Source organism: Lutjanus erythropterus, chromosome 21, assembly GCF_056507025.1.
Source record: "Lutjanus erythropterus isolate fLutEry1 chromosome 21, fLutEry1.hap2, whole genome shotgun sequence".
Lineage (NCBI taxonomy): Eukaryota > Metazoa > Chordata > Actinopteri > Lutjaniformes > Lutjanidae > Lutjanus > Lutjanus erythropterus.
In genome coordinates, this window is record NC_139337.1 from 25,908,492 (window position 1) to 26,030,387 (window position 121,896).

Sequence of the window (121,896 nt, forward strand, 5' to 3'; positions counted from 1 at the left end):
ATGAAAACATAATAAGTTTGTATGTTCTTATAGTGTGACAATATATTGTTAGAATGTGAAAATATATTGTTATAACAAACTTTTCATGTTATAAAGTAATACTGATCCATTTTTCTTTTTCTTGTGTTGCAGCAAATCACTGCCATATTTTGGCAATGAATGGACAAAATTTCCCCTTTTAACATGAAACTGGAGCCAATATTGTAGAAAATGTTTAATTCTGCTTTCTTTCACCTCAGTGGGGAATTCCTGTGTGGAGAGCTGGGAGGGTGAAGGGTTAATTTGTGGCCGGGGAAACCTGATGCTAATTAAGTCTTAGGAATGCCACATACTGACATTGTAGTGCAGGAGCCTTCAGAGTGGGTCAGGCATGGACAGAGCCAGCAGTAATGCGTGTGTCTAATGTTTTTATTCCTTACTGACAGTCGGGAAAAACCAGACTCACCAAAGCCTGGAGCTGAAGGTAATGTTCTGTCAGGAGTCCCTGTGTCAAGTTTGTTCTCAGATGTAACAGAGATGGGTTTAATCTGAGAGGAAAGGATGGACTTAAAGAGTTTTTCTGGAACAATTTTTGGAGAATTTTCCAGCTTTTTCACTTGGGAATCAAAATATTAACCCGCACATTTCTTCTTTCTACAGGGAGAGAGAGATATATATCTGATGCAAAATGGTTTTAGTAACCCCAGTACTGTTGCTGCTGCTGTCTTTGGCATCGCTGCAAGCTGTCGCAGAGATTTGCCGCGGGACGCACTGCTACGGCGCGGAAACCGGCGATCCAAGACCGTGCACCGGAGCGCACTGCCCGGGGAGCAGATCCTCCAGACCTCCGCGGCAGTTTAACCCCACCACGCAGGGGGGGAGAGCAGCGCAGGTAGTCGCCAGCCAGCACCATGCGTACCTGGGCTCTCCAAGAGGGGCGTCTGAAGGCTCCCCGGCTGTACAGCCACTTCTCCGCGGGCGGCACAGTGACAGCGGCAGGATGAGAGCGCTGGAAGTTTTGCCTCCAGGCTGCACTGATCTGGACTGTCCCGCTCTTGTGAAACAATTTCAGCCCACCACCAACGACACCCGAGACTGTCGAGGGATCGAGTGCAGACTGCCGCTGAGGATACGGCCAAAACCTCGAGCGAAGTCGTGTGTGGGAGAAGGATGTCTGGCCGCTTCAGAGGAGAGCGGCTCCTCTGTCAGCCAGCTCCCTCCGGTGCATCTGTCCGACAGAGCCGCGCAGTTTTTGGGAGATTTTCCCGATCTCGGATATCCGTCGCCGGAACTTGGCGGAGCGCCTCTGGGTGTCCAGCTCACATGTGACATCAAGCCAGGTCTGCTATCTTCATCATTACTATCATATACAATGTTTAACTGCTGTGTTAAGATGATTACAGGCTGATTAACTTCTGCAAAGTGCACAACTGCGCACAGGTCTGATCACAGTTTTCGACTGACAATCTTCAAAATAAGTTGATAAACTATCTTACAGTGGAAGTAGTTTGCCCCTAATTTAGTTAAATGTATACTAAAAATCCAATTTTTAGGGCTGTAACTACAGCAAAAACTCAATACTCACGATATCACCATCAAGAGTCCTTGATAAGTTATTTATCGCGATATTAAAGAGCAAAGGAAAATTTTTGACTTGAAAAAATGTTCTTTATTAAATAAGAAATCTTAAGTTTACTGCATTTTTCTTTTTATGAAATGCATTTGTCCTAAACTAAAAGTGCTTCTTAAAACATTTTGGCGTGAAAACGTCTTATATATTTGTCTACACATGATCCTAAATGATTCTAACGATGTTCAAACACAGAGAAAGCCATAATTTATTCAACATAATGGTGTGTTTCCTGTTTGCCATCACAAGCTAGTTCCTAGCAGATCAATTCCAATAAAGGGGACAGTCCAGACAAGTTTGGGGTTACAATAACCACTATAACAACATCAGATTACGCATGTCACGTGCTGTTATTTATTGTTATTTATATGATATTTTATTAAGAATAGCAGTCAAAGTTTACTGTTTCTGGTTATGAAACAGTATCCATTTATTGCTGAGGACTCTATATGATCTGCATAAGTTAACAAGACCATCAGTGAGAAGATCAAATATTTCTATATACTTATTCTTAATTGCTGCCACCAGCTTGGATTCTTCCTGAAATCTGATGAAACAAGGCTGTTTTTACATTTTCCCAAGCAAGGTTACAGAGAGGAGTACTTTAACCAGATAAAAAGGAGCAGGATGAGATTCTGATTTACATAACTTTATTTTTGATGGTATATTTTGTGCTTATTGTGGTGGAAACACTACTGATTTTGTCCACAGGGGTCTCCAAAATTAACAGAATATTTAAGTTCCTTGTAGTAGTTTTATGTATGGCACAATGTAATTTACTTAATTTTAAATTTTATTGATTGAAATGTATTAATTTAAATGATTTGATGTTTCTGTTCACAACATAAATCATATTCATTTAACTGTAAAGTAATTGCCAATCATTTAATTGTTTGAGTGATTTCTTTTAAGAAAAGTCAAAATTTGTTAGTTACGGTTAAGTTTCACTCCACATTTTCCCCCTTGTCATTCACGCCTCAACCGGCATCCCACCGGGAGTGGCTCTGTGTCCCACCAGTGGGGCCCACCCCTCAGTTTGAGAACCGTAGCAGTAATGTAACAGTCCTGTACTCGGGCACAGATTTTCAGTACTCTTTCCAACACTGGATCTAACCACTGTGAGGCATTTCGGACAATCTTCAAAGGAAGTTCATGAATTATCATCACATATTCAAAGCAGCATGCCTACAATTTCTCCAAATACTCTATTGATTTGAACTCTTTTTCACAGTTTAAAAGCAAAGAAAGACTTTGTCGACCTTCAGCCCAAAATGATATCTGCAGAGCAACTGGAGCAACTGAACTGGAAAAATGTCTCAGAGTCAATTGTCCAGAAAATGTAGAGTGCTTTGATGTTGTTCCATATAGGAAACTTTCATTGCACTTGCCATGGCTATACCAACAGAATGGGGTCAGTGGGTGTTCACACTTTGTTCCAGCAGAAATCAAACTACTGAATCAGTCTTAATCTCATTTAATCACTTCCTCTACTGCAGTGTTTAATAAAAAGAACATGTCTGTCTGATTCCATTGTTCATTCTGCATTATTTGCCTCTCAGGGGAGAATGAGGTGCCCTCAGAAGATGCCCTCATACTGCACCTCCAGCTGGCCAAGGGGCAGGAGAAGCTGGTGGAGGCCCTGCGAGCCCAGCAGGTGGTCATCCGTGAACTGCAGCAGAAGCTGGCCGACCAACAGGAGGCGCTGCTGTCCCAGCAGAGGGAGATCCTGGAGCAGCAGCGGCGCATGTATGAGCAGATGGACGTGGTGAAGGCCCAGTATGGACTCCTCTCAGACACCGTCAAGCAGGTCTCCTTCCAGGGCCTGCAGGGGGAGCTGCAGAGCTACTTCGAGAGCCACTTGGCAGGGTTACAGAACCAGGCTCGCAGCCACCTGCAGAAGTCCTACGCCGTTCACAAGATGGACATGGACACAAAGGTGATGGATGTAGTTGGAGAGGCTCATTTTCCTCAGCCTCTGTTGGGATGTCCTTCACCCTGTGGACAGGAGGAGTACTGTGACTTTCAGAGGGACCCGCCTCAGTGTGAGAAGTGCACCATGTGTCCACCAGGCTTCTTTCTCATCTCACAGTGTTCTCCCACTGCAGACAGGATGTGCCAGGTAGCATCTTTTAAAATACTGATATTAACTTTTTGGTTAACACTCATGTAGCTGTAAAATGAAGAAAAAAAAAAGACAGCTGGTAGTTTACAGTCCAAAAGAAATCGAAGGCACTTTTAATTATAAAAATATTAGAGTGGACAGTCATTGTTTTTTTTGTTTTTTTTATTTAACCACTGGTCCTATTATGAAATAGCACCTAATTTTTAACTTCAATATTACCTGTGAGATTGTTCTTGACCCAGTGCCATACTTTTTTTTTTTTTTTGTCAACCTTGCAGCTGCATCTTAAAAACATCACTGTTGTACTGTCCTGATGGTGAGACTGATTATCTGTCTTACACCATTGTTATCTGTGATGAGTGAAACCCACAGCTAAAAAAGAAGTGTGGCTGGATGTCAGCTGAGTGTCACATGGCTGTGTTAGTCAGTGGTTTTCAAGCATATGCTAGCAACACCCAAACATAACAACAGCTCATTTGGAGTAAAAATGTTCATGCACTAGGGCCTGAAAAGCTGACATCATCACTAATTGAAATAAAAAGAAATTCAGGGAAAAACACAGATGTTTTTCTATTTTTGTCATTTTAAGAGGTAGCATATGCAGGATTTGTCAGTTGCTGTTTGTAAATGCACCAGAAAGATTCCCAGGGCGCAAAATGCCAATGTTTTGTGGTATTAAAGTGTCCCAAGCATAGCAAAATAATGAGAAAAAAAGAAAGCACAGGCGGAGGGCAGCGGCTCTGTGGATGCAGGTGCTGTCACACAGCGGTGGACTAAAAAGACACAAAAATGCCCTCGAGGGTGCTACATTCTAGAAAATGATTTGGCCTCTATGGGTAAATAGCTCCCTGTGTGTTTTTATTACAGAAGTGTGCTTGTTCTTGTATTTATTTCAAATAGTATAACAAGTTTAATCTAAACGAGGGATTAGAACTGTTTCACTATAAATGCACCACAACCTTTTTTCCATGCTGGTGCACTGCTGTGTACAGCTGGTGTCTGTTTTATTTTTTTGCCCTTGCCCTGTTGTTGCCACACGCCTTTGGTGACTTGTGGGTTATCTCACATAGCCACCACTGTCTCCACAGCACTTTGTTAGTGCTGGCTACACACATTTTTGTTCTGCTACATGGGGAAAAATGCTCTGGCTTGTTTTTTTTTTTTAAACAATTACAATCATCTTGGGTGGTTCTAAGTGCAAGATGTAGTATTTTGGTAGTTTATATTTTTGAGTCATTGATTTTTGGGGAAAGAAATACTGCATATTTTGCCTTTAAAGTCAATTCATGAGACGCAGAATATCAGCTATCAGCAGTTTTTGTACAAATGCAATGATATTGGTTTCAGCTTTCAAAAATACAGCCAAAATCTACTGAACCCTATTATTAACATTTGAAATGTATTCATAATGTTAATATAAATTTGTATAAACTGCAGGACAGAGATGAATGCCTTGAATTACCAAATGCTTGTGGAGAGCGAGTGAAGTGCCTTAATACTCCAGGTGAGTTTAATACATTACTTATTTTACTCATAATCAATCTCCTAATTGTGGGCAGTGTGATAAATAATATACTCCCCTTGGTATTTTCATTTTAGAGCAATTTGTTCCATCTCTTTACTCTTTTATCATATATGGGCACAATGCTGACTACAAGGGTGAATACATCATGTCAGTTTGTGGCAATGCTGTGTTACTGCCAGAGGAGTGCTGACTAGGATTACTGCATGCATAGGAATAAATTACAAAAATAGATTTGTGTGTGTTTCTTACTTTCTGCCTGATAGTCTGCACAGCTACCTAGATTTGTCACTAGTTATTTCACAGTGGTTATATTTAAATTGTTTCATCAAAATTATTGTGTGGCTGACTAACAGAAATGACTGAAACTATTTTATTTGTTTTTTATATAATGAAGGGAAGGCATCATCATAGTCACAAAAGTGACAAAAGGTGTGCCACCTACTTCCCTCTAACCCCACCCTCTAACCCTGACATGACGAACCAAGGCAGCAGAACCACTTTGATTCAACGATTAATCAATCAGATGATTAAAATAAAGTTAACTGCCAAACATTTTGATAATCAATCTGTCAGTTCAGTCATTTTTCAAGCTTCATGCTCCCCAAATGTAAGAATTTGATGTGTTTCTTTGTCAACTATTTAAACATTTTTTGTACTGAGAAAACGATCGTGCACTGAATCACAAGCCTGCAGAGATGTTGAACCCTGTTTTTACTCCTTGGTTTCTCTCTTCTCCCTGGTCTTTGCCTTCATAGGGGGGTTCAGGTGTCTGGGAGTTTCTGAGAGAGAAGCAGTGATGGGTTTGTGTGGTCATGACTACTTCTACAACCAGGAGCTGCAGGAGTGTCAGGCGTGTTCTGACTGTGATGGAGAGCCTGTTACCGTTCCCTGCACAGCCATCAGCGACACTGTCTGCGGCCCGCATTCAGAGACCCGACTCTCCCAGTCTTGGTCAGCCAGTGTGGCAGTTCCTCCTGCCCGCACCTCTGGCACCAGCATCTTCCCTGGGCTTCAACTTAATATCCGAGGTAAAGAGATCTCTGATCTGTTGTCCAACGAGGTGGGGCATGTGACGTTCCTGCAGCACGGCCTGGTGTGGTTGGATCATAACTTTGCAATAAAGCACAGCTGCAGGAACTTCCTTCAGGTGGGAATGAGGCTCAATGGCAGCCAGGAGGAGGAGGGTCAAGACCTCAGTGGTGTTCGTATCGAGCAGCCGGATGGGAAGTACTTCCAGGGTGTTAGCGTCAGCAATGGGGTTGAGGTGGAGCCAAACCACACCTTCACTCTGCAGCTGAAGAGTCCGAACCAACACTGCAATCAGAGCAAGGACCTTCACGTCTACGATATTAACACTCCTTCCTTCAGCCTGCTATGGCTGTCGCATGATACCGGTGCCGTGGCAATGACAGCTCAGATGTCCCTGTTGGCACACTACCAGCCCAGCTACCGCCCAACTTTCCGCATGACCTCAGTGTCCGACCCATATATGATCATTCTAACCCACGACAATCGTGGTGTGCGCTTCACAGAAAGCGGTGTTGTAAAGTTTGTGCTCCAGCAGGCACTCTACTCGATGGGCCACACCTGCATTCGAGAGGGTTTCTCCCTGATCGCCTACACCAACCGCAATGGGACTGGTCAGGAGGCGATGCAAGCCTTCAAGACGGGTGTCAACTACAGGGACACCTCTATCACCCTCTCTGGCGCTGTGAGAGTGGAAAGTGGGGACACGCTCAGCTTTGAGATCACAACTCCTTCCCAGTGCAACATCCGCTACTTTGGGGACAACACTGGGATTAGTATGCTGAGCCTTATCTGGATTCCATCAGCAGTGTCATCAGCCCTGACTGCTACCGTGTCCAAGACTGGTTTGCCTTTTGGAGCAGTTAGGAATAAACCACTGTTATTCCAGCAGATCAGCTCGGACACGCCGCAGGTCCATTTGGCCCACTCAGGGGAACCAAACAGCCGGAAGAACTTCATATTCCACGAGACAGGGACAGCAAACGTAGCCCTCAACCTGAAGCTGATACACTCTTGCAATATTGTCAAACTCACTTTGCAGCAGGTGGGGGGTAAGGGTGGGCAGGCGGGTCCTGTGGCTCAGCAGGTGTCTGGGTCTATGCCTGAAGGGAGCCAGTGGGCCAGTATCGGGCTGAGGGCCTCATTTCAGGTCCAGAACGGTACCGCTGTGTTTGTTACTCTGGACTGTATCCGTGGACGAGTTAACCAGATAACACATGAGGGCGGCACTAACATTTCAATCCTCTGGGTTGCGGTGTGATCCAAGAAGGGATCATTAATACACTTTGTGAAAAAGAGACAGTTTTGCACGATATTGAATTGCAGAGCAGATTCAACAATGTACCAAAATAAGTAAGAATACTGGTTGATGAAAAACAATGTTATTCATCTATAACACACATATTTTGTCATATTATTGTTTTAAATGCATCAGCTGTTTAGACATTTATTGTGAAATCTCTCCTAGGTATGATTTACAGACTGTAAGTACTGCCTTTGCTTGAAGTACTTCGGCTGGTTGAGCAGTGACCAATTCTTCATGGAATGTGTTTGTGTGTGTCTGTACAGTATGTATGTGTGTGTGTACATACATGTGCAGTGGTGCTTATATATGTGTGCATGTGCGTGTCTATACACACACATTGGCACGTCTACCTTTGCTTCAGTGTACGAGTCATTTGATATGTACTGTATATCCTTCTGCTCCTGCACATATTTAACTTGCGTACTGTATGTAACAAACCTTTTGTATTATATCGTTAGGCTTTTAAATCAATGGATTGACATTTTGGGAGTTACACTTATTTGCTTTCCGGAGAGCTAAAGAAGTTCAATACCACTCTCAGCAGACGGTTAGGATAGTTTTACATGAATGACCAGAAATTAGGAGAAACAACTAGCCTGGCCATTCAAAGAGAACAAAATCTGCCTACCAGCACCTCTAAAACAAACGTTATATGTAATCCATACAAAACTGCAGTGTAAGAGCATTTGACCTGGACTGTTTCCTTTGTCTTTTGTCCTGGACTATTTCTTGGCCAAGACCAGTAACTTCCTTGGGGGTGCATTACAGACACGTTCAATTTTAAGTCAGCAAGTTTTAGTAAGTAAGTGAAGATGAAGAGTATAAGACAGAATTTTCTACGTCAGTCTATCTTGTCACTAGTTGGGAAGTAAATACTCAATCCAGCATTTCTTATCAAGTTTTAAGTCTTTTAAAATAAATAAAATAGCACCCATATGTATTAAAAAAGTTAGAGTAGAGTTTACACTGGTTGCTTGGAAAATAGCCAAGAAATAACCCCTCCTAAAATGGCGAATTGTCATTTTTACACAATTTTTGCATTTGGCTAGCTGTGTCTTCCTGTTTCCAATTTTCACACTATGTTAAGCTAACAAATTATTCTTGGTAGCTTTGTATTTCCTGAACTGATATGAGCGTGGTACCAATGTTCATCTAACATCACACCTTAAAGCAAACGCGTGTATTTTTCCAAAATGTCAATTCATTTAATGCTCTGAAGTTTCACATGAAGGAGCCTTACGCAAATGCTATGTAGTAAACTTTGAATAAGCAGGAGTTTTGGTATCTGATGATGTTTTTGATGATATTTATTTGCCATTTATTAAACAGGACTTTTGCATTTACACTAGAGAATGCATATATTTGTCAGACAAAAATAAAAAATATGTCCAGTATAGAGTAAAGCACTGAGTAGACAGTGTTGATATTCAAATACATGCAGTGATGGCCTCTGTCATATGTTTATTTGCACACGTATAGTTTAACATAGTATTATGGAATGTGCAAACATCATTCTTTGTTATTCTTCTGCCTAAATGCTGTTTCCCTGTGAAGAGTTGCCCATGCATATCATTCCTAATTGCCTCTGTGTGTGTTCTGTCCTCTAAACAATTAGGCACAATTAAGTGTTTCAGGGAGTTGGCAGTGAGGCCTCAACTGAAATTCTTCAGCTTTATTCTCACTTCATTATGTTTAGTGATTTTTTTCCTGTTGTTGGGCTCCCTGCACATGTCTTGTGAAACCTCAATGCATGCATATCTGTTCAACACCAAATAAAATGTACATATATTTTGCCAGAAACAAAGTGTCACTCCAGCTTGTAAAAGCTACATTTTCATGTTGATTTTATTCCACAAAACATCAGATTTAGGTTTGGAAACAGGACCTAATAGTCTCAATGTTAATCCACAACAATCAGAGATGAAAGATTTCACAATTTAGCATAATGTGCACCTACAGCATTCCTGTTCAGCCACATCATTTTACCTCACATGTGACCTAAATTCCAATATCTTGACATTGATTTTACAGTGGACGTACCTATCACGACAATCAACATTTCACAGTGAACAGCTATTATTTTCCATGAGGTTAAAGGGTAAAAGTTTAACATTCAGACATTACTCATTCCTTTTAATCTCACACATGCTGAACCTATTTGAAAGCAACCTTATTCAGCAGCTAAGGTGCCAAAATTGCAGACATAATACCTGGAAAATCATACACTGTATTTTCTTCTCAATTGGTCTTAATCAACTTTAAATTATTCCTCCATCTATTACCTATAGGAGAGCTGCTCTTTGGATTAAACATAACAAATAGCCCGTGAGTCAATGAGAGGGAGAGAAAAAAAGGTCTGGTTGTGAGAAACAATCAAATGTTTCTGTCGGTTGTCTGAATTGAAAACAGGTGTTACAGCGGAGCAGTGCTCCAGATGTCTGACGCTGTAGATCAAATGAGACCCACAGCATTTGAAGACTTTCAGAGACATCAGAGAGAGAAATGGGGACAGAGAAACAAAGCAGGAAGGAGAAAAAAACTGAGGAGAGGGCTGTGTGTACTGAAAATGTCTTTTAAAGCTTCTGTAATCAATATTACTATATTAACAATGGATGAAATGACTACATGCAACGTGAAAGGGATCACTCATAGGTTTTAGTTGGCCTCTTAGCCTTTATTTAGCCTTTTAATTAGCTTTATTTTGGTTATACGGCCAACAAATTCCACTCTCATCAACCCCTTCTCTAGCAGCCGGCAGCTGTTTCCAGCAAAAGAAAGCTGCGATAAGCTCACTATATGCTACCCACTTAGGCCCAAATGGCAAACAGATAAAGTTAGCAATTAACTGGTGAAACTGCAAAGTCACATGTCTAGCAGCCAGTGTAAAGGGTCAGTTATTTTCTCCTGGAATGGATGGAGGGCAGAGCTAAAAGGAGATAACTCAGAACTCAAAAATGTCCAACTTTCTACTACAACCTCATCTCCAAAAAAGTTGAGCCATAGTGTAAAACATTAATAAACCCAGAATGCAATGATTTGCAAATCATTTTTGACTTGTATTCAGTTGAATACAGTACAAAGACAATATATTTAATGTTCAAACTGATGAACCTTATTGTTTTTAGTAAATATACACTCATTCCAAAGACATTCCAGAGGTAAACAGGTTAATTTGGAACAGGTGAGTCCTCGAAAAGGCTCATTTGTTCACAAGCATGGATGGGCCGAGGTTCACCACTTTGTGAAAAACTGTGTGGGCCAATAGTCCAACAGTTCAAAACCAAAAATGTTTCTCAAAACAAAACTTGCAAGGAATTTAGGGATTTAACCAGCTATGGTTTGTCGCTGCATGTACAAATGCAAGTAAAACAGAAAATATATATACATATAAGAGAAACATTAAATATCTTGTCTTTGCACTATTCTCAATTGAATATAAGTCAAAACATTTGTGCAAATTGCATTCTGCTTTTATTTTCATTTTACAAACATCCCAATTTTTTGGGGGAATGGGGTTGTAGAAGAAGTACAATGGAACACCACTCAAAGTTTCTACTTGTGAACTTGGGGTAAATCCACCACAGCTTCATGAAGAAGCATATGTCTGATGTTAAGACAACAATGGCAGCACCCTTGAAGGCCTAATGCTTACTGTCATATAGTAAAAGCTTTTCTGCACGTGAATTAATGTCAAAATCTGTCACCAATGTTATGAAGTGCCACAAAACAAAACGTATAATGGCATTCTCCTCCTCTGTGTCATTTATTAATGCAAGCAGGCTGCACTGCTGAGGGTTCAACTGTGTGTACACTGGCCAAAGAAACTCATCCATTTGTTGGTCATGTTTTTTATTTACTTTCGGCATTGTGCACCTGGAACTCTTTTAGGACGGAGTTTGGAAATTTCAGCTGGGAAATCCCGACCTCCGACTTTGACTGGAACTCAGCATTGCATTCATCAAATGGCCAGAAACATGACTCCAGACTCTGGGAGATGGCACATTGATTGTTGTGAGACCGAATGCACAGAGGTGAGATCCATCATAGTGGCACTCAGTCACTGAAGGACCAAGTTTAGCTTTTTTTGGACAACTTTTTTACCCATTTTCTTACTAGGAACGGTTCAGTAGCTGAAGAACTAGCAGACCTGGAGGCATACATTGATCTACAGCACAAATTAGAAACTACCTCACACCACACGCCAACTAACTAGACTAATCAAATCCAAACAAATGAAAAAAAGACACGTTATACGCGTTAGCTAACTACAGGCATCTGGCTTCATGTCATCTTGCGTTAACATCAGTCGTGGTTAGCTAGCTGACAAGATACGGATGAGCCAAGATGAGGAGATTCAAGTTAATGACAAACGTTTGGACGGATATAAACTTCGGAGGTGGCTGCAAAAGAAACAAGGTGTAATTTATGCAGAAAATCTTTAATGTTAGGGATCACAGGAATTTAATCCCACATGCAGTCTAAAGTCCTGAAGGGATGAGGCACTGTGGATTCTTCGCATGATGAACAGGCACCATTCATTCAAATCGTATGATGACATACATCAGGGCTCCATAAATTGTCCCTCTTTTCTATCAGAGAAACTGTTTAGACATTTTAGGGTCTTAAATTCTATTGTTGAGGTTTAAAATGGTCTTAAAAAGCATTGAATTTAGCCATGACAAATTGTGCCAGAGCCCTGTTATAGACGCTTTAATTGAGTTGCATACTTATTCCACATTTTATTATGCAGGGTAACAAACACATTCATCATAAAACCAGAGTGAATGAATGTTTGGCACGGATCGGATGCCTCAGTCAACATAAATTAATCAACCAAAGAATTCAGAAATTCAATTCACAAATGTTGTGCTGTAAAAACACAAAAGGTGCCATGTAGTTCAATGTGCTGCAGACTTGCATGCCAGCCTATCTGTGGCAAAACAGAGAGGCATCATTCATCACCGCAATGCATCTGTTGCGAGTTTATTTGCTTTCTGAGGATTCTTGTGCTTGGGTTTCCTTCAAACAGTCAAGGACATGAGAGGAAGTTACTTCAACACAACAGAAACGTCTGATGAGTCCAAAAACACAAATGTTTCAACAACTAAACAATCCAGCATGTCTAATGTTGGTTCTTTTCATGCTTAGAAAGTATTTAACTTAATGTTCTGAATGTGTATCCTCATTCGTGCATGTGTGCTGAAAAAATGCAACATGGTGTCATGTTAATAGACACATCAGTCGCAGTGATTTGCGGTGGAGGTGAACACCCTCCTAACCCAAACCTGGCCCCAGTTTGCTTCAATGTTGACTTAAAAAGGACAAAGCTGGAGACAGGCTCGCTTTAATCAGAAGCGGATGTTACTGTAAGAGCCAAGGCCTCTTGTCTATGGGGAAATGTTTAGACCATGTGGTCAGGTTTGATGCTGTAGTCCTCCACACAGTGTGAGAGTCAAGCTCGACAGTGGATTTATGAGGTGTGAAGAAAGTCTGTAATGATGTAGCTGATTTTTTATCCAGCTTGTTGGCTTCCACAGAGAATTAATCACACTAGTAGTCTAAATATGGAAATTAAATCCATTCTAAATATGAAATGTCTTCATTCTGGAAGTTTTTGTCTACTATGTTGAGTTATGTATATAGCTGAAAACCACTTCTGTACTGTACAAAGTTAGACTAAGGTTTGGTACGAATCTTTGTGGTTTTAGTGTGTTCTAAATCGTCAACAATTCCTGACTGGATACAAGTTTTACTGGTCTGGCCATATTTAAAAGAAAGTTTTCATCCTTTTAGTTGGATGACATCATAGACTGTATAAACTTCCTTCCACTGTACAAAAATGAAGCCAAAATACAAAATATCCCAGATACATGTGCTGCCCTCTTGTGCTGGCAACATCCTTTGGAGCCTGAGTCTGCAGATCTGGAGCTGCGCTTTTGAGGTCCCGCCCACACAGCCGGCTGACTCAATCGTTAGCAGGGCTCAGCTGCCAGTCATGACGTAAAACCTCCTTTTTATTAGCATCAAACAACTAATTGAAGCCAAACTGATCAGAAAACTGAACACTTGAACAAGCATTCATTGTTGATCATTTCTCTGTGGAGCAAGGCTCTGAGGTAACAGAAAACAATCAGGTTGTCTTTGCAGTAGTGACGCAAACACTAAATCCACTTGGAAAGATGAGAGGGAGTTTAAAAGTTGTCTGTTTCCACTTTAAAGCATTTCAAAATCTTAGTTAGCTAATTTTCCAAACTCTATCCACTCCTGTAGGCTTATGTCAGTGTACTAACACGCTCACAATAACAATGCTAACATGCTGATGTTAAGCAGTGTAAGCTGCATTCCAAATCACATGCTGTTATTTTGTACTTTTAGTACGTAGTGCGGCCGCTCTTACAAAGTACGTACACTAGCATGCAGTGTGCATACAACTGAGACATAGGCTACTGTCTCCTCATAACATTGCACTTTGAACTTTGACCTCTTGCTTATATGTTGCAGTCTGCAGCATGAAATTTGAAGCAAAAGAAAAATATGTAATTTATAACACAGCTGTCATTTGTCTGTAGTCTCTCTGCAGCTCAATCGATGTGAATCTTCTGCTGCACAGATGATTGTGGGTTAGAATAGCCAGAAAAGCAAGCTGGCTTACATACTGCAAAATGTGACTGAATACAGCAGAAAATCCTGGTATTTTTGAGCACCAAATTTGACATATTATTAACTGCAACATACTAAATCTTTGTCTGACATACTATGGTAGTATAGGCATTGGAACACAGCCAGAATGATTCCATGTTCAGATCCTTAATTTTGTATGTTAACACAGCAACATAAGATAGTTAACACTAAACTGATAAGGCTGATGAGGATGCCATCAGTTTTGCAGCTACTGGACAAATTATATTTTAACCTGATGATGATGGAGTTGTACATGAATGTCTGCACCTTATTTCACAACAATCCACCCAATAACTGTTCAGACATTTTACTCAAAACTACAAATGTCAACCTCATGGTGGTGCTAGAGGGAAAATCAGAGAATATCAAGAACCATGTATGTCTGTCCAAAATGTCATGGCAATTCATTACACAGTCACCACCATACACACATTGCCATCCATAATGCCAAACAGCTAACGTGACAGAAAATGCAGTTCTTTTTTCTGGAATTACTGAGGTTTAACCCAAATTCTGAGATTATCTCTACTTCCTCTGCCTCTGAGAGAAGTCTGTCCAACTTTTAAACGTGTCTTGAGTGACTACAGCATCCATATGTTTGAGTTCTTATTCTTAACTGCTTGTTTTCAGTCTTCATTTCATCACGAATTCTCCATCATCCTCCCTTTTCTTGTGCATCCACTCGTCTGTCCCACTCTCCTCCCCTCCTTTGTCCATCTGTGCCGGTGTTTTTCTCTTCATTAGAGAGCTTACTGATGCATGAGGGAATGAGCTGGCAGGTCAGCAGCCGCAAACACAAAGTGGGATTTATATTGAACAGCCTGTGAAAAAGTTGACCACCAAGCTCTTTCTTTTTAACTTCCTGAGATTTTCTATGACACTGACAGACGTGGCAAAAGTACACACATTCAGTACTCACGAAGTACAGACACTTAAAAAAGACTTTGGTAAAAGTACAAGTACAAATTCAACTTCTTTACTTAAGTAAAAGTGGAAAAATACAGACCTCTGAAATATACTCAAAGTATAAAAGTAAAAAGTCGCCCTCTGAAGGACATCTCTATTAACTGTTTCTGTGCAACGATGAATGTTATTTTTTGTCTTGTTACATCATTTTTCATCTTATGTCTTTTACGTCTTGTTACAACTTTGACATAGTTTTTCGTCTTATGTTTTTCATCTTATGTGTTTATTGGCTTCTTACTATTTTACATTGTATGTATTCTTGTTATGTCTTTTTGGTGTTGTCTTTTTTGTCTTATTTTGCCTTTTACATCGTTTTTCATTTTGTTATGCTGTTTTTCATCTTTTCGTCGTTATTTCTGTCGTGCATGATATGCAGTGAAAGATACACCAAGAATTAGTCTTTTCTGTTATTGTCCCATCCATCCACATGACGCAAAAGAATTCCCTCAAATGAATTAAAACTAAAGTAACAAGCCTGTTTGGAGAAATTAAGGAGTTGAAAGTACAGATATTTGTATCGAAACTGTAGGGAGTAAAAATAAAAAGTTGTCAGAAAAATAAACACTCAAGTATAGATACTTGAAAATGCTACCTATGTACAGTAACAAAGTAGTTGTACTTAGTTACTTCCCACATCTGGCCACTGAACAAAGAAAAGTCTATTAAAGATTTCTTTTATAGTATAGCATATAGGATATTTTGACCAGCTGAAACCTATACTGGCATTGAAAATAATCATGCTGGACATGTTGTATCTCCCTTCTCCAGACTTGGCAGGGCCTCTGCATAGTTCCCTCCAGTGTCTGGTAAATTCCCTGATCACCAGGAATGCAGCATTTAATTTTCTTGTTCTTTAGCTGACCTTAATCATTTCTGCGTCAAGGGCAATCTGAAACTCCAGAGCCATGGGGATCAGTCAGTCTGGGTGTGGAAATAAATACCTGTGTGTGTGTGTGTGTGTGTGTGTGTGTGTGTGTGTGTGTGTGTGTGTGTGTGTGTGTGTGTGTGTGTGTGTGTGTGTGTGTACACCTTGTACACATATATATGTAAGAGGGAGTGCATCCTGTCTTGCTGTCTTCATGAAGAGACCATTTAAAGCGCTGATGATGAATAATAGGTTGGCTGAATGTGAGTGAAGGAGTCCCTCTGGTGTATATTTAAATGGCGGAGAGATAGTCTCTCACTTATATCAACTCCCCGGTGGTCCGCGAGGTTAATTGCTTTCTCCGGCAGGCGCTTACAGATTAACTATCTCACTGAATGCATCCATACAAATGACTCTGCATATACCACAATAAGTTGAGTGCAGAGTGGAGTGTGTGTGTGTGTGTGTGTGTGTGTGTGTGTGTGTGTGTGTGTGTGTGTGTGTGTGTGTGTGTGTGTGTAGTGCTTTGCAACAGAACATAGTGTATGCTTAGGTAGCAGGCAGGGTGCAAAGCGAGGTCAGAGAAGCTAATGAGTACGACTGACTCTGACTAACGAAGTGGCTCAACACAAAATCTGTGGCTTAAGTCGTCTTCAACAAAAGTGTATTAGTCCAGCATTTATATTATTGAGGTGGATGCGACCCAGTAAGCACCTGCATAAACTAAAGTTTCAGGACAGTTTCAATTTATTACACTTTTGATCTTGTTTGTGTCGTTTTTGACCGTCATTTCTACTGGTTATGACAACAATACGCTCACTAAAATAACTGCTATAATCTGGGAAAATGGGGACATTTTTATTACAAAAGCTGCATTCACATGGATTCAGAAAATTGTTAGTCAGCAAACCATATATTATTGTAATGCCCGAGAGCAGGATGGTAAAATTAGGTGAGGCTGGCAGAGAAAGTTCTGGTCCAAAGTTAAAATAATTAAACTTTTTGCCCTTCTCCGTGATGGAGTTTACAACCAGATGTTATGCAGCTTCCTCACACAAGGGGAAAACTAATGCTAAATTAATAAAAGTTTCTAGAGTAATTACATAAATAATAGACAAAAGAATTCTATTTAATATATATTTATTCCATTCCTGGCAATCAATACATCACCATAACAACATATCGCTGCGCATGTTTTGTTTTCATGCCCTGCCATTTTGCAAGACTGTTTGTTTTTCTCATGCCATCCAGAAGGTGTTGTCTTTCAGCTTTCTACCACATTCCTGTATCCATGCGAATGCAGCATTAATCAGGCGGGGCAAGAATTACCTTTATATTGGATGATCACACGCTTTATGATTTATGTCCAATGCCAACTGTTTTAGTGCAGGAGGAATGGTGCTCTTTATGTGACTACATGGTTGGTGGATGTGCTTCTAACATGTCCGGCTTTCATGCAGGAGACTGGAAGCTGTGGCCCATCACAGACCTAAGTAAGATTTTTATTTAGTCTAACATTGATTTTCAACTGTTTTACTTGCCTAACCCCACCAATATATTTTATCCAACTTTGATATCCTTTTATCTTAGCTGTGATGTGTACGCTTGTTCCTGTGTAAGTATATTGAAAGCAATGAACAACTGGAGTCAAATTCAGGTATTTGAACACATTCTCAGTAAGTAAAGCCAATTCTGATTCTACCATAATCTTTCCTTTACCTTATTCTGTAGTTGCTGTGTACAGATGAGAAAAATGCTGTCACTGAACATAATCCAGGGTTTTGCAGAATTGTCCAGTATCAACATTCTTGTCTGCACAAAACAGACAATCGGACACTTTAAGCTAGAATGTTTTTATTACTTTTAGGAGCAAAAGCCACAGCACACTTGACATGTTGGTAATTATTCCCCATTGTATGGGAGAACTGTTTGCATGTACAGTTGAGTTAAGGACAATCGGTCGAAGTTTAGCCAAGAGTCCGTTGTAAACATCCATCACTTTTTCAAATATGTTTGAATAACTTGGAAGGTTGTTTAAAACTTGTCTGTTTGTTTCCCTGACTGTGCTTCTCGCCTTAATACACTGCTTCCTACAGTAACTGGAAACCATGTGAGCAACTGAACGTCAGTTTGTTTCAGTTTTTTCAGAATGAACCTGCTCCATCAATGAACAGGCTACGTGACATGTTGCTTATTGGAAAAAGCACTTGCCCTGGTTCTATTTTTGTCAAGTTTCACATGCTTGGTCAAAATCAATGCTGGCATCCTTGACGTTTCAGTTTCTCCTCCAGTTAGCAGTCAACAGGGATGATGAGACTAATTTACAAGATTGAGAAGCGGCAGATCCTCTGTGATCCACAGCACTGTTTTTCAAAGGATACCCTTCAAAATGACAAGGTTTGGAAGGAACTCAGGGAGCTGCTGGGCTACAAGTAAGTAAACAGTCGCTTAACACTAAACTTACTCATTAGCAGAGGGACAAAAAAAGACAAAAAATGACGACAATGTCAGTCTGACATTCACTCTCGTTGGTCTCCACTAAAAAAAAATTCTGTCTCTTTAGCAGTTAAATGCCACACCACGTTCAAAGGCTTGTGGATAACTTTGTCTTCGTCTCTAGCTTACAGTGGGTTTATCACAGCTTTTTCACTGAAAACAGCTGCCTGCTGCATTTGGAAATATAAAGATGAAAATTCTCCTTGGGTTTGTGTCTTTAAATGACCTCTTTCATCTTACACATAATCAAAACTGCAACTAACAACTATTTTGATAGTCATTGATCATTGAAACAATTAACTGACTCGTAACACTGTTAGACTGTATGGCTAAATCTGGTACATTATGTGACTTAAGTGATCATGTTCATTAACGTACACTGTCCCTTCTTACATAAAATACACATAAGCATAAAAAATACTACTCACGTTTTGAGCTTTTTCAACCGAGTTTGTGAAAGACCGAGACACAGAGTGTCACGTCTAGAACCCCTGACCCTAGACCCAGTGATCAGCACAAATCTCACAAGAGTTTTGCAAATCAAGGGTTCCCCTCTAGTCACAACAGAGAGAGAGGGGAGCACAGCTTTAGAAACAGAAAATCAATTTATGGCAGCCCATGTTTTAACTGTGTTGGGTCACCTCAAACAAATACATGCATGGTAATCACTGAACTTCAAGCTATTGTACTAAAGAGAGTCCTAGGCCACACTGTCCAAGTCAAATGTCCCCCCTCTTCAAATGTTCCTGCATTACCGACATGCTTCCATGATAAGCAAGGTCTGCCTTCCGAATCTTGCAGGTAATCCTTTTCTTTGCTGCACTGAAGGTGAAATGCTATTTTGCTATCATTTGTTTACCTGCCGCTTCACAGTTGGTATCGCACATGTGCATCTCTCAGGAGAGATGAGGCAAAACAGGAAGATTGCTCACTTGCTACTTCCATCAGCTCCAGAAAAACAATGTTTAGCTCAGCTCCACAGCACTGAAAACACATGGGATGACATAATCAATGAATTGTCCACAATTAAATTTGTTGGCAACAAATTTCTTGTCAACTACTTTGCTAATCATTGCTCCCCTAATAATCATTTGATCCATTTCTGATTTAAATGTTTATTAAAGCAGCTTTAAACTTAGATGCTTTAGACATCTTTTGACCTCAATCCAGGCCAGGCAAACTCCTGGCCAGACAGCTGATAAATAACACAACGTGGGGGGAGAAAAAAAATGTGTCTTTGCAACTTTTGCTGCTGTCAGCTAAGCATGCGGCCTCTCCCCTAAGGTGACCAGGCTTTCATGTGTGAGCTGAGTTGTGTCAGAGTGAAACCAAACACTAACAGATGACCTACCAGCTCCCGGGTTGACACCAGGGCAGAGGCAGAGTTCAGGAAAACGTACAGCCACGAGGTGAACGCCAGCAATTCCAACAGACACCAACATCTGGCTTGGCTTAGTGTGTGTTTTCAGGAAAGACTTCAGTCGTTTGTAGGAGCATGAGAATCCTTTTGGCCTTTCTGTCAGAATGCTTTGGTAAGCCTCTCTCAAGCCAGCCACCCTGATTTTACCATCTGTTGGTTGGCTCATAAATCACTGCCAGGTTGGAGAAAAGAGTAACTTCTTCGTCTTAAACTTTATGACATGTTTGCTACATTTCTCCTCTCTGCATCCTGTGTGTTTAGATAGAGCAGATCTTCTCCTCTTTCTGTGATCACATGTAGGATTAGTGTGTTGGGACTTTACAAGGCCTGTGATGCACTCCACATGGCCAGGGCCGCTGCAAACACTGAGCAGACCGTTCAGGTGACGCTGGTGATGAACTGCTCATGTGGGAATGTCTCTGATCACCGAGAGGAAGGGACACAGCAGGATGAAACTGTGAGAAAAGTCAGACCTGCTCATTTAGTCATTATTCTTATTATTCTAAGAGATAATTTTCAGTCTGATGAAAATATTTACACTCAGCAGAAGACGAAGAGTTCCCTGTCAGGCAGATAACAGCAGCAGAGTGTACAGAGGCCGGCGTGTCAAGGTTGATTGAAATTAATTTGGTCTCCTGACACCAGGATTCAAAATGTGATGTCAAGAGTACACATAGGTAATTCCTTGATGATAATTAATGGAGGATGAGCTGACAAGTCATTTTGTCTGTGTGTGGCTCTGCAGGAAGAACAGTGGATCGTAAAACTCCCTATGTGGGCTGTGAGGGAGGATAGCTCAAATAATGACTTCATGTGCTCATATCTGAGACCACATGGGTCTGGTGTGCTTTATACATATTTGTATGTACTTAAGTGGGGTTAAAAATCAATCTATTGCAGTTTATCTTCAATTTTCGTATTGACCAGAGTTCCTTTTTTTGGAGTTAAAGTTAGTTATTGTTTACCTGCATGCAAACCAAGCCTGCTCAAATGTGATTGGTCAATACTGGCCAGACTACAAACTGAGTATAAACATAAACCAAAACTCTTCCTATCCCAAACTCTTGTCAGTGCCTACAGATTCTGTATTCATATACACATATCTGTTTGTATAATCCAATACACTTCAACAGCACTATCAATTACAGCCTCCAAAATGACCATGAAGTTGAATCAACACATCTGTAAAGCCTCATGAAGGTCAGATTTACTGTGGGACTGTTAGTTGTTTTAACCATCATGTAATCTAACAGGCAGATTGTCATTAGTTTTACTTGACATATTCATGCTTCTGAGTTGATAAACCTTTCATTAAGTGCCTGCATCAGGATGAACTTTATACTTAACTTTATAATACTGCAGCCTCTAGAGCATTTCAGCTTAAAAAGGAAAGAAAAGAGGGCTTGTATACTGTATATAGTTCTTTTTTTTTTTTTTTTGCTGTGGTAGAGGTGCACCGTAACATGGTAGCCACAACCTATCAACAGTAAAGCTTTACAGGAAAAATATTAGGCACAGTTGTCAACCAGATTACGTTTAAATCATGATGATAGACGGCTCGGCAGTGAGACAGATTTTCCTCTTATTGTCCTCTCTGCTGGTGTGAATTGATCATGTGTTGGAAACTGATCAATGACCGCATCGAACTAAATTGGACCTCATCACGCAGAATGTGTGGAAACAGTTAACTAACTGAATGATTTCATGTCACATTTGTGATGTTAAAACCATCCTCTTCCTCTGAGCGGCTTCATTCAGAGCCAGCTGATAGTGTGGTCTCCAGATGTTTTGTTTAAAACATACACACACACATATATATCACCTTGTTATCTGGACCTTTATGTCATTTGAATAAACAAATATAGTAATTCTCTGGCTTATTGTGTGGAGATTATTTCCATGCAGTACTTTCCTCTTTATCTACTGTATGTGTATGAGAGGGCGAGATGAGGAAACTCATCTGGGAAACTTTCACATAGATTGGGAGGTCTTTTTTCATCAGTTCTTCTTTTGTTTGGACATAAAAGGATGTTGTAATCAGAGATGATTGAGAGGAAAAGGCAAAAATAACAGCTCAATCTGACAATAAATGGAAAATAACTTATTTGCCAAAAATTCCAGCCACATTTGCAGTACAAGCCTATTGTGAGGCATGGTACAAATACACTCCCTGATGCTCCCTCATGACTAAATTGTGGGGTAGCAGTGCCATCTAGAGAGACGTCAGTAACCTGTCAATGATGTTGCTCACAGAAATATCACATTTTGTCACTGGAGTGGCACGGAGAGCATAATTGTTTTCAACTCTGACGCTTATATTATTATTATCGCTCAACTTACAGAAAAATAGGATTGTTTGATATATTTCATTGCTATTGAAGTGGAGATTTCTGGCTCAGAGTCTAAGAAAAATAACTCATTTTGAGAAAACAGCCTTTAAATTTAAATACATATATATATATATATATATATATATATATATATATATACATATATATACATATACATACATATACATATATATACATATATATATATATATATAAACATTTTCAGTCAAAAAATAAGACTTCAGGCAGCAGTTTGTAATTAGTTTTGCATGTTATAGGATTAATAATACAAATGAATAATTATCTAATTTGCATGCGCTTCTAGCATTGAAATATGAGTAAAAATCGACTTAGATCTGAATATTTTCAGCTTTTCTTACAGTAAACTAAATATCTTTGGGTTGTGGACAAAACAAGACATTTGACTGAGGCTTGGGCTTTGGGAAACACTGATCAACATTTTTCACCATTTTCTGACATTTTATGTAACAAACAACTAGCTAATCAATTAAGAGGAAATAATCGACAGATTAATCTTTAAAGAAATACAATGGTTAGTTACAGCTGACTACAACAGGCAGGGTTCACTGGACACAGTTAGCTAAAACCAACAACAGCAGCAGCAGCAAAAACGTTTAGTCATCTGCATGTCATGATGTTTACACATCCAAACCCAACAGCACAATAAGGAGAAATTATTGAAAAGCACCTGTATCTCAACAGCACAGGATTTACTGCACAGGTACATTCAATTAAAGCCAACAGTACAATCACAAAACACACTCTCAAGCACAGAAAAAATATGAAGCCACCACTAATGTTAACAAAAACAAAATCGTCTTACCTGATGCTGTGCATTTTTCCTGGCTCTGCTTCACGAGGAATCATCCAAGACTTCATCAGAGGTCAAAATATTGGTCAGTCCTTTTTAACGTCCACGAGAGAAAGTGTCCTCAGGTGTTTCGGTCCTCCGTTCATTTTTAATCCACTTGGACAGGTGTCTGTCAGCCCAAAAAGTGTCCGTCTGCCAGTTATTGTATCGCCCCAGTTTACATACGTCTACAGCTGCTTTTTTATCTGGATCAAACGGTAGTAAAGTGCTAGCATAACTTTCTGTCCATGCTAACAGCAAAGGTGTGTCTTTGCGAAAGTTTAGCTAGCTAACGGTCCTTGTAACTGAACCGTTCATCATAACTGTGGCCGAAGAAATTTGCGGTTTATAGCAGGAGACTCTAGATATATTTTTATTTCTGCTCCAGAGGTTTTGTTTTCTGGTTCTTCATTAATTACATTTAACTTTTCGACTTGAACTCCGCACTTTTTGTCTTCATTTCGTTTGATTGTTTTTTTCCCGCTTCACCTCTGACCTGGATGGATTGATCCACTTGAAGTAGCCGGGGGGGAGGTGACAATGGACTGCGCCATGGACTGCACAGTCTGCTTACGGCATTGGGATCGTGTAACACCCCCTCAGATGGGCTGCTCCAACATCAAGCATATACATATATAGAGAGAGAGATTTTTTTTTCTTTCTTCTTTCTTTTCTTTTTATAAATGACTCAACACATTAATCGAGTATCAAAATAAATGCAGATTATTAACAAAAGATTAATCATTGTAACTATTTAAGTAAAGTATTTTATGCTAATTGTTAGATTTATTAGTTTGTCCAGCTGTTTGTCTGGGCTGCTTTGTGTCTAGTCCAACATCAGTTTATAATGTGAGAGGCACTGAAACAATGATCATAGAGATTACATAAATATGACAAACGCTGTACTGACACCACTGACACGTCTTTGCCTTGTAGTGCTGTGAAAGTGCCACTTGTCATGTCCCACTTTGCTGTTCAAGGACTTTCTCATCGGTTTATATAACAATTTTACCTGTACTGTTCACATAACACTGTGCGTTTGGTCTAGGGTATGAAGCATAACACACTGTAAAAATGCTTTAACTTGAAAAAGTTAGTGTCCAGGCTGCCTTGAAATTTTAAATCGACTGAATTTGAAAAGATAAGTTGAGGTGATTTTGTTATGATTAAAAAGGAATAAACTTTTCAAATCAAATAAACTTTCTATCGATTCAGTTGTACTTGAGAAAACACGTTAAATAAGCTTAAAATACTAAGTTGAGCCAACAATTATTCATTCACCACATTGATAAACATTACAACAAATTTACATTTACATTTTCACAGTTCAGTCAGTTCTTCATTTCACTTAAAGACCTTTCAGCTGCAGCCACTTGTTTTGGAGTTACTTTGTTCCAGCATTGGCACAAAAACAATATGTAAAACTGCTCTCAGTCAATAAATTAAATTCCTTAATTAAAAATTACTTTTTTTTGCAGTGTTTTCATTAATTAACCATGGCTTATCTTGAGATGTATTAGAGACACACAGCAAGTTTTCTTCAAACCATAAAAAAGAAAGATCTTCTTGAGTTTTAACTCACACACAATGCATGCTGGGAAGTCTGCTAATATTCTGATGTTTCTTTATAAACTCGATTAAATGAGTTGATTGAACTCTGTACAGTACATTGATTTAACTCATCATTTCAAGTCTAAAGAACTAAAGTGTTCTGAAGATAAATACTAGAAATTTTAAGTTTAATGAACTTGTATATTTACGCTAAGTTAATGAGAAAAGATTAGTTGATTTCACTGAATTCCTGTATGATTTGTTGTACAGTGCAAAGTTAGCTTTGAAAATGTTACTATATGCATGACAAAGGATGAAAGAAGAAAACAGAAGATTCCAATAATGTTTGTTTTGACAATATTTATTTCTATTTTTCCAATAGTAACATATAGTTCAGGACAAATGAATGTTTGAGAGAAGCTAGCACAGCAGTTTGCAGAATACATGATTCAAAATCGCACCATATTCAGTGAAAATGAACTGCACTCTGAGTACTAGGGATTTTAATTGTTCTCATAAACAAACAATATTTCCTGTAAGCAAGAAAACAGGGTATATATATCTTTTTTATACTTCTGTGTTAAAGGCTAACAACACTTGCATTAGACAAGTATTTGGACAATCAAATCTAAATTCTGCTTCTCGTACATCCCATCGAGTCAAGGGCCTCGGTGAAACAAAAAAATCTGAAACGTCGTGACGTTACGGCACCATGACACGAGTCAACATACTGTCTCAGACACACAAACAGAACGACAGCGGGTAGCCGAGAAACGTTAAGAGGAAAGCGCAAGGATACATTGTCACTGCTACCAGAGAGGGCGAAAGCGGAAGAGAAAGAGAGAAAAAGGTCGTTTACAGGTGCAGAGCAGAGAAGAGCTTTCAGAGAGACATGCTGAGGGACTACACATATAGATATAATACTCTACGTTCGGAGCTGCGACAGTCTTCAAGCAGAAGAGAAAGACAGAGGATAGAGATAGTCAGATCAAGCGCGGAGAGGAGTACAATGCTAGGCGAGGTTAGCATGCTTGCAGCACAGAGAAACTTTACAGGAAGCCCAAGACACAGAGATCACATGTAAAGGCTAGAGCGACAGTGCACTAATCTACAGGCTATAAGCTATACATTGGACACTAAAGCTAATTACAGGAGCTACACATACTGTATATATGTATATATAATATATATAGAAACAGGTATATAGGAGACTGTATATCAAACAAGCTGGATAGGCAAGGCATCGCATGCACGTGCAAAGGAAGCAAGTCTAGCAGCAGCAGCAAGAGAAACAAAATGTCTGGCTTTCCAAGACTACCACAGTGAGATTCCTTTGTCGCTGTAATAAATCTGATGTTGTCTGTGTCACAGTGTGTACGCCAATTTTAACTGGGAAATTAACAGAATCATATGGAAATGTAGCTGCTGTGTCAGACAAAGACAAGCCGAACAGTATCACGTTATAACTGTTATAACAACATGTTTGTCACATTATAACAAGATGATTTCACATTATTATGACATACAAACTTATCATGTTATAACAATAAATTATTTTTGTTCTAACAATATGCTAATTAGCATGTTATAACTTTAAATGTTTTATATTATAATGCAATAACTCATATTGGTGTAACACAATACTGTTATAGCATGACAGCTTATGTTGTTATACCACAATACTTGATGTTGTTATAACACGATAACTTGTTTTGTTATAACACAATAACTTATATTGTTATAACGGGATAACAAGATAGTGTATTGTTATAACAATCTTGTTGTAACATAATAACTTATATTATTATAAAGTGATAACTTATATTGTTATAATGTCTCATTATAATGTGAAAATTTTCATGTTATAACAAGATAAATAGTATAATGCTGTAACAAGAAAAGTTTCTTATTTGATAACAATATAAGTTATCACAGTATAATGTGATACTGATCAGTTTGGGTTTTTTTTGTTTGTTTGTTTGTTTTTTCTGGCATGGCAGCAAAATGCTTCCATACAATCAGGACCAATAAACCTAAAAAGTGTTTAAATAATCAGGGAACTCTCTGTAGGGACATAAGACAGTTAAACAAGAAGCTTTATAATATCTACAAACTGCAAAAAAAAAAAAGAAAAAAGAAAAATGAAATGCTTTCATTGTCAACATACCCTTGATTCATGACACATTCAGTCCAAAGAGCTTCAGTTACATTTTTGAGTAATTTTTTTTAACATCAACTTATGAACAACCATTGGACATTGCACGTTATTAGGTCATGTGTATACTCTAAAGTGCACGACCTCCCCTTTGGAGGAAAAACTAGACAATACTGGCAAATTTATACTAAGGCAACACAGTTACAAACACACTAAGGTACACGTTGGCACATACCGTCAAGTATCACTTGTGCACAAAAAACACAGTGCTTCAGAGTCAGAATGGCTTTGCATATTCATTTAAAATCCAAACACCAGAGTCTCTCTGAGCAAGACTGGTGAGTATTTCAAGGTGAAATCTGTCAATTTCTTTAAAGCCAGTCCCTGAAACACGTTTTCTTTGAAATAGCTAGAAGAGTCACAAACCAAGTCAAGTATCTGACATACATACATACACACAGGAAAAAAGCCTTTTGGACTAACAGGATGAAAATACAGGTTATCTATATTGGAGATAGAGAAAATATGAATAACTTTACCTCACAAATAGTCTCTGGTTATATGTCTTATATACACTTATGTATACACAAAGATATGTACTTAGGACATCTTGAAATACTATTTACAATCTATGATCAAAAGTGATTGTACACTGACCGACCATGTTGAGCAAATTGTGCTTTTCTAACTTGTTCTAATGAAAATGCTACAGAACCTCTGTGTGTTAAATCAGGGTTCACATTCCATCAACTAACCTGCCTACAGTAAGCATGTTTTTACGTTATTTATTTTTTGCTAACTACTGTGCGTAGTAGGAAACTTGATTATCGTTAACTATTGTACACTTGAATTCACTGTTGCTTTTGATATTTTGCAGGGCATATAGATTGGACCCATACTCGAATATTGCTTGTGAATGAATAAAGAAGAAATCTCAGTTGCAATGCTCAGGGATGCTCCTCCTCCCTCAATGATTTAGTGCAAGTGATGTCAGGTATACAGTAGCTGCAAATCTGGTAAAGTTCCTGTACTCAGACAAAAAACCGTTATTGCCCGTTCCCAGTTTCTTAAGATCCTTGATCTTTCTTTAAGTGCTCATCCAAAAACACCACTGACAAATTAGTGTCTCTCATTATGGTACTGTAGAGGTGAGGTTTACATCTTTTAAGTTATGATCCTCAAAATTTTAATAATGCAGGGCCCAGATTTGCAATTAAAATGACCATAAACAGTGCTGGTCTGTGAGGAGACTTTGAAGCAGTGGCCACAGTTGGTACTGCAGTTCATGCAGTTCAAAAAATCATCTTCCCATCATGGCTGGATTAAGGCTGGATTATACACCCAAATGGACAGCTATTTGGAGGACGCATTCCACGCATGTGCAATAAATTGGCGTGTGTTGTCCACAGACAAGCCTGCACGGTCACAACAAATCTGGGGTACGCTGATGTCCACACAGAGCCTAAACAACCTCTGATGGTGAAATTTATGTCACGCAGACCCTAGCAAACCCTCGCCCAGTCACAGAGAGTATAATACAGCTTTAACCAATCAGTGAGCCCCAGACCAAGAATTTGCTTGTTCCTTTACAAGACACAGCCACAACATTAGCTAACAATGCAGGGCCAGTGGATATTGTTCTTTAATTTAATTAATTAAATTCCCAAAGCCAGATGACAAGACATGAACTTATGGTTTTGGTGGCCCCTCAGGGTCTGAGGCCTTTTGGCAGTTGCCCACTTTGTTCAGTTGGTAATCCAGCCTTGCACCTTATTGCACAATCATTACAGAAAAAAACATCATTACTTTTTATAAAGTGCAAGAAACACCAGTGATACTTTGTATTGTCAGAATTTGAACCATCGGATCAAATAATTCCTCGTCCTTGTGAATTCCCTGTGCATGCGGTCAAAATTTGAATTCAGAGTGGTATGGCGGACTCCGCCGCTAAAAATGGACATTTCCTAAGTTCTGCCTCTTTTTGCTCTGTGCTCCAATCACAGGTGAGAAAGCTTGATACCTGGAGGAACCTTGGTCAACTTTCTCCTTTCGTGTTTCCTGCACAAAGATATGCTTAGCTAGCTCATTAGCTAACGTTTTGCTAACATCAGCTAACTTAAGGGATAGGTTGTTTTTATTGTCACAAATTCAATTATACACAGAACAAAAGTGAGCACCCTGGGATCAACTTCAGTGCTAAGTCAGCACCTTGGACAGAGGACAGGAGAAATGACCTGCCATACATGTTTGTTAGTGGGGGAACTGGAACACCTGGAGCACCTGTGCATGCACAGGGAGAGCATGCAAACTCCACACAGACCTTATAGCTTTTTCAGGTCCCCCAGCAACATCTTTAAGCCATCTTCAAAATTTGGTTTTCCTACACCAGCCTAGCACAGAGCATATCTAAGTACAGGAAACAGGAAGGTTGCCCAAAAGTTGGCCATTAATCGTTGCAAAAATGGGGTTTTGAAAGAAGGGAAATCTTAAGGATTATAACTTTACCTCTGAAGTGTGGGTTATTGTCATTTTAGATCAGCATTATAACATGTAAAGCACACTCAGCACAGCTAAATATACAGCCTGGTTGGAGATGGTACCCATGTAGCTGGTGAAACAAACAAAAATGGTTTTAATAAGCCTTTACCACCTTAAATGCACTAGAAAGAAGTGTGTGTAAAAAGAGTAGAAAGTGTTGGACATACTGTAATAAGCAACAACATTAAATTAGCATCATAAGCTGCAGACCAAACCGCCAAAGGCCAAGGTGATGCATGATGGACCAACACACCTTCATAAATGCTTTGAACGGACTTTTCTGTTGTGTAATTTTGATGGAAGTCCCTATGACGGCCTGTTGTGGTTGGGATACTTATTTAACACGTGCTGGTACTGCTATACATCACCAATCAGGAGAATATTGTCCAGAATCACTGCTTGAAGGAGTATGTGCAGATGTAAAGGCAGTTGATTAAGCTGAGGTAAGGTGAAGTGCTTTTTTTTAAGTTTTAAACCAGAAGTTTAAAATGTAAAGTTACAGTAGAACACAACCACGTTTGGCACTTAACAACATACTCGGCAAATGAAGAAATGATTCAAAAATAAACTCTTCCTCATCGACCTATTGCACAAGCATTTCATATCACAAAAAGTACATATAAAGTCACATCACTTACACTACTCTGGGGTCTACTACACTATAGGAAAGGCAGACAGAAGCACTTTTACATAGCTTTGGACCAAGTCAGTCCACGGCAAAGCTACAATACATAATATATGGATATATCTTTTTTTCTCAAATATACTCTTAAATATGTGACTTTGGAGGAAAGAGAGAAAAGAAAAAGTTTACCAGTACATTCACGACAAACAATTCATCCGTCAAGGGGAAAAGTACAGGAGGATCAGGTGAGATGAGTCTTATAGATCTTGGCCGAGCCGTTCAATCTCCTCGATAAGAAAGTCGATGTCCTCGAAGGTAGCAGCCGGATTTGAGATCACCATGCGGAAAAAGTTGACCTTGTCCCCCTGCGGTTGGTAGCCGACCATGGTTGTCCCATACTCCATCATCCTGGCTTTTATCACCGGAGCCACCTGAAAGATCCAATAAATACGGCGTGAAATAATATTCTTCAGAGGAATACAGAGGAGAAAATCACACGCTGTATAAACTGGGGACGGTTTCTATCATTCCACTGGCTTGGTTCATTTGGGCAGGTGAGTATGGCATCCTTAATATCACAACTACTAAGCGAGTACAAAACAAATTCATTCAGAGACTGAATTGTGAGCGTAACAGATTTGCTAAGGAGAGTTGTGTCTCTAGATTTGAGCAGTAATTGCGTTTACTTTTCTTGCAACCTTTAAAGCAGTGTCATAAAGAAAAGTGAAAACTTCAAGTAAAAGTGCAGCTTTTACTTGAATAAAGCATCTGAGTACTTCTTCCACCACTGAGCTTACAGCTTACAGTTTACAGTATATTTTAGAGACTGCAGTACTGTGGTGAGTACTGTAATTCTCATCACATAATCATTCATCAGTCATTCCCTCTAAATCTTTTGCAGGTGTCCCGCTGCAGTCGGCGGGCCTGCAGTTTCTGTAAAATAATCAATCAGCCGCTGCAGATTTCCATCAAATCAGTCTTTTGACAATTTTCCAGTCATTACGTGGAAATTGAGTAAAGCTCCTTCAGTTCAGACCTTTTCCTCAGCGAGCTAATCGCTGCAAACATTACATCATCGCTCCATCATAGCGTCAGGGTGTGTGGAAAAGAGCAAGCTGGCCAAACACTCAGCGTCAGTGAGGCGCATCCACGGCGTTTTATCAATCAGACTTTGGAAAACAAAAGGAAATCTCTGTCCATTTGATGTTCTGTGACAAACGTGGCAACGATTTATGTCTGATGGTTTTATAGTGAAAGAGAGAGGAGAGGTTTTTTTTGTATGGCGGGCACGTTCACCATCTGTTTGTCCTAATTGTCAATTAGTAGACCCCTGCTGCTGTGGGATCCTCTGAATGGACGCCACTTTAGCTCACTGAATAGCCTCACTCCCTCTCAGTCTGGCCTGCGATACCCAGCGTAGCCTATTTTAAGACTGTCACAGTTTACAAAGTGAGCACGGCAAAGTGTTTTTCTAACCCTGGGTGCAAGCGGACGTCCACATTGTCCCTAATGAGGAGGACATGTGATGGTCGAGCTGGATAGGAGTGACAGGCTTGTGGGGCGAATGAAAGGTGTTTTTGGTAGATATTACAGTCGGGCTTCTTATCTCGGCTCACCCACCTTGTGCAAGTGTTTCTTTCTCTCCTCTTTGTCCTCCATGTAGCGGATCCCAGGAGGGAGGTACCAGAAGCAGACGTTGGTGTGTTGAGGCTGCGGGAACACACGGAGGTGACAAGAGATGAGAGGAATAAACTGCTGCAGTTGTGCAGAAATGCAAAACATGCAGACTGACAATAGGGCTGAGAAATACTTCAATTCAGGAGAATGTTTCATGATGATATGAGTTATTAAGTTCAAGAATTCCTTTTTTTTTTTTCAAATTAAAGCCACAATGTGAAGAATTTAGCAATTCCTTGTGGAGGTTGACAGATTAATATGTTTAGCCAATTAGTTAGCACAGACAGGATGTTTTATGAATTATTGGTATTAGCAGAAATTCGCTCAGATTAATTATAAGAAATTGACATTCAGTGATCCAGATTTTATTTATTTAATTATTTAGTAATTTATTACTTTGATTTAGGTGTTCAATTCAACAGTTATCCAGCCTTTCAAAATCGGTCAACCTCATATTTCTTGTCTTTGGCTCCCCCAAGTGGCAGCATTATAATCACCAGGACTGTCTAAATGTTTAATAAATAAAAATGTAAGCTATCCGGATAATTTCAAGGGTGTTATAACTTCAAATCGTTGATGTGACTTCAGTTATTTCAGGCATTCTTATATTAAAGGATCAAATGACTCAATTGCTCAAAGCACAGAGACGTCTCACTTTTTTTTTCTTCTTGTCCCCACACTTTACTGTTTTGATTCAGTCTCCCCTCTCTCATCAGACTTGCAGTCAGACAGAGTTAGCAACTATCATTTAGCAGCCAAAGGACCAAACGTTCCTTCGGGAGTTGGAGGAGACCAAAGCAGAGCTAAAAGAAGAGTGAATGTTGGACTTTCAGATATCATGTGGCCAGAAACATGACCCCGAATGCTAATGTTGCTCCATTTCTGCTAACACATCAGCCAAATCAATTTTATAAGGTGATCATGAACACTATTAACTGTATATACATATACACAAACACTAGGGGTGTCACAATGTCAATATGAATCAAAAATTGATCGAAATGAGCTCTCAATTTCAAGAACTGAAATCAAAGACAGAATTGGCAAGTCGCTGAGTATTTTTTTCTCTACACTCAGCCAAATTGCGCAATTTGGCATGCGAACAAAGAAATAAACAAACTTCAAAGACGACAGCTTATTGCCTGTTATATCCCACTTAATACCACTTAGACTATATTTTTAAAGAAGAATTTAAAAATGTAAACAATGTACTGAGCGTTACAAATCAAGAGTCAGTGTTCTAACATAAAAAAAAAAATCAAGTCAGAAGTCAAATTGTGGATTTGGAGAATTGTGACACCCCCAATACAAACATATTTACCAATCATCCTCGCCTGAAATCCTACAGGTGCCGCAAAATGAAAAGTGCTGGAGGTAACCGGAGACCATCCATTTCACCAAACCAGAGCAGACTCTCAAAAAAAAGTGCTCAAAAAGGAAATCCATTAGGCGTTCCATCATCAGAGAGGTTTCCTGTCTCCTTCTCAGATTCTCTCTCTGTCTAAAAGCCCCTCACAGCTCTATTTTTTGGAACCCGAAGCCCTGTGTGGAGCAGCACGCCTGCCTGCCTGAGAGTGGAACAGCATTCATTACCAACAGCTGACTGGCCATGCACACCAGCCTCATTTATACAGCCGGGGCTGGTTCAGCGGTAGTATATTCAACATCAGATTGATGTAATGGCTCAATGGGAGCCACAGACAAGTGAACACCTGGGCCGATGCCCAGAGGACTTGGCTTTTTCCCCATCATCCTGTGGGTTATGATGCTCTTCGCCTTTTGTGGCTCAGCAGGAAAACAATAAGCCTTGAAACATTAAAGAGCTTTCACTATAAATGACTCTGGGTGTCTAAGCACTACCTTTACAAAGGAGTTTTTAGCTTAATAACGCTGTCGTTCCTGCAAATGTTTGTGCCGTTGTAGCTTTGCTCTGTGGAGGATATTTCAGTCGCCATGCTATTCATATGCATATGAGCAATTACAGGCCGTTATGCTATTCATTAAACATAATAGCAGCACATTATACTGGCAGCTAGAGGTAAAAATGGCATTCATCCAACACAAAGCAAGAGCACGCAGTGTGCCAGTCAAGTCACCCGTAATGACACTGAATACACGGAGGTAAAAGAAGCAGCACAGACTGATGTTAGCTGCTCTTCTATAATAATGAGGCTGCGGATGAATTATCTTTGTTTGAAAGTGAAAGTTAAATGTGGACGTACTTTCCCATCAAAGACCATCTCGTATCCTTCTCGGTCTTTGATCTTGTTGTAGAGGTACTCCGACAGCTCCAAACACTTGTCGATCTGAGCCTCGAACCCAATAGTGCCCTGTCAAAGAAAACACGGTTAAATTTACGGTTATTATGTTATTTATGGTTACTTTGCAGCACAGTTGTTGAAGTCAGCGTATGAATTTTCTTTTATTTTCTAAAAGGTAACAGGCCATAAACTGTGTTCGTCAGTCAAGTTCAGAGGGCTCGCCATATTTGTTGAACAGTTCAATTTGAACTTGGCGTGGCAGCAATGGCTACGGCCATCTATGTTTGAGATTTATGAAACAAGGAAAGATTCATATCGTTTTAAATGCTCACTCTGTTAACTGTGCACAAACTTCATCATTGCTAATACCTACAAAAATCACAGTCCAGCTTGTAAAACCATGTTGAGGTTTGTAAACCCTTCATTTAACTCCAGAAAAACATTTTAAATAAAGTTGTTTGTGCTTGTAGGTGTTGCAGTTTTTATGTTATAGTTGATCAAATGACTTTTAAAGATTTTGATTGATTTGCCAAGTTGTTATAAATAAGGGTAATCATGAATATAGTTTTATATTAGCTGGTGCACTTATAAAAAATCCTCACGACATCGTGCACTGGTGCTGAAACGAGTGGTAGGAAGCAGAGATGAGTGATAGAAACAGAGCGCAGGTGATGCACTGCAGTGGCTGACACACTGTGTCAACAGCACATTAGAGGACGCACACTTTTACTTTCTCTGACTGTGTGGAAATCTGTTGTTTTCACAGCACAGATGAGGAGGAAAGGCATTAAAAGTCTTTCTAATAAAGCCTACTGATGTAGCCTGATAAAGTTTAGAGTGGCGCTGAACAGAAAAAAAAGGAACGAATCATCAAATCTCTGTATTGAACAGCCAAATCTGATTCTACTGACAAACTACTGAGTCAATTCCAGCCCTAATTCTGAAAGTCAAACTTTTTATGGATTTTTATAAAGTTTTATGGATTTGCCTGGCAAGTTGTTGCACTGGGACTGGGTTCTGTGTGAAACTACTGCTAACAAATAAAGTTACTAGCTCATGAAAATGCTGAGTTATCTTTAGTGACTAAAGCCTTTTCAGAAATGTTTTAATATTGTCAAATAATCATAATAGTATTAGTAGGGATGTGTACCGAAAGACACTATTAAACAGGCCCTGGGGCTAAATTATTAAAGAATAAAATGTACTTTTAAATACTTAAAGCTACTATAAGGAACTTCCATACTGTGTTGATTTTGGAGGCCCCTTGTGGACAAAAGCGGTCACGTTTACACCGTAATAACCACAAAGTATAATGAAAGTAACATCTAGTAAAGCTTATATTTCCAAAGAAGAAAAAAAGGGATTTGGTTCATGGTAGTTTGACTCAAGTGAAATGAGGTGAATTCTATTAGTAGCATGTTTAACTTTGTTTTTTGTGAATTGCTTTGGTTTAAAGATCACAAAAGAGAACAAATCACTGAAACCGCTCTCTAACATCACAAAATCCAACCGCGATCACAAAATCAGCTTGAGTCTCAAACAACTGCTCAAAACACTAACTTTTCCTTACCTTAGCTCTCCACATGAGCCACAGCTTGAAGATGTCCACGTGGCGTCCGCACTGCAGCGCTTTGTCTCCGGTGTCGTAGGACAGGTCGTAGTGTTTGTCCTGCTGAAACAGGTAGCAGGCGTGCATCTGGTTGCAGTTCTGCATCAGACCCTGTGAGACCAGATCCACAATGTTTAGAACTATCACAATAAAACAAACAAAATTATATGTGACAGTGAGGTTTAATTAGATGTGATGAGGCTCTTACCTCCTCTCTGACCAGCAGGGCTGAACACTGCAGAGGGACCGACATCATCTTGTGTGGGTTCCATGTTACTGAATTGGCCCTGAAGTTGACAAAAAACCACAATACATCATTACTTTAAATCCCTGTTAGCTTCTATCTCTTCAGTCGGTTTGTTTTCATCCTGTAAAAAGGTAACTTACCTCTCGACTCCGTCCAGCTTCCACCTGTGTCTCCTGGACATGAGCAGACTTCCTCCCCATGCACCCTGACAGACAGGACACAGAGGAGAATCATAAACATGACACTTGGTTATGGGTCATTCAACACCAACACAAGACAGCGGTGGAGGGTCAGCCAAGGATAAACAGAGGAGTCGTCCAAAAAATAAGTTCAGTCTGTTATTAAAGGGAGAGTCCATTTAAGTTTGATAGATGCATTGTAGGAATAGACAGCAGAAGAAGAAGATAGACGTTTAAAGTCTTAAAAGTGAAGCCAGTGCAAAGTGCATTGACTTGAACCTACATTCTGTCTAATGGCCAGCAGGGGGCGACTCCACTGGTTGCAAAAGCAGGTCCAACTGTATGAAGTTTCATGAGAAAATGAATTCCTAATGACTTTATGATCTTAATCGCTAGTTTCAAGTCTCTTTCAATACAACATGGTGATGTTCATTCTGTAAAATAGACAGGACAGAGGTGTAGCAATGCAGAAAACCCTCCCAGAACCCAGCATGGCAACGACCACAATGTCAAACTCAAGGCCACAAGCCAACAGGTGACGGCATGGCGGCTCCGTCCAATATTTATGATACAGTCTGTGATAATAGGGAGCAAAAGTCAGGATATAAGAGCCTGTGCTGGATTGATTTTGACTAAACCAAGGCACTGGTTAATATATTGGCGTGACTGAATTGTCAGTCCATTTCTCTGTTAGTTTTTATGATATTAGTTGTCCATCTCAATAATTGCCTATAGGTCTAGACTTCCTCACCCCCCCTCAGCTGACCGATTCAAAACTGACGATTTGATGATGGAAACGGAGCGTAACGAGTTGATGAGTCCGAGTCCGATATCAGGCAACCTCAATTAAGCTCTCTGATAAATCTACAATGAAACTTTCTCTCAACTTGCACACATTTTTATCTTGTCATTTAAATGCTCAAAATGTCACGCTTCCTAAAACTGCAAATCAAATTATATTTCTGTCTAGAGCTGAAACAATTACTTGATTAATAGACTGGTTGATTGACAGGAAAATAATTGGGAACTATTTTGATAATAAATCAAAACAAATAATTTTTCAAGCAGAACAGCTTCTTTAGAATTCAAAATTGGCTTTTATCAATATTTTCTGTCCAAACAATTAATATTTAGGAAAATAATTTGGCAAATTAATGAAATTAACTCTGGGTTGCTCCACTACTGAGGAGTTTCAGTTCCGCGTGATCGTCTGTTTCCTTTATTGTCAGAAACTTTTTAGAGGAATAGATTGTGAGGAGAAATGCTTTGTCACGTGTGCTGATGTTGATGACTGTCCATCAGCATCGTCACTCCAAACATCTGGACTAAATATAGGTCAGTATGTCAGAAGCTTGTGTGGATTTTTTTTTTTTTTTGCAAGAATTTCCAGCATCAAAATGTTTACAAGTGAGAGTTACCAAGTGTCACCAAACACACAACATTATTTCACGGGCAGCTGCATCCACAGAAGCGAACACTCCGGCTCTCCACAGCAGGATGTTTTTCTCCCATCTCTCGCCAGTTGAGGAATGATAGATAAGGCCATTTATGTCTCTTAATAGAGGTGTCCCCCTGTCAGGGCTAAATCACCTTCATTAATAGATAGAGTTCCTTCAGTGAGAGGGCCCGCGATGGCAAAGTCAGGGGGAGAAGATGATTTACAGCCTCTGTTCCAGTTTTTCTAATCCCCAGTGTTAGATAGGAAATGGCTGGCTCCTATCTGGGTCAACCGCAAGCAGTTAGAGGCGAGACAGACATAATAGATTTGTCAAACTCGCTGGCGAGCTCTGGATTTCTGTGCATTTCTTCACTAAAAATCCCTCCTGAGGGTAGATATTGTCCATTTTTGGTAATAACAGTGTTTTAAATAAGGCAACAGGAGCAGCCTTTAGACCCCACACAAAAAGGTCCATTATTTACTCACATCCACATGCATCCAGATGTTGTACTTTTTGCAGATGTCGGAAATGGCGATGAGCGGGTCAAAGGCTCCGTACACCGTCGTTCCAGCTGTTGCACTTACAAAGAAAGGTACAAAACCCTGCAAAGACACGAGCAAAACATGTGCAGTAAATCAGCTGTCAATATGTTTCCAACTTGCCTTCATCATCATGTCTGTCTGCAGTGTTTGTATCTGTGTTATTAATGTATACGTAATGTAATGTGACGTTACCTTCTGTTTGGCCTCCACTATTCTCCTCTCAAGGTCAGCTGGGATCATTTTACCACTGCAAAGGAAAAACAAGATTATTTCCTTCTCGAGTTGTTGGTGAATTCATCAGATCATTTACTCATGAGAAAGTATCTAAATAACAATATAGAAATTCTCCATTACAAAATAAAGGTCCCGCATTCAAAATCCTACTTAAGTATAAAAAAGAAAAAGGTACTTAAAGTAACATATTTAAAGTATTTGTTATGGAAAAAATGGTTCCTGAATTTGATGTATTATGATGTATCAATATGTAAGCAGCATTCTACAGTTGTAGCTGCTTGATGTGGAGCTCGTTTTAACTTCTTTATACACAGTTACTGCAGGTATTTTAGTCCAGTGGTGCCAACTGAGGGGTCAGGCTTCTCTAAAGGGTCACATGACAAATCTGAGGGGTTGTGAGTCGCTCATTCTCACCCCCAATGAGTCAAATACAGCAGCTTGGTCAGTGCCTTTATGTTTCAAACATGTCGGTATGATGCTGCGGGTGTCCCTCTGGCATTATGCTTTGATACGCTGTGCTGTGATGGATGGTTGTATCAAACAAACACAGGACTTTAGCCCAGGAGACCACAACACTGTCAGCACTGACTTCTGTTTAATGTGTGCAATTTACATAAGTTGCATCATGTAGATGACCTTGTCTAACTGTGGGCTTATTTTAACCCAACTCAAGATCTTTTCCTAAAACTAACCAAGTAGTTTTTGCGCCTTTATTCTAAGTCTACCCGGACGTTGCATGACTAATCCATGAAGTAATAAAGGATTTTTATATTCCAAATCAGAGTGCCTCATATTTGTCTAGACTGCTGACCAATACCTCTTATTACTAATAAGCATGACAGTCAGTGTTGTTTATCTTTGGCCCCATCCTTACAGAACACCTTTTCATTGTTTTGTCACCATTAGTACTTTGCAGCGCTCCGTATTTTGTCTTTGATGCATATTTATTATTGGTAACATGACCGCAGATCGCTGCACATGCAAAACTGGCGCTGGAGGAGCATCTGCAGCATCATAGTTTGAAGCACAGGGCCACTGACCAAGCAGCTGTATTTGTTGTGCTGTCATGAAGTAAATAATGTGCTGACCTGAGATAAATAACAAGAGAGGACAGATGGAAAAAACAAACATAAATCTGTCCTCATTTTTGGGGATTTTTCTCAAATCTTTGCTGTTATTTCTAAATTATTGGATAATTGAATCTCAAACTGTCATTTAAATTTGACCATCTGAGGTTTTCTCTGTTAGTTTTGTTTCATAGTCTTGTCACATACTGTTTTAGGTAAAATCACCATCTGCAAAGTAACTAGTTTCTACATCTGCCAAATACTGTAAATGTAGTGGAGTAAAAGTACAATATTACTATTAGTTTTGGTTTGTCCGCTCAGTTCATTCTAAGATAACAAAAACACAACATTTCTTTTTTTCAAGTGATTCTAGATTAATGAAAGCACACCTATGAATATTATATTCAATTTCTGTGATATTCGGCCAATAAATCCTGCTAGATTTTACACACTGAACCTTTAAGTACACTATATAAATACATACACTTAGTATCTAAATTCCAATGGTGAAAAATAACTAATATTTTACCTTTCGTCTGCTTTGATGCAGATCACACTCTCTGTGCCGATGCCAAGAGCTGCTGCACCTTTTTTGATTGAAAAATGGCTCTGAAAGATAACAGAAACAAATGAAAGAGAGATCAGTATTTAATAGTCTGTACGCTGCAGGTCATGTGAGGGGGGAAAAAATCTGGAAATATAAATGTATAATAAAATTGTCAAAGAGCTTCTGCGCTGAAAGGTTTGTGTGTTATTTAATGTTTTTTTTTCCCTCACAGCATTTTTCAAATGTCCTTTAAAGATGAAGGAGGCGACATCTAATGTGACAGACACACACACAGTCACCTCCTGCGTCTGACACACACAATCTCAGCTTCATATGGTGTAAAAGTGACACGAAAACACACATCCAACCACAGCTGACATGCAACACTATTTGTAGATTAAGATATCTGAGATTTGATTTGAGAAATCAGTGATCAGCGCTCATAATTTGATGTAATAAGAGAGCTGCATTAAAACCTACATGTTCAGATGTGAAGGCCACCAGTCTGGGAACAGATGACATTCCTTTCTCCTTCACTTCAGGGAACATCTTGAAGCGGGCCAGCAGCATGGCATACATATTAGAAATAGCACCACCTAGAGGACGGACAGGGCAGGCCAGTGTCAGTCCACATCACAGCAAGCCTCATGGGAACAATGCAGGAAGGGCTTGGAACTGACACGAAGCGTAACAGAGTTTAAAAAACGTCAGTGCATGTTTATGACGATGAAACAACAACAATAACAAAAACACGTCCGCGAGAGCATGGCGAGAGATGACACAGCAGCCAAAATCACAGCTCACGAGTGTCCACAGTGTCAGAGCCAATCACAGCCTTTGTCATTAAATTCTCCAATGAGCGCTCGTCATCATGTGTCAAGCAGAAATGCATGAGAGGAATTAAAAGATTGGACGGGGGTGGGGGCTCAAGTTGGAAAAAAAGAAAATGATTTTATGCTAATTGGCTTTGAAACGAGTTCCATTTATATCATCAAAATGCAAATTGACACATTACAGCACACACACACACACACACACACACAGAGGCAGTTCCATTTTCTGTGAAGCAGAGGGGTGGAGGTGGGATGGGCGTCGTCTCAAACATACCAGGAGAGAAAATGCCATCTCCTCGCCCGTCCGGCCAGCCAATGATCTCCCTCATCTTCTTCAGAGTGACGTATTCCAGCAGCACAAAGACAGGAGCCACCTCATAGGTGAACCTGCGTTACACAAGGGACACATCACATCACATGGTGGCTGCTGGTTACACAAAATGTGCTGTGACTCATCAGCACCGAAAAATAGCCAGGAAACAGACAATTTTTCCACTGCAGTTTGGCTGTTTCAGGACGTTTTTAGAGATGAAAGCGATGGCTCTTACAGACGTAGATAAAACACTAAATAATTTGAATCATGACAATATTTTGTGCACTAAAGATGTAGAATTATTGTTAATTTTACAGGTTTTACCTTCATTTCTGAAGAAGCAAAAAGATCTTAATTTGCAGTGAATAAAAGTCAACATGAAAACTGTTTTCTTTAGATTTGAATTTCTATTTCAACACCATACATTTCATAGACCCAGATGTGGGTAAATATCTTCAGTTGCAGTAATGCCTTTGAACAAAATGCACCAAAATCCACATAAATATTAACTGCTTCTGCAGGATTTACATTTGTGATGAAGTCTAAATGTCTTTTTTCACATTATAGCCCATATTTCACCCAAATGTGCTCTCTGCTGTGCAGAACTCTCACATTTTCATCAATGTCTTAATTTGCAGTGATGCTTTTGAACAAAATGTACCAATGTCCACATAAAAATTAGCTGGAGATTATCATTTCTTTTTCCACATCATAGGCTAATTTTCACAGGCCTAAATGTGTTCTCTGAAATGATGTTTTTGAACAAAATGTACCAAAATCCATATTAAAAATACCTTTGTTTTTTTAAGTCAGATGTTCATTTCATAGATCTGAATGTGCTCTCTGTTTTGGAGAAGTCTCATGTTTACAATTAATTTTCATAGACCTTCATCAGTATCTTAATTTGCAGTGATGCTTTTGAGCACAATGTACTAAAATCCATATAAAAATTAACAGTTTTCTACAGATTTTCATTTCTTTTTAGACATCATACATTTCATAGACCCAAATCTGCTCCCTGTTGGACAGAAGTCTCCAATTTTCATCTATATCTTGCTTTGTAGTGATGCTCTTGAACAAATTGTACCACATAAAAATTAATAATTCTCTGAAAATATCTTTTCCAACCTTGTAGGCAATATTTAATAGACCCAAATGTGCTCTCTGTGTACAGAAGTTTCACATTTTCATCAACATCTCAAATTGCAGTGATGCTTTTGAACAAAATGTACCAAAATCCACTGTTTTCTGAAGTCCTGGGCTACATTTCATCAACCCAGATCTGCTCTCTGTTGTACAGAAGTCTCACACTTTCATCCCCCTTGCTGCACTTAAAAGTAAATTTCCAGTCTGTGCCTCCTGCTATATTTTTCTATTAATGCATGATGTATTAGCTGCAGTAATTTGAAAAAAAAAAACCTCAGTGTCAACGGCGGGCTTATTTTGCGGCGTCTCACAGTTGCCAAGGCTGCCTCCTCACAGAGTTTATCACCCCAAAAACACACACACCAAAATTAGCTCCAGATTAGTCTGAATTTAATTTCAGAGCTAATTTTCTCCCCTTGAATCCCCGCGGGTATCGGAGGTGAGGGGGAGGGATAAAAGGCAGAGGGGTGGGAGGGGTGCAGCGAGGAGGGGGGACCCGCCTTTCATTTCACCCTTTTCATTTGCAGTGATTGAGTGAAAAAAAAAAAAAAAAAGAAGAAGCTGCTATCAGCCGGTGCAGACGCAGAGCAGAGTGCGTACAGACGGACCGGAAATGGAATTCACTGTCATTATCAGCATTTAAAATCATGATGAAGCACGGCGGGGCCACATACTTACATGTTGGTGTTGGCAGTGGACGTTAGCCAATCGGCTGCCAGTCCGACCATGTCTAATCCTGTAGAGAGCTGATTGAAGTACCTGGGGTGGGCTGAGCGAGGGGAAAAAAAAAACGAGAGGGGAAGGATGAGAGATGGCTGCTTTCTTTGAACATTTTATCTGCTGTCAGGAAAATTGAAAATTTTCTGTGTTTATGTTGAGTTTGTGCAAAAAGGCACAGAAACTGTCATCTTCTAAATGCTTTAATTGCAGGTTAGAGATGCCGCAGCAGCGGTGACGTTTTACATCATCTTTAGAAATCATGAAGACGTTTTGGTGGAGCATGGGTAATGTAGGAGTTTAGTGGAGGGTATAAACACATCAAAACTTGAGTTTTCATGTCTTTGTTTTATAATATAGACAACAACACAATGGATAACTGTGTTTGAGGTTTGTTTGGCATGTTTGTGTGTGTGTTTCTGTCATATATTGATGTTTTAAAGGATTTTAATGTGTGCATGGTTGTATTTATAAATGTGCATGTATGAGCATGAATGTATTGATGCACATGTACAGCCTTTATTTTTTTAATGACGTACATCAGGTATAGATATTTCTATTTTAAGTGTAAATTCAGCTTTTATCAGTTGTTAACTGTGAGCAAGATGCTTTATTTTAACCCAATTTAGCATTTATCAACAGTATAGAAACATTTACTATAATAAATGGTTTATAATAATACAGCAGCTGCTGTATTCATGAGCATCCATGAGACAGCTAATGAATGTATAGTTGCAACGATTAGTCGATTAACTGTATAATAGTCATTATGAAATTAATCTCCAACCATTTCAATAATCAATGAAATGTTTCATGTCATATTTAAGAAAAAAAGGCCAAATTCTCAGATTTCAGCTTCTTAAATGTGAATATTTTCTGGTTTCTTTTCTCCTCTGTGACACTAAACTGAACATCTCTGGGTTGTAGACGTCATGTTGGGCCTCGGCAAACAGCGTTCAACATTTTTTATTTATTTTTTACCGACCAAACAACTAAACGATGAACTGAGAAAATAATAGACAGATTAATCAATAATGGATATAATTGTTGTTGCAGCCCTAAATGAACGCCCGTTTAATAAAATATTTTTTATTTCATACTATAAACGTAATTTACTCAATTTTAGCATCTAAAGACTGTATATAAAGATTCACTGTAATATTTTTTTTATCACATTATTTAAGCAGATTAGTGTTTGTATTATTCCTCCACTTACTGATATAAAATAAGGTTTCATTGAAGAAGTTGTAGCTTTTCTTACATTAATAAACACTTAAAAATGTCCCATTCAATAAATATTGTGTTTATTTTATAATACAGTCATGCAATTTAGTATTTTATTTAGCATTTAGAAGCTGCACATAAACATTTACTATAATAAATAGTAAATAACCAGGGGCGTGGGTTTCTTTTTGGGGAGGGACACATATTAAGCAGAGCTCCTCCCCCAGGAAATCCTGACAATCAAACACCTCATTTCCTGCACTCTTATGTTTCTTTATACACCAATTTATGCATTTTTTACATTAATTTATAGTGGGAATGTCTTTATTTATGTGAAGGAAACATTAAATTGAGACACCAGGTGACAATTAAAAATACGGTTCATCAAAATAAAAATGTTTTGGTAAATTAGTGTTTTTCACGAAAATCGGCGCTTCTGTTTAAAACATCGACTCTATATTGTAGCTTTAAGCAGGAAAGTATTAACAGCTGGTGATGTTTCAACAGATAATGAATGACAAGATAGAAAAGAGATGTCATTATTCGTATCTGTATCTGTTCAACCCACAAAATGATCTGTCTCTGTATCTGTATTCAGATTGAAGACCACAAGTGGGCGTGGCTTATACAGGAAGTCACATGAGATTGGGCTAATACGTTATTTTCTAACCTAATATTCATTGGCAGTGTAACTGTTATGCCTATGAAGCATCAAAACTGATTTAATTTGGTTTTATAATTAATTATGACATTTCCACATTCTCACACTTTATTTTTCATCTATTTATTTTTTATTTTTTATCTAAACTAAGTTTTATGAACTGTCAGACACCCACCACCACCTCTCCTTTAACTATGAGCTATTGAAAAATCAAAAACTGAAAAGAAAAGTTTTTATAAATAAAAAAGATTCTGTTTGGATTTTGGAAACAGAAACTATTAGGTAAAGATACACAGGATCCTTCACTTGAAGGGAATAATGCATTAAATCAGTGGTTGATTAAGGTGGATGCAACCTTTTTTTTTTTTTTTTAAGTCTGCTGAGGTAATAATGGAGCTGAGTTTTTCCAAATAATAACGAACAACTTTGGGATAGAAGAAAAATCTTTCCATTGTTTCCATTGCATTTTTGTGCGTTCCTGAATAATGTATTTAAATTCAGTATTCTGTCTTTAAAGGGGAAGTTGACAAAGATTAACAAGATACACTAAAAATCACTTAAAAATGTCTGATTCATGATGAATGATTCATGCATTTATAAGCAGTATATAAACATTTACTGCAATAAATGGTTTATAACACACTATGATGCAATTTGAAGCTGATAAGTGTTGTATGGGCACACATAAGTGGAGACAGATAACAATCCAGAAATGACTTGTAATAACATTAAATAAGTCTTTATAGGAGATGCTGACAAATACTGTACATTAATAAACATAAAATAGTCCTTTTATCTGCTGACAACAGCACCATAGTGTGTCATATAATTTATCACTCCTTTATTAACTGTTTATAAAGGTTAAAAGGGGAGATTAAAATATGTATCTGTATTTGTTTTTGTTTTTTGAGCTGTTGCCGTAAATTTCCTCGCCTGTGTGTCAGTCAGGAGAGAATAATGGACTTGGCCTATGAGTCCTGGTTATTAGCCCATTATCTCCCACTGAACCAGATTTACTGCGTCACTGCATTTATCGGTCTGCTGGACAGGAGGAGGAGGAGGAGGACAACTACCAGCTTGATTTTTTTTTCTTTTTAATAGACGTCATTTATTTACCTATTTATTTTTGTTGTCTATTGTTTGTTTGTGTCCTTATTTTATTCTGTCTTAATTACTATATCAATTATTAAATGTCCGATTTATTTACCAAAAAATCCTTAAACTTATGCTGACGTTAGGATTTTGATCATAACAAAAATAATTGGGCCATAATTAGTGATTTTCTTGTAGATTTTAATCATCTGTTGTGTCTTTTTTAAAAGGATTTTCTGCCCTATAGCCTGATGCAGGGCTTTCTTTCTTTTCCCTTTACATGTTTTCTAATAATTCTGCTCATTTTAGTCAGATCTGTCGTGATTTGAACATTTATAACACAAATCAGGCCAGAATGTAGGCTTAAATACACGTAAAAGGTGGTCAATATTTCCCAACACGCCAAACTGAATTTATTTTTTTCGCATTTTTGCAAAGTCAGAAACAAGCAGTCTATTATTATCTGTCACACATCACTGGCTGAGACTGAGGCCTACCTGTTTTGATGGCGTATTTGAGCGTCGCGCGGCAGCTGATCAAGATATCATCCAGAGTCGCGGGCTCGTCCTGCAGCTCCCAGTTGTTCATCTGCAGCAGCTCGTTGGGATAATGAAAATCAATAACTTTCGTTTCCCGGTCGAAAGACTCCACGATGTAGGCCATTAAAATATCCACAACCTCCTGCAGGAAGGTCATTGTTTTGGTGTCGCCGTCCATGGCAGGTAACAGGTCTGAAAATTAAAATAGAAATAAATAAATAAAACAAATATAAAAAAAGGGAGGAGACGTTTTGTGATTTATGTTTCTGGGAGCTGGAAATAGGATCGTAAAAAAAGATGTTTTCATGCAACATTAAGATGCAAATGTGTAGGCCTTTAAAACAGGAGCGTTTTGCTGTGAAATTCTCTTTTAGGCCTGTAAATAAAAAAGCCCACGTTTAATTATTTTTACAGGTGAAAAAAACTGGAGGAAGTGTATTATTATTATTATTATTATTATTGTTATTATTATTATTTGTACGACGTTTAACACCTGAACAGCTCAGATGGTGCTGAAGGTGACCTCCAGTCCACCACTGCAATAAAAAAAGAAGTTAAACTCCCTTTATATTACAGTTATTAGATCTGGATATTTAAATAAAGATGATGATTTATTCTTTTTTTTAACTTTTGTATCAGTTTTGCATGTGTATCATGTATTTTATTGAGCTTGGTAACATAGAATAAAGCTGGTCACCTCTTAAATATGACATTTAAATGAAAAACGTTGATTTGCAAGATAGTAAAATGCATTTAACTACTATATTTGTGTTTTTTCTTTTATTTTAAAAGATAGTGGCTTCACTTGCTATCAAAAATAGCAAAGTTATTGCATTTTTTCACTGAATAAATGACCAAAATCCAATGCAAGGCCAGGCTATGACTTAGAAATCCAGGTTTACAGCATGTTTGCCTGTGTACCTGTTGAATAGAGGTCGGAGAAGACCACGGCAGCAGCTTTGGTGCAGTTGCAGGATTTGTTGCAGCCGCAGGTTCCTGCAGCTTCTGTCTGTGGCGGCTGCTTGACGGCCGGATCGGCGGGTTTCTCCACTTCCCCGACATTGAGCAGCGCTTTGGACACCGAAAAAAAACAAGAAATTAGATATTTTTATTTACTCTGTCGACAAGGCCAGGCTGGAAATATAATAATGGGAGTATAAAGAAGGGGGCACGTCGCCCAAATAGCGTCCCCACCCTCACCCTCCCTCACTGTGAGCCAACATACCACATAATTTCGATCCAATTCCTCCTGAAAATTTCTGGGCCGCCGCTTGGCACCAAGCCCTGGCTGCAAGAGAGAAGAGATAAATCAAATAAAGAGGCTTCAGAGTCCAACTTTAAGATAGAAGCCATGCAAGTTGCAAAACGAGCCACAATTCTTGCATCCCGCAGGGCGAGACAAGCAAAAAACAAAGGCGTAAAAGCAGATGTGTCGACTCTAAACACATCTGGCCTGTTTGGATTCGCTTTCGGCGGCTGTGGCACAAAACGCACAGACAATGCACAGGAATTATTGGTCCATCACAGCCGGTTTTTTGGAGACAAAAAGCCACTCACGCGTGCTGGGGCTCTGACTCCCGGTGTTGGCCCCCGCATTATTTCCGCCGAGAGACCAGAAGCCGTGTGATGCCATTGTTGCCGGTAGTTAGGAGCTGCAGGAGACACGGAGACCGACGGAGCCCATCCACCGCGACGAGCCGGAGCTGTTCACAGCTGATGTGGTGCTGAGTCTGAGCAGACCTCTCCGACTGCTGCAGCCGCGCATCCGACACAGGCTGCAGGGAAGACCCTAAAAAATAAATGCGTCCACGGTGGTCTTCTCTCTCTGTCTGTCTTGCACGCGTCCACAGGTGCACGGAGCGTAAAAAGAAGCGTCTTCCCGCAGAAATCCGCAAACACTTCGCTCACTTCACGGCGCACTCTGCCAGCAAAGCGACGCTCCTCACTTCACGGGGGATGTAGTGCAAGATTAAGTTGCTTTGGATGGGAATTTGCCAAATGTCAAAATAAAAAAAAAAGCAAAAGGAACCAAAATGTGATTAAAAGTGGCAGCTATTTGCTCCAGCTGCTGGTAAATATGCAGCACAGAACAGGAGCCATGCCTAATTGCATCTAACCTAAATTTCACGTCACTACAGAAATCCCATCGTGATTCACTTCAAGTCATGACGAGCCGCGCTGCGTCGTGCGTCGTGACTCCATACATCCCCAACACCCGGTCCCCTGCGTGCAGCTGAACTCGCCCTCCATACAGACAGACAGACACTGAATGCCAACTAATTCATCCGCCCGGAAATCGCGGATCTATTTCTTGGAGACCGGCGGGCGGCTCTAATTGCGCGCCTCCGGTGAAGGAGGCAGCAGCGGGGAGGTGAGGAGGAGAATGTGCGCACGGCTCCCTCCTCTCTCCTCTCAGAGTTGCTGGGGCTCTTCACTCCAAAAGTATTTTTTTTACTCGTTACTTTTTCGGCTGCTGTAGTTCAATTGATTTTTGTTGCACCACTGCGCATTTTGGGTCTTTTCATGGCTGCAGGAAACGATTATTTTCATCGTTGATTAATTTTCCCATTATTTTCTCGATTAATCAATCAGTTATTTGGTCCACTGTCCAAAGATATTCCAATCACTGTCATGAAGAGCAGTAGTTCCCACATGAAACTGCTCACAACAAGGTGTGTGGATTATTTTGAGTAACCTGGTCATGACTCCTAGATAAAGACACGTGTTGTATATTTCAAATCTATTTTTTGGTGATTTGAGCTCCACAAGTCGAGCGGAGATGGATAAACAGCACTACAGGCCAGAGGGGAAAATATGTACTTCTGATTTTGGGGTGAACTGTCCCTTTAAAATGCAGCCTTAAAAGGATGGCCCCTGAATTGAGACACAGCTCATGGTCTTTTCCTAAACCTAACCAAGTACTTCTTAAGAATTTTACTGAGCATGTGCAGAGTAATGTCATCACTCTAGCTAGGAACTGAGTGTTGCAGTTGCCCCAGTTTTTCACTAACTGTGCATTTGGATGGACACAAGTTTGTACATTTTGGATAAGCAAAGGTTTAAAAAGTAAAAAATGTAATAGTATCATAATTCCGCCCATAATCCGTTACGAATTACAGCATAACAATCCAACACTGTCGTGTCCTGCAATGTTTTCTTATCATTTATATCCATGAATGAGAGCAAACAGACCCTGAGGGCATCAAAACTAGCCTGAGCCACATCTGTTATGATTTATGAGCATAATCGCCGACAACCATTTAATGCCAAAAAGGCTGATTAAAATAAATTGAACCCTTCGGCAAGGTCATGACGACGGTAAAACTGTAATATTTGCGTGTTGCGGTAAGTCTATAGAAGCCTAATAGCAATTTTTGGTCACTTTTAGATTTTCTTTAAGATATTAATCACTTAAAATAGTTGCATTAGCATGTTTTTCTTCTATTTGTTTAAAGAGTTTCTATATGATCCAACCCACGTCTGTAACTGCAGGGTTTTGGGCAGCTGCAGGCCCATTTGTTCCCTCCTTGCTGTCTGCGTTTTTGTCTGTATGTAGTTTTTAGTGCCAGTGTGCAGTCAGCATGTCATTGGGGATTCACTAACACTCCCTGTGGGGCTTTCTCTCCTTTAAAATGTCACATAAAGGTCAGAGGTTGAGTCTCAAAGAAATACTCAAGCCACTGTGGAAAAGAGGACTGCGTGAGGAGGAATTTACAGCAGCTGGTTTGATATCAACATGACAGAGCTGCTTCTGATAGCTTGGACCTTTTTTTTTTTTAACCACCAAAGACCAACAGGAATGAAGTGTTTTCAGTTGAAATTGAGCTGAATGTAGCACGTTATCACATCCAAATGTTGCGTGAAGCTCTGCTAAATGTAAGATAAATGAAACACAGCAGGGAATTTGACATATTTTATGTTTTAATGAACAAAACAGAGATTACAGCAGAGGAGAGAGAATTTACATTTATTACAACATGACAACACTGAAGCTGATTTTCCTTCAAAACGGTTGGAAATGCAAAGTATTCAAGTGTGAGAACATGGCTTTTGTATTTACACGATCTTTAGATGTTTTAGAAGTTTAAATTGAACCTCACACACGATATTGAACGAACCGCTTTGAAAGGAAACTGAAAAAACTGGAAAATGAGCAAAAAGTAGCAGCATCTAGTTTACAAATTGCATAAATAAAACCTTCATTTACAGCAAGTTTTAAAGCGTTTTATTATTTACAGTCACCTTCATCTCGTCTACGCAGCGTTAAGATTAATGAGACTCACGGTCGATGCAGTCTTTTCATTTCTAATAGTTTCAAAGGTTTTTTGAAGAAGCTGTGATGAGTCAAATATTTGTATATCTCAGAGCATGATTTGTGTTTGTATCATACCTCAGATTTGGACAGAATATGACGACACACGGCTAAAAAAGTTCAGTCCTGTGTTCAGTACTGTTTGATGAGTTTTCGTCTCTGCGAGGTCTTCCTCAGTAGGTGTCTGTAGTCGTACGGATTGTCGTCAGTCCGACTCTCCGTGGAGGGCATTCTGGGAACTGAGCGCCTGTCAACACGGCACAGGAAAGAACAAATTCAACACAAATGCAGAAAAAAACAAGAGAAAGAAAAGAGTGAGAGAGGAGATGAAAAAAATCACACTGAGAAGAAAGATTTCATATTGTTTATCATCCATCAGCGACCATTTATCATGAGCGTGGGCTGTCCGAGGCGATGACCAGGCAGGACTGAGAAAACAGATGAAATCTGTTCGTGGATTTGTCAACATCGGTCTTTGGACCAACTGGAATGTGAAATGAAGGGGTGGCACTTTTGGCAAAATAAAAGTGCCTCGTGATTACTGTTCTCACATGTAAAAGGCACAAACTCCGCTGATTCTGCATCTATCATTTAACAGCAGGGTTGTGTAATTCATCTGCAGTTTTTAATTTAAGACATTAATATTTTGAAATTAAAACTCCAAATATTCTCTCTTACAAGGCAAATTAATTTTCTGTAACGTTAACTGGATTATTATGGGCAGATCTCAGTCGATGCTACAGTCTAAATGTATTAAAATCGGTGCCTTAATCACAGGATTTGACTATTTTTGTTGGTGAAAGTGGGACAAAGCAACATATTCACTTACATATCACCATAATTTACCTTTACTTTAACCACAACATCACGTTAGTTGTAAAGTAAAAAACAAAGAAAGAAAGAGAAAAGACACTTTACATATACTTTAGTAAACAGCTCAGGGATTTAGTTCTCTGTCTGGACGAACGGTCGACAGGTTACTGAAATACTCAATAAATGGTCTCCATAACCTGAAGAGACCATCAGTTTCTCCTCTAAGAGAGAATATTATTTTTTCCAGGCTCAGAAAAACATCACATCATTCAACCAGACTGAAAAGGAGGGTGGTTTTGGGTGATTTCCAGGATAATAATAGCCTTCTTCTGGCTAAGAGTGTTTTGAAAGAAATTACATCTGTATTTCAGGCTGTGCATTGTAAGGGTTCTGATGTCACGCCAAATAGTCAATATAAATTTTAAATCAGTCGACAGCTTGATTTGATTTTACTTAAAACATTAAAAAACATAAACAAAACAATATAAATAACAGCAAGAATGTGCACGGGAAACTAAAAACCTACAGGCTTATCATGGGACTCCCGCAGTCAGTTGAAGATATGATTTTTTGACTTATTTGTGTTTGTATGGACCATGTGGTTGTGGTCACATAAACGCTGCTGTCGCTGATGAAATTTAGACAATCTTTGGGATCAGCGTTTACAGAAACAGAAGACGTAGAAGACATGTACGTACCTGTTGTCAGCAGCAGGTTTAGGAGGCTCTGGTTCAGTGACGGCTCTCTCTCGGGACGGTCTGCTGGCCGCAACTGGTGTCTGCTCTGCAGGCTGCATCGTGTCTGAGGACCTCCTCCTGTCTGTAGACTGTCTCCTCTCAGGCTGGCTGCTGCTGCTGCTGCTGCTGCTGCTGAGGGACGCGTCCTCTGTGGAGATGCAGGGTGCAGACCTGCTGGTGGACAGTTCCCGGTAGTACTGGTCATCTACATCCAGCAGCTTTCCTGGACTGGAGCACAAATAGAGGAGACAGATGGACATGAGGAGGACAGACTAAGGACTCAAATGATGATGATTTCAGGGCCCTCTGACATGTTAAATTATCACCTGTGAAATCTGTAGTTTTGTTTGTTTGTATTCCCTTTATTAATTCTGTTGTCCTGAGTTACATATCGTCAATTCAAAACTGAGAAACTAAAACTAACAAACAACTGATGCATTTCAGACTTTGTCAAGGTCTTACAGCACAACAAACAAAGGGACTTATTATAGACTCCTCCTACAGACTCCTACAATTAGCAAATTACTGCAATCAAGACTTGAGAGATCACAGGTGTGTGTGTATGTCCTCCCTCACAGAGACTAAAACATCTTAAATCTTAAATGTCAGAGTTTACTTTTCTCTGTTTTCCACATTTCCCCTCACAAGCACCACTGGATTTCTGATGAGGCTGTAATTTAGATATTTATTGTTATTTTTATGCGATAAAGTTAGGATTTTTTAAAGCTGCCTTGTATGAGATACTTATTGATAGTCGGTGCGTTACCTACAGAAGATGGCCGTCGACATGCCCCTAGAAGCAGCAGGAGTACCAGTGTCAGAAACAAAGCAATGTACAGCTGTGGACAGGGTCAGCGCCAAAACAAATTTGAGCCACTTAAAAAAGGCTTACTTAACAAAAAACACTATCAGTATAAGTGTACGCTATGTTTAGAATATTTTCACCACTTCACCTTGACATCACAAAGCATTTTCTGTTGGGAAACCACCGTTATATAAGCCAAATATCGCACTCTCCAAAGCAACCAGACTCCTTTGACAAAAACAGTAATTTTACATTGCAAGACATGTGACTGGTTGATCTACTGCTGCTTCGATCTGTTAGTTTGTTTGTGTTATTGTGTGACTTCTGTGACACTAATTAAGCCTTTCAAACACCAAAGTCACACAATAACACAAACAAACTAACGCATCGAGGCAGCTGTAGCCCAGCAACTCCCTTGTTCTGTGATGTAAAATTAGTGATTTCACTAATGGAGTTTGGTTGGTTTGGAGAGATGAATATTTGGCTTATATCAGGGATGTCCAAACTGTTCCACAAAGGGCTGAGTGGCTGCAAGTTTTCACTCCAACCAACCAACAGCACACGTGACTCCACTGATCAGTGAAATAATATGGCTAGAGCTGAGGTCTAATCTTCTACCATCAGCAGCTCACAGCTCAGCCTCGCCTTCAGCTGCAGGGACGCCGTTATGATGCTGACCTTCATATGAACAGAAGCGAGAAAAAGATGATTTCCACATGTGGATCAATACGTCTCACACACTATTTACATACAGGGGCAAACAGCTATTGGAAATCAGTGTCTTCATGTCTGCAGCGCTGCAACATCCGAGGTGTCAACACCGTCCAGTAAACTGTGATGATCTAACACTGTGATGAGCTGTCTGAGCTGACCTTACAACCACACACACACACACATACAATCATCCCCTGATGAATCATGATGAATGTGCTGTTCTGAGCCTCAAATGAAAATGTCCTCTTGATTGTAATTACAGTATCTCCCTGTTCTCTGGACCAGTGGCTGAATTATGTGATTGGAACAGCGGTGGGAGAGGAAAACCTCGATGACTTTGACTCCTTCAAAAAAAATATTTTGTCGCTTTTTACACACAGATCTGGAAAACAATCTGAATTGCAGTCTAAAACTGATCCCTATTCCTTTAACAAAAATAAGCTAAGATGACATCTTATCTTTGGTTTATCAACAAATATCTGCATCTACTGTAGTTTGTATCTAGTGCTAATTAGCTAATGTTAGCATGCTAACTAAGAATCAAAATACTATAAGTATGAATATCCGGGGTTTTTAAATGCTAGAAACCCAGATTTTTTCCCATTGTAAGTTGATTAATATCTGTCTTTTTTTTTAAATCCGATGCGTCATGTTTGATGTCATGAACACACATGAAAATGGGATTAACGAACAGTAACAGCAGCATGAAGGTCAGTGACAATGTTACAGTGGTTACTGCTTTTATTTCTTTAACTTCAGGCACTCTTTCAAACTCACACCGATTAATTTGGGACAATGTTCGGGCAGCGTTGGGAATGAGGTGAGCATACAGTAGTAAAATATCTGAATTTTAGCATTGTTGTGTTATCATGCTGATAGTAGTATTCAGCTCAAATCAGTGCTGTGCCTAAGAACAGCCTCACAGAACAGCTAGCATGTCTGGACACTCTCTTATTTCAGAATTTCACTTGATGAAACTTGAGCTTTGGTTTAGGTTTTCAGCCACCAGGGAACTAATTCAACCCTGACAGCTGAACCCAAATAGGTTCAGGGACTGGTTCATTACTGGTTTTGCTACTGATGCTGACAACCTTTTCCTCTATTTATCTTCAACAAATTGCAGTTGCTGCAATTGGAAACAGGAGACACTGCTACAGAAGAAATGTGATGGCATCATCAGGTGCTGCAAATGGTGAATATGGAGCCATTTATGAGCTGGTGATGGGTTGAATCACTGTTATGTCACATCTTTAGATACAAAACGGTCATGTAATAGATCGTTGCTTTAACATTGTCAATAAAATAAGGATATTTGTGTTTGACTATCAGTGTTTCTGATTAACTCTGCCTCCCTCTGTCTCCTTTTGCATGTGTTTACTCCCAGTTACTATCATCACCTGTGTCTTCTCTTCAGTTTCCACTCCTCTCACCACCCACGCTCTGCCATCTCCCAACCTCCTCTGCTGTCAGCTTCAGCCCGAGATGCTATCTTTCCTGCTGACCTTCTCATCCTTAATGATGCATGTAAACTGCTCCTGTCCATCGCTGGCTTTATTTATCTGCTAACAAATTATTACCCTTGATGTTTAGCGCTGTGTTGCCTTGTGTGTGTGTGTGTGTGTGTGTGTGTGTGCGTGTGTGCGTGTGTGTGTGTACATCAAGGTGTGTGTCTTCAGACTGCTGTGATAAAGCACCCTGGCCCCTTCGTGTTCAGCCAGCCCTATCGGTCCATCTTCACCTCCTCACACTGGGCGGTACGCTCACCTTGTGGCCTCTACGGCACATACATATGCATGACTACACACATCCACACACTCTTATTTCTTTTAGAAAGAACTGATCTGAAAGTACATTCAGCAACATTTATGAAACATCTTGCATATTTCTGATGCCTGGCATTAAATTTCACTGAATATATTTAACAGCTATAACCACAGTGAGAGATTAGCAGGCGTATCTGTAGTACAGTCTATTACAGTTACAAATAAAAAATACATTAAAATACATTTTTAAATAAAGAGCTACAATGCACAGTCACACATCACCACTCTGTTCTCAACTCTGGCTCCCAATTCATTGCCATTCAAACCTACTGCTACCCTCAGCTACATGCAACAACTGCTAACAATAGCTACTCAGACCAACCACTGACGTTAGCTAAACAGACCAACTGCTAATGTTTGCTACACAAGCCAAGGGTTTACATTATCATCAACATTAGCTACACAACCAATCACTAACAACCGATAATGTAAGCTACACAGACCAACTGCTAACACTAGGTAAACAGCCAACGTCAGCTACCAACCAACGACCAACATTAGCAACACAGACCAACCAGTAACATGAGCTACACAGCCTTACCGCCAATTGTAGCTACACACAGACCAGCCTCTAAGTTAGCTACGCTGACCAACCATTAATGTTAGCTACACAGACCAACCGCCAACATTAGATACACAGACCATCTGCCAATCCTAGCTAATGAGACCAACCACTAACATTACAAACACAGACCAAATGCCAACTACATGAACCACCCTCCAACGTTAGCTACACAAACCAACTGCTAATGATAGCTACACAGACATACCACTAACATTAGCTAAACAGAAGAAATGCTAAGATTATTACATAGCCCAAACACTAACATTAGCTAAACAGACCATCCACCAATGTTGGCTACACAGACCAACCGCTAATGTTAGCTATACAGAAATCCAGTTAGCTCGCTAACCTGTACATATTCCTACTGCTACTACAAAACATTTTGGGACTGTAAGTGGTGATGTTGGTGACCAGAACGGTGTGTAGGTATTAACAGAAGCCCACACACCACACATTAGGTGAATCACCTTTTACCATATTTGGTATTGAGCTAATCAAAAAGTAATGGAAAGCAATCAAGCTACATTACTTTAAAATTGTGATACTTGGATTAGGTTACTGACTTCGATTTTTAAGAGGTAATTAGTGATTTTATCAGAATACATTTTTAAAGTAACCCTGCAAACCCTGCAGATGAGGCTAATTAATTTCACTGATGCTGCAGACCGTTAAGTTTGGACCCAGACACCGTCCTTATGTTGGCGCCGGGCTACAGTCATTACTCTGGACTCCCTGTGCCAAGCAAGCAGGCAGCACGCCAACCTTTTAAAAGAGTAGTGATGGGTTGTTAAAATGAGGTTGAAATAAGAACCAGCCACTTACTCCGCTTTCCTGGGCTTGCGTTTATCATCCTGGACAGACCTCTGAGAGAAGAGAGACAGAGGACAGATTACTACACGTCAATCAAACGCTCCTAATCTCTGTGCTCAGGTAAAGAAAAAGGAAGTGGTTTTAGAACAGTGGTTCCCAACCTTTTGGCTTGTGACCCTGCAACAGCAAAAAGGCTATTTGGCTCATTACAAGTTGCATCTGTTAACAAGCTGTATGCTAAACAACGGATGGATGGCCCATCACTTTGGTCCAGACTGAAATATCTGAACATCTATTGGACTGATTTCCATGCATGTTAATACCAAGTGTAAAGAGCTTCGTAGAGCTGCTGAATTTGAGCATTTGAAATAAAGATTAAATATTTTTAGAGGCCCAATGAGGTAAAATTATCCAGTAATTAACAAAAAAGAAGCGATGAATGTCTAGAAGAAAAACATGACTTTGTGTGGCAGATACTGAACATATTCGACATTCAAATCCTGTTTATCGTCTCTTGACCTCGCCACTTTTTCATGCGACCCTTTGCGATCTCATGTTAGGAACCACTGTTTTTACTTTTCAATCAATAGTAGAAGTATTTCTGTTTTCGAGATTTTCTTTTATTAACAACGTTTTCTGGACTTTTTCATGTCTTTATTAGACAGGACAGCTGAAGTGAAGACAGGAAATGGGGAGATGACAGGAGTCAAACCCACGGCTCCTGCAGAGGACTCACAGTCTCAGCACGAGGGGCAAACGCTCCACCAACTGAGCTACCAGGCTCAAGATTTCTCAGGATTTTTAGTGAATTTGTAAGGGAGCAATCATGCTTTAAAACTACAGAAAAAAACTACCCTTTTTCAAGTTTTTATTCTTCATCAATTGTTGAATGTCGGGTCTTTATTCTTGTTAGATTAGACTATTGATTAAATGTGTTTTACTGTATCTACAGAATAGAGAAACTAAATAGGATTGTCAGCATTGTAAACAAACCTTTCGTGCTGGAAAAGAAGTACCTTTGGGAGGAGCTATTGTTCGCTGAAATTATGGAACATTACAGATAGTTACATAAAAGTACTAAAGAAACTTTTCCAGACAACTTGGCAATAGTCTGATCTTGGGCACATATATAGTAAAGACAGAGAATAATTGCCAATCAATATTGCATTGTGGAAACCAACGGCTGTGGAGGTGGTTACAGTGTCACATGGCAGCAGACAGCAGAGCTTTGCTGTAGTTTGTATCCGAAATCGTTCTCCATCCCTGTCTGTAACTCACATGAATCAGGTTGTAATAGGTGGAGTCCTCCGGTGTGTTGAGGGTCTTCGGCTGCTGCGTCCTGCGGGGGGTCCGCGACAGTCTCTTGTCAGCTGAAAAAGGAACAAAGACGGTTCAAACTGATGTGTTTGCTCCAGGATAAAAGGCGCTGAGTAATAATGTGCTACTTCTCCCTGTCAGAAGTCTGAGCATGAATGGACACTTCAATGAAAATTGAAAATCAGCACATCATTAACCTACAATTTTTGTAGATTTAATGATGTAAATTATGTTTTTGTGCCATCAACATGCGTTTTCCAATTTCCTACATGTCCCAGAATGCCCTTCAGCAACTTTTACGCAGTGTAGAAGTGTAGCTGTCAATTACAGGTGAATATTTGGTAGGGGTGCACAATTAATCAATACAATACAATTAAGTAACATGTACATCTACATTTATCAACAAGAACAAGGTAATCAAAATAACAAAAACTCAGTTAAAGGTAATATTCAGCATTTTCCTAAAATAAAAAAAATAATGCCTCTAAATCATTACTAGAAGTAATGATTTGACTCACTAGAAGTGTGAGGTCCCTCTCCTTGTGTGTTTTCTAATTTTCTCATGTTCTGCTCTACTTTTGACCCTTTTGGGCTTCAGGCCTGGTGTCAGGCAGGTTTTTTGTTCTTTGTTCTTCAATCAGTCAGTCAAAGAGGAAGCTGCAGCAAAATCTCTTGTACATGGACGATTTATTAAACTAAGGATTGCTGCATATTCTACCTTTAAGTACAAGGTGCATTTGGAGTGTCTGTTCAGATAAATTTTAGTTAAATTTTATTTAGACAGTTCCAAATTTTACAAAGGTCACTAAGTTATTTAATTTTATTAGTTAACAGGTTTTTCCTTTCTTTTGAAGCATTTGGTAATTTTATGTTTTTTATCAGAGAGCAGATATTAGAGAAATGACAGGGAACATTGGGATACAAGGATGTCCCTTAGACGAGTTGAGCATAAAATCTGATCATGTATTTCTTTGATTAAACCTAAATGAAGTCCAGGTCCAAGGGCTCTGTCTATCATTTGAACGTACAACAGCCAGTAGGATCATGACACACATGGTTGGTTGGATCACAGGAGACACTATTGAGTGTGATTTGACACCTTATTGAACTGCCCTCCATACATACTGCAGTTTAACCCGGAGGCCTTTGGGGGCAGTTTGAATTTTCCAATAGAGAAAACAACCTTTGACACAAACAAAGCGTCCTATAACTTTGTTCGATTTCCTGCACCGTATACAGAATATACAGAAAGAGGTGTGTTTGTTCCCTGCGTAACATCTTCCATACGGCACTGGATGTGTTGCAATCTATCCCATCTGTCGTGACTGATCTACTGTTACAATATTCCTCTCTGGGCATGTGATAATGTAATTATTAATATATTACAATGACCTTTGCTTGTTGCTCATTATTAATCACTGCTCATGCAAGAGGGAAACACGCTGCACAGAACAATCCATCATGTGCAGCAGCTCTCAGGTAAAGGAGCTGAAAAGTTTGTGATATTATTGAACAACTCAATCTAAAGGTCATTCTGTGTTGCGCAAACGAGTAAAGCCAATTTCACACACGCATTTTATTATTAATTCCTGCCATAATTGTTGGAAACGCTCGCTCACAAAGCGTGATTAACATTTGATGACCTTTCCCATGAAGAACAATGTGACTGGCGTTCCTCTGATTTCACTGTGTGTTTGTCACAAACGGTTCTGATCAATTTTATTGCGTTATAGAAATACCCAAGGACGGCAGAGGACTGTCGATGGAGGAACGAACTAGTGGGGATCTGAAAAGCATAATCTTACAGAGAGCTGCAGCAGCCTTTGGAAATAACACAGATAATTCATTCTGCTTTACCTCAGGCAACGTGCTGTGCTAAAGAAACGACTGTAAAGGGCAGACATGCCTGGATTAAAGGAACACTCCACTCTACTGGAAACTCTATGTGGAGTAATGTGTGTGTGGGTAATGTTGGTAAAGATTTCACCAAAATAAAGCACAAGCATGCTGAAGAAATGGTTTGACATTCTAAGAAACACGCTTATTTGCTCTCTTGCAAAGATCCAGATGTAAAGAATCAACACAACTCTCAGTCTGCACAGTAGATTTGAAGCTAGAGCCAGCAGCCAGTTTGGTTAGTTCAGCTTGAAACAGGGAAACAGATATTCTGGCTCTGCCTAAAGTTAATAAAGGTAACAATTTGCATCCCAGCGGCTGTAAAGCTTCTTAATTAACACATTAAATTCTCTGAATTGTGTTCCATTGCCACTGTCGGTTAAAAAAAACAAAAAAAAACAGAGCAAGGTGAGCGGGGTAATGTTCCATTGATGGAGAAAAAACCCTCTATTCTCAAAGATTAAAAGTGGTAAATTAACAAGAGAAAATTCAAATTCATGGAAAGAAAGCTTGAATATTCCATGAGAATAAAGTCACAAGTTTAGGTAAAAGAACCACATCACTTCACATCAGCTGCTGTGAGTCAGTCTATATGATATGATGATATGAGGGAATATTTATTATTTTATTTTTTATTTTTTACCTACCACCACCTAATAAGCCATCATAGTGCCCTTCAAACTTCCTACAGTATCTGTGTCTGGCAGCTACAGTATGTTTAAGTTTTGAGAAAGATTACGCCTAGGACAAAAACTATGGTTAGGGTATAATTAAGGTTAGGCAACTAAAACAGTTGGTTAAAGTTAAAGTGAGACTACAAGTTTGAAAAATAGAAATAAACTCTTCCTCATAAATATTTATTTATAATCCATAAAATGGAACTGCACTGATTTGCTGCTGCAGCCTTATTTGGTCTGGTATGAGCAGTCGCTTACGGTGGCTAATGTCAGAAAACCTAAAATATGACTGTGTGGCTGACATTTCTGCATCCGTTTGCTGACTTATGACTCTTCTCTACCGGTGCTACTCTTACACAACATTTTATCTCACTCACGTTGCCTTATGATGACGTCTTTAAAGCAGGGATGCATGGATCTGATACCCAGTGTCTGTATCTGTGTCACTGGATCGCATATTGGTGGAAAAAATGTACAATCCGATACGATCCATTAGTCTCAACTATCATGTAAATGCTTAACTACACTTGAGTGACAAGCCATGAAGAGAGATGTGTCACAGCAACACAGATGAGCAGCATGTGTCAGGTGAACGGAGGCCGAACCTGAGTGAGACCTGTCAACAGCGCTGTCATCATGTCAGCAGCTCTGAATTATTTAAGCTCAAGGAAGAAAAAAGCAGAGTGCAATTTATTTAAATTTCATTTTGAATGTTTGCATCGTGCTAACCATTTAAAAATGCTGCCAAGTGTTTGAAAAGTTTCGAGTTTCAGGAGTAGATGTTTATAATGGTTAAAGATAGAGTTATCAATTAATCTACTGTATTACACTGCACGTCTTTGGACTGTGGGAGGAAGCCGGAGTACCTGGAGAGAACCCACGCAGACAAGAGGAGAACATGCAAATGCTGCACAGAAAGGCCCTGCCCCAGCCACAAACTCTCCAGCTCCTGAGCCAACTGGGGGATTTGAACTCAGGACCTTGTTGCTGTGAGGCAACAGTGCTAATCACTGCACCACCGTGCCGCCCAAACAAATAAGATTTCAATCTATTTAATACAGTGTCTGGCTCCAACTTTCTATTTAGACTGCAGTGTTAATTTTTGGATGTGCAGTTGTTACATATTGCTCCTTTAAGCCAAAAGTTACACAGCCTCGCTTTGAGGCTCTCAGTCCCCCTAAGCCTACCCAGAATCCCCTGGTACCAGCTATCCGCCCCTGGGGAGGCCTACAGCAGGCTCTCCATGCCAAGTCTGGTTAGTTTGGGCTTGCTACACCCAACATCCTGACCTCCACAACTTGATTCCACCTTGCTATCTAAAGGATTTCTGCATTAGCACTGAACAGGGTGTCAGATGAAAATTAATGTTCAGTGAGAGTCCAGTGTGAACTTTATTCCTAAGGACACAGAGACCCTTATGAGTTTTCATTACAAATTATGCAAAAAATCAAATTAAAATGACAAGAATCCCACTGATACAAATTCAGTGCTCCACTTCAAAAGATTTAAAAGATATTGTAACCCTTCACTTTATACTTTGTAATGATGCCAAAGACCAGAAGAGTGGCAGGATAATTATCGTGCCAGCCAAGAAAAGGCAATCATTGATATTATTACATAATTATTACATTATTTTGTCAGGGCGCCTGACGGCGACATTTCAGCTGCCAGCTCCGTTTTGCAAAGACTCGCTCGCCAGCCTGAAAGCAATTACACCTATCACCTGCGCAAATCAAATTTTATTTTTGATGACACATTGGGTAGAGGAGCGCTTCCTGTTTTGGCACTTGACTTTCCCAGGTTTCCTTGATCTAATCAAGCCACACGAGAGAGAAAAGAGGACAGCGGACGTCGATAACATCGCCTTCTTCTGTGAGACGACGGTAATAAAATGTCTTTTTTTGACATTAAGAAAACATGAAAAAGCTGGCACAAGCTTTAACTCTGGAATAATAAATAATGACCAAGGAGCAACTCCCACCACAAATCCTTATTATTTACTATCAAGGTTTGAACATAATCCTTTCTTTTCTTTTTAATATGGAGGAAAATGACAGTTTCACTCTTACTTGGGTGAATGTGAACTCCATTTAGTTGTGTATCAGTGAAGGATAACCTCAGTGCACCAAAATCAAAAAAGCCTCTATGAAGGATGGATAAACCAAAAGAAGAGATAAATTTCCTCTTTAGACAGGCAGCCTGTCATTCTTAACTATGTGGGACTTTAAAGGCAGAACCAAAAAGTGCACATTAACCTCGGGTCAATCCGAGCCAACATTATGCATTATATTTACTGCTTTATAATCTGTTTTTCACACAGCCAATCTCAATTATCTTACTTGATTGGTGATGCTGGGGAGCGTAGCCGTTCATGGCTTTCCCTCTCACAAACAAGACGTTGTTCTCAGGGTTTGATTGATGGGCCTGAATGATCTCATTCAACTTCTGCTGCAGGGCCGCAAAGTCCTGAGACGTCTTTGTGATCTGTTGAGGAGATTTGACAAAAACAATGAGTGGAAAAAAGGATGAGCTGGAGAGCAGAGATAGTCTGGATTATTTCAGCTGGGGCTGCATGAGGTACTCATCCATGCTATTATGTGACTTCAGTGGATTCAAACCAACCTTTTAAAACACACAAGTCACACAATAACACAAACAAACTAACCAGTCGAGGCAGATATGTTCTAATACCATTGTTCTTTCCGATTCCTAGCTGTTTTGTTTTCCTAACAACCCCAAAACAGTTCAGTCAAATCAAGTTCACAACCTCAAAAGAAAGACAACGCAGAAACTCTGCTCCGGGTTTTACTGCAGACCCTCACAAAAACAAACCGCTGCTACAATAACATGAATTTGTAACGCAATCTGATGCCGAGGTAAACCTGCCGCTTCTCTCCTCCACTGGCCATAAAATATGACACACGAGACGCTGCTGGAAAGTAGAAGGGTCGTGTTTTTGTGCTAATACATTAAATCGTATTAGACAGACTTGTTTGGCTCTGGGTAGTAAATGTCTTTTTAGGTTTGAGGACAAAGTTTTGGACCTATTCTGCTGACCCTGTCCACATTACAGTACATAAGGTACCTCATACAACCCCGCTTCAAAGAGATATTACCTGTTTGGAGAAGCTCTCTAGCTGTGCAGCTTCTGCCTGAGCTGTTTGCTTGTTGGCCTTCAGGTTCTTCCTGTCTTTGTAGCCTCTGAAGTTACTCTGGATCTTTACCGCAGCCTGCTCCTCCTCCAGTCTTTCTTTCTCGGCGTCCGTCTCCTCTTTACGTTCTATCACCACGTCAGTTACGTCCAGGGCCTCCTCCTCCAGGGCCGCCTCCTCCGGAGCCTCCTCCTCCTTGGCCTCCTCCTCGTTTGCCTCCTCTTCAGTTGCCTCTTCCTCTTTAGTTTCCTCTTCTGCATCACTGGCAACTTCTTCCTTTGTTTTCTGTCTTGTTTCTCTCTCTGCTTTCAGTTTCTTTCGGTCCCGATGGCCTCTGAAGTTGCTCTGGAGGACAGTAGCAGCTTTTTCCTCATCCAGTCCCCCTGGGGTCTCTGTAGAAGCTTCCGGCTGGGATTCTGGCACTGATTCTTCTGTCTGTGCTACTTGTTCTTCTTCTTTTGGAGGCTCTGGTGTAGCTTCTTGTTCCTTCTTCTTCTTCTTTGGGATCTTTCCCTCCTCTTCGAGTCGTTTGCGCTCCTTATGGCCGCGGAAGTTGCTCTGGAGCACCACAGCTGCTTTGGTCTCTTCTTGGTCGTCTGCCTTGACATCGCTTGAGGAAACTTCTTGAGCGTCTGTTGATTCTTCTTCTTTCTCCTCGCTGCAGATTTCTTCTTCTGCTGGTGCTTGAACTTCTTCAGGCACTTCTTCCTCAGCAGCTGGGCTGCTTTCAGTGGGCACTTCTTCCTCTTCACCAGCAGGACTTTTTGCTTTCTGTTTCTTTGCTGGGATCTTGCCTTCTTCCTGCAACCTCTTCCTCTCTTTGTGACCTCTGAAATTACTCTGCAGGACAGTGGCAGCCTTGGTTTCTTCTTCTATGTTGCCGACCTCCTCCTCTGGAGCCTTATCTTCTCCGTTCTCCTCCTTCTTCTTCTCCTCCTGCACTTCTTTTCCTGCATTGGCATCTGCTGCTGGCGCATCCTCAATCACAGCTTCATCTGCCACTTCTGTATGTTCATCATCTTCTGGCACCTGTGTGTGATCGCTGTCATCATTCTCCTCTGCTTCATATGTACTTTCCTCCTCTTCTTCATCCTCTTCTGGCTTATCAGCTGTCTTTTGCCTGTCTTCTTCTTTGCTGGCAGGTTCTTCTTGCTCCACAACATCTGGAGGTATCTCTAACTCAGCCCCAGCCATTGTCTTTTTTCTCTCCTTAAACTTTTTCCTTTCTTTAAAGCCCCTGTAGTTGCTCTGCAGAACCACGGCGGCCTTCGTTTCCTCGTCATCATTCTTCGCTTCGTTGTCGGCAGCAGGGGAAACTTCTTCATTGGTGACTGTCTCTGGCTCAGGAGCTGCTTCCTCTTTTTCTTTGAGGGCTTTCTCTTCTTTCTCTTTCTCTTTGGCTTCCCTACAAACAAAATCTTTGTCAAAACACAGTCTATCTTTTAAGTGCTACATTATAAGGTGAATATTGTATTATATTTGAAAGAGATCAGTTTTCTTTGCTGATGATGTCAATCTTACAAAATCTGAATCTTACAAAAACATCTTTCATTTCAACCTTTCAGAGCTTTTTCTTTCAGTTTTGAACTATGACATTACATTCAATCCATACTATATTGTGTAAATTTCTTCTCTCCCATACCGTTTTCTTTTGAAGCTTTTCCTTTCCTTGTGCCCTCTGTAACGAGCCTGAATCTTGGTTGCAGCTCTGTTCTTCTCGTCTACCAACTCCTTGTATTTCTTTTTTGCAAGATAGCCCCTGCAAACTGAAGAAGGTAAATCAATGTAACGCACATGAAGCTTAGACTGTGTTGGATAACTTGATTCCATCTCAGATTGTTCTTACCAGCCTGAAACTGGATGATGAAGGCTTCTAACTTCGCTTTGCTTTTGTCATCAGCCACCTTCTTCCGGACTTTGTGACCTCTGTAAGCTGGAGATTGGGATAGAAATCATTAGAATAACTAACTTGATGACTTGTTGATGTTCTGGTAGACAACAGCTGTGCAGAGCGGACAGTTTTACGAACCCGACTGCAGCACCAGAGCGCTCTGTTCTCGCTCTTTTAATATCCGCCGGTATCGCTTGGCTCCCAGCCAGCCTCGGACGTAAGCCTGCAGCACGATGATCCGCTGTGTGGCCTGCTGCACCATCAGGTTCAGATGTTCAACGTGGTAGTATTTGAGGAACACCTGAGAGCACGGACACATAAAACACTTTTCTGGTCACCAGATCTTATCTGTTTTACCTCAACAGGATCAGCTACAGAAATTTGCTTTTAATTGATCTCAGATTCACTAATACTGCATTGGAACAGCAGAATCTGATACTGCTTCAGCTACAAGTTGTGAATTTCTGAATCTAAATTGCCACTCAGTACAGTTTCTACATGCTTAATGTACAGATTTCAACTGGATCTTTGAAGTTTTAGAAGTTCAGTAACTTTCGAAAGTTGAACATTAAACATAAATAGGAGGTTTGAAAGGATTCATAACAAGATTAAATAAACAGATTTGAAACTTGATTCAGGTTGGACACTGATTTGTCAGCTCCATGCTGTATGAAAAGGAATCCATTCCAATCCATGTTCCAGTTTAGTCAGTTTGCCCCTTATGCATTAAAAAAAAATCTTTCTTATTTATTTGTTACTGCAGAGATAACTGTAAGCACAGAGCCCTGCCACTTATCACTTCCTTTAAACCATGAATTAGCAGACGTAGAGCTGAATAAAACACATTCAGTCAGAAAACAAAACGTCTCTACTTACCTTAGTCTTCCCCATCGCCCAGCTCTCCAGTTTGGCCTTCTCCAGGATCGCAGCACATGTTTCTTGAGTCACAGGTGGCTCCTCGTGAGCATGGAAAGCCAGGATGTAGTACCTGGAACAGTCGGTATAATCAGCTGGACACTAATGAAAGAGCCAACACACATCATACGCAGATTTTCACTCGCTGCTGACCTCTTGATGAAGTTAGCGAACAGGATGCGGTGAGAGTAGCCCTGCCGTCTGATCTTGGCCGTCTCCAGAACTCCAGTGTATCGCAGCTGAACCAGGACCTTCTCCCGGTCAAACTTGTTGGCGTGACGATCGTTGTTTGGTTTGATGCAGCGGACAAAGTGAGGCTGCCCTGCCACCATCTTAGACAGCAGGTCCATCAGAGAATACTAGAAACACATCAGAGAGCTTGATTAATGGTTTATGAAACAATGTTGGTGAGAAAAAGAAGAGAAAGCTGTTTGTAACACATCTCTGCAAAATGACCAACCTTTGATCTAAATTCAAATAAATATATGATCATTTTTTATTTTGCATTTAGAGAATGTACTTGAAAAAGACAATAAAGTCAAAATCAAGTCAAAGTTTTGAGAATAAAGTCGAAATATCGAGATTAAAGTCACAGTGAAGTGACACTGTCAAGAATAAAATCAAAAGTAAGTAAGATTTTTAACTTTTAGTATTAGTCTTCAGGGTGACAGTCAAAATGGTATTTCGACTTCAACTATTCTCGACATTTCAACTCATCCCCCGCCCCCTTATGCCTGGCTCTACTAGTCTTCAGTAGAAAACAATCTTACTCTGAAGTAGGAGGCCACGGTCTGCGTTCTCATGTTGGTGGTTTCTCTCGGGTGGTAAGGCGTGTCTCCGTGGTCACTCGACTGAACAGACAAACATGAAGCTGGTCACACATCATAATAATTCACGGTGTATTTTATGTGTCTCTACAGACTAATATCTTTACTGTACATACAACTTTATGAGATACATTTTAGTACAACGCACATTAAAGGCCAACTGGGTAGTTCAACAGGGGAGGATGAAATGAAGACACTGAGTCAACTGAATCACACCTGCAGGTGATTCACGTCTTTAAAATTGTAATGTGGCTGATATTTTCATTACAATTTTTTGTCTGTATACTACGCTTTTTTAATCTTTCTTTGAAAAATCACCGTTTGTTTTTGTACTTTGTCATCGAGGGGCACATGAAGCAAGCATTTTTTTTCAGGAGCAAGCTTTAATTCCTGAGAAGGCTGCAAAAGAGACGCATAAGATGGATAAACACAAAAACAAAGTGCCAAATCAAGAGTATGGTCTGCCTAAATACAACTAGTCTGATGCTATAACTTCATAAGGTGTTACTATCAGTTAAAACAGTTTAAAAACTTATTAAAGGGATTGTTTGGGTTTTTTGAAGCTTATCCATAGTCAGTGTTTTACCTACAGTAGATGGCCGTACCAGTACAGAAAGCTAAGAAATGTATTTACATATTTTAGCCATAATTAGAATATTTTAACCACTTTACCTTGCCATCAGACAGCCTTTTTCAACAGAAAACCAATGTTATATAAGCCAGAATTTGTTTTCTCCACAGCAACCAGACTTCATTGGTAAAATCTGTCATTTTTACCTCACAGGACAAAGGAGTTGCTGGTCTACCACTGCCTCAGTGGGTTAGTTTGTTCATGCTATTATGTGACTTTGATGTATCTGAACTATCCCTTTCAAACACGATAGTCATCTATTATCATTTACAAACTAACCCAGTACATCAGCGACTCTCGTGTTCTGTGAGGTAAAATGACTGTTTTTGCCAAAGGAGTTTGGTTGGTTTTGAAAGAGCAATACTTGTCTTATATAATGGCGGTTTCTCAAGATAAAAAGCTTTCTGACAGCAAGTTTATGCACTGAAAATGTTCCAAATGTAGTGCATTCTTATATAGATAGTCACTTCTTCTGTGCTGGTACTTCTGCTGCTTCTCCAAACTGGAAGCGTGTTAACCACCATCTACTGTAGGTAATACACTATGTTTCTGACTGAGGACCTCATACAATCCCACTTCAAATAATCTAAACTATCCCTTTAATTAACTGCACTTACAAAAGCTTACAGTATTTGCTCTCATAAAGACAAACTAGAACGCTACATCAATATAAATATAAAAAAATGACAAAAACAAATGTATTAACCTTCATCCAGTGCATATTGTGTAACATTTTAACAGCTCTACATCTAATTCTCAGCACTGCTACACATTGGTGGAAACCAGTTTACAGCAGCCGTCAGCCTGATACTGTTTCAGATGCTCATTGTGGCTCTTAAGAGCGAAGCCTTTGATGAGCTTTTTGTCTAACATATGCAGATGAATGGAAATAGATTCAAGAACTCATCAAACACAGTTCATTTAAATGTAGCTACTGTCAATTGCTTTTAGGTGAGCAAATTGCCTCAGGCCCTACATCCAGCAGGCGCTGTGATCGTGTTCTGCCACAATCTGAACAAATTCACTAAAGTGAGTCACATCATTTCTTTAAAATAAGTTCTTATTTGGCCACTGGCAACTGAAACAGACTGCAGCTGATTACTGAATGTTCTGAATGCAAAATTTAATACTTTCTATGCAAGTCATTTTACTCTAATTAGTTATCAACATGAGGCATGGTGCTATTAACAGACAATCTACCACAGCAGTGGATGTGAAAGACAGGTTTTAACACAGCATTTACTTCTACAGTCAGAGGACTTAATGATGATGGGGAAATGATTATGCATTTAGCATCCTGCAAAGGTTGCACACACGCAGGAGAACAACGACGTGAACGCAGTCTGTATGTAAGGATGCAACGGATTTTTGCCAATGTCCGATATGCCGATATTTTATATCTCATTTTGGCCGATTGCCGATGCCATTACAAACATATGCACACATAAAAAAACACAATACTTTTCAAAATGTACACATCCACTGAGAAAAGTAATAAAACTGCTACTGCTGAAAAGCAAATTCGCCACAAAGATCAGGATGACAGGTCTTAGGATAGACAATCAATTTGCAGTGTTGAATAACTGTAAATAGCAACTTTGCTATCTGTTTCAGACGCTTCCAAAACCTGCATGCCACAGATACACTCGCGTCACATGCCCATAATTCAAACATCATCTTAAAGACCCCTTTTCTGTTTTGCAAGTTTTTGTGGGCAGCGCTTAAGTGGAGGCAAAACAATTCCCTAAACACGTTAGCTAACACTAGCTAGCAAGTTTTCTTGGCTTTTTTCTTTATAATGGCTGAAGAAAAGTGAGTTTTTCTGAATATGTGCAGTTGCTCACACTACCGGACACTTTTCCAACAGCAGAAGTTTGGAAAAAGTTCACATTAATCAATGAGAGCAGACTGGGTGATCCGTGCACGTTCACCCAGTAGATGGATGAGCTCTCAACAACTGCCACAGGGTTGGGTGATTGATTAGCTATATTGGCGACTGGCAGAGTCTATCACTAGTTGTTTTTATGGGGGGCGATTTTTGTCATTTTATTTTGCTAATTTAAGCAGCACAGTACACACCTTCTCACTATGTTTTACGTCTAATGTGGTTAATTAAGGATTTATTTAAACCAGGGCTGGTGATTATTATAACAGCAGAAATGCCGCCCAAGAAGTTTTGGTGAGTTTTATTTTGTTTCTGTCTGTTCCAGTAAAAATTAAGCGTAACGAGGCAATAAAAGCTCGTCTTAGTTTGGTAAAAAGTTCAATTTTGAGCCATTACGACCTCAATTCTGGCAACAAACAACGCTGCAAGATATTTTCGGTTGTTATGTGGCTAACTGTGCAAGGATGATTTAGGTTTGCCTCCAGTTTTTTCTTTATTTTGCGTCAAACTAACACAATGTTATGTCAACATTCATCTCGGGCTGATAATAATATTTGATTTTAAAGCGTTTATTGGCCGATGCTGATGATGTGTTGATATTATAGTGCGTCCCTGCTGCACGCATGTAGTGAAAACATATTGTTTGCAACTATGAAAGATGATATAACAACAATACAGGATTTATCTGTTACTGACTCTGAATACAATCAACTACATTTGAAGCTATTTGTACATTTTAGAAGATCTAGGGTGAGTAAGGGTGTCTACATTGGTAAAATAACTCAACACACAAACTATATGGAAACGTGGATTACCTCGCTGAAAGAAAAAGAACTGTATAAGGTTAGGACTCCCATCTTTTATGATAGAAAAGCAGAGAAAGAGAGAGGAGGACAAAAAGTAGACAAAAAAGGTAAGAACAGAAGAAGCTATAATTGCAGTTGGGTATAAAAAAAAAGAGCAGAAATGAAACGAGACAAAAACGGCTGAATTGTAATTCACGAGAGGTTTTTGGCTCTGGTAGCGAGCGTACGAGGGGAAAAAAATAGATTGAACAACTTTTCAGAGGAAGTTCTTGATGTAGAAGATAATACAGAGATAATGCAGACGGCGCTGTAAGTACCTTGGCGAAGGTGATGGTGCGTGTCGGGGTCCGCGGGCTGCGCATTGTGTTTATGCCTTTACCCTTGGTGTGGGCAAGGTTGCCTGGGAAATAAACAAAGGGAGGATGAGAGTCAAACACAAAGTTCCCTCAGGAAACAAGCACAGAAACTGGGCTGTATGTATATTTGTATCACATGGGGTAAACTGATCAGGTTTTTTTTTTAGTAGAAAACTCTCCAGAAGTCTGGAAATTGTTTCCCGTCACACTGAACACTGAATACTGAAGTCAATGGAGTAGACACCAGAGGAGTTCAGGAGTCTATTCCTCAACATGAGCTACTGTTGATTAGAAATGAAAGTACGACGCTCGATATGACAGCTTTAAGACTACTTTAAGCGAGTGATTATGTGATTATTGGCTTTGTGATTCGATTATGACAGAGCTGGCAGCCTGCTGCGTCCACACAGGTTACTGTCGCTGCCAAGGTCAGCTCATTACAACAAAAGTCTGGCAGACGGGAGAGGAGAGCCCGGCTAAAACAGGCAACAATAGCCTGTTGTTTTACTTTAAGTATGTATTCGGTGCCATGGACGGATTATGAGAGAACAGGCTGCTGGGGAAAGACATGTCAAAGGTCGTCCTCGCCTCCTTTACAGGAGCAACCCAAGACTGAAAGAGGCACAGTGTCTTTTCAGTCGTTTGTGGTAGTTTTGTGTTGTTTTTTGGTACTTTTGTGTCTCTTTGTGGTAATTTTTCTCTCTCCTTGTATCTCCTTTGTCGATGTATTAATTTTGTGTCTCTTTGTGGTAGTTTCATATCACTTTTTCGTACTTTTGTACCTCTTTGTGGTAGTTTTGTGTCTCTTTGTCACAGTTTTGTGTCTCTCTGTGATAATTTTGTGTCTCTGTAGTCATTTTGTTTCTCTTTGTGTTACCTTGGCCTCCTTGTAGTCACTTTTTTCTTATCTCGTTGTAGTACTTTGATGTCTCTGTAGTAATTTCGTGTGTCTTTGTGGTCATGTGATTGTCTTCCACAGAGAAATACTGACAGTCACTTCCAGCAGATGCTCTGGCACCTTGTGCTCCTGGGCCTGAGCCCAGTAGAATTATTCAGTAATCCATCCATGTTCAGCGCTGCTTCCTGTTTTCTACGGAGAAACTTTGTGTGCTTCTTTACCTGTCTTGGTGAGGGGATGGGTGACCAGTTTGCGAGTGAGCTCATTTTCCGACGACCTCAGCAGCAGGACGATGTCAGCTGGTAGTGTGTCCCTGTTCTTGGCCAAGAAGCCTGCAGCATTGTAAATCACCTGAGAGTTTGGTAGAGAGGGAGAATAGTTGTGTGAAGGCCAACGCACATCAAGTTATGTAGCTTCAGTTTAAAACAAAACCTCCGGACACGGATTATTTATAATCATATATCGCTAACCTTGCCAGCGTAGTGGTGAATACCGAAGCCAAGGTCGACCCTCTTTGGTCTCCAGAAGCTTTTGGTCTTCAGGTTATCTTCAAATTTCTCTAAAATGTCCAACGATATGCTGGTTAATTATCCCCAAAACCATTGTGAATATGCTCTGTCAGCCAGATAAAGTACTCATAAGTGTATTATAACTTCATTTAAAAGGTGAATATATATTTCTAAATATCAAACGCACGCTTTTCTTTCAGGTACTTTTCTCTCAGCAATTTAATGTGTACTTGATTGCTATAAAAAAGGGAAACGTTAAGTTTCAGATCTGTTGGTTTCTCCACAAGTCGCTTGCTCTCATTTGTGTCTACGGACGCTCAGTCAACATTTCGTGGGCTAACAAAGGTTGTAAACAGTGAATCGACCCTCCAGTCCAAAGCTGAAGAGACTGACCTACGAGGGTCTGGTCTGTGGCCTGTGGGAAGCGACTCTCCTCATCCAGAAGTGAGAGCATCCCCATCGGCTTCTGTAAGAACAGGTCCAGGAGGGGCCGGTTGTCCTCATACTCAATCATCCGAGCGTCCACCTCCTCATTCAGGTACTCATCCTATACAGAAATGGCAGACACCAAGGATAGAATCATGGCTTTATAAAATTGCTTTCTTTGTGCAAGGTGATCTCCTGGGGGGGGGCATTTTCCGTTTTTATTGTGGCCTATAATGCTCAATTGCTGATCTGTTCATTCTCATCTCTCCTAGTTTTTTTTTGTGTCCTATTATTGGTCAGATAAATGGTCCTCAAGGGCTAAATCAGCTCCACCAAGGCCAGAAAACTGTTGGAAATTATGGCAAGATGAGCAGCTGGTTGCTCAGCAAAAAGAGAGAAATGTTTGGATTTAACATTTGATACCTGGATCTCTATTACCTGGAAAATAATTGTACCTACTATAGAATACAATGTTGGTTTGTCTCTTCTTTATTCTTTACTCTGAACCCCCTTTAGATGCTGCTACAGTGGCAGCTACCCTTTCTGAGGTCCACACACAACAAAAAATTTCTGTAATTGACATAACAGCACCGAGTGTACCTTTAAATCTATTTTCTGTTCCCCTCGCCCTTATCTTTTTAATGTCATGCTTGAATGTTCAGAAAGCCTAAACTTTACAGTAAGAGTGACACACTAAAGATAACCTGGCCACCAGCCAGAAAATAACAAGCCAAAACTAACACCAGAATGTGTTGCCTCTCGTTGTATTGTACTTGGTGACACGCTTCCCTTCCTCCCCGCGGATAAGCCTGCTCTGGAGGGCAAAGTGAGCCGAGACCTCCACTTTATACTTAGCTAACCTGATCACATCAGGTTGACTGACTCTCTGAGCTGCTAGCATGACTCAGCAACACCACCGGAGACTTCTATTCAGGGAAGAAAAGGACAAAACGGGAGCGAACACCGTCAAATCAACGTGCTTATTCTAGCGTGACGTGCACACCGTGAAGTAAACGAGCCACATCAGGAAATCTGCAGGGATGCAAACATATAGGAACAATATGTAACCAAACATATATGGAAACACGGAGGTAAATCTGTTTTATTTCACTGTGGATGTGACAAGTTAGGTGATTCTTCTTTATCTCACGGCCCAATACAATTCCCTTATGCTCTGTATATATGGTGGCAGTATAGGACAAATGTATTTCTGGGCTTTGTGCCAACAATACCCAAGAGTGAGATTAAGTCAAACGCTAACTGTCTTCAACTCCTAATTGACCCTCGTTTGGGATGATTTATAGCTCCTCTCCATGGGTGAGACCAAATCATTTAACATTAGCAAACCATTCTCTGCCCCCCCAAGGCAAAACACACCCACGAGGTCGCATAAAGGCAGAATCACGGACCTCATTCTCCCGTAAATAAAGACAGCAGCATATTTTACCCTTGCCATCTCTCTTAAAGCGCACAGTGACAAACGATGACATGTTATCACCATTTAGATGGAAATGAGGTAGTACCAAGGTGAAAAATGCATACGAAGTGCTCTCCAGGAGGGATTCAAACACTATGAAAGTGTTCTTTGATTTCAGAAGCAGTTTAACGGTGGATGCTGGTCAGAGACGTCACCTGTTCCCAGGCGAATATGTGCTGGTTGAAGTAAAACTGGATCTGCTCGTTGGCGATGTTGATGCACAGCTGCTCGAAAGAGTTCTTCTTGAAGTTCTCGAAGCCGAAGATGTCGAGGATGCCGATGTTCAAGCCTTTGTCATCCTCTCTGGAGATGAGAAGAACGGATAGTCATTTCATTTGAATGCATTTTTTTTAGTAAAAAACAAAAAACAAAAAACACAACAACAATATTAGTATATCTAATAACTCTTCAGATATTTCAGTCTGGACCAAAATAGCGGACACTGCCATCCCTAGAGCTGTAATAGCTAAAAAACATTAGCTTTCTCTGCTTTTGTATATATTTTGTTGTTTTTGTGAATAGCATCAAGAGATTTACAGCTTGCCTCTTGTTATACAACTCAGTATTGTGAAATAATAGACAAATTAACATCGTTCCTTTTCTGGATTTTTCATCAGATTACGCAGGTTTCAAGAGCTGGCAATGATCAAACTTGCTGTATGTAGTTTTTTTTATCCTTACAAATGTAGAAACTTCCTGAGGTGACCTCATTCCGCGCTCATGACAGCCAAACACACCACATCACATTTTCTGCCCCTGATCTCACCCTAGGTGGCTGTCGGGCCGCAGCAGCGCGTTGATGCGGTTGACAATCCAGCTGAAGAGGCGGCCGTAGAGAGCCTTGCCCATGGCGTCCCTCACCTCCACCGCCTTTTCCACCGTGTTGGGCCTGACGATCGTCTCTCCCCGGGCCACGACGCAGTGGGAGGTCAGGGCTTCCTGGAGCTCGTCTGAGCGGATGCACAGCAGCGATGCCACTACGGGGACATTAGATAAGGAATGGGAAGGAAAGTTAACATTTGTAGAGTAGATAGAGAGCAAGTGATACATGCAGAGTGTGTAAATGTGCAGCCTTAAGTGCCCTCATTCAGGCTCAGAAATAATAAGAATAATGTTGAGCTCTGGGTTCAAAGAAAACAACCAAACCAATAAACATCCTCCAGACATCTTTGTAAATTACCAATCAGTACAGATGGTTAAATTTAGAAAATATAATCAGGGGAAAACAATGTCTAGTAAATGCTGAGGAGGAGCAGAAGAGGGAGTGTGAGGAGTGGGGGTTTATTAAGAGTCATGCTTGATTATATGTCGCCGTACGCCATGCTTCTGTCTCTCCTCTCACCGTTGTCCAGGACAGAAATGTTGGTGATGTCGCTCTTGTCTGTTTGGTGCTCCGAGGCAACTGGAGAAAACTCGATGTCGCCGGAGTTGAGGATGGCAGCCAGAGTGCTGTAAACACTGCCCAGCTCCTGCAGAAATGATAGACAGCTATTCACTGTGGAAACTTCCAGAGGCTGGGAGACAGTGTGACGTTACCTTGACATCAAACATCAGCTGCATCTTACAACCCTACGTACTGGCTTATGGATGGGAAGTGAAATGCTGCAATAATTATTCTGTTTTTCTTCTTTACTCTATTACAAACTAATATAACACAGAAGTACTTGAGCTGGACACGTCACAATAGCTGACTATGGAGGACTGTCAAAGAACTGTCAAAGTATGTTAGCTTAAATTTTTGCTAGAACCTCCAAAATGTATCTGTCTATAAATGGCCAGGTATCATGTGTGGTCATAATTGCTTTATGTTAGCGGTATAAAGGCTAATGGTTCAGAGGTATAGGCTCACATGCCCTCTTGTATATGCAACATGCAATGTTTTATTTCCTGCCACAATGATTTGTTTGGAATAAATAGAGAAGCTGGATAGAAAAGATGAGTGTTAGCCTCTACAGCTAAACACACAAAGAAAAGATCTCAATTCAGCAAACATTGCATTTCTTTGTTCAAAAAAATAGGTTTGAGGTTTCACTGCGCACTGACAGATGTCAAGAAAAGTACGATTTAAAGCATAAAGTAAAGCCTTTATTCATCTCAGCAAGTTTTATAGATCTGTCTACTCAGCTGGGTCGTGACACGTGCAAGAGGAACTCTCCTAATACACAGTTACTGTCTCAAAATGGATAAAGTTGCCTTATAGATCATCCTCATACACAGTGTGATTTCATGCAAGACAAGATGTACTGTAGAAAGAAGGTTGTTCCTCCGGTACTGCCAAGTGATTACAGGATAAGTACTATTGACGTGTAGATCCCAGAGGCAATCAGTTCTTTAGGCTTCATTAGCCTTCACAATGCCAACAACTGACTGCCTACATGTGCCTGTAGCTTTGTGCTCCATCACATGCCATACAGTGGATGCAAGGAACAACTTGCACTCTGTTATAAAGCTTATGTTGGGTATTCTGAGAGCTCACTGAGTGCTTGTGCACAGATTTTTGTGCATATATAGTAATACTGGAGTGTGAGAGCATGTCTATATGAACATTAGGACAAAGAATATGCTGTTAAACCTTGTGGACAGACCACCATCAGCTCTGTGCCCAGTAATTAATGCAGTAGTTTACCTCCAGGGTGAATCCGATGACTTTGAAGCACTGCTCCACTGCATCAAACTGCTCCTTGTAGAAGGTGTTGCTCACTATGTCAGGCCCTAATTTAATGTGCTCGTTGCACAGATACCTGGAGATCAAAAAGGAAACGCAGAGATCACAATCGGGGTCTCAGGAAGCAGGAAGTGTGCGGCGTGAGAGTGAAATAACAGTGTTTAAGAGAGAAGGGCTCAGGAATGTCAAACCTACTTAGGTGCTTTGCTGTCAGAGAGCTTGTAGTGGGCTAGTTTCTTCCTGTCAGCCAGGCCGGCATAAATGTAGTAGAAGATGTGGAAGTTTCTCTCCCCTCTGTGGAAACACACAAAGATGTAGCTCTGAAATTCACCTCATAAAAGCACAAGACAAGAAGACAATAGGTAAGGAAGAAACAAAACTTGCTGAAAGCTAAAAAGCACACACAGTGCAAATTTCTGACAGGGCTGAATAATTCTCCAAGTATGTTATTAAAGACACATTTGTCTGATTCTACATAAAGATCAGTTTTCTAGTCTGCTAGTTTATCAGACAAGAAGAAAACATATAACTAAATACCATAGACGATTTGTTCATTTTTAACAAGAGGGATGGACCTGGTTTGTTTTGCTCTTCCATGACTCACTGTATTTTTAATAACCTTCCAACCCCAAAATCCATCTGCTACTTCAGCACCACACACAGCAGCATGGATTCATCAATACGCAGCAAAGTTAGGCTACTGATATTTCAGAGCCATGGTCGGGGCCATAGACTCTAACTTGCACAATCCTCAGACAGATAATGGATCAAAAAGTGGTAAGAAGGAGGATGCATTTTGGTCATTTTGCTAACAACAAGAATGGTATCCCGCTGTTATCCGCCTTCAAACTGCATACTGGCTAGATGCACCACTAACAGCTCAGATTATTAGCATTAGTTTTGGGGCTGTAATGTTTTTTTAGAGTTTGGATGTAACTGGACAGACCCACAACCACTCAGGGCAGCAAAATGTGAAGCAGTGCTAAGAGACACATAATAATAGCCCCATAATGCTCAGTCAGTGAATGAAAACAGGTGTATGATGTTTTCTGTAGGTCTGTTGGTCCTCACAAACAAACACATCTGAAAACAGAACATTCCTGGCAAAGATACTGAAATACAAAGGCATCTTCGAAGCATAATCTTTAAAAAAAATTGTTTGCTATCCGCCTGATATTAGTATCCAATAACAGGCTGTGGAGAAGTGTGGCGACACAAAGCTTGCAGCCAAATCAAACCCTCTGACCTGTGTGTCTGTTTTCTGATGCTATGCTTGAGTCTGCCTTTGAATTTCCACTAAGGGACCGCAATCTTTGATCAAACAGGAAATAAGCCAGCCCCTCCACTTGACCCAGTTTGCTCCCCAGACACATGATAAGAAGAAAAGATGGATTGACTGAAGTGCAGGTTCAAGGCAAATGCCACCAGTTTCACATGGAGAAGCAGAGGAGAAAGGAGGAGAGATATTAAGCGGTGATCCCTGACCAGCAGGCTGAAAATGACCTTTTTCAGAAAACGTGCAAACACATGATTTAAATTTCTATGGATGTTATTGTCAAATGAAGGTCATAACAGTAATAAGTGGCATAAGGTTGCTTTGACAAAGGGACAGAAAAAGAAGTGATATTTACACAGCCTGGTGGATAACTCTGGATTTCTCCAGCAGGTACTCGGAGATCTGCGCTCCGACCACCGTTCCTCCATTCGTGAACTTCATCTCCAGGTATTTGCCAAAGCGGCTGGAGTTGTCGTTGATGACGGTGCAGGCGTTCCCAAAAGCCTCCACTAGGTTGTTGACCAGCAGGATCTTCTCCTGGAGCGTCCGGTTATTGGCCTGAATAAAACATTAATCCAGCTAAGTAACTGGGAAATCAATATGGTGGAAGTAATAATTCTTTTGTCGACAAATGATGCATGAACTCCTGTCAGGAGCATTTCTGTTCCTGTTATTCTCATCAAAAGTGAAGCTGACATTTCTTATTTCATTCCTCCACTTATAAAGAAAAAAAAAAAGCAAAATGTGAATCGAAATGAAACTTTTCAATCAAATTGCAAATCGTGACTGGCATCAGCTGGAGCGTCAAACAAACTGATCATGAAATGTTCAAAGTGCCTTGATGTGCATTTTAGATACTGAATTTTCTGAACATACACAGTTGGATGGAGATGCACAGGTTTCTGGCAAAGACACACAGCTGCTGCACAAATAAGGCTGAAATACTCCTACACAAATTAAAATGTATTTTTTACAGTTGACAGTTAATATTGTTTCCCTTTTTATTGGCAAAATCAGTCAATTTATTTCCTTTTCTTAAGATTTACTTTGTTTTCATTCTGTGTGACATGCCATGGTAGGCCTAACTACTGAAGTTATAAAAATTATTTAGCCTAAAGTTTTAACATCGCATTAAACTGTCATATTTGATTAGTTTTGACACAGGCTGTAGTGAGCCATTATAAGTGTATCATGAATATCAGCATTAATATTTTCCTGAACCTAAACTTCAAGAGTATAGCTTGGACTTGTCATAAAGATGTCATTAAGTCTCATTATACTGTTGAATGAATCATGATGGTTTCACGAAAAATTCCTTGACATCAAATAAAGTGGTACCATCTGGACTTTTCATTAAAATGTCATTAAAGTCCGGTTTGACAAAGATGACTTATGGAGTTTCCTGATGGACAGATAGCTTTGCTTGTTGCTAAAGTAACCGCTAATTGCTACTAGCTGTAGCTGCTATTAGCTGGTCGGCTTGATTAGCTGTGCGGCTAACCATCCTATTAGCTGACTCAGCCCTGGTGCACCAAAGCAAGAAAACCACCTCAGTACTGGCCTCTATCGGTCTCGGAGGATGTGTTTGGTTCTTCATGTTCATGACAGGTGTCAGGTCATATTGTTATAATGCTATCATGTTAGTCTGTCGCACAGCCTTTCAAATTAAGTGTGGCTGGGAGCACATGTTTATGATATGTTACACTTATAGACACTTATGACTCACCTTCCCAAGAACTGTCAGTTGCTGCACCAACAGATGAGCACTCTCTGTTTTCCCAGCTCCACTTTCCCCACTGATAACAACACACTGAACACAGAAAGGAACAGAGATTACTGTGAGGCTAGTTATAATAATGCTCACAAAATTACCGTATAAGGACATTTGACTCCATTAAAGACGTCTTATTTTAACAATCAGCATCAAAATGAGTCAAAACAACTTTTCGGCACAGAGGACGCTGTAGATTGTGCGATGATTATGTGAGTATGACATTACCTGGTCTGCGTTGTATGACACCATGGACTGGTAGGCGACGTCAGCCACAGCAAAGATGTGTGGTGGGTTCGCAGTACGCTTGGCTCCTATGTACATCTTAGTGTACTATAGAGAGGCAAAAAAACAAAAACAAAAAATGTTCACTCAGTACAAACCATGTGTCCATAATACAATACAATACAATTTTGTTTTGGGAGGAGAGGAGTGAAAAATAGCTACAAAGTTGAGGCAAAGAAAAACATGATGATTTGGAGGAAAATAAAGTCAGTGAGGTGTGGAAGAGGCAGGAAAACAGGGGTAGACTGTGTGTGTGTGTGTGTGTGAACGTGTGTGTGTCAGTGGAGGTGAGGCTAAATGGGATGCAGCCGACTGAAGAACTGCAGAGGCACTAATGAGATACGCCGGGCTACATTCAGTGCATTATTGACCACATGTACGAGCACAGGTGCGTAAAAGAAACACACATAAAGGCTTAATTGCACAGACCTCAGGAGTGTATATCTCCATCTTATGGAAAGGGTTGACGGCGATGAGGATGTCTCCCACATACGTGTAAATCTGATCTTTTCCATATCGACTCTGAAGCTGCTCTGTGACCGTGTTCTGAAAAAAGAAACATGCATGATTCACACAACTGCTACTGAATGATTCCTGAACACCTAAATCACTGTCAGAACCATATTATGCCAGACACCAAGCTGTACTTTAGCTTATGTCCTGCCTCAAGTCAAGGCCTGTGACGCCTGTTACGTCAATGTATTATCTTCATGTCATACTGTGATTAATTCTCCTGTCTCCTCACTGCCGACACAGGTACATCAACAACAGCACTGCCTCCCTCATACCAGCAGAGCTCCACATGTTGAAGGATGGCTGGAAATATCCGCTGGCAACTGAGACTGATTGTATCATTCAATACGTCAATGCCGCATTCAGATTTGACAAATCGCTCTAAATGTTATTTGTGCAAAAGATGCTGCAGTGCATTTCTCACTGTGGTTGTTCAACAGACTGACATGGCTGATCGGGGAAAAATGATGCAGAATGTTCTAACAAATATCAGTGTGACTGACTGCAGTGGACGCAATCATCACAATTTATAGTTTTACAGAATATCAAAGATCTTCCTCTGATGTAAATTTAATTGTTATAGAAGGAACACATGAATATCAGCTTAAGTGTATGCTATATTAAGAATATTTTCACTGCTTTACTTTGCCCTTAGACTCCCTCAGACCACCATTATATGAGCCAAATAGGCAAAATCACTTATTTTATCTCCTAGAAAGTGGGAGTTGCTGGTCTGCCTTTTTTGTGCTATCATGTGATTTTGGTGAATTCAAACTATTCACTGAAGTTACAATAACACAAATAAACTAGCAGATAGAGGCAGCATTAACCAGTGACTACCATGTTCTGTGAAGTAAATAATTGATTTTGCCTGTGGAGTTTGGTTGGTTTGGAGTGATATTTGGCTTACGGCTGTTGGAAAAATCTGCCTGGCAACAAAGCAGTAAAATATTCTAAATTCATAAAAGTTCATTACATGTCATTGTAACCATGAGAATATGAGTTAGAATTGAGCACATTGATATATTGTAATATTGTACAACTGAAAGCTCCAGCAAAGCTACAAAATGCATCTTCTGGTGAGACAGCTGGTTTCCAAGATTGAGAATGAATTATCAAGTTGTTTGCACCATTGTTGCTTCATTGTGTTCACTATGAGAGTGGCTCTTCCCACAGCCATGTATTGTTGTTTTGTTACTTTTATACTCTTATATCAATTACCCGACTGTGGACTGTCTTACCTCGTCTAGAACTTCTAGGGTGGCGAGGTCGTCCACCTCATCTGGGTCAGTCTGCGTCTTCATGTGGCTTCCTCTTTTAGTGTGAATACGTTCATGCCTAGAACTCGCAGAACACACAACCACGTCTTTCACTGAGCAACGTACAGTATGTAACGTACACAGCATACTTCACATGACAATAGAAATAGCAATCTAAATTCAAATTCAAGCACATATTGTAGATGTGTACGGTGCTGCCTGCAGTGTTTGCTGAGACAAAATGTCCATCTCTTCACGTAAATCAAACCCGAAACAATGTAAATATAATCAAAGCTTCAACTAGATAAAGATCTAAATGTAAATATAATCCTCTACAGCATTAATGCTGAACCATTGCTATGGGGTCCATCAGTATGCTGTCCCTCCTGCCAGACTCTGTAAAATAGTGGTTTCACCAAGCACAGGAAGGCAGAAGCTGACTGAAATAAACTTTAATAAATGTTAAACCTGCCTCCAGGATAATTCTTTCGCACCATTTTTACTGGCCACCTCATAGCCGCAAGTATCTTTTCTTTCTGCTCGCCACTACACCAACAAACCAGATCATTCAAGACAGCAACCTTTACTTTTACAAACTCTACAGAGTAGGGAAATGTACCAGAATGTCTCCATCCTTTAAATATTTACTCCAACAGATTTGACTCCTGAACTTTATGGCTAGTATCTGAATCATTTAAAGCAACATTATGTAAATGCACTACATTGAAATAAGAGCTTCAAAGATCATTTCGATGCTACTTTGACTTGTAAAAGGGTCTGTCATTCCCATACGCTTGTTCATGCTCTCTGTAACTTTGATGGCTGGGTCGTGACAAGTGCATAACGCTTTAGGCACTATGTCGCACACCATCGACTATGTCACTGATTTTGATCAAACTGGATCATATTTAAAAGGTAAAATGTTTTCTGGTTTCCTTCCAACGTCCTCCGGCTGCTCCGCCTCAACTCTCTGATTTACAGGATTTCCTGATGGACAGTGAAGTTAACTGCTGCTAAGTGTAGCTGCGGCTAGTTAGCTCATAGCCGTACTGCCTGGATTGGAGCTCAGAGCGCTGGGGGAGTCTTGGTGTTTAAGAAACTTTGGACCGCTGGGAGGAGATGGTTTTCAGGCCTCGGGTGGGGGGAAGGAATGGTGCTGGTGCCACGCCAGAACATCAATATACATCATACATACATACATCAATAGTGTATAAGTTAATTTGGCACCAAATCACAAGAAATACCAAATCTTACATAATGTTGCTTTAAAACACTAGCCAACAGAAATCTGAAATCATCAAAACATCAGCAATCTGCAAATTAGTATGCTTAGTTTCTCTTGTTTTTTTTTTTTTTTTGGGAATACCTCATTACTGTTTCTTCACATAATGTGATGTCAGAATAAGTTTGATCACATCTGAGTACCAGCCAGAACCAAAAAATGCTTCATTATTTAGTTGATGATGGTGGTTAATTTCCCATCGCGATTGCAATTAATCTCCGCTAAAATTTCATTTGTCTGAAAGTTACTGATGAAGGCTGATGAGGTTTGGAGCTCATCAACTGCTGTAGTTGGTTTTACAGCAAAGGTCATGACCTCAGTTACACTACAGCGATAAATGACAGGATGTTACACAAACAAAATGCAGAAAAAAAACATAAACCAGGCAACAGTGTTTATGTTCAGGGTGGCAGCATGGTGAAAATCTATAATCAGCCCATGTAGTTTGATTTCAAATACATGTGCGCTCACATCTACTATAAAAGCTCTGAATGAACTAGAAAAGCCAATTATCATCTACTCCTACTGCTGCTTAAAGGTCATATATGCATTTGTTACCTGTCATTACTGTCTGCGCTTCTGTCTGTCTTTCCATGATGGCTTAAACGACAGAAATAGGATTAACATTTCAGGACCGTACGGGCAAACACACACTTTCTCTTCCGGGCCAACATTTTGACTCGTGTGACACATAGTGTGCAGCCTGCACCTCGAGTGGAGCTGCAGCAGGATTGAGCTGTTGTTTATGTGAGGGTGACAGGGCTTGTAAAACATCCAGCAAGGAGGGTAATTTGGATTATACTGTCTGCAAACGTTAAGCTGCAGCCCAACATATAAAACCCACTGACAGGGACGCTCGCAGACTTTAAGTTTTTCTTGGAGTTTATAACAAAATCTATCAAACTCTTTATGGTTTGTGAGTATTCTGCCAGACAAACAGGAGTAGCACGACTTCTAATATGTCATAAATACCAGCGGTGGTGAAAGTTCACACATTCTTTAGTCAAGTAGAAGTACAGATACTGGTCAAAGTAGGAGTACTGATCCAACATTTTTACTTAACAGTGGATAAAAGCACTCAAGGTATAAAAGTAAAAAGTCGCCCTCTGAAGGACATTTCTACTGGCCGCTTCTGTGCAAAGCTAACTGAACCCCACCTTTTCTCCGCAGTCCGTCTCTGTCTGTTTTGTGTTGTTACGTCTTTTAAGTCATTTTTCACCTTATGTCTTTTACGTTGCTTTTCATTTGTTCCGTCTTTTTCGCCTCATTACTTCCTTTTTCATCTGTATGTCTGGTAACATAATTTTTGGTCTTGTTACATCTTTTTTGTATTTTGTTTTTTGTCTTTTCGTTTGTTATGTCTTTTTCGTTCTCTTGGGTAATTTTTCGTCTTATTACATTGTCTTACCTCTTTATCATCTTGTTGGGTCTTTTACGTAATTTTTCATCTTGTTATATCATTTTTCATTATGTTACATTGTTGTTTTTATCCCAACCATTTAGGCTGAATTCAGTCTTGAATTCAGTGTTGGGGTGGCAGCGCACAATTATGCAAAACAAAAATAATCAATAATTCCCCTCAAATGCTTTACAACTAAAGTTACAGTTTTGAAAATGTAAGGAGTAGAAAGTACAGATATTTGTGTTCATATGTAGGGAGTAAAAGTAAAAAGTTAAATACTCAAGTCAGTACAGATACCTGAAAACTCTACTTCAATACAGTAAAGAAATATTTGTACTTAGTTTATGTTTCTGGAAAATACACTTAGAAATGTGAGACTTTGGAGAGGAAACATGGATGCAAATGCAGTTGGGACAGTACCTTGTTTTTTCAATGACTCCTATTTGTTGGTTGAGATCAATGAGCTCAATCAATTGCTTCTGCAGGATTTTCTCTTTGCCAACAATCTGTTTGATGAACACATGCTGGAGCAGGTCTAGCACATTTGGTCTCAGCTCAAAGTCCTTAATCAGACATCTGTGGGTAGGAGGAAGAAAAGGTAGAGGTGGAGGAGGAGGAGTGCAATGAATTTCTTGGATTTATATTCAAATTTCCTCTGGTTTTGTGCTATCGGTGTAAATATTTATTATTCACAGAGGCATAACAAACACAGTGGCATCCACACTCACTTGCAGATGAAGTCATTAAAGTCGTCTGACCAGAGCTCCGGCTGGTGGAGAGTAGGCGGAGGATTCCTGTTAAGGGGAGAAATGGAAAAGATAAATGGAAAGATAAGATGAGATGGGATTTATGCAGGCGGGCTGGAGAACAAAAGGCAGAGGCAGCGAGTGGAACGATGGAGTGAAGTCTTAACAATTTGTCATTGAAGACATCCAGAGGTGTTTTCTTCTTCAATATGGTGCTCCACCCATGCAGCTGGGTGGTATAGATACAGCTAATTTTCATCAGTAGCATATGAACATACCTGCCAACATTTGGTTTCTGCTGCTTTGTACAGTATGAAACACTTCCCCTTCAGCTCATAAAATCCCAGCAGCCCCTGAAGGCAGCAGAATATGTTGAATATCTTAAACCACCTGAAAACAACACCAGGCTACTGCAGCATAACCATACAAACACAGCAGACTGGCTGACTACCTACATGGACTTTGGCATGCTCCCAATTTGGGGAAGCAGCAGGAGTCCTGGCTTAAGTAAGTGTACAGTATATTTAGAATATTTTACCCGATTTTTTTGTCGTCTGACAGCCTTTACTGATGGGGAAAGTACCTCACATAAGCCTAGTTCAAACAATCCAACTATCCCTTTGAGGTTGCTCCTATAGAAAAACCCAATAAAACAGACAAATGCTGTTAAAGGGTCAAGCATAACAAGACCTCACAGCCAGCGAACAACTGAGCTAATTTGCTGTGATTCCTCGTCCTGCTTTTAGCTTTTTACTAGAGGGTTCCCAGCAAGTGTTGGGGAAGTTGATTTCTGCCTGCTAATGCACCAGGACCTTTTCCACGTTTGCTCTGACAGCGATAAATTGGTCTAATGAGAGGGCATACATCTCGTGTTTATCACAAAATGCTCCCCATATAGACTGCAAATGCCTTAGACATTTATTTGGAGTCTGTTCTGCTATTGCTGGGACTATTAAAGCAATCCTTTTTTTAAATTCAGAAGACAACAGGGTCTTGCAGAGGCATCAGCTAGTTAAATTATAAGCCTACAACTATTTTGAGTTTTTAATTTGCTGGGTACAAATATGAGGACATATTTTAATTTTAATATCCTGTTTATACCCCAGTTTGCTGAAGTAAATTTGCCTTGCTTTTGCAGTAGGCTATATGAGGCAAACTCAAATCTTCTCTTTTGCACATAATGAAGGATAAAAGCTTAAATCCTGACACTTGTGGATAATTAGCAGAGCACTTTTAATCTTTCACCTGCTGCAGAGTGTGATGCTTTGAGCTGTCATCCCAATCTCTCCCTGTCGCTCTGTTTCTGTCCTTAATGTAGGCTAAATACATGTTAAAAGATAAAGACAGACAGAGAAAATCTGACTTGTGCTTGTGTATGTTAATTTCAACTTTTTCCCTTTTTTCTTACCGTGATTTTCTCTTTTTGTGGTTTAGGCCTATGAGTTGAATATTCAAAAGAAGGCTCTTATAGGCTATCTGCTAAACTATGTGGACATACACATGTTATAAGTTCACGCACAGTCAACATACAGAAGACATAAATATTATTTGAAACCTTGGAGATGGATATAAAGTTATGGTTTATGTTGGTTGTGAATAGAGGCCTAGATGATGTGTTGAAAGGTGCATGACTTAAAACTGAATTGTAATAATGAATAAAATGTTTGAAAACTAACCCCCCAATTAGCTGACCAGCAAACTAACAAACCAACTAAATAACTTGCTTGAGAGCTGGCTAGCTAACTAAACAACTGACAAAAGAAAAAGTAACTAATAGTTAATTTGCTTCAATTTCCCAGCTGACTGCAAAATGGTGGATAGCATGACTTCACTCTCTGACTAAAGCCCAGCTACCTAGCTATCAGCTAGCTAACAAACTAACTAGCAGTTAACTGATGGACTATTTGACATACTAACTAAACTGTTGGACGACTAACTGACTAATTAAATACTAGTAACTATACTATTACTGTAGAAACATGGCCATGCAACATGGCGGCCTGCATAAAAAAGGTTCTGCTCCCTCTGTAAATATAAAGGTAACAAAAACACAATTCTTATTTTCAAGAGATTAAAGGTGGATTAAATAAACACCCACAGTACAGTGCAATCCAACAATACCACACACTGCAGCTTCAAACTTCTGCAGTGTGACAAAGATATACAGTCTAAACCCATAAGAAGACAATAAAGGCAAAGCGGATACTCAGTTTCCAAGAGTGAAAATAGCAAATAAAATATTAAAGGATTCAATGGCAGCTGTGTCTTTTTCAACCTAATAATTTAACCTGCATGTATGCAATAAGGGGAGCTGCAGTACACCTGATACTACTACTGTTACAAAAAATGACAAATGACAGTGTCAACCATCAGAAAAGTTGCTGCAGGAATGAGATTGTATTGTACTGAACTGCTGCATACATTGTCCTAAATCCCAGGTTAAAAAAACAGAGGAATAATAAAATATATCCAGGCATTGCAGAACACACATCAAACTGAATGTCCTTGATGATCTTCTGTTTCTATACCATTAAAGTCAGGCTAAATTAAATAAGACGTGGTGTGGCCGAATCGACGCCCTCAGCGTAGCTTTTTCTGAGACTGCTTGACGAATGCACCCGGAGTAGTGAGAGGAGGGAGGTGAGGAGTGTGAACAGACAGCCTGGAGCTCTGGCTGCAGCAGTCACATAGATTCAGAGAAAGCTGTGTGATGGCTCCTGTGGAGCACGACCCCCCACAGCAAACACACAGGACAGCTACGACACAGGAGTGTGTATCCTCTCTGTGTGTGTGTGTGTGTGTGTGTGTGTGTGTGTGTGTAGGAGGAGGAGCACACCGTCTCAGGGCAGTGATGGACAAAGTGCTGTGGCGTTCAGATGACAGTGATGGTAAGTGCTTATGCAGCTCTCACACTGGAATCAGGAGACAATAAACAACTACTTTTCACCTTCAGCCCACGACACACACACAAATGAGAAAGGACTGCGTGTGTTCCCGGCCTCCCGCACAAGATGAATGGGATCAGCGCCAGGAGAGGAGGGGTTTATGGATAAGCCACCGCGAGCAGAAAAAAGGCATTTGAAATGAAAAGACTGTACTTTGTCTGCTGACAGTCGGTATGGAGAAGCAAATCGCTGCGTTGGAGAGCAGGAGATGGCTCTTCTGGATTGCGGGACTGCAAACTACAGTGCTTTACCCCGTCCTTATATTCTGACACTCCGCATCAGTGCAGTGAATAAAAAATCAATTGGTTTTAGCTCCGTTGCGGAAATAAAAAAATACTGTGCAAGTTGTGTCTTATTGCTTCACAAAAAAGTATCAGCTTTCCAATGACAGAAAATTAACATGGACAATATATTAAAGGGACAGTTCATCTCAAAACAAAAATGCATTATCGTTTTTCACCCAAACCCATTTTCTTATGCCGATAAGTTCAAGAAATTGTCCTCATCTTTGCACACAGTTTTTAATATTTTGAACTTTCTTTGGCTTTCATTGGCTCCAAACATATTTAAAAAGCTGCGATGAGTGATGTTTGGCATTTTTGCTTGATTGAGATTAAAGGGACAGTTCACCCCAAAATCAAAAATTCAAATTTTTTCCTCTGGCCTCTTGTGTTATTTATCTATCTAGGTAGTTTTGGTGTGAGTTGCTGAGTTTCAGAGATATCAGCCATAGAGATTTTCTGCCCTCTCTCAAATATGTGACACAAAAATAAATTTGAAAAACTCAACAGCGTCTCTTTCTGGAAATCATGACTCAGATACTCAAGATAATCCACAGACCTTATGTGAGCAGTTTCATGCAGGAACTATTTATTTTCTGCCAAACTACGCTCACCAATGGTATTGTTGGACTAGTTAGCTATGTGGTGCTAAAATTACTGCTGTTTCTGACTTGCTCACTGACTACAACCCCATTAGACTTCCAAAAGACCAAAAATATCTAGATGGAAAAACAGCAATACAAGCCAGAGGAAAAAAGTGTAGTTCTGATTTAAGGTGAAGTGTCCCTTTAATCTTTTAAGCTATTTATCAAGGAAAATGTCAAACATTACATTGGCGCCAGACTTTTTATCAAGTGTGGAGCATCTGAAAGCTAAATAAAGTTCAACATGTAAAAAATTGTGCACGACAATGAGGAAATTTTCTTGAACTTATTGTCATGAAAATGGGGGGTTTTGTTTTATAATTGCATAGCCTATAATTTGCAACAATTGAATAAATTCACTGCATGCAAAAAGTTACAGTTAATTACAGCTTTGCACTGTGCAATTAGCACAAGGCTGTGAAAATGTCCTGTTACTGAAGCAAATACCAAAATGTCACTCCCTCAACTTGTACAAACTGTTAATATATATTCAGATATAATATATTCATGCCAAAGCAAGCTTGGTGAAATTATTGTATAATACAGCAGATGCTTGCCTTCACAATCTCAAAGGCAGCTCAGTTCATACGTTGTAATTAAAAAGTTAAGTGCATCAGAGTAAAAAACATGCAGGATGTCAAGATGATAAAGACAGTGTTGTTTCTTTACTTTGACACAGTCATTAATCATATAGTACCAAAATAAGGGAGATAGGGAATGAATATTGTGAGAGATACATGCAAAGAGGACTGTTAGTGTCTCCAAACATTCAATCAAACTTATTTCCAAAGTATTCATAGTGATTACAACTTCAAGTTCAAAAGTTTATGAAGGCAGAATATGAACTACAGGCTTAATTTAAATAAACACATTTCGGGCTGCACAGTGGCTAAGTGGTTAGCAGTGAGCAACAGTAGCATAAATGTAAATCGACACTCGCAGGGTCGAAGTCACAGCCCCCCGATAATGATGATAAACTGCTGTGTAGGTTTGACAGAGGCTCACCTGGGTATTTTGAAAAGGGCTCTCATTGGGTGAAGGTCAGAGAGGGGCGGGTCTCCATCTCCCAGCTCTATGGCGGTGATGCCGAGTGACCAGACATCACAGCGGGCATCGTAGGTGGAGTCCAGCTGCTGCTCACATGCTATTACCTACAGCAGACAGAAGGAAACACACCAAAATATTTAACACAGAATGAGATAAACAGCCACATATATGAGTCATCTTAAGTTTGCCAATTTTAATGTTGTTAATTATAATGTTCAAGTATTAATTCAGCTAAAAAAATGTGATAATTGTGGTTAATGTGTGTTCAAAATACTATATGGCTACTAAAATAATTTAAAAGGGACAAAAATATATGGATCAAGTTGTAGCATGGCTAATGTTAGCTGCATTAGCCTCAACCTTTGCACTTTCACTGGTGGTTTGTGAGATGGAGGGTATGTCTTTTTTTCATGAACTTACAAAAGAATCCATTTTGACTTACAGAAGTATCTTATAAGAGAGATAATAATGCAGCTGACAGGCAATATTAGCTAGCTAGTTTGCCATTATGAATAGGTGCTACACAGTGATTTGGGAGGTTAGCTAGCTTTTATGTACAGGCCAATTTATCTTTGCTAATTTTATGTTGGATCTAAGTTAATGAGCATTTTTAAACATTAGACAGATTTCAAAATTTTAATGTTAGAAAAAAGAAACTTCCAAAATATGACCAAACAATAATTTGGTTGCGTTGTCCACTTTTCCCATGAATCGTGATTCCTGAAGGCATCACTTCAGACGAAAAATGAGTTAGACTTCTCGGCTAGTTGAGGAAACTGTCAGCACACACTGCAGATAATTATCAGAACAAAACATCATTAAACCTTTTTTGGAGCTGCAGTATTAAGTAAATGTCAACCTTCCCATCCACATATCCCTACAACAAAAGATCAGAGCATGAGATGAAAGGTCTGATATCCTGTTAGAAACTACTGAGTAAATGGGAACAAAAGTTGTAAAGTTTGTGTCTCCTTCCTTATTAGGAAGTTGATATTGTTAGTGGATTCTTTTTGTCAGTCCTTACACACATAGACACACAGAGACACACACAGAGACACACACAGTAACACACACACACACACACACAAGCACACACACACACCAAACAAATGTGTAGGAGAGCAAAATGAAAATGAAAATATCAAAGGAACCTGATATAGATTGTAGCAGAGCTCAGCTGAAGCTACAGTCTCATCATCATCTGCTGTGGGCAATACACACACACAGACACACAGACACACACAGACACAGACACACAGACACAGACACACACACACACACACACACACACACACACACACACACACACACACACACACACACACACAGACACACACACACACACACACACACACACATGAATGCACTCACAGTCTATCATCAATGTCTTGAGGGCAACATGGTACCCAATCAACAATATGAATCATCTCTGAGTGGGAGGCATGTGTACACATCACCACACACACACACACACACACACACACACATACACACACACACACACACACACACACACACACACACACACACACACACACACACACACACACACACACACACACACAGAGAGACAAACACACATTCACCACTATTGTTGAATGTCTGAAATCAATGTAATTTGTATTCCCAACTCTCAAAAGGAATGTGCTTATGTACACAGACACGACAAGCAAGCAGATCATGACCAGATCACCAATAACACATCCTGAAACACAAGTGTGCACAAACACAGACACACACGCACACTCATGCATTGAAAACACAGTCTCATACTGTGCTGTTAAATCCCTACATATCAAACATAAAACCTAAAAATTCCACAACCCCAATTCCAAGTAAGTTGGGGCGTTGTGTAAAATATAAACAATAAAAGGAATGGAATGATCTGCAGAACCTTTCTGGCCTGTATTCAATCAAATAGAGTACAAAGTCAAGATATTTAATGGTCAAACTGATTAACTTTATTATTTTTGTAAATATACACTCATTCTGAATTTGATGCCTGCAACATGTTTTTAAAAAGTTGGAACAACAGGCAAGAAAAGACTGGGAAAGTCGTTCAGAAACACTTCCAAAACTTCAGCAATGAGCGTCCTCAGTTCCCAAACACTTACTGAGGTATCACACCAGTAAAAATGCTCCTGTCACAACTTTTTTTTTGAACGTGTTGAAGGCATCAAATTCAGAATGAGAATATAACAACAAAAAAACAATACATTTAATCAGTTTTTTTACAACATTAAATAATTTTTGTCCTGCTTTCAACTGAATATAGGTTGAAGAGGGTTTGCCAGTTTTTGCATTCTGTTTTTATTTACGTTTTACACAACCTCACAACTTTTTTGGAATTGAGATTGTATGTTAAATCAGTCCTAATGAAGACTGTTTTTCAAACTATGAACTCTTAACACAGCCTAAATCATCAGTTAATAAAGTCCATAAAAATAAAGCTCATCCAAAATGTGTGACACTGTGAAGATATGTCCCAACTTACCTCACTATTCAAAGTTACACAACCAGATCTTCAGACAATAGGTAAGACCGCGTCTGTATAAAACAATACTCTATATATCATCCAATATGCCGGCGTTTATGGACAAACTCTCAAAAAAGTCTGCCGAAGTATTTTTTTCTGTAATAACAATCCTGTAGATCCTCCTCCTTTACAAATCTCACTTCTTTCAGTTAAAGACTGTCCAGAGAGTCCACCCAGGCTACGTTCTTTGTTGATCTTACACAAATGAGATTAAAATCTGACAGGATACATCAGGCGGTGTAGCCTACATTCTAATGCACAATTTGCACAGGATGCAAACGTGATGTAAAAACATCCACTTCGATCTGATCCCTGCAGAGGTTGCTAATGGTTCGTCTAATCTAGTCTCGATCGGTGTTGAGGTTAAGTGCGCAGGTGGGTGGTTATGGGATGCCACTTGAGGTTTTCCTGAGGTGTCGTGGGTTCAGTCAAATGAAATATAAATGAAAGGTGTCTGTCTGATAACCTCAAACATGCCTCTTCACATTTACTCAAATCACTGCACAGTCATCAGCTGAAGTTCTGGTGTGTTCTTGTCTTTTTCTTTGGTGAACTTTTCAGATTTTAGCATCTGTTAAACCTCTCTACCTCCGGTTTATACAATCAATCAATGTTGTAATTTGAAATAATAACAAAGTATGACGAAGTGTCAACTGATTATGAGGCAAATAGCTGCATTTTAAGCTACTTGTTTTACCTAAGGTCAGACAAAATGTTGTCCAAACTACCAGCTACTTCACAATAAAAAGTAGATGGATTATGTCTTAACTAGATTTTCAAACTACAATTACTTCCGAAAAGTAATTAAACTACATCCAAATCATTGGAAATGATCACAAACTGAGTCTGGAATCTCTGACACTAACAGTAAAGTGTAAGTGTGTTTTATTTAGGGACTTGGGCATGACAATTCTCACTTAAGAAGCCCGAGGATGTGTTTTAAGCAGAAGAGAGGGAGCAATTCTTGAGATGAATCTGAAAAATGCTAGATTTCTGAGGATATTTATAGAATAATTCATATATATACAGTTTCGCTTCTGAAAAAGCTACTACACACTGCACTACCACACGGACTTTCCAAATAAAAAAACACTGATCATTCTCAGAAAATAAACTCCAGTCACATGAATCAAGTGCAAGAAGCTCAAGATAAGAGACGACACAGGAGAAAGGGACACTAACCTACCATAAAAAGTAACAGACAAGGGGATAAGACTGTTATAAAATGTTCAGTTCTTGATGCAGCCATTTTTGTATGGAAGGTATACGAACTGCCAGCGCACTAAAGCTATGATTAGATGGGAAACGAATGACGGTGGCCGTCTATTCCATTTTTTTCCACACACATTGTGTTTGACAGTGTTATCTCTTTGATGATTATTAACTGTGGCCCACTGGGACCTGCTCCAGGCTAATGTAGTGTAAAGAGACGAGGCGGCGGGGGCGTTTATAGGCCAGTTTTACTGTACCTCAGGAGCCATCCAGAAAGGAGTTCCCACAGAGGTGTTCCTCCTCAGACGGGTATTTGTCAGCTGGGCCGAGACACCTGCGGGGAGGAGAATACACACTTCAGACATTTTAGCCCGCTTTCAGGACGGGAACTCAGTGGAGACAATTTGCAATAACTTCCTTGGCGTGTTTCTTTTTCTCACAGAGATCAAACTGGCTGGTAAAAGTGATGATCTGTGAAAAGGGAAACAGTGAACAGTAAACAGCGGGACACTGTTCAGCTGATAGGCGGCTGAATGGATCTTAGAGCGTCCTCCTGTCCCACTGATAAAGCTGTCACTGTAGTGACAAGGAGGAAAAAACAAAACACACACATGTACACGCTCACATGCACACAAAGACATCGAGCTGCTTTTTGCCTTCAAATGATCGATTGCTTTGAATTACAAATTCTTGTGTGACTGCAGGTGATTTTTCTGGGCATTTCAAGAACAACATTTGAATACAATTCAACTGTAAACAGGCTCTGGCAGCTGGAGACAACATTGTTCCTTCTCTCAGAACAAGATATTACGCATCTGAGTGATTTATTAGCTCATGTTTCACTTTATCCGGCTGTATAAAAAGAGGACAAAGTCATGTTGCAACAATCAAGTCAGAGACGGACAAATTCAGCAAAATTGGAAAAAGTGAGAGAATGCACATGGATGCCGAGTTATGCCAATATGATGGAAATCACTCATTATAATAAGAAACTTAACAAACTTAAAACTATATAATGATAGATGCAAAGTCATTATTTCAAGTTACTAAGGCATTATTTTGAGATACTAAAGCTGGGTTGTAGTAACAAGGAAACCTGATTAAATCATGGCTTAATTTTAAATTATTTTGCACCAACTTTTAAATTAGCTTCAAATCAAGAAAATAAATTGGAACCTCTTTTGAAACGTCTAAGCTATAGCATAAGATAAAGTTTTGTTCATCTTTTAGCTAACTAGCAAACAATATATCTTTTAACATTTTTTAGCTAGCTAGCAAAATATATAGTTTTTTTTTTAGCTTGCTAGCAAACAATATAAAGTGTTAAAATGTATAACATATTGTTATTTTTTGCTAGCTAGCAAACAATGTAATGTTTTAACCTTTTATGTAGCTAGGAAACAATGAAACACATTGTGAAAGAATATAGAACAGCTGAGAGTTAAGGGTTTCTCACCTCTTTTATAGTTTTATACTTAGTTACAGAGCTCTGCTTAATTTTAAATCTGGATTTCCTCATCTTAAACCTAGTTTTTACAAAACTGATTAAAACTAATCTCAGATTAAATTAATCTTTGTTTGTGCAACCCAGTCTAAGTTATTATTTTGAGATACTAACTCATTAAAAAAAAACTCTATTTCAAGCTACTAATTTCTTATTTTGGCACACAAACTCATTGTATTGAGATGCAAAGTCATTATTTTGAGGAAGTTTCTTATTATAATCACATTTGCAGAAAAGTGGCTTCCATAAATGTGTGTCCTTTTGTGTGCGTTAATGTGGGGTAAAAAGCCTGACAAGGAACATGCTGACCCACAATCGTGACTTCAGTCCAGTCCAAACGAATCAGTGTTACGCCACACAGTGATGTATCCCGGGGCTGGCTCTGCTGAAGCAGCAACCAGGACAAAAGCACAGCCTCGAGACAAAAGCGGCAACCAACAAACAAAAGGTGATCTAGTGATGCACGACACAGCAGTCACAGACCAATGTCTTTGTCTTGCACTCGAATGTTGCGTATTATTTTATATGAATCTTAAATGACACAGTTCAAAATCTATGGTTAATTTTCTGCAGAATGTGTTTTAGCTGTCAGATTATTGGTGCAGCACAGCTCTGTTGGAGCTAGTGGGTTAAAACCAGGGGTGGAGATGAGCAATGCAGTGGAAAAATGGTTCTGTAACACTGAAGGGGATTAGAAACATGTGCAGGAGGGGATATATGCACAAAGCTGACACACACACACAGGAACATGCTGCCAGCAAACCACAGAAAAACTACACAGTAACACATCAACCCACATATATGACAACAAAACAGCTTTACATGGACTCAATCGGGCACACAAAGCCACAATTTCCCAATCAACCTCATGGTTTCACATTCAAGCGTGCATATGCATAACGTATATGAGTGTGTGAGGGTAGAGAAACACAAAGAGCCTCCTATTAAAGCTCTCACAGCCCCTCTCTTTCCGCTACATTAGCCCGGAGTGGAGCCTGGTGGGCCACACTTAATAATCATCACAGAGATAACGCTGTCAATTAGAATATTCATGAGAGAGCCATGAACGAGCAGCTCCTCTCAGTCTTCCACTGCTCTTTTTGGGTCCATCTCTTTGCTATTTTGTTTCTCTGCTGGTGATGAGTCACTGCGGGGGCTTTATCTCTTCAGCTGCTTAGTGTAGCGTGCACCCCATCCACATGAAAAACCATTAATCCCAGCATGACGCAGCGCCTGCGTGTAGCGCAGAGGCAGGCACGAGTCGGGCCCCTTTATTTCTTTTTTTTTCCGAGCCGTTTTCGTCACTCTGCAAGTTTTTATACACGCCGGGCTTATTTTGGAACTGCTGCTCCTATTTTTTTCTGATGATGACGCCATAACCAGTATCTGATATAGATTTCAGCTGTCAGCGATGTAAGAGACTTGCAAACCAGCTACACAAAAGACGCTACAGTGATTTTTGTGCCTTCAGGTCTCCTGTTCTTGACACAGGCTGGGACAGATTCAACTACGGACCTTAATTTTGGTCTTTGAATGCTGCCAAATACTCCAGTCAGCAAAGACGTAACTGGCAGATGACAACACAGGAGTTCACGTCTTATCTGCTCAGTTCACTGCCACCTTTCATCTCGGGTGGATGACATGACATTTACACAGTGTCATGAAAAGCTGTGAAATTCAGACTTGTGCATTTCAACATTCAATTCAAATTCTTCCACCGTCAAGTCCAAACAGCTTTTTTCCTGGAAGCTTGATACCCTCCAAACTTTGACCATGTAAGCATGCTAACAATTGCTAATTAGCACTGGACACAAAATACAGATGAGTGTAATGGTAATGTTAAGTTTTTCTTTAAATTCTTGCTCATAAACCAAAATATTGGACAATATTAAAGTTTTGACCTGATGCACCATTAAGAAATCACCAAAATTACAACAGTTCATCCCACTACGAATATAAATGTCTGCACAAGATGTCATGGTCAGACATCTAATAATTGAGATCTGAGATATTTTACTCAGAACCACACACGTGAACCTCACGTTCTCCAGGAACCGACAGACCAACATAACCATCCGTTGACCTGTGTCGCTAAGGTGGCTATCTGTGTCACCTGAGCAAGGCTAGTTTTCACTCGTTGTGTGAATGGTACTGAAGTTTTATCTTTTCTGTTGTTTCACAATGAGTCAGGGTACAAAAGCTACAACACAGCACTGACTTTTTCAGACCATATTATTGTCACCAGCTGACAATAATGCTGCTTTGGGTGACATTTTCTCGCCTCCAGTTTGTACCTCTGTTCCTTCTTCTCCCTTATCTTTAATGTGCACAGTTTAGCATTCAGTATTAAATTCATATTTCATTATAAAGCAACTGTTTTCTGCAGCAAAGAGAATGTTTCTTATTTCACTCTCCATCATGCATTTGTTTTGAATAGTAAGGAGAAATATAAGAGCAGACAGCAGTGACTGTGCATTCTGATAAGTCTAACATGTAGGTTGAAACTGGTCGATGATACAGTATTTACTCTCAGGTCTCAAAATTAACGCAGTAATGATTTATTAGTGATAACGCCACGACTTTAAATGTAATTACTTCCTGTCTGGGTAACAATACGGTGAACTGAGAGCTGAAACTTATTGTATTTATGTAATAAATTTCTCCTCAGGCACACCTCTATCTATATATGTACCCTTCAGATCTTAGAGATTCATTACAAGCGCAGCCACAGAAACACATGATAAGATGCTCTTAAGCAACAAAATCTCTATATGGCAACAAAAATGCTTAGATGTTGTTTGTGATGCCTCAGTTGAAATAGCTTCAAATAGTCTTCTATGTGTGGTATCTTATCAGGAAACTGCACTAACAGTGGAAATGGTAGGGTGGCCATGTTTCAAGTGGGTGTAGATTTATTTATAGATATGGGAATTATATATAGATACGTACTCATAATTTGTTGTATTACTGAATGCTGGTGACTCATTTTTGACTAAATTATTGTTGACAAACTAATGAGCTAACATTTGATCCACATAATTTGTGTGTGGGTCACACATCACACTGGTTTGTTCACTTTCCAGTTGTTCAGCGGCCATTAGTTACATAATATGTTCAGTTATTTAGATTTATATGATGTGTTTGTGCACAGTTATGCTGTACAAGATCAGAACTTCAAGTGGACACTTTATGTAAAACCTGCTCGACTTGAAAAGCAATATACTGTATCAGCTCAGGGACACAGGAACACAAGAATCAGGAACACAAGAAAAACCCATAACTCATTGAAAGTCTTAACATTTAGACTTTCAAACATTTTAGATATTTTGTATGAATTGTTATAACTGCTTTACTTTCCTGGATTATCTAACTACAATAAGGACTGGAGCTAGATTTGGCTGTTTTGACATTTACCTGCAGGTATGTAACTGCCACTCTTATCAAGAGGGACTTAAAGTGCATTATCAGTTAAGTGTCTCTCTCATGGACACATTTGACAGCTCAAGTGGCTGTAGATGGACACACCAGGCTTTTGTGCAGATCAATCCTGTGATGTGTGATCTATTTTATACAGCGCAGATGAACCATATCCATCCACTTTGGAAAAAAAAAAGGTTTTCTTGGTGTTTGCTAGCCTTGCATTACATCTGAATTTCATAAATGTGTCAAAGCAAATGAAAACATGAGCTTGGCTGGAGGTTTGTTTGATCTGCACTGAAATGCATGAATAAAGTCTAGAACTAACTAACTGCTTTCAATAACATTTTGAAATTGAGACAAAAAAAAGGAATGTGGGATTTAGGAAACTAATCTGATTTGTCAACCCTTAAGCAACCAGTGTAGACTGTTATAACTATGGATGCATAATAATGTCAGCATCGATCAGTTTTGCCCATTAAAGGTTTCAAAATTAAAGAATAACATCTGCCCAAAATGAACATTTCTGCAGATATGACAGGCTGATAAGATGATGCTTTAATTGTGCACATGCAATGCGAGTCTGATAGCAAAATTGTTATTTGCACTCATTGCGTCTGTCAAGAGCCGTCATCCTGATTATTACGACTAATTTGTGAAGCACATACAGGCACCAGGGAAAAAAACAACAACCTGTCAGCAGAAGTTTTCTTATTTTGCCAAGTGAGTGTGTACATTTTGAAAGAACTGTATTTTATGTCTGCATCTGCTAGTTGGTATATATAGGAGAGACCTGATGGTCTCTGCAATTAGGTGGAAAAAAAATATTTGCATACATTGAGTTTGAAAATATCATCATATCACATGTTAGCAAAAATCCAATGTTGTGCATCACTAACTGATCTTAACCTTTAGCCAGTGTCTTAAAACTACTGTAACTGTATTGTGTTCTTACTATAAATGCACTGGTACTTTGTCTTCAGTGAAATGTTCTGCTTAGACAAGTGTATGTTAGTGCATTTGTTGTGTAAGTCCATAAATACAGGATAGGACCATTTACAAAATTCCTGACTTGACTATTTGACGATGGTGTCACAGCTGATTTTCAGAGTATAGCAGCAGGAATAAAAGAACAACCCAGTGTAGTGGAGAGGAAAAGCAATCACCAGGGTGGACATGGTTCAAGAAATGATGAACTCATGGAGAACTGTTTGAGCCACCGTTCAGCTGGAAGCATATTGGAGAAATGTGAATGAAGTTATTAGTCATATAGTACTTTTGGCTTCAAGTTCTGTGTTGAGTGACACATGAAAACAGAAATTAGAGGTTAAATGCAATAAAACAGAGCCACTGTTTGGTTAGTGTAAAGGCTCAGGAGGCTTAGATTGCAAATTATATTCCCATAACTTGCAAATTTATTGAGATGACTTATGAATTCATGTCAAATTAATATTCTGAGCAAGTATTTTTGGATTTATTGTGATTAATCAGATGATGATTAACTGTGAGAGAAGGAAGGGGTGAGACTTAGTCTCTGCTTCTTCAGCAAACATGCAGGAAACAGGGCATCGGTGCTGTCTTCGACTTCGCATTAGACCCAGAAATGTTTTGTTACTTTTGTTTAAAGTGAGAATAAATCAGACACATGAAGGCAACAGAATCAGCGGTTGCAGTGTTGGACTGTTTAATGTGTGACCACAACTGGAGGTTTAATTTCATGTGTTAAATGATAGTTCTGAGTGATTATTACAATATTTCTCCACTGGTATGTAAATCTCTTATTTGCAAGATGATGACTGTGTCTTTAGACCTTATGAGAACTATTAGCTGGCCTATAAAAGACATTTTTGTATGTGCAGGGCTATTAAGTAAATGTAGATGTTTGCTGTTCTTATCATTAAAACACCAACTGTTAAAAAGTCATCGCTAAATATTTATGAGGCATTTTGAAAAGCACAGTTTGAATTTCTTAACTCCTAAAGACCTTGAGGCTTTCCTTCTATAAAACTGGTGCAACAAGCAGGTGTTGAGAGTCTCTGACAGCCATGATGCGAGGAGGAAGAAGCTGCTCTGAAGGAAACGGATGGCCCTGCTCCATATTAGCCACTTCACATTCACACATCAAGTGATTCCATTAATACCCCCCCACACACCCTCCTCCCCCTCCTCATATAAGAGCTGTGCACTTTATGCTTCGTGGTTAGAAAAAGGCTTTTAAGAGAAGCCCACAATTAGCTGAGTAAATGCAAACCTACACACATGTTGAGTGGGGATTTTATTCGTAATGAAAACAGGCAGCTGGTTTTTCAGCCCCTGAAGAAAGCCGGGGTGAGTCATCTGCCTGAAATAGTCGGAATCACTTTGCCTATCCTATCATGAGCCTTCAGTCCAAGAACTATGGCTGAGCTCTGCTCTGAGCGCCTCATTTGGTTAAGAAAAACCCAAAAGCAAATCAGTGCAAACACACACAGTGAATGGCAACAACGTCCGCCGCTGTCTGCAGCCAAATGTAAAAGATAGGCCGTAATGGAAAAGTATAATCGTCTGCCACCTTGTCGGGTTGTGTAAACGTGTTCCAGCCTCTCAAGGAAACTAATTAGTGGCACAATTTATTTGGCAAGCGGCTGAAGGTAATGGATTTGACCCTCTTCTGTTAAATGGAGCCATAACATGATTTTCTCTGATTAGAGGAGGATAGTACAAAAGAAGCGACAGTGTTAAGGGATATTTTCACCGCTTTACCTTGCTGTCCGACAGCCTTTTTACCTTGCAAAACACAGGAGTTCCTGGTCTACCGCTGCCTTGATCAGTTAGTTTGTGTTATTGTGTAACACTGATAAATATGAACTAACCCTTTAAGATACCAAAGTTACACAAACTAACCAATCAAGGCAGCCGTAGACCAGCAACTCCTGAGTTCTGGTAGGTAACATTACTGTTTTTGTCAAAGTCAACTTAAGCTAAAGTTTCCCGTAAATTTTCATGCAAAGATACATCAAGAAAAAACAATCCTTAAGATGTTGTAAGACAAAAACCTTTAAATCTGTAATTGCTGCCCTTAGTTACTGAAGTATTCCCATATTTGTTTCTAAAAGGCCCAACCACTTTTCCCAAAATTTTCTTCATGACTTCATCGTTTCATAGCAGATTTCTCACCTTGATTTTGTCAGTTACTTTTTGCCACATCGTCCACTTGTGTGTATTTGTCATGGCTGAGTTAAACTTACTTTGGATTATGTGCTTTTGTTTTCCATATTCTCTCAGAAGAACAACTATCTCATCTTCTGTCCAGTTTGGCTTTCTGTTTCGTTTTGTTTTCTCTTTGCTGTCCAGTTTGTAGATGCTGAAACCAGGCTAACAAGTTGTGTTAGCTAAGCTAGATAACAACTGAAAACAATGCTGTCTGGTAACATTAAAGAACGGTGTGAATGAAGTAAAACTATGGTAATTAAAGAACATAGTATGACAGGAAACACTGAAATTCCCCAAAACTGTATCTCTGAACTTTCTCACAGACACATTTAGGCTTTTTCTTGTGATCTCCTTTCCATTCACTGAGCCTCCCCTGAAACTGTTTGGAGCCCCTCTGGGCCTCCAACTTTGAAAACCTCTCGCCTAACACTTAGGCAAGGAAACAACCTAAGTGGCTTTATGAAATGCTCCTAAGTGAACCCCTCAGCATGGGGCTTAAAGGACGAACTTAAGTTGGAAATTTAAATATATATATAATGAGAGATATAACTTTAGTTTCTCATCAGAAAAGGTTGTCTGACAAAAAGGTAAAGCAGTGAAAATACTTTAAACATACAACAAAACTCCTCTCTGTCAAACTCAGGCTGCGCCGCCCGCCATCCACTGCAAATAATCCACGGACTATCAATAGGTACCTCATACAACCCCACGTCAAAACATCTGAACTATCCCTTTGAAGCTTGTCTTTTGCGAAAAGCGTACCAAAATCCACTAGTTTGACTCCTCCTTGTGTCGTCAGCAGGATGTTGTTGCCTTTGACGTCACGGTGGATGGTCTTGTTGATGTGCAGGTGCTGGAGGCCCTGCAAAGAAGAAGAAGAAGAAGAAAAAAAAGAGAGGTTAACGGCTTTTTGTGACAAGCACCTGCCTTCAAAATTATCCCGTTTAAACCTCTTTTCATTGAGGCAGCGGCGTATTCAGTGGGAGGTTGTTCGATTGAGCTCTGCAGCACAGCATTGTCTCTCCTCCTGCTGCACATTCAAAGGGCCAGACTTACCATGAGGGCCTCGTGCAGGATGTAGGCAATAATGGCTTCATCCATCCTGTCCCCTCTCTTCAGCATGCCTTTAGCCAGATCTGTCACAGAGCCGCCGTTGCAGAGCTGCGGCAGAAAAACACACAAAGGGACGGGAATAAAGAGAGAAAACTCAACATGAGTCAGCACTTACAGCTCAACTTACACAATATGCCGAAATCTGGGGCATCTGAGATGTGCAGAATTTCATGCAGAGGATGAAAACGTTTTGATCAGAAGATTTCACAGAGAGAAAAGAGACGCCGAAAGTAATTCTGTCAATCTTTAGCAGCTTATCTTTCTCAGGCAGATTAGTGAGAGGTGAAAATCGTGCCCACGAGGAGAATGGACATTTTGCGTGCAGGGTTTTAATCTGCGCCGTGATGACTAAGCAGGGTAAATATTAAACACGCACAAATCGTCTTCAAAAGAAGTACATCCTCTTATGTTTTCACACAATGCAAAGGTTTATATTAGAAATTACACACCATTTAAAGGACAACATTTCATACTGGAAACAAGATTAAAATCAGCAGGGACACTTTCTTCTCCTTACAGCAGAAAACCTTTGATTTCATGTGTTTATAGGTGTTTTCTTGTGGTACACTGCATCTAGTAGATATGGACTCCTCTGTCAATAGCAATCCCTCTTGGAAAATTACAGAAAATTACCCAGTAGGTTGCCTTGGCAACAATAATAACCCTTAATTTGGGCCTTTCTTTGGGAGATGCCAGAGGTATACAGAAAAATAAAAAGCTCTGAGATGTCAGTCACAGTGGTGGGGGCTGCTAGTGGAGATAAATTGTAGATTCTGCATATGAACGCTGTTTGTAAACACAGACGTTGTCGCTCTGTGCGGTAAAAATGTATCGTCTGAAGATGCCTGAGACACACAAATGCATCACACTTTTTCTTATTTCTTAAGACAGGAAATTTCCATCCTCTTTTTATGTATTAAACACTTGTTCTCGTATAATTACACTAATTTCCTGCACTTGTAAACTGAAAGATTAATTAGGCAATTGACATACAGTGATGTGTGGTTATTTAGGATAAGAATCAGTCCCCTGCGGCGATCGTACTAAAGAGACGGTGCAGCCCATATCAGAAAAGGTTAATCAATAAATGTGGTGTTTTGCATCTGTTTTGTTTGTCTTCATAGCAATTTTCTGTCTCTTTGCAGTATTTTTGTGTCACCTCATCGTTATTTTGTTTCTCTTTGTAGTTGTTTTGCATCTTTTTGTAGTAATTTTGAATCTCTTTGTAGTTGTTTTGTTTCGCTTTGTAGAATTCTGCGTCTCTTTGTTGTCTTTTTGTTTCTCTTTGTAGTTGGGTTTTCACTTTGTAGTTGTTTTTTTTCTCTTGGTGATAATATTGTTTCTTTTTGTATTTGTTTAGCTTCTGTTTTTGGTAGTTGTGTGACTCTTTGTGGTAATTTTGCTTCTCTTTGTAGCTGTTTTTTGCCTCTTTGCAGTTGTTTTCTCTCTCTTCCTAACAATTTTGTGTTTCTTGGGTATCTTGTCAAAACATTTTGTGTAAGACAGAAAATTTCCATCTTTTTATGTATTTAAAACTTATTCCTGTATAATTACACTTACTTCCTGCACTTGCTAACTGAAAACTTAATTAAGCAAAAGACATGCGGTGATGTGTGGTTGTTTAGGATAACAATCAGTCCCCTGTGGCGATTGTACTAAATAAGCTGTGCAGCACATATCAGATTTAAACCAGCATAACTTACCAGCACAATATAGGGCTTATATGCAATATTTATTTTCTTTTAATGATTAGAGAAACAGGATGTTACCTACAGTACTTCTTTGATTTTAAAAACACTGTATAACGGCACTAGATAGAAAAACAATGGTATCATTTTGTATTATTGCTCTGTCTTCCCCTGAAATCCTAACAGAAAAAGTGCTGACTGGTCCAATAGTAGAATCATAACACAGGCCCAATATTCTCAGCTGCATGTGTTCCCAAATCTCCATATACGGACTCATTTTGTCATCTAATTATAATTCCACCCGCAGGGCCTGATTGCCTTTGCACATATTGTGCCAGAGTGTTTCACCTAATTGAGCAAACCACAGGAAGCTATAAATTGCTTCCTCCACTTACAACTTACAGTGAGCACTTTTTGAAATAGAACAAAACACTAAATTTTGTTGGCGTTAGAGATGCAAATACACAATATTGGCATTGGTTGATTAACTCTTTAGTACACAAACTATCAAAAAATAATGAAAAACCCCAGTAAGTGAAACATCAAAAATATTGAAGATCTTATTTACAATCATATAAAACTGATGTAGACAACAAATGTGGAATTGGCAATGTTTTAGCATTTTTTGCTTTTAATAAATGACACACAATTATATCAGCAGTTGCCATTTAATTTTCTGTTAATTAATTAAGCTCTGGTTGGTTTTAAGAGGCACTAACACACATCATTACCTCCTTTTTCTTTGTTGGAACAAGACATTTTGAAACTCACCTGTTGTTCTGGACAGTATTCCTGTAGTTGTTTTAATGTTGTGGTCATTCTGTTTCTCCTTGTAGTAGTTTTGTGTCTCTTTGTTAAGTTTTGCATCTCTTTGTACTTGTTTTGAGTCTTTTTGTTGTCATTTTGTCTCTTTGTATTTGTTTTATGTCTATTTTCCGTTGTTTTGTCTCTCTGTGATTGTCTCTTTGTAGTTGTTTGTTTCACTTTGTGGTAGTTTTGTGTCTCTTCATGATCATTTTGCTTCTTTTTGTGATGCTTCCCGTCTCTTTTGGTCATTTTGAATATCTTTGTTGCTTTCCATCTCTTTGTAGCTGTTTAAAATGTCTTTCTAGTCATTTTGTTGCTCTTTGTTAGTGTCATTTTGCAGTTGTTTGTTCTCATTTTGCATCTCTTTGTAGTTGTTTTCCATCACTTTGTAGTCATTTTGTTGTTCTTTGTAGGTGTTTTTCATCTCATTACATTTATGTTTTCTCTTTGTGATTATTTTGCATCCCATTGTAGTTGTTTTGCATCTCTTTAAGTTGTGTTCCATTTCTTTCTAGTATTTTCTTGTTTTTTGGGTTTTTTTTTTTTGCTCATTGCAGTAATTTGATCATGTTGTGGTCGTTTTGCAGGTGTTTGTGGTTGTTTCAAATTTCTGTACAGTAATTTTGCATTCACTTGTAATTATTTTGTGTCTCACTGCAGTCGTTTTGTCTCTCTTTGTGGTTGTTTTGCATCTCTTTCTGGTTGTTCCCTGGCCCAGGGCCCACATGGCCACTTGGGGCCCATTTCATAATCCCTCCATCCACTACATGCTGAGAGTGAAGCAAGTCTTTGACCTTGAATAAGCGATGGCATAAGTTTTCAACGCTGTGCCTCAGTTCTGTTTTCTATCTGCCTATCAATCTACCTATCCATCAGGAGCCCAGAGAGCTGTTGCAGGATGGATGGCATGTATCTCAGCTGCCACATGGGGAGCTTAATCACTCCTCCTCTCTGCTATCAGACGCGCAGACAAACTGCAGTTAAGCAGAGAATACCAGTGAGGCTTTCACGGGCAGCACAGCACTCTGACAACGAGCCTCGCCTGACGTCAGTCCACATCACTGCTGCCATATCACCTGTCATCATTAAATTACACAGGGCAGACAGACAAATCCATATTAATGAGAGGTGCTGTGCCCTAGATTTAGCACAGCTAAATGTTAGCGCTCTCACCTTAGCCACAGAGCCCACTTCCAGAAAGTGATGCTCGACATGAACATTAATTATTTGAGATGTGGTGAAGACTCAAACCTCTGCAGAGTGGAAACGACATATGAAACTTCAGAGCTGGTGGTTTAATCTTAAAGCAATCTTGGACAGATTAAACCAGATTTCCTATGAAGTAAGAGCTTGGGCACAGACACTCAAACACAAATGGTTTGAGGGTTCTTTTCTGAACCACATGACTAATTCCCATTAAACTGCACCATACCATTAAACTATGATAGTGATTGTAAAAGTCAATGGGGATATACAAAGCAGCTGAAGCGATAATAGCTTAATCCTCTAAGTCTTGTGGGAGGAAAAAGGGGCTAATTGGTAACGTTAAAACGTCCCATTTTAGGTTAAAGTGATTATTTCAAGTGGTGTTGAATGAGGTACTTATCCAAGTGTATTTCCTACAGTAGATGACGGTCGGCATGTCCCCAGTTTGGAGAAGCAGCAGGACTATCAGTGTAGGAAGCTAGGCAATGTACTGCTGTGGACGCGGTCAGCCAAACGTATTTTAGCCACCCAAAAATAATCAATAACCCTTTAAGAGTACACTACATTTAGAATATTGTCACTGCTTTATCTTGCTGTCAGACAGCCTTTCCTAACGGGAGGCCACTCTTACATAAGAATTACTGCACAAAATGTTTTAAAGGGATAGCTGGATTAACTGAAGTCACACAATGACACAAATAAACACACCAATCGAGGCAGCAACTCCTGTGTTCTGGAATTTGCCAGTGGAGTCTGGTTGGTTTGGAAAGAGCAATATTTGGCTCGTATAACAGCAGTTTCTCATTGGAAAAGTCTGTCTGATGACAAGGTAAAGAGCTGAAAATATTCTAAATATAGTATACACTTCAACTGATATTAATTTTTCTGGCGGTGGGACTTTTTTGAACGGGGGTCCACCTTCTGCTGTAGGTAATACACTGAATATGCAAGTACCTCATACAACCCCACTTCAAAAAACCTGAACTATCCCTTTCATGTCACATATGGACCTTCATTAGCCTTTCATTATACAGCACATTACTACTGATTTTCTTCAAGATTTTTTTTTTCTGCCGACTGTCAATAAGGCATCACATAAAGGAAAAAAGCTCTCAAGAGTAAAGTTAACATAGCCAAGCCTTAAGCAGAGCCTTATTATTAGGTAATATCCCAAATATAGGCTGTAGAATTGTGGAGAAACTCCAGTCTAATAACCCTGGTAATTATTAATTATAAAAAAATTTTAAACCATAGATTTGCTTAAAATCTGAAGCAATTCTAACAAAAATCTCCGTTAAGATCCATGTCTTCCATCTTCATCTTGAATATCACATCGAGTTTCCACAGAACTATCAGTTTTCAAAGAAAAAAAAAAACCTGAATACGCTGAATATTGAGTGGGATGTTCTCCATTACAAATGAGGTCAGGTGCTTGTTCAGTCATGTAAATGAAAGTAGTCGATCAAAGACGTGTAAAAGTAGTGGATGAAACACACGTGAAGATGAAATAAACAGGGCTGCCCCCTGACTCAGTGAGGAGGAACCACAGCGGCCGTTTAAAACACACAGCTGCTGACTTTTTACTCGACTATCTCTGATGTCTCCTGCGCACATAAATCCATGTCGTATGTTTTATTTACTGTCAGATTACTGGACATGCGGAGTTGCATCATGTCTGCAACACTGAATAAGCGTGTGTGTCCCTGTGTGTGAGACACGCTGGATGGTCTCCAGAGAAAAACACTCCTATTGTTACTGCGGCCTTATCGTTTACACGAGCATAATGGCCGAGGTGTCTTCTTTCTGACACCATTTATTGAAAAGCCCGAACAAGGAATACCATTTTAGACCTCATTGTCAATTAATGACAGCGGAGGTTGGGGTACGAGGACGAGTCAGGACAGAGACTGATGGGGGGTAAACTCAGGCCACAGCGGTTTATTTTTGACTTTTAGAAGATACAAAACAGCAAAAATATCCAATGTGAGAGGACAAACAAAAGGTCAAAAATCAGTGTCTCTGGTTGCGATACAAACACAAAGAAAAAACATCAAGTATTAGAACTTTAATTTGCTTATTATTATAGTATAATTATAATATTTTGGTTTGCCTGGACCAGCTTTGCATGCTTGGGTTTCTTCCATTCCTCTGTCTGACAGGGAGCTGTTGGCTGGGCTGCTCAGGGACATCCAGGACCTTGTCCAGTGTTATCTTGGCTGTGTGCTTCAGCCATTGTCATGCTGAAAGGTAAATCTGTTTACAAGCCTGCATGTGCGTTTGCTCTCTTAGTAAACCTCTGTGAATTTTCGCTGCATTCAACCTTCTCTCAGTCTTGATCAGTCCCCAAATCACAATGTTTCTATTGCCACCTTCTGAGGTACTTGTACTTTACTTGAGCAGCCTATTTCGATTTTATGCTACTTTACACTTGTGCTCACTACATCTCAGACAGAAATATTGTGCTTTTTACTCCCTACGTTTTATCTGACAGCTGTAGTTACTGATTAGCTTGTAAAATACAATGAATTTTTAAAAAGCAAACCAGCAATTTTCAACCATTTTAACTTAGGACCACAGATACTTTATGTAAATTAATGTAGCAGCCATAATATTTTGAATGCAGGACTTTTACTCCTTCATTACAACTTGTATATAGTTGTAAAGATCTGTGCATTTCCTCCACCACTGCCATTAATTTTCTATTCTTCTTTGACTGTGTTTGGCCTGTCACATGGCTTGTTACTCAGGAATTATTCTTTTCAGCCACTCCACCATAAAGCCATGTTTAATGTAGTGCCACAGGGACAGTTTGACAAGTTCTTTCGTCTCTGCAGATTAACTGAAACTCTTAAACATGCCAATGCAATTTTGGTCCTGATAAAGGCCCTTCATGCCCAGTTACTTCTTCCATTTCATAATGGCACAGCCCATTCATTTTTAAATACTTGCAAGAGTTCTGCCTGTGTATAATTCTCTGTGAAGAGTTAAATCTTATATTATCAGGCCTTTTTAAAACACCTACACAGGTAGAAGAGGTCGCTCAAATTTGTTTAGCTACTGATATCAGATAATAACTGAGCTAAACCATCAATATATATCCAGAGTCTGCAACAATCTCTTGACTGTCACAAAAGATGTTATGAAAAAGTTTGGATTCCTTAGACCTCTTTCAAATTGCTCAATGTTTTGAATAAATTCAGAGGAACAAAATTCCCTTTTCTTATGTCTATTTGTCTTGGTGATCCTTCACTTCTTAGATATCTCAGTCCCTCAGATGCAGAGCGGATTCGGACAGCGCTCATGCTAGGATGCAAACTAATGATGTGTGAAGGGAAGGCCTCCGATGCTCCCTCTGTCAGTTCCTGGTTTAGTCAGCTTGGTCAACTGGCGGCATTGGAAAAGCTGATATTCAGACTTATGAATAAAGCAGCCCTTTACATGTTGAAATGGAATAATTGGGAAACCTTCATAAAGGGCTCTGACATAAGTTTGACTCATATATAAACCCCTCACTTTCTTTTGCTATTTAGTTTCAGTTTTAGTTAAAGGGCTTGTTCTGCACAGTTTATGTATTTTGTCTTTGTATTTTTTTATATGTTAATGTATATGTTGAGGACTCTGTATTTAGCACCTTAAAAATGATAATAAAACTATGAATCTCAAAAACAGCTCAGTGTTGTCACGATCAAATCTCTTCTGTCATCAGAAACGTAGTGGGAAAAGCATGAACAGCCAAAGCTGATGAATCACAGTTCACAGTTGGTCTCCATATGCTTCCTCTATAACTGCACACATAACTGTGCACATCAGGAGCAAACCCCTCCACTACACCCCAATGCAGAAGTAAAAATCTGGCTTAGAGTCTTTCCTATGACACTCAGAGACTGCATGAACTAAATGCTATAGATAGTTCCCGTGACTAGCTAGCAAAACAGAGGAGAAGGGGTGTGCGGAGAGGGTGGAGACTACTTGCAAATTCCTGAATCCTTGAAGGCTAAATGAAGACAATGTGTAGAGCTATATGTCAGCCATTTCAACAAGGTATTTTGACTTATTTCACAGGGAAAAAAAAAAAAGATGTCACATGTGTCCTGCAACATTTCACAACAGAGACCTGCAGCTTTTGGCCAAATATAAATGACTTTTCCATGTAAGACTCATTAATTTCTACTTCTAGTAACATTATTGTTAATGGTTGTAACAACAAAGCAGCAGTAAAAGAAGTAAAAATATTATCTAAATTCTGAAAACAACCATTTTAATTTATAACTCAAAGTACAGTGTAGTCACAGAATAATGCATTTTCAATTTTAACATCATGGAAGATGAGATACATCTTTAAGATGAGTTTTTAAAGGACGGACTAATCATTAGCCTTCATTTAATGGGGTCTTTGGATGAAACATGGGAGCTCACAAATGACATGCACATCCAAATCAGGTTTTTATTTCCAATTAGAGAATAAAAGTCGCTCCGTTGTCGCTTTCTTTGAAGTATTTTTAAACTCGGTGTGAGCAGAATTAGGCAGTCGTACATGAAAGCTGGCTCATCTGCGCCCACATCCGCTATCATAAAGGAGCACACTACAGAGGCGAAGCCAAAAGCTTGCAGACCCCAATGAGGGGCTAACAAAGTAGAGGATGCAATTTGTATGAATTCGGTTCATAATGAGCGGCCTGCTGTCAGCGCAGGGCAGAGAAAGGCTCCTCTCAGCAGAGCTAAAGGATGGAAAATTACAGTTTAGAAAGGAGGGACAGTAACCATGGTGAATGACCACCTCACTGCCTGCTTTCCTGTCTCTTCACGGCTAAAACCCCTTGTGCATCTACTTCAGAGCACGCACACACACACACACACACACACACACACACACACACACACACACACACACACACACACACACACACACACACACACACACAGCCACTTCCTAAACTGTCAGGCAGTGATTTCAGCCTCAGGATTAGCCACCAGATTTGGACTGCTGGCAGCAGATTTTTGCAAGGGAAATGTTGAAAATGGATATGCAAAGCACAGAGGAAACAGGGAGTAAACAAAGTAGCAAAGCTGAATGAGCTCTCCTAACACCAGATTTGTATTTTTACTCAATAATTCTGACAGATAAAACCTAACACGATAGAAATGTAAGGGTGTATCTGATCAGAGAGCGGCCTTTGTTTCCCCGTGATTCACTGTGTGCTCTGGTTATTCAGCATCTTAGATTGTACTTGATATCCGAGCAAAGTAATTGCAGGGTCCTCCACAAAGGTCAGGAGGAAGGACAGCGATGAAAAGGGAAAGAAACACAAGCTGGAGAGGTGAAAACTATCTACTGGGTTAGCATAACACTGCTGCTGCTGATGCAGAGTCCACTGAGCTTGGATTACAGAAATATGGACACTGTGTTCTAGCACTGCTGTACCTGATAATGGAAAAAGGAACACGGTTGATGTGGAAAGGACATTTCTTTTTAAGGTGCAGACAGAAAATGCTTCTTGGTTGAGACCAAAGCAAATGCATGCATACACAATCCGCTGAAGGTTAACAATGCCATACAAAATGAAATTTTAACTTTTTTTCTTTTTTTATATCCTCCTGCATTTTCGATTTGTTCTCTTTCATACTAATAACATTCTGTTGAATCAGTTTTTGCTGCACAGGGACAGAGAATGAAAGAGTATGTAGGCCACGTACGAGTTGAGGAACTGGACATCATTTTTATGAGCTCATGCAAGGTTTTTTGTGGGTATACTTTTTAAATTACCTCATAAATAATAACATGTTTGGTCCAAAGCAGTGGCACAAATTCAAATTCAATTGGCACAGCAGTGCTTTGAGCTAAATGCTAACATCAGCACCATACATGTATAACAGAGAACTTGGATATGGCCACTCTGCTTTACTTCCCATTTTTCCCAGTGGCCACTAGCGGTACTGAAACAAAGTAATTCCCCTGCTTTTACCCCTATAGAGTTTTGCAAATCTAGGGTTCCCGTCTAGAGACAACCATGCAATAGTTATGAAGACATTTTCCTTTGAAATGAAAATAACAACCTCCAGGAGAGCAGTCTGTAGGACTGATCCTCTGGAGATCCTGGATACAGTATCTGTACCAGATTTCATTGCATTTCACTCAAAAACAAAAATACCAACTTTGTGGCGGCACCAGAGGATAAATCACAGGATTTCATCCACTGGAGATCATAATTGGTTGTACAACAGCTCCTGGCAATAACCGCCAGACTACCGGATGTTAAGATATTTCAGTCTGAACCCAACTGACCCATCAACATTGTCCACCCTTGAGCCACAATGATAGTGTGAAGAAAAATGCTGTGACACTTTCCCAGCATTTTTGTTTCTTATCAACCCTCCTTTGCTGAGCATGTTTACCCGACAGCTCAGGGTTTGCACTGCTCTCTATCAAAGCGGGGACACAAATTACATGGTCAGAAAGTCAAAAGGCAAGAAAACCTGCATCCGCCACCACGTCGGACCCCACGAACACTTTCTCTCCTCCGAGGCTGACCTCCATTACATGTTTGTCTGGAGTCTGACATTTGAAAAAGGCTATAGCTGGCAATGAAATATGAAAGATGGAGAACAGGGGTGCTGGAGGCGAGGCTTTTTTAGATGTACAGAAAGCAGCTGCAGCAGCAAGGTCCCCTTGAACTTTCGCACAAAATATCACAAACTCGTACCCGCATCTTGCCATTCTTATACTGTACATCAGCAGGTGCAAGAAAACCAACAACATTGACATATGTTCTATCTTTTCCACCATTTTAGCATACTCCAACCAAAGTCCAAACAACCTGAGACATTTGGGCCTGTGCTGGTGTATAGACTAATGCACTGAGACAGTCCCTACAACCAGAAATCCCTGCTCTGCTGCTCTCAGCAGGGTGTCACATCAAGCGAGCTAACTTCAACCCCCAACACATGCATGTTGTTGGCCTGAGACCAAATCCCCCAGGTGGCCTATAGGTAAACTCCTAGACTGCTCGTGGTGGCTTAAACTGTTGCATAATCCCTGGCCAGAAACTGCATATACCTGGCGAGACATGCTGTGTGAAGTGCAATGGGACCTTTAATCTGCACCTACATGCTGTTTGTCTGCACGATACAGACAAAGTATACATGCAAATGCCATTTGAGGTCGAATATATGGGTTGTGGCGAACACAAAGTGGCCTTTCTATTCAAATATAGTGAGTGTTCCTACCTCCAGTACGAGCCACAGCTGATCTCCACATTTCACGTCCTTCTTGTAGTACATCCCGTAGAATTTGACAACATTGGCGTGGTCAGAAAGAGCTTTGAGGATGTTGTACTCTGCTTCGATCTCTTCATCAATATCCTGAAAGACAAGGACACGCAAAGTCATGTTTTACTCCATTTTACTTTATGCCAAAATATATCAAAAGAACAAGAGAGGCAGCAGATCAAATGGTGGTGGTACCAGCTTTACAGATCAAAGAAATAGTTTTAGTTAGGTTCTTGCCAAGAGTTAGATCAGAATATTAATCCATTCTCTGTAACACTTTATTTGAAGAGATGTGCATAACACTATCACAGCCATGTCATGACACTTGTCATGAATTGACAACTTGACATCAACCTTGGATGACCATATTTTCAAAGGTGTACCCGACGGTCATGTGTGTGAACATGCATGAGTTTATGCACGCTCCACAGGTGTTTTCATGATAAATCAGGTAGGTTATTTGTATCGACAGTCTTGGTTCTGGAACAAAACAGCTTGATGTGCATCTGAAATCAGTGGAGGTATAAATATATTTTAATCTGGTTAAAGCAGGAAAGTCAGTAAATCAGTCTGCACTGATCTGTGAATGAATGTGGGTGATTCTTACAGCTGTGCACAGCTGCTTTATACTGTATGAAAAGATTCTGCTTCAGTTCACAAAATCTCTGATGCACCTGGAGGCAGCAGCACCACAGTACAGGCTGCTACAGTACAAAGTATGAGGTGAGATACATTTGAATTATTGCTAAAATAGTGTTGGTCCGATGTTATCATCACTAAATCGATTTCTTTTTATTGCTGAGCTGTTTCAGAGCAATGAGAACATTGATGTAACCGGTCAGAGTCTATTTAATGATCACAACACCTGCTGATCTTCACCGCCATCCATTTCTTTTGCACCTTGCACTGCTACACAAACACAAACCAAAACAGCGTGCATGGAGACACAGTCTGTGTACCTCACTGTACCTACCACCTCCACGTGTCATATTTTTCAAATTTAGTTAGTTAGCATAGCATAAAAACCCAGAATAGAAGGAAACAGCTATCCTGGCTCTGTATGAAGGCAAACAAAATGTCTACCAGCACCCCTAAAGCTCACTAATCAATATGTTTTATTTGTTTTCTTGCAAAAAAAAGTACAAAAATGGCAAGATTTTGTTGTCTCTGGACAGATTCACGCTAGCTATATCGCCCTGGTTATCGTCTTCATGCTAAGATAAGCTACCAGTCCCTTTGATCCAGCTTCATATTTGACAGACTTTTATAACAGAGGTATCAATCTTCTCGTCTAACTCTTGGTAAGAACTCAAATAAACAGTTGACACAATTTATCAAGTCCTCATCACTGACTCTGGACTGTAATGTGGGTGAAAAGGGCAAATCCAGGACATTTTAATTATAACAATTATTGAATAGGCTAATCTTCTACTGTGTGTTGGAGCTCCACTGTATAATTAAGGCAAACGAGTCATGGGTATTTTAAATTGAATGTTGCTGGTGTATATTTAATCTTTGAGACATATAAAACTTCAACACACACACAAATTATTCAGTGTAACTATATCACATCCTGCAATGATGCTCGTTCTTTAGACTTTAGGAGCTGTTGTCATTGCAAAATGCTAATGTAACATGACATAAAACAATATTATACTGGTGCAAGAGTTAACAACACTTATGCACTGTGTTTTAGTTCAGAATTGACCTTGTTCTATGTTCTATTGTTTATACAGTATCTGAAAAATTAAATAAATAAATAAAACTCTGTGCTTTACACCAAAAATAGAGAGGCCATTGCCTGAAACCAAACCTGTAGCATATGAGGAGACTTTTCAATATAGTTGTATTGTAATAGGTCCTAAATAATCAAACCAGTGATTAAAATGATGGTAATGATGGTCCTCACAGACTAGTGGTCTGAGGATAATCATTTCTCAATAATGAGAAACAGCAACAAATTCACAAAAGACTAATGAGAGTTTTATTAGCATGATGGTTGGATTTAATGGATGAAAATGGTTGCTCATTAGAGCTGCTAAATAAGCCATACAGTTCACTGTACCCTCAAAACAGACAACAGAGGAGGTGTTATCAGTCTATGATGACACAATGACACCATCATATGAGATCAATGATTACCTTTAATAGCTTACCTTGGTTGATGTCATTTTAAATGGGCACATATTGCCCTGTAATGTTCTGTAATTGGTAAATCTGGTCAAAATCTCTGCTTTATACCATGGATCCGTCCCACGCTGCAAGAAAATAACATAATGTATCTGTGCTCTATGTCAAAATATTCTCGCTTTAGGCCAAATCTTTTTCAAACACTTCTGCATAAAGGCATCAATGTGTTTTGGCTCAATGCTAAAACAGTGCACAATCAAAGAAGCCCAGATTTATGTGTGCTGTGTGCTATTATGAGTGCTGCCATGATACACCCCACTGATGATGAACAATTCATCAGAAGCTGTTTGCAGAGATCATTCACTGATGGTTGTAGATGGAAGAAAACTCCTTTTCTAAATCTCCTGTGCAGAGAGGAAGGCTGCATGATGTTTATCTCGCCAAGTGCTGAACTAATGAGTCAGTCACGATGCTGATGTTGTATCAGATCTACCAGAGTTCTGTCGACATAACTTTTTACACCTATTTCACCAATTAAATTCCTCAAGGCTCCTTTCTGTAAAGTCTTTCTGCTGGTAAGGTTGCAGGAATGTTGTGTGCCATCCACACCACGAAAAATAACTAACAATACTTATAACAATAACAATTACAATGTAGCGTCCTCAGTGATGAACAATGGCAATCTGTAAACTGTGGTGCCAAGCATGTGCTGCATCCTCCAGCTGAGTCGGCAGTTTGGGAAAATGGTACTGATGGCTTGTTACTGCTGTCTTGCAGAGACGAAAGTTATGAGAGTGGTTGTCTTTAAAGACAAATTTTGTTTATACGTTAGTATGAGTCTACCTCGATTAGGTGGTATCCTGGTGATCGTCAAAGAGGACATCAGTAAGGACCAGACAAACTTTGAAGACCCCATCAGTGCCAAAGACTCTTTGACAGTATGTCTCAGGTAAAATGATGTTTTTGCAGCCTAATATAACATCTAGCTCTCAGTGTTTCTATTGTTTATCAAACCGCTCGGCGATCCCGACAATATTGTTCACTGCTGTCATTGTTGTTATAGTTGAGGTAGAATTAAAGCTGCACAATTAATTGGAAATTTATCAAAATCACAATGTGGTTTTCTGCAATTTTCAAACTGCAGGAGGTGCAATTTGCCATCAGGCAGGGACGTCTTGTTCTACAAATCAGATTCAATCTTCATTTCACAATTCACAATCTTCAGAGAGTTGGTGCAAATATACTGACTAAAGCAAACCATAAAGTTAACAAAGAGTAAGATAGATGCAAAGAAAAAAGAATGGTTGGCCAGATTTGATCTGTGTCTAAATCTCTGAAATATAGAAGCTATAAATGTGACACATTCAGAGCCAGACGGCAGTAACTTGTCTGCCCATGTGCCTCCACTAAGGACGTAAACACACCACAAGCTTACAGCTGCTTTAACAAGCAGCACACAACACGTGCATGACACAGGGTGAGGATGTTATCCAACTTTAGAAGCAGTCAATTAACTGAGCAGCGTGCAGCCTTCTGCCAGGTTCCCTTTTGTTCATGTCATTCAAACTGAGACGTAACGTTCATGTTAAGAACTTACATGAATGGGGTCCAGTATCTTTACAGCTGCTTTACTTCCATCAAGTTTGTTGAGCACCTTGTAGACTTTTCCGTACGTCCCTTTCCCGATTGTCTCGATGATTTCCCAGGTGTCAGTGGGGTCAGGAAAGTTGTCAAAGACAATCGATTTCCCTGATTGTGGAAACATCTTCAGGAGAGATCTCCTGTGAGAGAAAAGAACGTGTTGGGTCGCCGTTAGAAAAGAAGGAAAGTGGCAACTCGGAGAAAACAATACAAACAGGCTGATGATGTGTTTAAACTGATATTAATCCATGTGAGAACTTAGTAAACATGTTAGTGAAGAGCTCAGCTAAAGGAGCCTTAAAGGGCAGTATAAATGTACACACAGAAACACAGGAAATCATGTTGATGCAGACAAAAGGACTGGTATTAACTATCAACTAATGACCGCACTATACAGAAATGTAAGGAGATGAGTGGCTTGTTTTGTGTTCAAAGTGCTGTCATGCTGCTTTGTTTGGGAATTAAGCACATGAAGTGTTTAACCACAGGATAATCCGGTGGTAACTGGATAGTTGGGGGTTAATTTTTGTAACACATTAGCCATAGAGGTAATTGCCAGTAGGTGAAGCTATAAAACTCTCAAACACAGAAATACAAATGTGTCCACCTTCTTTTAGGCCTACACTTGCCTCATTTATCTGTTTGGAGGGTTGGTTGTGCACATCCTTAGGAATTAATGATGCACGTACGCAAAATGGAATACACACATGAATGTTAAGGACATGTGACAGGGTCAGGGGTCAGTAAACACGTCAGTAGCAACAACAATAGTGGAAAGTTTTGAAGACAAGCTCACATAAACTGTATTAAAAAATATACAGCCCATATACAGTCTATGCAAGCTAATGCACAGAGCCCACAATTGCCCACATCTGTTATGCATCTTTAGTGGCATATTTGTCAAAACAGCTGCTGAAGTATCCCTGGAAACCTGCAAAAATAAATGTAAAACGAGTCTGAGACCGTTACGTCCACACAGATCTTGGGAAAACAGAGTGGGGATGGTGCCGATGGTGCATTTTGTCCACCTGTCCCAGACACCTAAGCTGGCTAAGCAATTTTATCAATCACCCGTCTGCTGAGCCCAATTTTCCACCAAAATAATACAGTACGTTTTACGTCTAGTTCTTTACGGTGTGAGTTCTCTGATGTGTTCCATGGAGGAATCCTTCAGTAAGGCACTTCGTACATGAGAAGTATGTGAACACTTCTGATTATGATGCCACCAGTTCTCTATAAGAATATATGTGGTTAAAAAGACTTTGGAAGTTCAATGGCTGGTTTGAGCCAACAAGTGTGTTAATTCCTGACAGAGTGTTATGATGCACCACATTCTTGTGCAAGGCAAAAAATGACAACCAACTCTCAGCAATATTTCTGGGACTGATCCAATCATATTGAATTTAACACGCTGTATATGTGCTGGATAGAGATAAATGATTTTTAGGATTACACTGTTACAATGCTGGATTAAATTTCTTTTTGGAGCAGGACTGACTCATGCTGAAATCATGGGGTTTTATTATTGAAAGATTTAAAAAGGCTTAATCAACACTGATGCATCCATGGATATTGATACTAAGTGCAGAGCCTTCATGCAGAAGCTGCTAAGAATTTATTAAAACAATCATGGCATCCAATGATCAGTAGCTTTCTCTAATTTCATAGTTAACAATTTGTCAATTACACCATGAGAAATTGCAATGTTTTGCTAATTTTTCAGACTGTTCTGTAGTAACTTTTCAAAAATAGTATCTGATAACTGACAGCTGCAGAATTGAGACTTCGGCCATAAATCTCTTGATGTCTGCTAGTTGTTTCTTGTCTCTAAACTCTCAAAGGGGTGTGTGTTTCCTTCTGTCAGAGTCTCAATTTCAGAATAAACTCAGTCTGCAGAAGCATGTTGTTTTTATTGTGCATTTGGACCACTGTTGTAACATTTATCACACTGTGTCCAAATTCACAACCTAATACTATAAACACAAGGTTATTAAATGCAATAAGAGGAAAATAAATAGGATGTATCATTGCATGGAAATGAGTAAAGGAAAGTTAGTCAAAAAATCAAATCATCATGTAAAGGAAACACTGTTAAATCCTGCACAAACACATCTACACACACCTTTCCTAAACAAGATAAGATCTTCTCTCACAGTTTTGCATTCAAAACTGAATCCACACTAAACTAAAACCATAATAAACGCAGAATAAGTTGAAACAAACTTACATTGTTCTCTACATAAGACTTGGAACATTTTTAAAGAGTAATTAATCCATTTCTGTGCAAAAGGTGAGCATGGAGGCAGTGTTAGGCCGGCCTGGCCTGGCTGTGAGTGTAAACCACAGAGGGGGCGGAGCTAACCCGAGATAATCTCACCAGCAATTCCCCAGCTCCAGGGCTGCCATTGGAAACCATCTCTAAGTGGTGGAAGATACGGCGGGATTAGTGGGAATTAGCCACTGTGGCAGGGTGAGCCTTTCCCCATATAGACGCCCATTCATACACAAAGGAAAGCTGGTTAGAGGCCCTGAGCGCACAGTGCTGCAGAGGGCCATTCCTCTTTTTATTATCAGTAGTCGCTTTGTTTATGTTCAAGGAGTGGTGTTATCTCACATTCACTTCACAGCAGTTATCCTATCTGAACTAGTTATGATCATTATGGTGATTTAAATTGGTGACTGTGAATAAATCAGACCAGATCAGAGTTGGAAAACTTTACAAAGTAAAAGAAACCACATGTTTTGTTACACATTTATATTTTTTTTTCATCATTTTAGTCTTGCTACATCTTTTTTGTCTCATTACATCTTTATTTTATCTTGTTTTACATCCTTTTTTTAAATCTTGTTTTGTCTTTTTGTCTTGTAAGGTCTTCTGTGTAATTGTTGTCTTGCTGTCTTGTTATTGTTGAAGTCAGTCTTGATGTTGGGAGGAGGATGCAAAATAAAAATAATCAATAATTTTCCTCAAAGACATTAAAACTAAAATAAGGAGCCTATTTTGAAATATAATGTAAGGAGTCAAAATACAAATATTTGTGTTAAAATGTAGGGAATAAAACAAAAAGTTGTCAGAGAAATAAACACTGAAGTAGGGTACTTTAGTTGTAAATACATAAGTAAACTACAGGTACCTGAAAACTTAAGTAGAGTAGCTTGTACTTAGTTACTTCCCACCTTTGCTCCAGGCAGAGATAAAACTGGCAGACGCTGACGTTGTTTTCCAGAGATATTATCAGCCACTGTCCAGCAATTAGATTCCTACAGATGCATCCACATGCAGGTAATTGCACTCATGTTAGTCTAATGTACAGTGGCTGAGTAACCTGCAGACATCCTCAATAATACATCACTGCCTCTATATGTGACAACATGCTGTGACACATGAGACAGGAGAGCGAAACCAAAGGACT

At 39.7% G+C, this 121,896-nt stretch overlaps 3 protein-coding genes across 3 annotated transcripts; 1 reads left to right on the top strand and 2 right to left on the bottom strand.

Annotated features, from left to right (window-relative positions):
- Positions 1 to 347: 347 nt before the first annotated feature.
- nell3 (NELL (neural EGFL like) family member 3) lies at positions 348 to 8,138 on the top strand. Its single transcript, XM_084747768.1, has 5 exons — positions 348 to 463; positions 640 to 1,319; positions 3,169 to 3,728; positions 5,169 to 5,235; positions 6,012 to 8,138. Exons 2-5 carry the CDS (start codon positions 668 to 670, stop codon positions 7,541 to 7,543), a joined length of 2,811 nt encoding a protein of 936 aa, XP_084603894.1. The 5' UTR covers positions 348 to 463; positions 640 to 667; the 3' UTR covers positions 7,544 to 8,138.
- Positions 8,139 to 29,147: 21,009 nt separating this feature from the next.
- gad2 (glutamate decarboxylase 2) lies at positions 29,148 to 48,655 on the bottom strand. Its single transcript, XM_084746947.1, has 16 exons — positions 47,971 to 48,655; positions 47,639 to 47,701; positions 47,335 to 47,484; positions 46,372 to 46,605; positions 42,859 to 42,949; positions 40,996 to 41,108; positions 40,369 to 40,484; positions 39,871 to 39,950; positions 38,233 to 38,287; positions 37,984 to 38,100; positions 36,021 to 36,085; positions 35,842 to 35,920; positions 35,595 to 35,744; positions 33,986 to 34,093; positions 31,707 to 31,796; positions 29,148 to 30,517 (listed from the first exon to the last, which is right to left on the bottom strand). The coding sequence occupies exons 1-16, from the start codon at positions 48,044 to 48,046 to the stop codon at positions 30,344 to 30,346; spliced, it is 1,761 nt and encodes a 586-aa protein (XP_084603073.1). The 5' UTR covers positions 48,047 to 48,655; the 3' UTR covers positions 29,148 to 30,343.
- Positions 48,656 to 50,322: 1,667 nt separating this feature from the next.
- On the bottom strand, positions 50,323 to 120,806 carry myo3a (myosin IIIA). Its single transcript, XM_084747164.1, has 37 exons — positions 120,711 to 120,806; positions 118,440 to 118,623; positions 114,671 to 114,805; positions 103,689 to 103,793; positions 103,395 to 103,494; positions 94,777 to 94,853; positions 90,730 to 90,875; positions 85,837 to 85,902; positions 85,529 to 85,684; positions 84,265 to 84,306; positions 82,407 to 82,503; positions 81,082 to 81,198; positions 80,596 to 80,700; positions 80,323 to 80,406; positions 78,952 to 79,154; positions 77,516 to 77,614; positions 77,282 to 77,396; positions 75,998 to 76,124; positions 75,422 to 75,632; positions 74,811 to 74,958; positions 73,146 to 73,299; positions 72,714 to 72,802; positions 72,465 to 72,594; positions 71,307 to 71,389; positions 70,999 to 71,040; positions 67,611 to 67,691; positions 66,994 to 67,199; positions 66,802 to 66,913; positions 66,064 to 66,226; positions 65,881 to 65,967; positions 65,677 to 65,800; positions 63,999 to 65,439; positions 63,222 to 63,366; positions 58,271 to 58,362; positions 57,005 to 57,045; positions 52,237 to 52,503; positions 50,323 to 50,972 (listed from the first exon to the last, which is right to left on the bottom strand). Coding segments are annotated over exons 1-37 (5,691 nt in total). The 5' UTR covers positions 120,713 to 120,806; the 3' UTR covers positions 50,323 to 50,857.
- Between the last annotated feature and the right edge of the window lie 1,090 nt (positions 120,807 to 121,896).

Excerpts from the sequence above, each read along its gene's own strand:
- nell3 (XM_084747768.1), top strand. The coding sequence starts at position 668 with ATGGTTTTAGTAACCCCAGTACTGTTGCTGCTGCTGTCTTTGGCATCG. Across the intron at positions 3,729-5,168 it reads CTGCAGACAGGATGTGCCAG|GACAGAGATGAATGCCTTGA; the intron begins GTAGCATCTTTT and ends TATAAACTGCAG. Across the intron at positions 5,236-6,011 it reads GAAGTGCCTTAATACTCCAG|GGGGGTTCAGGTGTCTGGGA; the intron begins GTGAGTTTAATA and ends TTGCCTTCATAG.
- gad2 (XM_084746947.1), bottom strand. The coding sequence starts at position 48,046 with ATGGCATCACACGGCTTCTGGTCTCTCGGCGGAAATAATGCGGGGGCC. Across the intron at positions 46,606-47,334 it reads CTCCGACCTCTATTCAACAG|ACCTGTTACCTGCCATGGAC; the intron begins GTACACAGGCAA and ends TTTAATTTTCAG. Across the intron at positions 30,518-31,706 it reads GAAAGAAACACTTGCACAAG|GTGGCTCCGGTGATAAAAGC; the intron begins GTGGGTGAGCCG and ends TGGATCTTTCAG.
- myo3a (XM_084747164.1), bottom strand. Across the intron at positions 66,227-66,801 it reads GGGCGATGGGGAAGACTAAG|GTGTTCCTCAAATACTACCA; the intron begins GTAAGTAGAGAC and ends CCGTGCTCTCAG. Across the intron at positions 65,968-66,063 it reads CGCTCTGGTGCTGCAGTCGG|CTTACAGAGGTCACAAAGTC; the intron begins GTTCGTAAAACT and ends CCCAATCTCCAG.